The following is a 126,281-nucleotide window of genomic DNA, read 5'->3' on the forward strand; positions in this document are numbered from 1 at the left end:
TTGACTTCGGTGATCGGACGGGAACCGGTAGACCAACGTGGTATGGCAGTTGCTTGGTTTAATATGTATCATGGAGCGATAAAAAACAGAAGTTACCTGCAGAGTTTAAAAAAAAGCAACTGCACGTGTTGTTTCCAGGCGGTCAATCATCCAGATACTAACATCACGTCCGACCTCGCTTGACTTCGGTGATCGGACGGGTACCGGTAGACCAACGTGGTATGGCAGTTGCTTGGTTTAATATGTATCATGGAGCGATAAAAAACAGAAGTTACCTGCAGAGTTTAAAAAAAAGCAACTGCACGTGGTGTTTCCAGGCGGTCAATCATCCAGATACTAACATCACGTCCGACCTCGCTTGACTTCGGTGATCGGACGGGCACCGGTAGACCAACGTGGTATGGCAGTTGCTTGGTTTAATATGTATCATGTAGCGATAAAAAACAGAAGTTACCTGCAGAGTTTAAAAAAAAAGCAACTGCACGTGGTGTTTCCAGGCGGTCAATCATCCAGATACTAACATCACGTCCGACCTCGCTTGACTTCGGTGATCGGACGGGCACCGGTAGACCAACGTGGTATGGCAGTTGCTTGGTTTAATATGTATCATGTAGCGATAAAAAACAGAAGTTACCTGCAGAGTTTAAAAAAAAAGCAACTGCACGTGGTGTTCCCAGGCGGTCACCCATCCAGGTACTAACCACGCCCGACGTCGCTTGACTTCGGTGATCGGACGGGAACCGGTAGACCAACGTGGTATGGCAGTTGCTTGGTAATAAGTGTATCATGGGCCAATAAAAAACCAGAAGTTACTTGAAGACTTAAAAAAAAGCAACTGCACGTGGTGTTCCCAGGCGGTCACCCATCCAGGTACTAACCACGCCCGACGTCGCTTGACTTCGGTGATCGGACGGGCACCGGTAGACCAACGTGGTATGGCAGTTGCTTGGTTTAATATGTATCATGTAGCGATAAAAAACAGAAGTTACCTGCAGAGTTTAAAAAAAAAGCAACTGCACGTGGTGTTCCCAGGCGGTCACCCATCCAGGTACTAACCACGCCCGACGTCGCTTGACTTCGGTGATCGGACGGGAACCGGTAGACCAACGTGGTATGGCAGTTGCTTGGTTTAATATGTATCATGGAGCGATAAAAAACAGAAGTTACCTGCAGAGTTTAAAAAAAAGCAACTGCACGTGTTGTTTCCAGGCGGTCAATCATCCAGATACTAACATCACGTCCGACCTCGCTTGACTTCGGTGATCGGACGGGTACCGGTAGACCAACGTGGTATGGCAGTTGCTTGGTTTAATATGTATCATGGAGCGATAAAAAACAGAAGTTACCTGCAGAGTTTAAAAAAAAGCAACTGCACGTGGTGTTTCCAGGCGGTCAATCATCCAGATACTAACATCACGTCCGACCTCGCTTGACTTCGGTGATCGGACGGGCACCGGTAGACCAACGTGGTATGGCAGTTGCTTGGTTTAATATGTATCATGTAGCGATAAAAAACAGAAGTTACCTGCAGAGTTTAAAAAAAAAGCAACTGCACGTGGTGTTTCCAGGCGGTCAATCATCCAGATACTAACATCACGTCCGACCTCGCTTGACTTCGGTGATCGGACGGGCACCGGTAGACCAACGTGGTATGGCAGTTGCTTGGTTTAATATGTATCATGTAGCGATAAAAAACAGAAGTTACCTGCAGAGTTTAAAAAAAAAGCAACTGCACGTGGTGTTCCCAGGCGGTCACCCATCCAGGTACTAACCACGCCCGACGTCGCTTGACTTCGGTGATCGGACGGGAACCGGTAGACCAACGTGGTATGGCAGTTGCTTGGTAATAAGTGTATCATGGGCCGATAAAAAACCAGAAGTTACTTGAAGACTTAAAAAAAAAGCAACTGCACGTGGTGTTTCCAGGCGGTCACCCATCCAGGTACTAACCACGCCCGACGTCGCTTGACTTCGGTGATCGGCCGGGCACCGGTAGACCAACGTGGTATGGCAGTTGCTTGGTTTAATATGTATCATGTAGCGATAAAAAACAGAAGTTACCTGCAGAGTTTAAAAAAAAAGCAACTGCACGTGGTGTTCCCAGGCGGTCAATCATCCAGATACTAACATCACGTCCGACCTCACTTGACTTCGGTGATCGGACGGGCACCGGTAGACCAACGTGGTATGGCAGTTGCTTGGTTTAATATGTATCATGGAGCGATAAAAAACAGAAGTTACCTGCAGGGTTAAAAAAAAAAAGCAACTGCACGTGGTGTTCCCAGGCGGTCAATCATCCAGATACTAACATCACGTCCGACCTCGCTTGACTTCGGTGATCGGACGGGCACCGGTAGACCAACGTGGTATGGCAGTTGCTTGGTTTAATATGTATCATGTAGCGATAAAAAACAGAAGTTACCTGCAGAGTTTAAAAAAAAAGCAACTGCACGTGGTGTTTCCAGGCGGTCAATCATCCAGATACTAACATCACGTCCGACCTCGCTTGACTTCGGTGATCGGACGGGCACCGGTAGACCAACGTGGTATGGCAGTTGCTTGGTTTAATATGTATCATGTAGCGATAAAAAACAGAAGTTACCTGCAGAGTTTAAAAAAAAAGCAACTGCACGTGGTGTTCCCAGGCGGTCACCCATCCAGGTACTAACCACGCCCGACGTCGCTTGACTTCGGTGATCGGACGGGAACCGGTAGACCAACGTGGTATGGCAGTTGCTTGGTTTAATATGTATCATGTAGCGATAAAAAACAGAAGTTACCTGCAGAGTTTAAAAAAAAAGCAACTGCACGTGGTGTTCCCAGGCGGTCACCCATCCAGGTACTAACCACGCCCGACGTCGCTTGATTTCGGTGATCGGACGGGAACCGGTAGACCAACGTGGTATGGCAGTTGCTTGGTTTAATATGTATCATGGAGCGATAAAAAACAGAAGTTACCTGCAGAGTTTAAAAAAAAGCAACTGCACGTGTTGTTTCCAGGCGGTCAATCATCCAGATACTAACATCACGTCCGACCTCGCTTGACTTCGGTGATCGGACGGGAACCGGTAGACCAACGTGGTATGGCAGTTGCTTGGTAATAAGTGTATCATTGGCCGATAAAAAACCAGAAGTTACTTGAAGACTTAAAAAAAAAGCAACTGCACGTGGTGTTTCCAGGCGGTCAATCATCCAGATACTAACATCACGTCCGACCTCGCTTGACTTCGGTGATCGGCCGGGCACCGGTAGACCAACGTGGTATGGCAGTTGCTTGGTAATAAGTGTATCATGGGCCAATAAAAAACCAGAAGTTACTTGAAGACTTAAAAAAAAGCAACTGCACGTGGTGTTCCCAGGCGGTCACCCATCCAGGTACTAACCACGCCCGACGTCGCTTGACTTCGGTGATCGGACGGGCACCGGTAGACCAACGTGGTATGGCAGTTGCTTGGTTTAATATGTATCATGTAGCGATAAAAAACAGAAGTTACCTGCAGAGTTTAAAAAAAAGCAACTGCACGTGGTGTTTCCAGGCGGTCAATCATCCAGATACTAACATCACGTCCGACCTCGCTTGACTTCGGTGATCGGACGGGCACCGGTAGACCAACGTGGTATGGCAGTTGCTTGGTTTAATATGTATCATGTAGCGATAAAAAACAGAAGTTACCTGCAGAGTTTAAAAAAAAAGCAACTGCACGTGGTGTTCCCAGGCGGTCAATCATCCAGATACTAACATCACGTCCGACCTCGCTTGACTTCGGTGATCGGACGGGCACCGGTAGACCAACGTGGTATGGCAGTTGCTTGGTTTAATATGTATCATGTAGCGATAAAAAACAGAAGTTACCTGCAGAGTTTAAAAAAAAAGCAACTGCACGTGGTGTTCCCAGGCGGTCACCCATCCAGGTACTAACCACGCCCGACGTCGCTTGACTTCGGTGATCGGACGGGAACCGGTAGACCAACGTGGTATGGCAGTTGCTTGGTTTAATATGTATCATGGAGCGATAAAAAACAGAAGTTACCTGCAGAGTTTAAAAAAAAGCAACTGCACGTGGTGTTTCCAGGCGGTCAATCATCCAGATACTAACATCACGTCCGACCTCGCTTGACTTCGGTGATCGGACGGGCACCGGTAGACCAACGTGGTATGGCAGTTGCTTGGTTTAATATGTATCATGGAGCGATAAAAAACAGAAGTTACCTGCAGAGTTTAAAAAAAAAGCAACTGCACGTGGTGTTCCCAGGCGGTCAATCATCCAGATACTAACATCACGTCCGACCTCGCTTGACTTCGGTGATCGGACGGGCACCGGTAGACCAACGTGGTATGGCAGTTGCTTGGTTTAATATGTATCATGGAGCGATAAAAAACAGAAGTTACCTGCAGGGTTAAAAAAAAAAAGCAACTGCACGTGGTGTTCCCAGGCGGTCAATCATCCAGATACTAACATCACGTCCGACCTCGCTTGACTTCGGTGATCGGACGGGCACCGGTAGACCAACGTGGTATGGCAGTTGCTTGGTTTAATATGTATCATGTAGCGATAAAAAACAGAAGTTACCTGCAGAGTTTAAAAAAAAAGCAACTGCACGTGGTGTTTCCAGGCGGTCAATCATCCAGATACTAACATCACGTCCGACCTCGCTTGACTTCGGTGATCGGACGGGCACCGGTAGACCAACGTGGTATGGCAGTTGCTTGGTTTAATATGTATCATGTAGCGATAAAAAACAGAAGTTACCTGCAGAGTTTAAAAAAAAAGCAACTGCACGTGGTGTTCCCAGGCGGTCACCCATCCAGGTACTAACCACGCCCGACGTCGCTTGACTTCGGTGATCGGACGGGAACCGGTAGACCAACGTGGTATGGCAGTTGCTTGGTTTAATATGTATCATGGAGCGATAAAAAACAGAAGTTACCTGCAGAGTTTAAAAAAAAGCAACTGCACGTGTTGTTTCCAGGCGGTCAATCATCCAGATACTAACATCACGTCCGACCTCGCTTGACTTCGGTGATCGGACGGGTACCGGTAGACCAACGTGGTATGGCAGTTGCTTGGTTTAATATGTATCATGGAGCGATAAAAAACAGAAGTTACCTGCAGAGTTTAAAAAAAAGCAACTGCACGTGGTGTTTCCAGGCGGTCAATCATCCAGATACTAACATCACGTCCGACCTCGCTTGACTTCGGTGATCGGACGGGCACCGGTAGACCAACGTGGTATGGCAGTTGCTTGGTTTAATATGTATCATGTAGCGATAAAAAACAGAAGTTACCTGCAGAGTTTAAAAAAAAAGCAACTGCACGTGGTGTTTCCAGGCGGTCAATCATCCAGATACTAACATCACGTCCGACCTCGCTTGACTTCGGTGATCGGACGGGCACCGGTAGACCAACGTGGTATGGCAGTTGCTTGGTTTAATATGTATCATGTAGCGATAAAAAACAGAAGTTACCTGCAGAGTTTAAAAAAAAAGCAACTGCACGTGGTGTTCCCAGGCGGTCACCCATCCAGGTACTAACCACGCCCGACGTCGCTTGACTTCGGTGATCGGACGGGAACCGGTAGACCAACGTGGTATGGCAGTTGCTTGGTTTAATATGTATCATGGAGCGATAAAAAACAGAAGTTACCTGCAGAGTTTAAAAAAAAGCAACTGCACGTGTTGTTTCCAGGCGGTCAATCATCCAGATACTAACATCACGTCCGACCTCGCTTGACTTCGGTGATCGGACGGGTACCGGTAGACCAACGTGGTATGGCAGTTGCTTGGTTTAATATGTATCATGGAGCGATAAAAAACAGAAGTTACCTGCAGAGTTTAAAAAAAAGCAACTGCACGTGGTGTTTCCAGGCGGTCAATCATCCAGATACTAACATCACGTCCGACCTCGCTTGACTTCGGTGATCGGACGGGCACCGGTAGACCAACGTGGTATGGCAGTTGCTTGGTTGAATATGTATCATGTAGCGATAAAAAACAGAAGTTACTTGCAGAGTTTAAAAAAAAAGCAACTGCACGTGGTGTTCCCAGGCGGTCACCCATCCAGGTACTAACCACGCCCGACGTCGCTTGACTTCGGTGATCGGACGGGAACCGGTAGACCAACGTGGTATGGCAGTTGCTTGGTAATAAGTGTATCATGGGCCGATAAAAAACCAGAAGTTACTTGAAGACTTAAAAAAAAGCAACTGCACGTGGTGTTCCCAGGCGGTCACCCATCCAGGTACTAACCACGCCCGACGTCGCTTGACTTCGGTGATCGGACGGGCACCGGTAGACCAACGTGGTATGGCAGTTGCTTGGTTTAATATGTATCATGTAGCGATAAAAAACAGAAGTTACCTGCAGAGTTTAAAAAAAAAGCAACTGCACGTGGTGTTCCCAGGCGGTCACCCATCCAGGTACTAACCACGCCCGACGTCGCTTGACTTCGGTGATCGGACGGGAACCGGTAGACCAACGTGGTATGGCAGTTGCTTGGTAATAAGTGTATCATGGGCCGATAAAAAACAGAAGTTACCTGCAGAGTTTAAAAAAAAGCAACTGCACGTGGTGTTTCCAGGCGGTCAATCATCCAGATACTAACATCACGTCCGACCTCGCTTGACTTCGGTGATCGGACGGGCACCGGTAGACCAACGTGGTATGGCAGTTGCTTGGTTTAATATGTATCATGGAGCGATAAAAAACAGAAGTTACCTGCAGAGTTTAAAAAAAAAGCAACTGCACGTGGTGTTCCCAGGCGGTCACCCATCCAGGTACTAACCACGCCCGACGTCGCTTGACTTCGGTGATCGGACGGGAACCGGTAGACCAACGTGGTATGGCAGTTGCTTGGTTGAATATGTATCATGTAGCGATAAAAAACAGAAGTTACTTGCAGAGTTTAAAAAAAAAGCAACTGCACGTGGTGTTCCCAGGCGGTCACCCATCCAGGTACTAACCACGCCCGACGTCGCTTGACTTCGGTGATCGGACGGGCACCGGTAGACCAACGTGGTATGGCAGTTGCTTGGTTTAATATGTATCATGTAGCGATAAAAAACAGAAGTTACCTGCAGAGTTTAAAAAAAAAGCAACTGCACGTGGTGTTCCCAGGCGGTCACCCATCCAGGTACTAACCACGCCCGACGTCGCTTGACTTCGGTGATCGGACGGGAACCGGTAGACCAACGTGGTATGGCAGTTGCTTGGTAATAAGTGTATCATGGGCCGATAAAAAACAGAAGTTACCTGCAGAGTTTAAAAAAAAGCAACTGCACGTGGTGTTTCCAGGCGGTCAATCATCCAGATACTAACATCACGTCCGACCTCGCTTGACTTCGGTGATCGGACGGGCACCGGTAGACCAACGTGGTATGGCAGTTGCTTGGTTTAATATGTATCATGTAGCGATAAAAAACAGAAGTTACCTGCAGAGTTTAAAAAAAAAGCAACTGCACGTGGTGTTCCCAGGCGGTCAATCATCCAGATACTAACATCACGTCCGACCTCGCTTGACTTCGGTGATCGGACGGGCACCGGTAGACCAACGTGGTATGGCAGTTGCTTGGTTTAATATGTATCATGGAGCGATAAAAAACAGAAGTTACCTGCAGGGTTAAAAAAAAAAAGCAACTGCACGTGGTGTTCCCAGGCGGTCAATCATCCAGATACTAACATCACGTCCGACCTCGCTTGACTTCGGTGATCGGACGGGCACCGGTAGACCAACGTGGTATGGCAGTTGCTTGGTTTAATATGTATCATGTAGCGATAAAAAACAGAAGTTACCTGCAGAGTTTAAAAAAAAAGCAACTGCACGTGGTGTTTCCAGGCGGTCAATCATCCAGATACTAACATCACGTCCGACCTCGCTTGACTTCGGTGATCGGACGGGCACCGGTAGACCAACGTGGTATGGCAGTTGCTTGGTTTAATATGTATCATGTAGCGATAAAAAACAGAAGTTACCTGCAGAGTTTAAAAAAAAAGCAACTGCACGTGGTGTTCCCAGGCGGTCACCCATCCAGGTACTAACCACGCCCGACGTCGCTTGACTTCGGTGATCGGACGGGAACCGGTAGACCAACGTGGTATGGCAGTTGCTTGGTTTAATATGTATCATGGAGCGATAAAAAACAGAAGTTACCTGCAGAGTTTAAAAAAAAGCAACTGCACGTGTTGTTTCCAGGCGGTCAATCATCCAGATACTAACATCACGTCCGACCTCGCTTGACTTCGGTGATCGGACGGGTACCGGTAGACCAACGTGGTATGGCAGTTGCTTGGTTTAATATGTATCATGGAGCGATAAAAAACAGAAGTTACCTGCAGAGTTTAAAAAAAAGCAACTGCACGTGGTGTTTCCAGGCGGTCAATCATCCAGATACTAACATCACGTCCGACCTCGCTTGACTTCGGTGATCGGACGGGCACCGGTAGACCAACGTGGTATGGCAGTTGCTTGGTTTAATATGTATCATGTAGCGATAAAAAACAGAAGTTACCTGCAGAGTTTAAAAAAAAAGCAACTGCACGTGGTGTTTCCAGGCGGTCAATCATCCAGATACTAACATCACGTCCGACCTCGCTTGACTTCGGTGATCGGACGGGCACCGGTAGACCAACGTGGTATGGCAGTTGCTTGGTTTAATATGTATCATGTAGCGATAAAAAACAGAAGTTACCTGCAGAGTTTAAAAAAAAAGCAACTGCACGTGGTGTTCCCAGGCGGTCACCCATCCAGGTACTAACCACGCCCGACGTCGCTTGACTTCGGTGATCGGACGGGAACCGGTAGACCAACGTGGTATGGCAGTTGCTTGGTAATAAGTGTATCATGGGCCGATAAAAAACCAGAAGTTACTTGAAGACTTAAAAAAAAAGCAACTGCACGTGGTGTTTCCAGGCGGTCACCCATCCAGGTACTAACCACGCCCGACGTCGCTTGACTTCGGTGATCGGACGGGAACCGGTAGACCAACGTGGTATGGCAGTTGCTTGGTTGAATATGTATCATGTAGCGATAAAAAACAGAAGTTACTTGCAGAGTTTAAAAAAAAAGCAACTGCACGTGGTGTTCCCAGGCGGTCACCCATCCAGGTACTAACCACGCCCGACGTCGCTTGACTTCGGTGATCGGACGGGAACCGGTAGACCAACGTGGTATGGCAGTTGCTTGGTAATAAGTGTATCATGGGCCGATAAAAAACCAGAAGTTACTTGAAGACTTAAAAAAAAGCAACTGCACGTGGTGTTCCCAGGCGGTCACCCATCCAGGTACTAACCACGCCCGACGTCGCTTGACTTCGGTGATCGGACGGGAACCGGTAGACCAACGTGGTATGGCAGTTGCTTGGTTGAATATGTATCATGTAGCGATAAAAAACAGAAGTTACTTGCAGAGTTTAAAAAAAAAGCAACTGCACGTGGTGTTCCCAGGCGGTCACCCATCCAGGTACTAACCACGCCCGACGTCGCTTGACTTCGGTGATCGGACGGGAACCGGTAGACCAACGTGGTATGGCAGTTGCTTGGTAATAAGTGTATCATGGGCCAATAAAAAACCAGAAGTTACTTGAAGACTTAAAAAAAAGCAACTGCACGTGGTGTTCCCAGGCGGTCACCCATCCAGGTACTAACCACGCCCGACGTCGCTTGACTTCGGTGATCGGACGGGCACCGGTAGACCAACGTGGTATGGCAGTTGCTTGGTTTAATATGTATCATGTAGCGATAAAAAACAGAAGTTACCTGCAGAGTTTAAAAAAAAAGCAACTGCACGTGGTGTTCCCAGGCGGTCACCCATACAGGTACTAACCACGCCCGACGTCGCTTGACTTCGGTGATCGGACGGGAACCGGTAGACCAACGTGGTATGGCAGTTGCTTGGTAATAAGTGTATCATGGGCCGATAAAAAACAGAAGTTACCTGCAGAGTTTAAAAAAAAGCAACTGCACGTGGTGTTTCCAGGCGGTCAATCATCCAGATACTAACATCACGTCCGACCTCGCTTGACTTCGGTGATCGGACGGGCACCGGTAGACCAACGTGGTATGGCAGTTGCTTGGTTTAATATGTATCATGGAGCGATAAAAAACAGAAGTTACCTGCAGAGTTTAAAAAAAAAGCAACTGCACGTGGTGTTCCCAGGCGGTCAATCATCCAGATACTAACATCACGTCCGACCTCGCTTGACTTCGGTGATCGGACGGGCACCGGTAGACCAACGTGGTATGGCAGTTGCTTGGTTTAATATGTATCATGGAGCGATAAAAAACAGAAGTTACCTGCAGGGTTAAAAAAAAAAAGCAACTGCACGTGGTGTTCCCAGGCGGTCAATCATCCAGATACTAACATCACGTCCGACCTCGCTTGACTTCGGTGATCGGACGGGCACCGGTAGACCAACGTGGTATGGCAGTTGCTTGGTTTAATATGTATCATGTAGCGATAAAAAACAGAAGTTACCTGCAGAGTTTAAAAAAAAAGCAACTGCACGTGGTGTTTCCAGGCGGTCAATCATCCAGATACTAACATCACGTCCGACCTCGCTTGACTTCGGTGATCGGACGGGCACCGGTAGACCAACGTGGTATGGCAGTTGCTTGGTTTAATATGTATCATGTAGCGATAAAAAACAGAAGTTACCTGCAGAGTTTAAAAAAAAAGCAACTGCACGTGGTGTTCCCAGGCGGTCACCCATCCAGGTACTAACCACGCCCGACGTCGCTTGACTTCGGTGATCGGACGGGAACCGGTAGACCAACGTGGTATGGCAGTTGCTTGGTAATAAGTGTATCATGGGCCGATAAAAAACCAGAAGTTACTTGAAGACTTAAAAAAAAAGCAACTGCACGTGGTGTTTCCAGGCGGTCACCCATCCAGGTACTAACCACGCCCGACGTCGCTTGACTTCGGTGATCGGACGGGAACCGGTAGACCAACGTGGTATGGCAGTTGCTTGGTTGAATATGTATCATGTAGCGATAAAAAACAGAAGTTACTTGCAGAGTTTAAAAAAAAAGCAACTGCACGTGGTGTTCCCAGGCGGTCACCCATCCAGGTACTAACCACGCCCGACGTCGCTTGACTTCGGTGATCGGACGGGAACCGGTAGACCAACGTGGTATGGCAGTTGCTTGGTAATAAGTGTATCATGGGCCGATAAAAAACCAGAAGTTACTTGAAGACTTAAAAAAAAGCAACTGCACGTGGTGTTCCCAGGCGGTCACCCATCCAGGTACTAACCACGCCCGACGTCGCTTGACTTCGGTGATCGGACGGGAACCGGTAGACCAACGTGGTATGGCAGTTGCTTGGTTGAATATGTATCATGTAGCGATAAAAAACAGAAGTTACTTGCAGAGTTTAAAAAAAAAGCAACTGCACGTGGTGTTCCCAGGCGGTCACCCATCCAGGTACTAACCACGCCCGACGTCGCTTGACTTCGGTGATCGGACGGGAACCGGTAGACCAACGTGGTATGGCAGTTGCTTGGTAATAAGTGTATCATGGGCCAATAAAAAACCAGAAGTTACTTGAAGACTTAAAAAAAAGCAACTGCACGTGGTGTTCCCAGGCGGTCACCCATCCAGGTACTAACCACGCCCGACGTCGCTTGACTTCGGTGATCGGACGGGAACCGGTAGACCAACGTGGTATGGCAGTTGCTTGGTTGAATATGTATCATGTAGCGATAAAAAACAGAAGTTACTTGCAGAGTTTAAAAAAAAAGCAACTGCACGTGGTGTTCCCAGGCGGTCACCCATCCAGGTACTAACCACGCCCGACGTCGCTTGACTTCGGTGATCGGACGGGCACCGGTAGACCAACGTGGTATGGCAGTTGCTTGGTTTAATATGTATCATGTAGCGATAAAAAACAGAAGTTACCTGCAGAGTTTAAAAAAAAAGCAACTGCACGTGGTGTTCCCAGGCGGTCACCCATCCAGGTACTAACCACGCCCGACGTCGCTTGACTTCGGTGATCGGACGGGAACCGGTAGACCAACGTGGTATGGCAGTTGCTTGGTAATAAGTGTATCATGGGCCGATAAAAAACAGAAGTTACCTGCAGAGTTTAAAAAAAAGCAACTGCACGTGGTGTTTCCAGGCGGTCAATCATCCAGATACTAACATCACGTCCGACCTCGCTTGACTTCGGTGATCGGACGGGCACCGGTAGACCAACGTGGTATGGCAGTTGCTTGGTTTAATATGTATCATGTAGCGATAAAAAACAGAAGTTACCTGCAGAGTTTAAAAAAAAAGCAACTGCACGTGGTGTTCCCAGGCGGTCAATCATCCAGATACTAACATCACGTCCGACCTCGCTTGACTTCGGTGATCGGACGGGCACCGGTAGACCAACGTGGTATGGCAGTTGCTTGGTTTAATATGTATCATGGAGCGATAAAAAACAGAAGTTACCTGCAGGGTTAAAAAAAAAAAGCAACTGCACGTGGTGTTCCCAGGCGGTCAATCATCCAGATACTAACATCACGTCCGACCTCGCTTGACTTCGGTGATCGGACGGGCACCGGTAGACCAACGTGGTATGGCAGTTGCTTGGTTTAATATGTATCATGTAGCGATAAAAAACAGAAGTTACCTGCAGAGTTTAAAAAAAAAGCAACTGCACGTGGTGTTTCCAGGCGGTCAATCATCCAGATACTAACATCACGTCCGACCTCGCTTGACTTCGGTGATCGGACGGGCACCGGTAGACCAACGTGGTATGGCAGTTGCTTGGTTTAATATGTATCATGTAGCGATAAAAAACAGAAGTTACCTGCAGAGTTTAAAAAAAAAGCAACTGCACGTGGTGTTCCCAGGCGGTCACCCATCCAGGTACTAACCACGCCCGACGTCGCTTGACTTCGGTGATCGGACGGGAACCGGTAGACCAACGTGGTATGGCAGTTGCTTGGTTTAATATGTATCATGGAGCGATAAAAAACAGAAGTTACCTGCAGAGTTTAAAAAAAAGCAACTGCACGTGTTGTTTCCAGGCGGTCAATCATCCAGATACTAACATCACGTCCGACCTCGCTTGACTTCGGTGATCAGACGGGTACCGGTAGACCAACGTGGTATGGCAGTTGCTTGGTTTAATATGTATCATGGAGCGATAAAAAACAGAAGTTACCTGCAGAGTTTAAAAAAAAAGCAACTGCACGTGGTGTTCCCAGGCGGTCAATCATCCAGATACTAACATCACGTCCGACCTCGCTTGACTTCGGTGATCGGACGGGCACCGGTAGACCAACGTGGTATGGCAGTTGCTTGGTTTAATATGTATCATGGAGCGATAAAAAACAGAAGTTACCTGCAGGGTTAAAAAAAAAAAGCAACTGCACGTGGTGTTCCCAGGCGGTCAATCATCCAGATACTAACATCACGTCCGACCTCGCTTGACTTCGGTGATCGGACGGGCACCGGTAGACCAACGTGGTATGGCAGTTGCTTGGTTTAATATGTATCATGTAGCGATAAAAAACAGAAGTTACCTGCAGAGTTTAAAAAAAAAGCAACTGCACGTGGTGTTTCCAGGCGGTCAATCATCCAGATACTAACATCACGTCCGACCTCGCTTGACTTCGGTGATCGGACGGGCACCGGTAGACCAACGTGGTATGGCAGTTGCTTGGTTTAATATGTATCATGTAGCGATAAAAAACAGAAGTTACCTGCAGAGTTTAAAAAAAAAGCAACTGCACGTGGTGTTCCCAGGCGGTCACCCATCCAGGTACTAACCACGCCCGACGTCGCTTGACTTCGGTGATCGGACGGGAACCGGTAGATCAACGTGGTATGGCAGTTGCTTGGTAATAAGTGTATCATGGGCCGATAAAAAACCAGAAGTTACTTGAAGACTTAAAAAAAAAGCAACTGCACGTGGTGTTTCCAGGCGGTCACCCATCCAGGTACTAACCACGCCCGACGTCGCTTGACTTCGGTGATCGGACGGGAACCGGTAGACCAACGTGGTATGGCAGTTGCTTGGTTGAATATGTATCATGTAGCGATAAAAAACAGAAGTTACTTGCAGAGTTTAAAAAAAAAGCAACTGCACGTGGTGTTCCCAGGCGGTCACCCATCCAGGTACTAACCACGCCCGACGTCGCTTGACTTCGGTGATCGGACGGGAACCGGTAGACCAACGTGGTATGGCAGTTGCTTGGTAATAAGTGTATCATGGGCCGATAAAAAACCAGAAGTTACTTGAAGACTTAAAAAAAAGCAACTGCACGTGGTGTTCCCAGGCGGTCACCCATCCAGGTACTAACCACGCCCGACGTCGCTTGACTTCGGTGATCGGACGGGAACCGGTAGACCAACGTGGTATGGCAGTTGCTTGGTTGAATATGTATCATGTAGCGATAAAAAACAGAAGTTACTTGCAGAGTTTAAAAAAAAAGCAACTGCACGTGGTGTTCCCAGGCGGTCACCCATCCAGGTACTAACCACGCCCGACGTCGCTTGACTTCGGTGATCGGACGGGAACCGGTAGACCAACGTGGTATGGCAGTTGCTTGGTAATAAGTGTATCATGGGCCAATAAAAAACCAGAAGTTACTTGAAGACTTAAAAAAAAGCAACTGCACGTGGTGTTCCCAGGCGGTCACCCATCCAGGTACTAACCACGCCCGACGTCGCTTGACTTCGGTGATCGGACGGGAACCGGTAGACCAACGTGGTATGGCAGTTGCTTGGTTGAATATGTATCATGTAGCGATAAAAAACAGAAGTTACTTGCAGAGTTTAAAAAAAAAGCAACTGCACGTGGTGTTCCCAGGCGGTCACCCATCCAGGTACTAACCACGCCCGACGTCGCTTGACTTCGGTGATCGGACGGGCACCGGTAGACCAACGTGGTATGGCAGTTGCTTGGTTTAATATGTATCATGTAGCGATAAAAAACAGAAGTTACCTGCAGAGTTTAAAAAAAAAGCAACTGCACGTGGTGTTCCCAGGCGGTCACCCATCCAGGTACTAACCACGCCCGACGTCGCTTGACTTCGGTGATCGGACGGGAACCGGTAGACCAACGTGGTATGGCAGTTGCTTGGTAATAAGTGTATCATGGGCCGATAAAAAACAGAAGTTACCTGCAGAGTTTAAAAAAAAGCAACTGCACGTGGTGTTTCCAGGCGGTCAATCATCCAGATACTAACATCACGTCCGACCTCGCTTGACTTCGGTGATCGGACGGGCACCGGTAGACCAACGTGGTATGGCAGTTGCTTGGTTTAATATGTATCATGTAGCGATAAAAAACAGAAGTTACCTGCAGAGTTTAAAAAAAAAGCAACTGCACGTGGTGTTCCCAGGCGGTCAATCATCCAGATACTAACATCACGTCCGACCTCGCTTGACTTCGGTGATCGGACGGGCACCGGTAGACCAACGTGGTATGGCAGTTGCTTGGTTTAATATGTATCATGGAGCGATAAAAAACAGAAGTTACCTGCAGGGTTAAAAAAAAAAAGCAACTGCACGTGGTGTTCCCAGGCGGTCAATCATCCAGATACTAACATCACGTCCGACCTCGCTTGACTTCGGTGATCGGACGGGCACCGGTAGACCAACGTGGTATGGCAGTTGCTTGGTTTAATATGTATCATGTAGCGATAAAAAACAGAAGTTACCTGCAGAGTTTAAAAAAAAAGCAACTGCACGTGGTGTTTCCAGGCGGTCAATCATCCAGATACTAACATCACGTCCGACCTCGCTTGACTTCGGTGATCGGACGGGCACCGGTAGACCAACGTGGTATGGCAGTTGCTTGGTTTAATATGTATCATGTAGCGATAAAAAACAGAAGTTACCTGCAGAGTTTAAAAAAAAAGCAACTGCACGTGGTGTTCCCAGGCGGTCACCCATCCAGGTACTAACCACGCCCGACGTCGCTTGACTTCGGTGATCGGACGGGAACCGGTAGACCAACGTGGTATGGCAGTTGCTTGGTTTAATATGTATCATGGAGCGATAAAAAACAGAAGTTACCTGCAGAGTTTAAAAAAAAGCAACTGCACGTGTTGTTTCCAGGCGGTCAATCATCCAGATACTAACATCACGTCCGACCTCGCTTGACTTCGGTGATCGGACGGGTACCGGTAGACCAACGTGGTATGGCAGTTGCTTGGTTTAATATGTATCATGGAGCGATAAAAAACAGAAGTTACCTGCAGAGTTTAAAAAAAAGCAACTGCACGTGGTGTTTCCAGGCGGTCAATCATCCAGATACTAACATCACGTCCGACCTCGCTTGACTTCGGTGATCGGACGGGCACCGGTAGACCAACGTGGTATGGCAGTTGCTTGGTTTAATATGTATCATGTAGCGATAAAAAACAGAAGTTACCTGCAGAGTTTAAAAAAAAAGCAACTGCACGTGGTGTTTCCAGGCGGTCAATCATCCAGATACTAACATCACGTCCGACCTCGCTTGACTTCGGTGATCGGACGGGCACCGGTAGACCAACGTGGTATGGCAGTTGCTTGGTTTAATATGTATCATGTAGCGATAAAAAACAGAAGTTACCTGCAGAGTTTAAAAAAAAAGCAACTGCACGTGGTGTTCCCAGGCGGTCACCCATCCAGGTACTAACCACGCCCGACGTCGCTTGACTTCGGTGATCGGACGGGAACCGGTAGACCAACGTGGTATGGCAGTTGCTTGGTAATAAGTGTATCATGGGCCGATAAAAAACCAGAAGTTACTTGAAGACTTAAAAAAAAAGCAACTGCACGTGGTGTTTCCAGGCGGTCACCCATCCAGGTACTAACCACGCCCGACGTCGCTTGACTTCGGTGATCGGACGGGAACCGGTAGACCAACGTGGTATGGCAGTTGCTTGGTTGAATATGTATCATGTAGCGATAAAAAACAGAAGTTACTTGCAGAGTTTAAAAAAAAAGCAACTGCACGTGGTGTTCCCAGGCGGTCACCCATCCAGGTACTAACCACGCCCGACGTCGCTTGACTTCGGTGATCGGACGGGAACCGGTAGACCAACGTGGTATGGCAGTTGCTTGGTAATAAGTGTATCATGGGCCGATAAAAAACCAGAAGTTACTTGAAGACTTAAAAAAAAGCAACTGCACGTGGTGTTCCCAGGCGGTCACCCATCCAGGTACTAACCACGCCCGACGTCGCTTGACTTCGGTGATCGGACGGGAACCGGTAGACCAACGTGGTATGGCAGTTGCTTGGTTGAATATGTATCATGTAGCGATAAAAAACAGAAGTTACTTGCAGAGTTTAAAAAAAAAGCAACTGCACGTGGTGTTCCCAGGCGGTCACCCATCCAGGTACTAACCACGCCCGACGTCGCTTGACTTCGGTGATCGGACGGGAACCGGTAGACCAACGTGGTATGGCAGTTGCTTGGTAATAAGTGTATCATGGGCCGATAAAAAACCAGAAGTTACTTGAAGACTTAAAAAAAAGCAACTGCACGTGGTGTTCCCAGGCGGTCACCCATCCAGGTACTAACCACGCCCGACGTCGCTTGACTTCGGTGATCGGACGGGAACCGGTAGACCAACGTGGTATGGCAGTTGCTTGGTTTAATATGTATCATGGAGCGATAAAAAACAGAAGTTACCTGCAGAGTTTAAAAAAAAGCAACTGCACGTGGTGTTTCCAGGCGGTCAATCATCCAGATACTAACATCACGTCCGACCTCGCTTGACTTCGGTGATCGGACGGGCACCGGTAGACCAACGTGGTATGGCAGTTGCTTGGTTTAATATGTATCATGTAGCGATAAAAAACAGAAGTTACCTGCAGAGTTTAAAAAAAAAGCAACTGCACGTGGTGTTTCCAGGCGGTCAATCATCCAGATACTAACATCACGTCCGACCTCGCTTGACTTCGGTGATCGGACGGGCACCGGTAGACCAACGTGGTATGGCAGTTGCTTGGTTTAATATGTATCATGGAGCGATAAAAAACAGAAGTTACCTGCAGAGTTTAAAAAGAAGCAACTGCACGTGGTGTTTCCAGGCGGTCAATCATCCAGATACTAACATCACGTCCGACCTCGCTTGACTTCGGTGATCGGACGGGCACCGGTAGACCAACGTGGTATGGCAGTTGCTTGGTTTAATATGTATCATGGAGCGATAAAAAACAGAAGTTACCTGCAGAGTTTAAAAAGAAGCAACTGCACGTGGTGTTCCCAGGCGGTCAATCATCCAGATACTAACATCACGTCCGACCTCGCTTGACTTCGGTGATCGGACGGGCACCGGTAGACCAACGTGGTATGGCAGTTGCTTGGTTTAATATGTATCATGGAGCGATAAAAAACAGAAGTTACCTGCAGAGTTTAAAAAGAAGCAACTGCACGTGGTGTTTCCAGGCGGTCAATCATCCAGATACTAACATCACGTCCGACCTCGCTTGACTTCGGTGATCGGACGGGCACCGGTAGACCAACGTGGTATGGCAGTTGCTTGGTTTAATATGTATCATGGAGCGATAAAAAACAGAAGTTACCTGCAGAGTTTAAAAAAAGCAACTGCACGTGGTGTTCCCAGGCGGTCAATCATCCAGATACTAACATCACGTCCGACCTCGCTTGACTTCGGTGATCGGACGGGTACCGGTAGACCAACGTGGTATGGCAGTTGCTTGGTTTAATATGTATCATGGAGCGATAAAAAACAGAAGTTACCTGCAGAGTTTAAAAAAAAGCAACTGCACGTGGTGTTTCCAGGCGGTCAATCATCCAGATACTAACATCACGTCCGACCTCGCTTGACTTCGGTGATCGGACGGGCACCGGTAGACCAACGTGGTATGGCAGTTGCTTGGTTTAATATGTATCATGTAGCGATAAAAAACAGAAGTTACCTGCAGAGTTTAAAAAAAAAGCAACTGCACGTGGTGTTCCCAGGCGGTCACCCATCCAGGTACTAACCACGCCCGACGTCGCTTGACTTCGGTGATCGGACGGGAACCGGTAGACCAACGTGGTATGGCAGTTGCTTGGTTTAATATGTATCATGGAGCGATAAAAAACAGAAGTTACCTGCAGAGTTTAAAAAAAAGCAACTGCACGTGTTGTTTCCAGGCGGTCAATCATCCAGATACTAACATCACGTCCGACCTCGCTTGACTTCGGTGATCGAACGGGCACCGGTAGACCAACGTGGTATGGCAGTTGCTTGGTTTAATATGTATCATGTAGCGATAAAAAACAGAAGTTACCTGCAGAGTTTAAAAAAAAAGCAACTGCACGTGGTGTTTCCAGGCGGTCAATCATCCAGATACTAACATCACGTCCGACCTCGCTTGACTTCGGTGATCGGACGGGCACCGGTAGACCAACGTGGTATGGCAGTTGCTTGGTAATAAGTGTATCATGGGCCGATAAAAAACAGAAGTTACCTGCAGAGTTTAAAAAAAAGCAACTGCACGTGGTGTTTCCAGGCGGTCAATCATCCAGATACTAACATCACGTCCGACCTCGCTTGACTTCGGTGATCGGACGGGCACCGGTAGACCAACGTGGTATGGCAGTTGCTTGGTTTAATATGTATCATGTAGCGATAAAAAACAGAAGTTACCTGCAGAGTTTAAAAAAAAAGCAACTGCACGTGGTGTTTCCAGGCGGTCAATCATCCAGATACTAACATCACGTCCGACCTCGCTTGACTTCGGTGATCGGACGGGCACCGGTAGACCAACGTGGTATGGCAGTTGCTTGGTTTAATATGTATCATGTAGCGATAAAAAACAGAAGTTACCTGCAGAGTTTAAAAAAAAAGCAACTGCACGTGGTGTTCCCAGGCGGTCACCCATCCAGGTACTAACCACGCCCGACGTCGCTTGACTTCGGTGATCGGACGGGAACCGGTAGACCAACGTGGTATGGCAGTTGCTTGGTAATAAGTGTATCATGGGCCGATAAAAAACCAGAAGTTACTTGAAGACTTAAAAAAAAAGCAACTGCACGTGGTGTTTCCAGGCGGTCAATCATCCAGATACTAACATCACGTCCGACCTCGCTTGACTTCGGTGATCGGACGGGCACCGGTAGACCAACGTGGTATGGCAGTTGCTTGGTTTAATATGTATCATGGAGCGATAAAAAACAGAAGTTACCTGCAGGGTTAAAAAAAAAAAGCAACTGCACGTGGTGTTCCCAGGCGGTCAATCATCCAGATACTAACATCACGTCCGACCTCGCTTGACTTCGGTGATCGGACGGGCACCGGTAGACCAACGTGGTATGGCAGTTGCTTGGTTTAATATGTATCATGGAGCGATAAAAAACAGAAGTTACCTGCAGAGTTTAAAAAAAGCAACTGCACGTGTTGTTTCCAGGCGGTCAATCATCCAGATACTAACATCACGTCCGACCTCGCTTGACTTCGGTGATCGGACGGGTACCGGTAGACCAACGTGGTATGGCAGTTGCTTGGTAATAAGTGTATCATGGGCCGATAAAAAACAGAAGTTACCTGCAGAGTTTAAAAAAAAGCAACTGCACGTGGTGTTTCCAGGCGGTCACCCATCCAGGTACTAACCACGCCCGACGTCGCTTGACTTCGGTGATCGGACGGGAACCGGTAGACCAACGTGGTATGGCAGTTGCTTGGTAATAAGTGTATCATGGGCCGATAAAAAACAGAAGTTACCTGCAGAGTTTAAAAAAAAGCAACTGCACGTGGTGTTTCCAGGCGGTCAATCATCCAGATACTAACATCACGTCCGACCTCGCTTGACTTCGGTGATCGGACGGGCACCGGTAGACCAACGTGGTATGGCAGTTGCTTGGTTTAATATGTATCATGTAGCGATAAAAAACAGAAGTTACCTGCAGAGTTTAAAAAAAAAGCAACTGCACGTGGTGTTCCCAGGCGGTCAATCATCCAGATACTAACATCACGTCCGACCTCGCTTGACTTCGGTGATCGGACGGGAACCGGTAGACCAACGTGGTATGGCAGTTGCTTGGTAATAAGTGTATCATGGGCCGATAAAAAACAGAAGTTACCTGCAGAGTTTAAAAAAAAGCAACTGCACGTGGTGTTTCCAGGCGGTCAATCATCCAGATACTAACATCACGTCCGACCTCGCTTGACTTCGGTGATCGGACGGGCACCGGTAGACCAACGTGGTATGGCAGTTGCTTGGTTTAATATGTATCATGTAGCGATAAAAAACAGAAGTTACCTGCAGAGTTTAAAAAAAAAGCAACTGCACGTGGTGTTCCCAGGCGGTCAATCATCCAGATACTAACATCACGTCCGACCTCGCTTGACTTCGGTGATCGGACGGGAACCGGTAGACCAACGTGGTATGGCAGTTGCTTGGTAATAAGTGTATCATGGGCCGATAAAAAACAGAAGTTACCTGCAGAGTTTAAAAAAAAGCAACTGCACGTGGTGTTTCCAGGCGGTCACCCATCCAGGTACTAACCACGCCCGACGTCGCTTGACTTCGGTGATCGGACGGGAACCGGTAGACCAACGTGGTATGGCAGTTGCTTGGTAATAAGTGTATCATGGGCCGATAAAAAACAGAAGTTACCTGCAGAGTTTAAAAAAAAGCAACTGCACGTGGTGTTTCCAGGCGGTCAATCATCCAGATACTAACATCACGTCCGACCTCGCTTGACTTCGGTGATCGGACGGGCACCGGTAGACCAACGTGGTATGGCAGTTGCTTGGTTTAATATGTATCATGTAGCGATAAAAAACAGAAGTTACCTGCAGAGTTTAAAAAAAAAGCAACTGCACGTGGTGTTCCCAGGCGGTCAATCATCCAGATACTAACATCACGTCCGACCTCGCTTGACTTCGGTGATCGGACGGGAACCGGTAGACCAACGTGGTATGGCAGTTGCTTGGTAATAAGTGTATCATGGGCCGATAAAAAACAGAAGTTACCTGCAGAGTTTAAAAAAAAGCAACTGCACGTGGTGTTTCCAGGCGGTCACCCATCCAGGTACTAACCACGCCCGACGTCGCTTGACTTCGGTGATCGGACGGGAACCGGTAGACCAACGTGGTATGGCAGTTGCTTGGTAATAAGTGTATCATGGGCCGATAAAAAACAGAAGTTACCTGCAGAGTTTAAAAAAAAGCAACTGCACGTGGTGTTCCCAGGCGGTCAATCATCCAGATACTAACATCACGTCCGACCTCGCTTGACTTCGGTGATCGGACGGGCACCGGTAGACCAACGTGGTATGGCAGTTGCTTGGTTTAATATGTATCATGGAGCGATAAAAAACAGAAGTTACCTGCAGAGTTTAAAAAAAGCAACTGCACGTGTTGTTTCCAGGCGGTCAATCATCCAGATACTAACATCACGTCCGACCTCGCTTGACTTCGGTGATCGGACGGGTACCGGTAGACCAACGTGGTATGGCAGTTGCTTGGTAATAAGTGTATCATGGGCCGATAAAAAACAGAAGTTACCTGCAGAGTTTAAAAAAAAGCAACTGCACGTGGTGTTCCCAGGCGGTCAATCATCCAGATACTAACATCACGTCCGACCTCGCTTGACTTCGGTGATCGGACGGGCACCGGTAGACCAACGTGGTATGGCAGTTGCTTGGTTTAATATGTATCATGGAGCGATAAAAAACAGAAGTTACCTGCAGAGTTTAAAAAAAGCAACTGCACGTGTTGTTTCCAGGCGGTCAATCATCCAGATACTAACATCACGTCCGACCTCGCTTGACTTCGGTGATCGGACGGGCACCGGTAGACCAACGTGGTATGGCAGTTGCTTGGTTTAATATGTATCATGGAGCGATAAAAAACAGAAGTTACCTGCAGAGTTTAAAAAAAGCAACTGCACGTGTTGTTTCCAGGCGGTCAATCATCCAGATACTAACATCACGTCCGACCTCGCTTGACTTCGGTGATCGGACGGGTACCGGTAGACCAACGTGGTATGGCAGTTGCTTGGTAATAAGTGTATCATGGGCCGATAAAAAACAGAAGTTACCTGCAGAGTTTAAAAAAAAGCAACTGCACGTGGTGTTTCCAGGCGGTCAATCATCCAGATACTAACATCACGTCCGACCTCGCTTGACTTCGGTGATCGGACGGGCACCGGTAGACCAACGTGGTATGGCAGTTGCTTGGTTTAATATGTATCATGTAGCGATAAAAAACAGAAGTTACCTGCAGAGTTTAAAAAAAAAAGCAACTGCACGTGGTGTTCCCAGGCGGTCACCCATCCAGGTACTAACCACGCCCGACGTCGCTTGACTTCGGTGATCGGACGGGAACCGGTAGACCAACGTGGTATGGCAGTTGCTTGGTAATAAGTGTATCATGGGCCGATAAAAAACCAGAAGTTACTTGAAGACTTAAAAAAAAAGCAACTGCACGTGGTGTTTCCAGGCGGTCAATCATCCAGATACTAACATCACGTCCGACCTCGCTTGACTTCGGTGATCGGCCGGGCACCGGTAGACCAACGTGGTATGGCAGTTGCTTGGTTTAATATGTATCATGTAGCGATAAAAAACAGAAGTTACCTGCAGAGTTTAAAAAAAAAGCAACTGCACGTGGTGTTTCCAGGCGGTCAATCATCCAGATACTAACATCACGTCCGACCTCGCTTGACTTCGGTGATCGGACGGGCACCGGTAGACCAACGTGGTATGGCAGTTGCTTGGTTTAATATGTATCATGTAGCGATAAAAAACAGAAGTTACCTGCAGAGTTTAAAAAAAAAGCAACTGCACGTGGTGTTCCCAGGCGGTCACCCATCCAGGTACTAACCACGCCCGACGTCGCTTGACTTCGGTGATCGGACGGGAACCGGTAGACCAACGTGGTATGGCAGTTGCTTGGTTTAATATGTATCATGTAGCGATAAAAAACAGAAGTTACCTGCAGAGTTTAAAAAAAAAGCAACTGCACGTGGTGTTTCCAGGCGGTCAATCATCCAGATACTAACATCACGTCCGACCTCGCTTGACTTCGGTGATCGGACGGGCACCGGTAGACCAACGTGGTATGGCAGTTGCTTGGTTTAATATGTATCATGTAGCGATAAAAAACAGAAGTTACCTGCAGAGTTTAAAAAAAAAGCAACTGCACGTGGTGTTCCCAGGCGGTCACCCATCCAGGTACTAACCACGCCCGACGTCGCTTGACTTCGGTGATCGGCCGGGCACCGGTAGACCAACGTGGTATGGCAGTTGCTTGGTTTAATATGTATCATGTAGCGATAAAAAACAGAAGTTACCTGCAGAGTTTAAAAAAAAGCAACTGCACGTGGTGTTCCCAGGCGGTCAATCATCCAGATACTAACATCACGTCCGACCTCGCTTGACTTCGGTGATCGGACGGGCACCGGTAGACCAACGTGGTATGGCAGTTGCTTGGTTTAATATGTATCATGGAGCGATAAAAAACAGAAGTTACCTGCAGAGTTTAAAAAAAGCAACTGCACGTGTTGTTTCCAGGCGGTCAATCATCCAGATACTAACATCACGTCCGACCTCGCTTGACTTCGGTGATCGGACGGGCACCGGTAGACCAACGTGGTATGGCAGTTGCTTGGTTTAATATGTATCATGTAGCGATAAAAAACAGAAGTTACCTGCAGAGTTTAAAAAAGAAGCAACTGCACGTGGTGTTCCCAGGCGGTCAATCATCCAGATACTAACATCACGTCCGACCTCGCTTGACTTCGGTGATCGGACGGGCACCGGTAGACCAACGTGGTATGGCAGTTGCTTGGTTTAATATGTATCATGGAGCGATAAAAAACAGAAGTTACCTGCAGGGTTAAAAAAAAAAGCAACTGCACGTGGTGTTCCCAGGCGGTCAATCATCCAGATACTAACATCACGTCCGACCTCGCTTGACTTCGGTGATCGGACGGGCACCGGTAGACCAACGTGGTATGGCAGTTGCTTGGTTTAATATGTATCATGGAGCGATAAAAAACAGAAGTTACCTGCAGAGTTTAAAAAAAGCAACTGCACGTGTTGTTTCCAGGCGGTCAATCATCCAGATACTAACATCACGTCCGACCTCGCTTGACTTCGGTGATCGGACGGGTACCGGTAGACCAACGTGGTATGGCAGTTGCTTGGTTTAATATGTATCATGGAGCGATAAAAAACAGAAGTTACCTGCAGAGTTTAAAAAAAAGCAACTGCACGTGGTGTTTCCAGGCGGTCAATCATCCAGATACTAACATCACGTCCGACCTCGCTTGACTTCGGTGATCGGACGGGAACCGGTAGACCAACGTGGTATGGCAGTTGCTTGGTTGAATATGTATCATGTAGCGATAAAAAACAGAAGTTACTTGCAGAGTTTAAAAAAAAAGCAACTGCACGTGTTGTTTCCAGGCGGTCAATCATCCAGATACTAACATCACGTCCGACCTCGCTTGACTTCGGTGATCGGCCGGGCACCGGTAGACCAACGTGGTATGGCAGTTGCTTGGTTTAATATGTATCATGTAGCGATAAAAAACAGAAGTTACCTGCAGAGTTTAAAAAAAAAGCAACTGCACGTGGTGTTTCCAGGCGGTCAATCATCCAGATACTAACATCACGTCCGACCTCGCTTGACTTCGGTGATCGGACGGGCACCGGTAGACCAACGTGGTATGGCAGTTGCTTGGTTTAATATGTATCATGTAGCGATAAAAAACAGAAGTTACCTGCAGAGTTTAAAAAAAAAGCAACTGCACGTGGTGTTCCCAGGCGGTCACCCATCCAGGTACTAACCACGCCCGACGTCGCTTGACTTCGGTGATCGGACGGGAACCGGTAGACCAACGTGGTATGGCAGTTGCTTGGTTTAATATGTATCATGGAGCGATAAAAAACAGAAGTTACCTGCAGAGTTTAAAAAAAAGCAACTGCACGTGTTGTTTCCAGGCGGTCAATCATCCAGATACTAACATCACGTCCGACCTCGCTTGACTTCGGTGATCGGACGGGCACCGGTAGACCAACGTGGTATGGCAGTTGCTTGGTTTAATATGTATCATGTAGCGATAAAAAACAGAAGTTACCTGCAGAGTTTAAAAAAAAAGCAACTGCACGTGGTGTTCCCAGGCGGTCAATCATCCAGATACTAACATCACGTCCGACCTCGCTTGACTTCGGTGATCGGACGGGCACCGGTAGACCAACGTGGTATGGCAGTTGCTTGGTTTAATATGTATCATGTAGCGATAAAAAACAGAAGTTACCTGCAGAGTTTAAAAAAAAAGCAACTGCACGTGGTGTTCCCAGGCGGTCAATCATCCAGATACTAACATCACGTCCGACCTCGCTTGACTTCGGTGATCGGACGGGCACCGGTAGACCAACGTGGTATGGCAGTTGCTTGGTTTAATATGTATCATGGAGCGATAAAAAACAGAAGTTACCTGCAGAGTTTAAAAAAAGCAACTGCACGTGTTGTTTCCAGGCGGTCAATCATCCAGATACTAACATCACGTCCGACCTCGCTTGACTTCGGTGATCGGACGGGTACCGGTAGACCAACGTGGTATGGCAGTTGCTTGGTTTAATATGTATCATGGAGCGATAAAAAACAGAAGTTACCTGCAGAGTTTAAAAAAAAAGCAACTGCACGTGGTGTTCCCAGGCGGTCACCCATCCAGGTACTAACCACGCCCGACGTCGCTTGACTTCGGTGATCGGACGGGAACCGGTAGACCAACGTGGTATGGCAGTTGCTTGGTAATAAGTGTATCATGGGCCGATAAAAAACCAGAAGTTACTTGAAGACTTAAAAAAAAAGCAACTGCACGTGGTGTTTCCAGGCGGTCAATCATCCAGATACTAACATCACGTCCGACCTCGCTTGACTTCGGTGATCGGCCGGGCACCGGTAGACCAACGTGGTATGGCAGTTGCTTGGTTTAATATGTATCATGTAGCGATAAAAAACAGAAGTTACCTGCAGAGTTTAAAAAAAAAGCAACTGCACGTGGTGTTTCCAGGCGGTCAATCATCCAGATACTAACATCACGTCCGACCTCGCTTGACTTCGGTGATCGGACGGGCACCGGTAGACCAACGTGGTATGGCAGTTGCTTGGTTTAATATGTATCATGTAGCGATAAAAAACAGAAGTTACCTGCAGAGTTTAAAAAAAAAAGCAACTGCACGTGGTGTTCCCAGGCGGTCACCCATCCAGGTACTAACCACGCCCGACGTCGCTTGACTTCGGTGATCGGACGGGAACCGGTAGACCAACGTGGTATGGCAGTTGCTTGGTTTAATATGTATCATGGAGCGATAAAAAACAGAAGTTACCTGCAGAGTTTAAAAAAAAGCAACTGCACGTGTTGTTTCCAGGCGGTCAATCATCCAGATACTAACATCACGTCCGACCTCGCTTGACTTCGGTGATCGGACGGGCACCGGTAGACCAACGTGGTATGGCAGTTGCTTGGTTTAATATGTATCATGGAGCGATAAAAAACAGAAGTTACCTGCAGGGTTAAAAAAAAAAAGCAACTGCACGTGGTGTTCCCAGGCGGTCAATCATCCAGATACTAACATCACGTCCGACCTCGCTTGACTTCGGTGATCGGACGGGCACCGGTAGACCAACGTGGTATGGCAGTTGCTTGGTTTAATATGTATCATGGAGCGATAAAAAACAGAAGTTACCTGCAGAGTTTAAAAAAAGCAACTGCACGTGTTGTTTCCAGGCGGTCAATCATCCAGATACTAACATCACGTCCGACCTCGCTTGACTTCGGTGATCGGACGGGTACCGGTAGACCAACGTGGTATGGCAGTTGCTTGGTAATAAGTGTATCATGGGCCGATAAAAAACAGAAGTTACCTGCAGAGTTTAAAAAAAAGCAACTGCACCTGGTGTTTCCAGGCGGTCAATCATCCAGATACTAACATCACGTCCGACCTCGCTTGACTTCGGTGATCGGACGGGCACCGGTAGACCAACGTGGTATGGCAGTTGCTTGGTTTAATATGTATCATGTAGCGATAAAAAACAGAAGTTACCTGCAGAGTTTAAAAAAGAAGCAACTGCACGTGGTGTTCCCAGGCGGTCAATCATCCAGATACTAACATCACGTCCGACCTCGCTTGACTTCGGTGATCGGACGGGCACCGGTAGACCAACGTGGTATGGCAGTTGCTTGGTTTAATATGTATCATGGAGCGATAAAAAACAGAAGTTACCTGCAGGGTTAAAAAAAAAAGCAACTGCACGTGGTGTTCCCAGGCGGTCAATCATCCAGATACTAACATCACGTCCGACCTCGCTTGACTTCGGTGATCGGACGGGCACCGGTAGACCAACGTGGTATGGCAGTTGCTTGGTTTAATATGTATCATGGAGCGATAAAAAACAGAAGTTACCTGCAGAGTTTAAAAAAAGCAACTGCACGTGTTGTTTCCAGGCGGTCAATCATCCAGATACTAACATCACGTCCGACCTCGCTTGACTTCGGTGATCGGACGGGTACCGGTAGACCAACGTGGTATGGCAGTTGCTTGGTTTAATATGTATCATGGAGCGATAAAAAACAGAAGTTACCTGCAGAGTTTAAAAAAAAGCAACTGCACGTGGTGTTTCCAGGCGGTCAATCATCCAGATACTAACATCACGTCCGACCTCGCTTGACTTCGGTGATCGGACGGGCACAGGTAGACCAACGTGGTATGGCAGTTGCTTGGTAATAAGTGTATCATGGGCCGATAAAAAACCAGAAGTTACTTGAAGACTTAAAAAAAAGCAACTGCACGTGGTGTTCCCAGGCGGTCACCCATCCAGGTACTAACCACGCCCGACGTCGCTTGACTTCGGTGATCGGACGGGAACCGGTAGACCAACGTGGTATGGCAGTTGCTTGGTTTAATATGTATCATGGAGCGATAAAAAACAGAAGTTACCTGCAGAGTTTAAAAAAAAGCAACTGCACGTGGTGTTCCCAGGCGGTCACCCATCCAGGTACTAACCACGCCCGACGTCGCTTGACTTCGGTGATCGGACGGGAACCGGTAGACCAACGTGGTATGGCAGTTGCTTGGTTGAATATGTATCATGTAGCGATAAAAAACAGAAGTTACTTGCAGAGTTTAAAAAAAAAGCAACTGCACGTGGTGTTCCCAGGCGGTCACCCATCCAGGTACTAACCACGCCCGACGTCGCTTGACTTCGGTGATCGGACGGGAACCGGTAGACCAACGTGGTATGGCAGTTGCTTGGTAATAAGTGTATCATGGGCCGATAAAAAACCAGAAGTTACTTGAAGACTTAAAAAAAAGCAACTGCACGTGGTGTTCCCAGGCGGTCACCCATCCAGGTACTAACCACGCCCGACGTCGCTTGACTTCGGTGATCGGACGGGAACCGGTAGACCAACGTGGTATGGCAGTTGCTTGGTTGAATATGTATCATGAAGCGATAAAAAACAGAAGTTACTTGCAGAGTTTAAAAAAAAAGCAACTGCACGTGGTGTTCCCAGGCGGTCACCCATCCAGGTACTAACCACGCCCGACGTCGCTTGACTTCGGTGATCGGACGGGAACCGGTAGACCAACGTGGTATGGCAGTTGCTTGGTAATAAGTGTATCATGGGCCGATAAAAACCCAGAAGTTACTTGAAGACTTAAAAAAAAGCAACTGCACGTGGTGTTCCCAGGCGGTCACCCATCCAGGTACTAACCACGCCCGACGTCGCTTGACTTCGGTGATCGGACGGGAACCGGTAGACCAACGTGGTATGGCAGTTGCTTGGTTTAATATGTATCATGGAGCGATAAAAAACAGAAGTTACCTGCAGAGTTTAAAAAAAAGCAACTGCACGTGTTGTTTCCAGGCGGTCAATCATCCAGATACTAACATCACGTCCGACCTCGCTTGACTTCGGTGATCGGACGGGCACCGGTAGACCAACGTGGTATGGCAGTTGCTTGGTTTAATATGTATCATGTAGCGATAAAAAACAGAAGTTACCTGCAGAGTTTAAAAAAAAGCAACTGCACGTGGTGTTTCCAGGCGGTCAATCATCCAGATACTAACATCACGTCCGACCTCGCTTGACTTCGGTGATCGGACGGGCACCGGTAGACCAACGTGGTATGGCAGTTGCTTGGTTTAATATGTATCATGTAGCGATAAAAAACAGAAGTTACCTGCAGAGTTTAAAAAAAAAGCAACTGCACGTGGTGTTTCCAGGCGGTCAATCATCCAGATACTAACATCACGTCCGACCTCGCTTGACTTCGGTGATCGGACGGGCACCGGTAGACCAACGTGGTATGGCAGTTGCTTGGTTTAATATGTATCATGGAGCGATAAAAAACAGAAGTTACCTGCAGAGTTTAAAAAAAAAGCAACTGCACGTGGTGTTTCCAGGCGGTCAATCATCCAGATACTAACATCACGTCCGACCTCGCTTGACTTCGGTGATCGGCCGGGCACCGGTAGACCAACGTGGTATGGCAGTTGCTTGGTTTAATATGTATCATGTAGCGATAAAAAACAGAAGTTACCTGCAGAGTTTAAAAAAAAAGCAACTGCACGTGGTGTTCCCAGGCGGTCACCCATCCAGGTACTAACCACGCCCGACGTCGCTTGACTTCGGTGATCGGACGGGAACCGGTAGACCAACGTGGTATGGCAGTTGCTTGGTTTAATATGTATCATGGAGCGATAAAAAACAGAAGTTACCTGCAGAGTTTAAAAAAAAGCAACTGCACGTGTTGTTTCCAGGCGGTCAATCATCCAGATACTAACATCACGTCCGACCTCGCTTGACTTCGGTGATCGGACGGGTACCGGTAGACCAACGTGGTATGGCAGTTGCTTGGTTTAATATGTATCATGGAGCGATAAAAAACAGAAGTTACCTGCAGAGTTTAAAAAAAAGCAACTGCACGTGGTGTTTCCAGGCGGTCAATCATCCAGATACTAACATCACGTCCGACCTCGCTTGACTTCGGTGATCGGACGGGCACCGGTAGACCAACGTGGTATGGCAGTTGCTTGGTTTAATATGCATCATGTAGCGATAAAAAACAGAAGTTACCTGCAGAGTTTAAAAAAAAAGCAACTGCACGTGGTGTTTCCAGGCGGTCAATCATCCAGATACTAACATCACGTCCGACCTCGCTTGACTTCGGTGATCGGACGGGCACCGGTAGACCAACGTGGTATGGCAGTTGCTTGGTTTAATATGTATCATGTAGCGATAAAAAACAGAAGTTACCTGCAGAGTTTAAAAAAAAAGCAACTGCACGTGGTGTTCCCAGGCGGTCACCCATCCAGGTACTAACCACGCCCGACGTCGCTTGACTTCGGTGATCGGACGGGAACCGGTAGACCAACGTGGTATGGCAGTTGCTTGGTAATAAGTGTATCATGGGCCGATAAAAAACCAGAAGTTACTTGAAGACTTAAAAAAAAAGCAACTGCACGTGGTGTTTCCAGGCGGTCAATCATCCAGATACTAACATCACGTCCGACCTCGCTTGACTTCGGTGATCGGCCGGGCACCGGTAGACCAACGTGGTATGGCAGTTGGTTGGTTTAATATGTATCATGTAGCGATAAAAAACAGAAGTTACCTGCAGAGTTTAAAAAAAAAGCAACTGCACGTGGTGTTCCCAGGCGGTCACCCATCCAGGTACTAACCACGCCCGACGTCGCTTGACTTCGGTGATCGGACGGGAACCGGTAGACCAACGTGGTATGGCAGTTGCTTGGTTTAATATGTATCATGGAGCGATAAAAAACAGAAGTTACCTGCAGAGTTTAAAAAAAAGCAACTGCACGTGTTGTTTCCAGGCGGTCAATCATCCAGATACTAACATCACGTCCGACCTCGCTTGACTTCGGTGATCGGACGGGCACCGGTAGACCAACGTGGTATGGCAGTTGCTTGGTTTAATATGTATCATGTAGCGATAAAAAACAGAAGTTACCTGCAGAGTTTAAAAAAAAAGCAACTGCACGTGGTGTTCCCAGGCGGTCACCCATCCAGGTACTAACCACGCCCGACGTCGCTTGACTTCGGTGATCGGACGGGAACCGGTAGACCAACGTGGTATGGCAGTTGCTTGGTTTAATATGTATCATGTAGCGATAAAAAACAGAAGTTACCTGCAGAGTTTAAAAAAAAAGCAACTGCACGTGGTGTTCCCAGGCGGTCACCCATCCAGGTACTAACCACGCCCGACGTCGCTTGACTTCGGTGATCGGACGGGAACCGGTAGACCAACGTGGTATGGCAGTTGCTTGGTTGAATATGTATCATGTAGCGATAAAAAACAGAAGTTACTTGCAGAGTTTAAAAAAAAAGCAACTGCACGTGGTGTTCCCAGGCGGTCACCCATCCAGGTACTAACCACGCCCGACGTCGCTTGACTTCGGTGATCGGACGGGAACCGGTAGACCAACGTGGTATGGCAGTTGCTTGGTAATAAGTGTATCATGGGCCGATAAAAAACCAGAAGTTACTTGAAGACTTAAAAAAAAGCAACTGCACGTGGTGTTCCCAGGCGGTCACCCATCCAGGTACTAACCACGCCCGACGTCGCTTGACTTCGGTGATCGGACGGGAACCGGTAGACCAACGTGGTATGGCAGTTGCTTGGTTGAATATGTATCATGTAGCGATAAAAAACAGAAGTTACTTGCAGAGTTTAAAAAAAAAGCAACTGCACGTGGTGTTCCCAGGCGGTCACCCATCCAGGTACTAACCACGCCCGACGTCGCTTGACTTCGGTGATCGGACGGGAACCGGTAGACCAACGTGGTATGGCAGTTGCTTGGTAATAAGTGTATCATGGGCCGATAAAAAACCAGAAGTTACTTGAAGACTTAAAAAAAAGCAACTGCACGTGGTGTTCCCAGGCGGTCACCCATCCAGGTACTAACCACGCCCGACGTCGCTTGACTTCGGTGATCGGACGGGCACCGGTAGACCAACGTGGTATGGCAGTTGCTTGGTTTAATATGTATCATGGAGCGATAAAAAACAGAAGTTACCTGCAGGGTTAAAAAAAAAAAGCAACTGCACGTGGTGTTCCCAGGCGGTCAATCATCCAGATACTAACATCACGTCCGACCTCGCTTGACTTCGGTGATCGGACGGGCACCGGTAGACCAACGTGGTATGGCAGTTGCTTGGTTTAATATGTATCATGGAGCGATAAAAAACAGAAGTTACCTGCAGAGTTTAAAAAAAGCAACTGCACGTGTTGTTTCCAGGCGGTCAATCATCCAGATACTAACATCACGTCCGACCTCGCTTGACTTCGGTGATCGGACGGGTACCGGTAGACCAACGTGGTATGGCAGTTGCTTGGTAATAAGTGTATCATGGGCCGATAAAAAACAGAAGTTACCTGCAGAGTTTAAAAAAAAGCAACTGCACCTGGTGTTTCCAGGCGGTCAATCATCCAGATACTAACATCACGTCCGACCTCGCTTGACTTCGGTGATCGGACGGGCACCGGTAGACCAACGTGGTATGGCAGTTGCTTGGTTTAATATGTATCATGTAGCGATAAAAAACAGAAGTTACCTGCAGAGTTTAAAAAAGAAGCAACTGCACGTGGTGTTCCCAGGCGGTCAATCATCCAGATACTAACATCACGTCCGACCTCGCTTGACTTCGGTGATCGGACGGGCACCGGTAGACCAACGTGGTATGGCAGTTGCTTGGTTTAATATGTATCATGGAGCGATAAAAAACAGAAGTTACCTGCAGGGTTAAAAAAAAAAGCAACTGCACGTGGTGTTCCCAGGCGGTCAATCATCCAGATACTAACATCACGTCCGACCTCGCTTGACTTCGGTGATCGGACGGGCACCGGTAGACCAACGTGGTATGGCAGTTGCTTGGTTTAATATGTATCATGGAGCGATAAAAAACAGAAGTTACCTGCAGAGTTTAAAAAAAGCAACTGCACGTGTTGTTTCCAGGCGGTCAATCATCCAGATACTAACATCACGTCCGACCTCGCTTGACTTCGGTGATCGGACGGGTACCGGTAGACCAACGTGGTATGGCAGTTGCTTGGTTTAATATGTATCATGGAGCGATAAAAAACAGAAGTTACCTGCAGAGTTTAAAAAAAAGCAACTGCACGTGGTGTTTCCAGGCGGTCAATCATCCAGATACTAACATCACGTCCGACCTCGCTTGACTTCGGTGATCGGACGGGCACAGGTAGACCAACGTGGTATGGCAGTTGCTTGGTTTAATATGTATCATGTAGCGATAAAAAACAGAAGTTACCTGCAGAGTTTAAAAAAAAAGCAACTGCACGTGGTGTTCCCAGGCGGTCACCCATCCAGGTACTAACCACGCCCGACGTCGCTTGACTTCGGTGATCGGACGGGAACCGGTAGACCAACGTGGTATGGCAGTTGCTTGGTTGAATATGTATCATGTAGCGATAAAAAACAGAAGTTACTTGCAGAGTTTAAAAAAAAAGCAACTGCACGTGGTGTTCCCAGGCGGTCACCCATCCAGGTACTAACCACGCCCGACGTCGCTTGACTTCGGTGATCGGACGGGAACCGGTAGACCAACGTGGTATGGCAGTTGCTTGGTAATAAGTGTATCATGGGCCGATAAAAAACCAGAAGTTACTTGAAGACTTAAAAAAAAGCAACTGCACGTGGTGTTCCCAGGCGGTCACCCATCCAGGTACTAACCACGCCCGACGTCGCTTGACTTCGGTGATCGGACGGGAACCGGTAGACCAACGTGGTATGGCAGTTGCTTGGTTGAATATGTATCATGAAGCGATAAAAAACAGAAGTTACTTGCAGAGTTTAAAAAAAAAGCAACTGCACGTGGTGTTCCCAGGCGGTCACCCATCCAGGTACTAACCACGCCCGACGTCGCTTGACTTCGGTGATCGGACGGGAACCGGTAGACCAACGTGGTATGGCAGTTGCTTGGTAATAAGTGTATCATGGGCCGATAAAAACCCAGAAGTTACTTGAAGACTTAAAAAAAAGCAACTGCACGTGGTGTTCCCAGGCGGTCACCCATCCAGGTACTAACCACGCCCGACGTCGCTTGACTTCGGTGATCGGACGGGAACCGGTAGACCAACGTGGTATGGCAGTTGCTTGGTTTAATATGTATCATGGAGCGATAAAAAACAGAAGTTACCTGCAGAGTTTAAAAAAAAGCAACTGCACGTGTTGTTTCCAGGCGGTCAATCATCCAGATACTAACATCACGTCCGACCTCGCTTGACTTCGGTGATCGGACGGGCACCGGTAGACCAACGTGGTATGGCAGTTGCTTGGTTTAATATGTATCATGTAGCGATAAAAAACAGAAGTTACCTGCAGAGTTTAAAAAAAAGCAACTGCACGTGGTGTTTCCAGGCGGTCAATCATCCAGATACTAACATCACGTCCGACCTCGCTTGACTTCGGTGATCGGACGGGCACCGGTAGACCAACGTGGTATGGCAGTTGCTTGGTTTAATATGTATCATGTAGCGATAAAAAACAGAAGTTACCTGCAGAGTTTAAAAAAAAAGCAACTGCACGTGGTGTTTCCAGGCGGTCAATCATCCAGATACTAACATCACGTCCGACCTCGCTTGACTTCGGTGATCGGACGGGCACCGGTAGACCAACGTGGTATGGCAGTTGCTTGGTTTAATATGTATCATGGAGCGATAAAAAACAGAAGTTACCTGCAGAGTTTAAAAAAAAAGCAACTGCACGTGGTGTTTCCAGGCGGTCAATCATCCAGATACTAACATCACGTCCGACCTCGCTTGACTTCGGTGATCGGCCGGGCACCGGTAGACCAACGTGGTATGGCAGTTGCTTGGTTTAATATGTATCATGTAGCGATAAAAAACAGAAGTTACCTGCAGAGTTTAAAAAAAAAGCAACTGCACGTGGTGTTCCCAGGCGGTCACCCATCCAGGTACTAACCACGCCCGACGTCGCTTGACTTCGGTGATCGGACGGGAACCGGTAGACCAACGTGGTATGGCAGTTGCTTGGTTTAATATGTATCATGGAGCGATAAAAAACAGAAGTTACCTGCAGAGTTTAAAAAAAAGCAACTGCACGTGTTGTTTCCAGGCGGTCAATCATCCAGATACTAACATCACGTCCGACCTCGCTTGACTTCGGTGATCGGACGGGTACCGGTAGACCAACGTGGTATGGCAGTTGCTTGGTTTAATATGTATCATGGAGCGATAAAAAACAGAAGTTACCTGCAGAGTTTAAAAAAAAGCAACTGCACGTGGTGTTTCCAGGCGGTCAATCATCCAGATACTAACATCACGTCCGACCTCGCTTGACTTCGGTGATCGGACGGGCACCGGTAGACCAACGTGGTATGGCAGTTGCTTGGTTTAATATGTATCATGTAGCGATAAAAAACAGAAGTTACCTGCAGAGTTTAAAAAAAAAGCAACTGCACGTGGTGTTTCCAGGCGGTCAATCATCCAGATACTAACATCACGTCCGACCTCGCTTGACTTCGGTGATCGGACGGGCACCGGTAGACCAACGTGGTATGGCAGTTGCTTGGTTTAATATGTATCATGTAGCGATAAAAAACAGAAGTTACCTGCAGAGTTTAAAAAAAAAGCAACTGCACGTGGTGTTCCCAGGCGGTCACCCATCCAGGTACTAACCACGCCCGACGTCGCTTGACTTCGGTGATCGGACGGGAACCGGTAGACCAACGTGGTATGGCAGTTGCTTGGTAATAAGTGTATCATGGGCCGATAAAAAACCAGAAGTTACTTGAAGACTTAAAAAAAAAGCAACTGCACGTGGTGTTTCCAGGCGGTCAATCATCCAGATACTAACATCACGTCCGACCTCGCTTGACTTCGGTGATCGGCCGGGCACCGGTAGACCAACGTGGTATGGCAGTTGCTTGGTTTAATATGTATCATGTAGCGATAAAAAACAGAAGTTACCTGCAGAGTTTAAAAAAAAAGCAACTGCACGTGGTGTTCCCAGGCGGTCACCCATCCAGGTACTAACCACGCCCGACGTCGCTTGACTTCGGTGATCGGACGGGAACCGGTAGACCAACGTGGTATGGCAGTTGCTTGGTTTAATATGTATCATGGAGCGATAAAAAACAGAAGTTACCTGCAGAGTTTAAAAAAAAGCAACTGCACGTGTTGTTTCCAGGCGGTCAATCATCCAGATACTAACATCACGTCCGACCTCGCTTGACTTCGGTGATCGGACGGGCACCGGTAGACCAACGTGGTATGGCAGTTGCTTGGTTTAATATGTATCATGTAGCGATAAAAAACAGAAGTTACCTGCAGAGTTTAAAAAAAAAGCAACTGCACGTGGTGTTCCCAGGCGGTCACCCATCCAGGTACTAACCACGCCCGACGTCGCTTGACTTCGGTGATCGGACGGGAACCGGTAGACCAACGTGGTATGGCAGTTGCTTGGTTTAATATGTATCATGTAGCGATAAAAAACAGAAGTTACCTGCAGAGTTTAAAAAAAAAGCAACTGCACGTGGTGTTCCCAGGCGGTCACCCATCCAGGTACTAACCACGCCCGACGTCGCTTGACTTCGGTGATCGGACGGGAACCGGTAGACCAACGTGGTATGGCAGTTGCTTGGTTGAATATGTATCATGTAGCGATAAAAAACAGAAGTTACTTGCAGAGTTTAAAAAAAAAGCAACTGCACGTGGTGTTCCCAGGCGGTCACCCATCCAGGTACTAACCACGCCCGACGTCGCTTGACTTCGGTGATCGGACGGGAACCGGTAGACCAACGTGGTATGGCAGTTGCTTGGTAATAAGTGTATCATGGGCCGATAAAAAACCAGAAGTTACTTGAAGACTTAAAAAAAAGCAACTGCACGTGGTGTTCCCAGGCGGTCACCCATCCAGGTACTAACCACGCCCGACGTCGCTTGACTTCGGTGATCGGACGGGAACCGGTAGACCAACGTGGTATGGCAGTTGCTTGGTTGAATATGTATCATGTAGCGATAAAAAACAGAAGTTACTTGCAGAGTTTAAAAAAAAAGCAACTGCACGTGGTGTTCCCAGGCGGTCACCCATCCAGGTACTAACCACGCCCGACGTCGCTTGACTTCGGTGATCGGACGGGAACCGGTAGACCAACGTGGTATGGCAGTTGCTTGGTAATAAGTGTATCATGGGCCGATAAAAAACCAGAAGTTACTTGAAGACTTAAAAAAAAGCAACTGCACGTGGTGTTCCCAGGCGGTCACCCATCCAGGTACTAACCACGCCCGACGTCGCTTGACTTCGGTGATCGGACGGGAACCGGCAGACCAACGTGGTATGGCAGTTGCTTGGTTTAATATGTATCATGGAGCGATAAAAAACAGAAGTTACCTGCAGAGTTTAAAAAAAAGCAACTGCACGTGTTGTTTCCAGGCGGTCAATCATCCAGATACTAACATCACGTCCGACCTCGCTTGACTTCGGTGATCGGACGGGTACCGGTAGACCAACGTGGTATGGCAGTTGCTTGGTTTAATATGTATCATGGAGCGATAAAAAACAGAAGTTACCTGCAGAGTTTAAAAAAAAGCAACTGCACGTGGTGTTTCCAGGCGGTCAATCATCCAGATACTAACATCACGTCCGACCTCGCTTGACTTCGGTGATCGGACGGGCACCGGTAGACCAACGTGGTATGGCAGTTGCTTGGTTTAATATGTATCATGTAGCGATAAAAAACAGAAGTTACCTGCAGAGTTTAAAAAAAAAGCAACTGCACGTGGTGTTTCCAGGCGGTCAATCATCCAGATACTAACATCACGTCCGACCTCGCTTGACTTCGGTGATCGGACGGGCACCGGTAGACCAACGTGGTATGGCAGTTGCTTGGTTTAATATGTATCATGGAGCGATAAAAAACAGAAGTTACCTGCAGAGTTTAAAAAAAGCAACTGCACGTGGTGTTCCCAGGCGGTCAATCATCCAGATACTAACATCACGTCCGACCTCGCTTGACTTCGGTGATCGGACGGGCACCGGTAGACCAACGTGGTATGGCAGTTGCTTGGTTTAATATGTATCATGGAGCGATAAAAAACAGAAGTTACCTGCAGAGTTTGAAAAAAGCAACTGCACGTGGTGTTCCCAGGCGGTCAATCATCCAGATACTAACATCACGTCCGACCTCGCTTGACTTCGGTGATCGGACGGGTACCGGTAGACCAACGTGGTATGGCAGTTGCTTGGTTTAATATGTATCATGGAGCGATAAAAAACAGAAGTTACCTGCAGAGTTTAAAAAAAAGCAACTGCACGTGGTGTTTCCAGGCGGTCAATCATCCAGATACTAACATCACGTCCGACCTCGCTTGACTTCGGTGATCGGACGGGCACCGGTAGACCAACGTGGTATGGCAGTTGCTTGGTTTAATATGTATCATGTAGCGATAAAAAACAGAAGTTACCTGCAGAGTTTAAAAAAAAAGCAACTGCACGTGGTGTTCCCAGGCGGTCACCCATCCAGGTACTAACCACGCCCGACGTCGCTTGACTTCGGTGATCGGACGGGAACCTCAACTCAAAACAACTTTATTTACATATTAGCGGTTATTACATTACACCTTAAAAGCTAGTTATATACAGGATATATACGAAAAGTACGAGTGACTGCACCCTACATGTCGGACATGCATGGTGGTGCGTCATAGTCCGTGTTTAAGGCACGGTGGACGATGTTATGTCCAATTGCAGTCAGAGGGTGCATTAACGGGAGCAGGCTGGACAGTTCAGCACCTGGGCTCTTGGCTCTTATGTGAACATTTGCGAAACTAATACGTACGTGTTTGTAAAACGACGTTTTAAGATATGTGGTTTGATTCATGACTTAATGTTGCTGGACTAGACATTATACTGGAAAAATTAGTGAAAAAACCAGTTCAAAGGGCGGCTTCAGGTACTTCGTAGCATTCAAAAAAGTTGGACTCTAATCTCTGAAACAGACTTTTAAAGTTTGTGCCAAACTTGTGACATAGACCGTCCAGCGTAGTGCCCGCGTTGTCAGGGGGCGGGGGGATCTATCCACTCCGTCCCGCAGCCACTACGCAGCGATCTGGGAATTCATGGGATGTGATGAGGTAGGGTGGGATGGGATAGTACCATTGTTGGTCAAGGTGGTCTCCACGGTTCGAAGAAGATTGGAAGCCGCTTGTAAGCTGGTCCGTGTTTGACGCGGTTTTCTGGATCGAACCGTAAACGGGTGAGATCTCTAGTCAAGGCAGAGGCAAAAACTTGGTATTTGTAAAATATGTTGGATATTCGGTCGATGTATTCGGAAACATACTCGACCCCGGCCATCTCGTGGAGGTCACGTATGCGAGTATATCTGCCGGCTGACAAAACTCCTCTTAATATTCGGTTTTGGAATACCTGTAACCTCTTCCTTTGCGAGTCAGATATTAGGCACCATACGGGTGCACCATAAAGCATTGTTGGTCTGATGAGTGCTTTATAGATTAGAAGCTTATTGGCCGGGCTCATGACCGATTTCGGACTGATGAGCGGGTACAGTTTCTGTTGGCCCGCAAAGGTTTTCTGGATGACATACGTGACGTGGTCCCTGAAAGATAGCCGTTCGTCGAGCATGATTCCGAGGTACTTCGCAGTCCTCTGTTGTTGGATCGACACCTCGCCCATCATCAGAGGATTTATGATCCGGTGATTGGTGATTTTCTTTGTGAAAACCACCAGTTCGGTCTTGGCTGGGTTCACTTTCAGCTTCCATTTACGGAAGTATGGTAGAAGGAGGGTGAGGTGATGTGCCAGTCGTTGTTTCGCCCCTTGGGCGTAGAAGCTGTGGTTGTAGATGACGGTGTCGTCCGCATAAAGGGCCAGTTTGGTAGTGGGGAATTTGGGAACGTCTGAAATATACAAGGAGTACAGCAGTGGGGACATTACTGTGCCTTGCGGCACTCCCGATATTAGCGGGTGGGAATGTGAGAGGGATTGTTCGATTTTAACTTTAAATGAACGTTCTGTTAAGTAGGAAAAAATGAGGGAAATAAAATGGAGAGGGAGGTTGAACATTACGGCGAGTTTGTACAAGAGGCCTGAGTGCCAGACGGTGTCGAATGCCCTTTCCATGTCTAGAAGGAGCATCGCCGTATTCATTTGGAGGTTATATGCGGTAAAGATGTCGTTGACAACCTTCGCCGCAAGTAAGGTGGTGTTGTGGCCTGGCCTAAAGCCAAATTGTTCGGGGGGGAGGATGTCTCTATCGGTCACGATCCTGTTCAGCCTTGTCAAAATCAGCTTTTCAGTCAACTTTGCCAAGGTGTTCAAGAGAGATATGGGACGATACGACGAGGGTAGGGAGAGGTCCTTGCCGGGTTTAGGAATGAGGATTATTACAGCCTTCTTCCAGTCTCCTGGGAAGTACTGCAGCCTGAGGATGGAATTTACTATGTGGGTGATTTGGACGATGGCTTTTTTGGGTAAATTTTTGAGGAGGGGATACGTTATGCCATCCGGTCCCGGTGCCTTGTTGTTCGGGAATCGGCGTAAACATTTACGGATTTCGGAGGGGGTGCATAGGATGGATTGATAGATGTGCGGGGGGATGGGGTAAGTTCTATCCGTGAATTTGCGGACGACCTCGTCAATTGCAACCTGTTCCCTGTCGACATTCGGAGTTCCTGCATGGATCGTGCTCAGGAAACTGGCAAATACCTCGGCCTTCCCCGCATCTGAAACGAATTCTTCGCCGTTGTGCCGGATGATAGGCAGTTTTTCATAATTCCTGCGGAGGTTTCGAGCCATTCTCCATAATGAGTTATCTCGTGTATTTAAGCCATGCAGAGTCCTCGACCAGCAATCGTTTCTGTGGGTACTTATTTTTTGCTTGATGGTAACCGTAAGGGCGTTAAACCGCAGGCGGTCCACTTCCCGCCTAAAAGTCTGCCACCTTTTTCGGACGTTATTTTTTAATTTTATTAGATCGGTGATGTGGGAGGGCAAGTTATCTGAAGGAGGCCTGTCCGGTACTTTTTTAGCCAACGCCCCTTGTTGACTCTGAATCATCTCTGTCAGGTTCCTAATTTCTCGGTCCAGAGCTTCAGGGGTATCCATTTGATTGGAGATGATACAATTTTTGGAGATATTAATCCTATAAAGATTCCAATCGAAATCCGCATAGGAATATTTTGTACCGCCGGATCGCGTCCTGAGCTCATTCCAAGAAACGCGTACCGGGAGATGATCCGAGTTGAGGGCGTTATCGGTGGTAAGATCTGACAGGTCGTTCAGGCCTCTGCTGATTCCCAGATCTATTGTGGTCGGTGACATTCCGTTAGGCGGGAAATGGGTGGGTGTGCCGGGATACAACAGATGCAAGTCCGCGGAATCGGTAATGAAATCCGCGAGTACGGTACCCCGACTATTCATCCGATGGTTGTTCCACAATCGGTGACGTGCATTGAAGTCTCCCAGCACCAACACCCTTCGGTTCGGAGGGAAGAAGGTATTGAGGTCGGCAGTTGTGAAGTTACGGGTGGGAGGAGCGTATACCCCGGAAAGGAGCACGCCATTTTCCAGCTGGACGGGAACCGGTAGACCAACGTGGTATGGCAGTTGCTTGGTAATAAGTGTATCATGGGCCGATAAAAAACCAGAAGTTACTTGAAGACTTAAAAAAAAAGCAACTGCACGTGGTGTTTCCAGGCGGTCAATCATCCAGATACTAACATCACGTCCGACCTCGCTTGACTTCGGTGATCGGACGGGCACCGGTAGACCAACGTGGTATGGCAGTTGCTTGGTTTAATATGTATCATGTAGCGATAAAAAACAGAAGTTACCTGCAGAGTTTAAAAAAAAAGCAACTGCACGTGGTGTTCCCAGGCGGTCACCCATCCAGGTACTAACCACGCCCGACGTCGCTTGACTTCGGTGATCGGACGGGAACTGGTAGACCAACGTGGTATGGCAGTTGCTTGGTTTAATATGTATCATGGAGCGATAAAAAACAGAAGTTACCTGCAGAGTTTAAAAAAAAGCAACTGCACTTGTTGTTTCCAGGCGGTCAATCATCCAGATACTAACATCACGTCCGACCTCGCTTGACTTCGGTGATCGGACGGGCACCGGTAGACCAACGTGGTATGGCAGTTGCTTGGTTTAATATGTATCATGTAGCGATAAAAAACAGAAGTTACCTGCAGAGTTTAAAAAAAAAGCAACTGCACGTGGTGTTCCCAGGCGGTCACCCATCCAGGTACTAACCACGCCCGACGTCGCTTGACTTCGGTGATCGGACGGGAACCGGTAGACCAACGTGGTATGGCAGTTGCTTGGTTTAATATGTATCATGGAGCGATAAAAAACAGAAGTTACCTGCAGAGTTTAAAAAAAAGCAACTGCACGTGTTGTTTCCAGGCGGTCAATCATCCAGATACTAACATCACGTCCGACCTCGCTTGACTTCGGTGATCGGACGGGCACCGGTAGACCAACGTGGTATGGCAGTTGCTTGGTTTAATATGTATCATGTAGCGATAAAAAACAGAAGTTACCTGCAGAGTTTAAAAAAAAAGCAACTGCACGTGGTGTTCCCAGGCGGTCACCCATCCAGGTACTAACCACGCCCGACGTCGCTTGACTTCGGTGATCGGACGGGAACCGGTAGACCAACGTGGTATGGCAGTTGCTTGGTTTAATATGTATCATGTAGCGATAAAAAACAGAAGTTACCTGCAGAGTTTAAAAAAAAAGCAACTGCACGTGGTGTTCCCAGGCGGTCACCCATCCAGGTACTAACCACGCCCGACGTCGCTTGACTTCGGTGATCGGACGGGAACCGGTAGACCAACGTGGTATGGCAGTTGCTTGGTTGAATATGTATCATGTAGCGATAAAAAACAGAAGTTACTTGCAGAGTTTAAAAAAAAAGCAACTGCACGTGGTGTTCCCAGGCGGTCACCCATCCAGGTACTAACCACGCCCGACGTCGCTTGACTTCGGTGATCGGACGGGAACCGGTAGACCAACGTGGTATGGCAGTTGCTTGGTAATAAGTGTATCATGGGCCGATAAAAAACCAGAAGTTACTTGAAGACTTAAAAAAAAGCAACTGCACGTGGTGTTCCCAGGCGGTCACCCATCCAGGTACTAACCACGCCCGACGTCGCTTGACTTCGGTGATCGGACGGGAACCGGTAGACCAACGTGGTATGGCAGTTGCTTGGTTGAATATGTATCATGTAGCGATAAAAAACAGAAGTTACTTGCAGAGTTTAAAAAAAAAGCAACTGCACGTGGTGTTCCCAGGCGGTCACCCATCCAGGTACTAACCACGCCCGACGTCGCTTAACTTCGGTGATCGGACGGGAACCGGTAGACCAACGTGGTATGGCAGTTGCTTGGTAATAAGTGTATCATGGGCCGATAAAAAACCAGAAGTTACTTGAAGACTTAAAAAAAAGCAACTGCACGTGGTGTTCCCAGGCGGTCACCCATCCAGGTACTAACCACGCCCGACGTCGCTTGACTTCGGTGATCGGACGGGAACCGGTAGACCAACGTGGTATGGCAGTTGCTTGGTTTAATATGTATCATGGAGCGATAAAAAACAGAAGTTACCTGCAGAGTTTAAAAAAAAGCAACTGCACGTGTTGTTTCCAGGCGGTCAATCATCCAGATACTAACATCACGTCCGACCTCGCTTGACTTCGGTGATCGGACGGGTACCGGTAGACCAACGTGGTATGGCAGTTGCTTGGTTTAATATGTATCATGGAGCGATAAAAAACAGAAGTTACCTGAAGAGTTTAAAAAAAAGCAACTGCACGTGGTGTTTCCAGGCGGTCAATCATCCAGATACTAACATCACGTCCGACCTCGCTTGACTTCGGTGATCGGACGGGCACCGGTAGACCAACGTGGTATGGCAGTTGCTTGGTTTAATATGTATCATGTAGCGATAAAAAACAGAAGTTACCTGCAGAGTTTAAAAAAAAGCAACTGCACGTGGTGTTTCCAGGCGGTCAATCATCCAGATACTAACATCACGTCCGACCTCGCTTGACTTCGGTGATCGGACGGGCACCGGTAGACCAACGTGGTATGGCAGTTGCTTGGTTTAATATGTATCATGTAGCGATAAAAAACAGAAGTTACCTGCAGAGTTTAAAAAAAAGCAACTGCACGTGTTGTTTCTAGGCGGTCAATCATCCAGATACTAACATCACGTCCGACCTCGCTTGACTTCGGTGATCGGACGGGTACCGGTAGACCAACGTGGTATGGCAGTTGCTTGGTTTAATATGTATCATGGAGCGATAAAAAACAGAAGTTACCTGCAGAGTTTAAAAAAAAGCAACTGCACGTGGTGTTTCCAGGCGGTCAATCATCCAGATACTAACATCACGTCCGACCTCGCTTGACTTCGGTGATCGGACGGGCACCGGTAGACCAACGTGGTATGGCAGTTGCTTGGTTTAATATGTATCATGTAGCGATAAAAAACAGAAGTTACCTGCAGAGTTTAAAAAAAAAGCAACTGCACGTGGTGTTCCCAGGCGGTCACCCATCCAGGTACTAACCACGCCCGACGTCGCTTAACTTCGGTGATCGGACGGGAACCGGTAGACCAACGTGGTATGGCAGTTGCTTGGTAATAAGTGTATCATGGGCCGATAAAAAACCAGAAGTTACTTGAAGACTTAAAAAAAAAGCAACTGCACGTGGTGTTTCCAGGCGGTCAATCATCCAGATACTAACATCACGTCCGACCTCGCTTGACTTCGGTGATCGGCCGGGCACCGGTAGACCAACGTGGTATGGCAGTTGCTTGGTTTAATATGTATCATGTAGCGATAAAAAACAGAAGTTACCTGCAGAGTTTAAAAAAAAAGCAACTGCACGTGGTGTTCCCAGGCGGTCACCCATCCAGGTACTAACCACGCCCGACGTCGCTTGACTTCGGTGATCGGACGGGAACCAAAACTCAACTCAAAACAACTTTATTTACATATTAATAATTACATATTACACCTTAATAGCTAAGTATATACATAAATATATTATATATACACAAAAATTAGAGAGTTCGCACTCAACATGTCGGACATGCACAAGAGTGCGACATAGGCCGCACGTGAGGCACGGTGGACGTTGTTATGTCCAGTCGTTATCAGAGGGTGCGTTAAAGGACGTATGCAGGACAGTTCACCACCTGGGCTCTTGGCTCTTATGTGACCATTTGCGAAACTAGAACCTACATGAGTAATACGAGTTTCCAAAATAGCTGTTTAATGTGGGACGTTATGCTGCTGGATTGGACTTTATACTGGAAAAGTGAGGAAAAAACCAGTTTCAAAGGCGGCTTCAGGTACCATGTAGCATTCAAAATTTTGGATCTAAAATCTTTGGAGTGCGTTTGCATGGTTCAGACCAAACTTGGGCCTTAAAGCATTCAGCGCAGTGTCCGCATTGTCAGGGGGGCGGAGGGGTACGCCGGTCCGTCCCCGCGACCACTACGCGGTGGTTTAAATGGTGTTTGAGGGGGGTGGGAAAGGCTGGTATGTGAGGTGGTGTTAGGGATGCTGATTAAGGGGGTCTCCAGGGTTCGGTGAAAATTGGGAGACGCTTGTACGCCGGTCCGTGCTTAACGGGTTGTTCGGGATCGAACCGCAAGCGGGTTATATCCCTGGTCAGGACGGAACCGAAGATTTGGCGTTCATAGAAGGTGTTGGAGGTCCTGTCGATGTACTCAGAGACATATTCGATCCCGGCAACCTCGTGGAGATCACGTATGCGCGCGTAGCTATTGGCAGACAATGCACCCCTCAGTATGCGATTCTGAATTTTCTGCAATTTTCTCCTTTGCGTGTCGGATATTGAGCACCATACGGGGGCAGCATACAGCATAATCGGTCTTATAAGCATTTTGTAAATTAAGAGTTTATTGGCAGGACTCATGACCGATTTGGGGCTGATTAGTGGGTATAGCTTTTGCTGACCCGCAAAGGTTTTTTGGATTGCATACGTGACGTGATCCCCGAAGGTGAGCCGTTCGTCGAGCACGACCCCGAGGTACTTCGCAGTCCTCCGTTGATGGATAGGGACTCCGTCAACCAGCAAGGGGTTTATGATTCGGTGATTGGTGATTTTCTTGGTGAAAACCACCAATTCGGTCTTTGCAGGGTTGACTTTTAGCTTCCATTTTTGGAAGAAAGGTAGAAGAAGGCTGAGGTGGTGTGCCAGTCTCTGTTTCGCGCCTTGGGCGAAAAAACTGTGGTTGTAGATGGCAGTGTCGTCCGCATAAAGGGCCAGTTTTGTGGTTGGGAGTTTCGGAATATCGGAGATGTACAGGGAGTACAGCAGTGGGGACATTACTGCACCCTGCGGAACTCCTGACTGTAGTAGATGGGACTGTGAGAGGGACTGTCCGATCCTTACTCTGAAGGAACGCCCTGTTAGGTAGGAGGCGATGAGTGAGATGAAATGGAGAGGAAGGTTAAGGACTACGGCGAGTTTGTACATAAGGCCAGCATGCCAAACCGTATCAAATGCTCTTTCCATGTCGAGGAGGAGCATGGCCGTGTTCATCTGTCGGTTGTATGCCTTATAAATGTCGTTGACAACCTTCGCCGCAATGAGGGTAGTGTTGTGACCGGGTCTAAAGCCGAATTGCTCGGGGGGGAGGATGTCGTTCCTTTCTACGATCCTGTTCAACCTTGTCAGAATCAGCTTTTCAGCTAGCTTCGCCAAAGTGTCCAGGAGGGAGATCGGACGGTATGACGAGGGTAGGGAGGGATCTTTCCCGGGTTTGGGGATGAGGATTATTACAGCCTGTTTCCAGTCGCCTGGAAAGTGCTGTAATTTGAGGATGGCGTTTGTGATGTGGGTGATTTGGACGATGGCTTTTCTGGGCAGGTTTTTGAGGAGAGGATATGTTATGCCGTCCGGTCCCGGGGCTTTGTTGTTCGGGAACCGTCGCAGACATTTTCGAACTTCGGAGGGAGTGCATAGCAAGGATTGGAGGATGCGTGGGGGGATGGGGTAGGGCCTTTCGACGAGTTTGCGGGCGACCTCGCCCATCACAACCTGTTCCTGGTTTATGTCAGGGGTTGGAGCATGAACTGTACTCAGAAAACTGGCAAACACCCCGGCCTTCTCCGAGTCTGATATGAACTCTCCCCCGTCGTGCTGGATGGTGGGTATTTTCTGGTGGGTTCTGCGGAGGCCACGGGCAATCCTCCAGAGAGAATTGTCACGGACGTCAACATCGCGGAGTGTCTTCGCCCAGCAGTCGTTCCTATGAATGATAATTTTTTGCTTAATTGTGACTGTAAGGGCGTTAAAACGTAGGCGGTCAACATCCCGTCTAAAGGTCTGCCACCTTTTTCGAACTTTGTTTTTGAGTCTTATCAGGTCGATGATCTGGGATGGCAGGTTGTCAGGCGGAGGCCTGTCCGGCACCCTTTTCGCCAACGCTCTCTGTTGTCTCCGGATCACTCCCGTGAGGCTACGCACCTCCCGGTCCAGATCTTCAGGGGTCTCTATTTGACTTGAGACAACACAATCATTAGATACATTAAGCCTGTAGAGATTCCAATCGAAATCTCTGTAGGAGTACTTTGTGCCACCTGGTGGTGCTCTGAGTTCGTTCCAGGAAACGTGCACCGGGAGGTGATCAGAGCTGAGAGCGTTGTCAGTGGTGAGGTCTGACAGTTCGTTCAGGCCTCTGCTGATTCCCAGATCGATTGTGGAGGGTGACATACCGTTAGGCGGGAAGTGGGTGGGTGTGCCGGGGTACATCAGACACAAGTCCGCGTTGTCTGAAATAAAATCGGCAAGCACTGTGCCGCGGGTGTTCAGGCGATTATTGTTCCATATGCGGTGACATGCGTTGAAGTCTCCCAGCGCCAACACCCCGCGATTTGGTGGGAAAAAGGCACTGAGGTCGGCAGGTGAAAAATTGCGGGTAGGGGGCGCATAGGCTCCGATAAGGAGTACGCCATTTTCCAGCCGGATGCATACATGTTCTATGCTCGTGAGGAATTGAGGGAGCCGCTTGTAGTTGATGCGGTTACTTATGGCAATAGCCACGCCGCCTCCCCTAGCGTCCTGCCTATCGCTTCGTTCTATGGAAAAATGTTTTAGGTGAATTTTGTCCACGTCCCGCAACCTTGTTTCCAAGATCACGGCAACGTCGACTTTTTTAAAACACAAGTAGTGAATGAGCTCGCCCAATTTGGCCTTCAGACCGTTGCAATTCCACTCGATAATATTGAATGCGAAGGGCCTAGATACCAAAATTTTGAATGTCGGTGGAGAAAAACTGCCGGCTAGCGATAAATTTTTGTTCAGGCGTGCTACAATTTTTTAAGAGGCAGATATAGTGATCCAAGGCCGACAACATTCCGTCCATGTTTATCAGTGAGTTTAGCTCCGCAAACTTGTCCTTGAGTGCGGCGAATTTGTCCTGCATACCTACGTTTTGCACCTCTGATAATTTTGAAGCTCGTTGGTTTTTGCGCCCAAGGATGTCGGGAAAGTTTGCATCGTAGGCCTCTGCTTGGGAGCTAGATGGTGCTTGGGGGGTTGGTCTCGTTCGGAGGGGTTGAGCGTTGTCTGGTTGGGGGGCGCTGATCGGGCGTTGGGTGGGTGGTTGTCGTCCTGTCCAGGCTGGATTGATGGGCAGAGGGGCCTCCTTGTAGGTGGGTTTTGCCTTCGGCAGTGCCTTAAGTCTGTACTGGTATACAGGGCAGTTCCTGTCGAAGGACCTGTGGGAGTCCCCGCAGTTTGCGCATTTTGTGATGGCTCCTTCTGCACATTGTGTAATTTCGTGTTCTCCGGAGCATTTGGAACAGCGAAACTTGCGGTGGCAGTTTCGGGCGACGTGCCCCCATGCCTGGCACCTGCGACACTGGGTGATATCGCTCTGGTTGCGTCTGTTCTCCCAGGTTATGCGTACGTTGGCGACGGTTTTGATTTGGTTCTGCAGCTTGCTTAAGTTGTATGAGCTATCCACCACCACCAGGTATAAGGGGCGAAACATGGTTTTCATAAGGTATACCTCTTTAACAGGAAGGCCGTTCTCTTCTGTGAGGTCATTCTTTACCTCATCCGGTGAGATTTCCCCTTGTAGTCCTCTAAGGACGAAGGCGTGGGTTCTTTCCTCCGAAGTGGCGTAAGTGTGGAACTCGAGGTTTCCCAGCTCGAAGTTCCTTTTTAAATTGGTCCAATCAGTTATGTCCTCCACGTATACTATAACCGAATTTTTTGCGTACTTAAGAGTGAATTTCTTTTTCACTATCAGTTTAATGTTTGCTGTTAAGTCCTTGTGGCGGGTGAGTTTTCCAGGGATTACTAGTGGGGGAGGTTTGTCCGTACCCTTCTTCCTTTGTAAGGAAGCACTTGCCTTCCGGTGTATCTGCTGGCTGGTTGCAGTGACCACGTTTACATCGGTCGTCTCTGCTTGGGCCTCATCTGCTGCGTTCTCCGCTAACGGTTTATACCTATTGGCCGTTGCGACTTGGGATGGGTTTAGGATCAGGGTTTCCCATTTGACCGTTTTTAGTGGAGTCTTAAAACCGTCCTGCGTTTGATTCTGAGAATGGCCTTCGCTGGTTGCGGTCATCGTCAGAGAACAGGGGCTTGTGCTCTCAGTGATCCGCGCCTTTGGATCGGCCATCTCACCAGAGGGATCTGGGTTCCGGGGGGGGTTATTGGACCTGTTTTCTGTCACTTGGGGTTTTTTATTTAGATTACCTAGGGAGCTTGTGGGTTTTCTTTTTTTGGGGTGCTCCGCACGGAGGTGGTTCACTACCGTGAGAAGCTTTAAAGAGGAGTTTTGGGCAAGGGCCTCCCTTACCTTAGTCAGGAGCTCCTTACACCTCACGCAGGTCTTATTAGCCCTCAGCAAGAAGCGAAGCTTGTGCAAGCGACCCTGTTTAGCTGCAGTCGTCAGTCCAGCAAAAACGTCGGTGGCTGGATCAGTCGCCGCTATCGATAGGATGGACTCGTATGATCCATCGGAAAAGTTCGAATCTGCGTCCACGACACAATTCTCATTGTCTGAAAGATCACTGTCCATGCAGTTGGTTTGAGGAGGAGACAGGGGGTCCCTTAACGGGGTACTGCGGTACCAAACTGGTGTAGACGCACTCACACAGTTATTTTTTGGGCACGTGAAAGAGACGGAAAGAAAAGGAATTTACACTTTTAGTACTGATACTCTGAAGAGCAAAAAGATTTTTGTCTGTACCCAACGAATGCTAGGCAAAGACTGGGACGGGAACCGGTAGACCAACGTGGTATGGCAGTTGCTTGGTTTAATATGTATCATGGAGCGATAAAAAACAGAAGTTACCTGCAGAGTTTAAAAAAAAGCAACTGCACTTGTTGTTTCCAGGCGGTCAATCATCCAGATACTAACATCACGTCCGACCTCGCTTGACTTCGGTGATCGGACGGGCACCGGTAGACCAACGTGGTATGGCAGTTGCTTGGTTTAATATGTATCATGTAGCGATAAAAAACAGAAGTTACCTGCAGAGTTTAAAAAAAAAGCAACTGCACGTGGTGTTCCCAGGCGGTCACCCATCCAGGTACTAACCACGCCCGACGTCGCTTGACTTCGGTGATCGGACGGGAACCGGTAGACCAACGTGGTATGGCAGTTGCTTGGTAATAAGTGTATCATGGGCCGATAAAAAACAGAAGTTACCTGCAGAGTTTAAAAAAAAGCAACTGCACGTGGTGTTTCCAGGCGGTCAATCATCCAGATACTAACATCACGTCCGACCTCGCTTGACTTCGGTGATCGGACGGGCACCGGTAGACCAACGTGGTATGGCAGTTGCTTGGTAATAAGTGTATCATGGGCCGATAAAAAACCAGAAGTTACTTGAAGACTTAAAAAAAAGCAACTGCACGTGGTGTTCCCAGGCGGTCACCCATCCAGGTACTAACCACGCCCGACGTCGCTTGACTTCGGTGATCGGACGGGAACCGGTAGACCAACGTGGTATGGCAGTTGCTTGGTTTAATATGTATCATGTAGCGATAAAAAACAGAAGTTACTTGCAGAGTTTAAAAAAAAAGCAACTGCACGTGGTGTTCCCAGGCGGTCACCCATCCAGGTACTAACCACGCCCGACGTCGCTTGACTTCGGTGATCGGACGGGAACCGGTAGACCAACGTGGTATGGCAGTTGCTTGGTAATAAGTGTATCATGGGCCGATAAAAAACCAGAAGTTACTTGAAGACTTAAAAAAAAGCAACTGCACGTGGTGTTCCCAGGCGGTCACCCATCCAGGTACTAACCACGCCCGACGTCGCTTGACTTCGGTGATCGGACGGGAACCGGTAGACCAACGTGGTATGGCAGTTGCTTGGTTGAATATGTATCATGTAGCGATAAAAAACAGAAGTTACTTGCAGAGTTTAAAAAAAAAGCAACTGCACGTGGTGTTCCCAGGCGGTCACCCATCCAGGTACTAACCACGCCCGACGTCGCTTGACTTCGGTGATCGGACGGGAACCGGTAGACCAACGTGGTATGGCAGTTGCTTGGTAATAAGTGTATCATGGGCCGATAAAAAACCAGAAGTTACTTGAAGACTTAAAAAAAAGCAACTGCACGTGGTGTTCCCAGGCGGTCACCCATCCAGGTACTAACCACGCCCGACGTCGCTTGACTTCGGTGATCGGACGGGAACCGGTAGACCAACGTGGTATGGCAGTTGCTTGGTTTAATATGTATCATGGAGCGATAAAAAACAGAAGTTACCTGCAGAGTTTAAAAAAAAGCAACTGCACGTGTTGTTTCCAGGCGGTCAATCATCCAGATACTAACATCACGTCCGACCTCGCTTGACTTCGGTGATCGGACGGGTACCGGTAGACCAACGTGGTATGGCAGTTGCTTGGTTTAATATGTATCATGGAGCGATAAAAAACAGAAGTTACCTGCAGAGTTTAAAAAAAAGCAACTGCACGTGGTGTTTCCAGGCGGTCAATCATCCAGATACTAACATCACGTCCGACCTCGCTTGACTTCGGTGATCGGACGGGCACCGGTAGACCAACGTGGTATGGCAGTTGCTTGGTTTAATATGTATCATGTAGCGATAAAAAACAGAAGTTACCTGCAGAGTTTAAAAAAAAAGCAACTGCACGTGGTGTTTCCAGGCGGTCAATCATCCAGATACTAACATCACGTCCGACCTCGCTTGACTTCGGTGATCGGACGGGCACCGGTAGACCAACGTGGTATGGCAGTTGCTTGGTTTAATATGTATCATGGAGCGATAAAAAACAGAAGTTACCTGCAGAGTTTAAAAAAAGCAACTGCACGTGGTGTTCCCAGGCGGTCAATCATCCAGATACTAACATCACGTCCGACCTCGCTTGACTTCGGTGATCGGACGGGCACCGGTAGACCAACGTGGTATGGCAGTTGCTTGGTTTAATATGTATCATGGAGCGATAAAAAACAGAAGTTACCTGCAGAGTTTAAAAAAAAAGCAACTGCACGTGGTGTTCCCAGGCGGTCACCCATCCAGGTACTAACCACGCCCGACGTCGCTTGACTTCGGTGATCGGACGGGAACCGGTAGACCAACGTGGTATGGCAGTTGCTTGGTTTAATATGTATCATGGAGCGATAAAAAACAGAAGTTACCTGCAGAGTTTAAAAAAAAGCAACTGCACTTGTTGTTTCCAGGCGGTCAATCATCCAGATACTAACATCACGTCCGACCTCGCTTGACTTCGGTGATCGGACGGGCACCGGTAGACCAACGTGGTATGGCAGTTGCTTGGTTTAATATGTATCATGTAGCGATAAAAAACAGAAGTTACCTGCAGAGTTTAAAAAAAAAGCAACTGCACGTAGTGTTCCCAGGCGGTCACCCATCCAGGTACTAACCACGCCCGACGTCGCTTGACTTCGGTGATCGGACGGGAACCGGTAGACCAACGTGGTATGGCAGTTGCTTGGTAATAAGTGTATCATGGGCCGATAAAAAACAGAAGTTACCTGCAGAGTTTAAAAAAAAGCAACTGCACGTGGTGTTTCCAGGCGGTCAATCATCCAGATACTAACATCACGTCCGACCTCGCTTGACTTCGGTGATCGGACGGGCACCGGTAGACCAACGTGGTATGGCAGTTGCTTGGTAATAAGTGTATCATGGGCCGATAAAAAACCAGAAGTTACTTGAAGACTTAAAAAAAAGCAACTGCACGTGGTGTTCCCAGGCGGTCACCCATCCAGGTACTAACCACGCCCGACGTCGCTTGACTTCGGTGATCGGACGGGAACCGGTAGACCAACGTGGTATGGCAGTTGCTTGGTTGAATATGTATCATGTAGCGATAAAAAACAGAAGTTACTTGCAGAGTTTAAAAAAAAAGCAACTGCACGTGGTGTTCCCAGGCGGTCACCCATCCAGGTACTAACCACGCCCGACGTCGCTTAACTTCGGTGATCGGACGGGAACCGGTAGACCAACGTGGTATGGCAGTTGCTTGGTAATAAGTGTATCATGGGCCGATAAAAAACCAGAAGTTACTTGAAGACTTAAAAAAAAGCAACTGCACGTGGTGTTCCCAGGCGGTCACCCATCCAGGTACTAACCACGCCCGACGTCGCTTGACTTCGGTGATCGGACGGGAACCGGTAGACCAACGTGGTATGGCAGTTGCTTGGTTTAATATGTATCATGGAGCGATAAAAAACAGAAGTTACCTGCAGAGTTTAAAAAAAAGCAACTGCACGTGTTGTTTCCAGGCGGTCAATCATCCAGATACTAACATCACGTCCGACCTCGCTTGACTTCGGTGATCGGACGGGTACCGGTAGACCAACGTGGTATGGCAGTTGCTTGGTTTAATATGTATCATGGAGCGATAAAAAACAGAAGTTACCTGAAGAGTTTAAAAAAAAGCAACTGCACGTGGTGTTTCCAGGCGGTCAATCATCCAGATACTAACATCACGTCCGACCTCGCTTGACTTCGGTGATCGGACGGGCACCGGTAGACCAACGTGGTATGGCAGTTGCTTGGTTTAATATGTATCATGTAGCGATAAAAAACAGAAGTTACCTGCAGAGTTTAAAAAAAAGCAACTGCACGTGGTGTTTCCAGGCGGTCAATCATCCAGATACTAACATCACGTCCGACCTCGCTTGACTTCGGTGATCGGACGGGCACCGGTAGACCAACGTGGTATGGCAGTTGCTTGGTTTAATATGTATCATGTAGCGATAAAAAACAGAAGTTACCTGCAGAGTTTAAAAAAAAGCAACTGCACGTGTTGTTTCTAGGCGGTCAATCATCCAGATACTAACATCACGTCCGACCTCGCTTGACTTCGGTGATCGGACGGGTACCGGTAGACCAACGTGGTATGGCAGTTGCTTGGTTTAATATGTATCATGGAGCGATAAAAAACAGAAGTTACCTGCAGAGTTTAAAAAAAAGCAACTGCACGTGGTGTTTCCAGGCGGTCAATCATCCAGATACTAACATCACGTCCGACCTCGCTTGACTTCGGTGATCGGACGGGCACCGGTAGACCAACGTGGTATGGCAGTTGCTTGGTTTAATATGTATCATGTAGCGATAAAAAACAGAAGTTACCTGCAGAGTTTAAAAAAAAAGCAACTGCACGTGGTGTTCCCAGGCGGTCACCCATCCAGGTACTAACCACGCCCGACGTCGCTTGACTTCGGTGATCGGACGGGAACCGGTAGACCAACGTGGTATGGCAGTTGCTTGGTAATAAGTGTATCATGGGCCGATAAAAAACCAGAAGTTACTTGAAGACTTAAAAAAAAAGCAACTGCACGTGGTGTTTCCAGGCGGTCAATCATCCAGATACTAACATCACGTCCGACCTCGCTTGACTTCGGTGATCGGCCGGGCACCGGTAGACCAACGTGGTATGGCAGTTGCTTGGTTTAATATGTATCATGTAGCGATAAAAAACAGAAGTTACCTGCAGAGTTTAAAAAAAAAGCAACTGCACGTGGTGTTCCCAGGCGGTCACCCATCCAGGTACTAACCACGCCCGACGTCGCTTGACTTCGGTGATCGGACGGGAACCGGTAGACCAACGTGGTATGGCAGTTGCTTGGTTTAATATGTATCATGGAGCGATAAAAAACAGAAGTTACCTGCAGAGTTTAAAAAAAAGCAACTGCACTTGTTGTTTCCAGGCGGTCAATCATCCAGATACTAACATCACGTCCGACCTCGCTTGACTTCGGTGATCGGACGGGCACCGGTAGACCAACGTGGTATGGCAGTTGCTTGGTTTAATATGTATCATGTAGCGATAAAAAACAGAAGTTACCTGCAGAGTTTAAAAAAAAAGCAACTGCACGTGGTGTTCCCAGGCGGTCACCCATCCAGGTACTAACCACGCCCGACGTCGCTTGACTTCGGTGATCGGACGGGAACCGGTAGACCAACGTGGTATGGCAGTTGCTTGGTAATAAGTGTATCATGGGCCGATAAAAAACAGAAGTTACCTGCAGAGTTTAAAAAAAAGCAACTGCACGTGGTGTTTCCAGGCGGTCAATCATCCAGATACTAACATCACGTCCGACCTCGCTTGACTTCGGTGATCGGACGGGCACCGGTAGACCAACGTGGTATGGCAGTTGCTTGGTAATAAGTGTATCATGGGCCGATAAAAAACCAGAAGTTACTTGAAGACTTAAAAAAAAGCAACTGCACGTGGTGTTCCCAGGCGGTCACCCATCCAGGTACTAACCACGCCCGACGTCGCTTGACTTCGGTGATCGGACGGGAACCGGTAGACCAACGTGGTATGGCAGTTGCTTGGTTGAATATGTATCATGTAGCGATAAAAAACAGAAGTTACTTGCAGAGTTTAAAAAAAAAGCAACTGCACGTGGTGTTCCCAGGCGGTCACCCATCCAGGTACTAACCACGCCCGACGTCGCTTGACTTCGGTGATCGGACGGGAACCGGTAGACCAACGTGGTATGGCAGTTGCTTGGTAATAAGTGTATCATGGGCCGATAAAAAACCAGAAGTTACTTGAAGACTTAAAAAAAAGCAACTGCACGTGGTGTTCCCAGGCGGTCACCCATCCAGGTACTAACCACGCCCGACGTCGCTTGACTTCGGTGATCGGACGGGAACCGGTAGACCAACGTGGTATGGCAGTTGCTTGGTTGAATATGTATCATGTAGCGATAAAAAACAGAAGTTACTTGCAGAGTTTAAAAAAAAAGCAACTGCACGTGGTGTTCCCAGGCGGTCACCCATCCAGGTACTAACCACGCCCGACGTCGCTTGACTTCGGTGATCGGACGGGAACCGGTAGACCAACGTGGTATGGCAGTTGCTTGGTTTAATATGTATCATGGAGCGATAAAAAACAGAAGTTACCTGCAGAGTTTAAAAAAAAGCAACTGCACTTGTTGTTTCCAGGCGGTCAATCATCCAGATACTAACATCACGTCCGACCTCGCTTGACTTCGGTGATCGGACGGGCACCGGTAGACCAACGTGGTATGGCAGTTGCTTGGTTTAATATGTATCATGTAGCGATAAAAAACAGAAGTTACCTGCAGAGTTTAAAAAAAAAGCAACTGCACGTGGTGTTCCCAGGCGGTCACCCATCCAGGTACTAACCACGCCCGACGTCGCTTGACTTCGGTGATCGGACGGGAACCGGTAGACCAACGTGGTATGGCAGTTGCTTGGTAATAAGTGTATCATGGGCCGATAAAAAACAGAAGTTACCTGCAGAGTTTAAAAAAAAGCAACTGCACGTGGTGTTTCCAGGCGGTCAATCATCCAGATACTAACATCACGTCCGACCTCGCTTGACTTCGGTGATCGGACGGGCACCGGTAGACCAACGTGGTATGGCAGTTGCTTGGTAATAAGTGTATCATGGGCCGATAAAAAACCAGAAGTTACTTGAAGACTTAAAAAAAAGCAACTGCACGTGGTGTTCCCAGGCGGTCACCCATCCAGGTACTAACCACGCCCGACGTCGCTTGACTTCGGTGATCGGACGGGAACCGGTAGACCAACGTGGTATGGCAGTTGCTTGGTTGAATATGTATCATGTAGCGATAAAAAACAGAAGTTACTTGCAGAGTTTAAAAAAAAAGCAACTGCACGTGGTGTTCCCAGGCGGTCACCCATCCAGGTACTAACCACGCCCGACGTCGCTTGACTTCGGTGATCGGACGGGAACCGGTAGACCAACGTGGTATGGCAGTTGCTTGGTAATAAGTGTATCATGGGCCGATAAAAAACCAGAAGTTACTTGAAGACTTAAAAAAAAGCAACTGCACGTGGTGTTCCCAGGCGGTCACCCATCCAGGTACTAACCACGCCCGACGTCGCTTGACTTCGGTGATCGGACGGGAACCGGTAGACCAACGTGGTATGGCAGTTGCTTGGTTTAATATGTATCATGGAGCGATAAAAAACAGAAGTTACCTGCAGAGTTTAAAAAAAAGCAACTGCACGTGTTGTTTCCAGGCGGTCAATCATCCAGATACTAACATCACGTCCGACCTCGCTTGACTTCGGTGATCGGACGGGTACCGGTAGACCAACGTGGTATGGCAGTTGCTTGGTTTAATATGTATCATGGAGCGATAAAAAACAGAAGTTACCTGCAGAGTTTAAAAAAAAGCAACTGCACGTGGTGTTTCCAGGCGGTCAATCATCCAGATACTAACATCACGTCCGACCTCGCTTGACTTCGGTGATCGGACGGGCACCGGTAGACCAACGTGGTATGGCAGTTGCTTGGTTTAATATGTATCATGTAGCGATAAAAAACAGAAGTTACCTGCAGAGTTTAAAAAAAAGCAACTGCACGTGGTGTTTCCAGGCGGTCAATCATCCAGATACTAACATCACGTCCGACCTCGCTTGACTTCGGTGATCGGACGGGCACCGGTAGACCAACGTGGTATGGCAGTTGCTTGGTTTAATATGTATCATGTAGCGATAAAAAACAGAAGTTACCTGCAGAGTTTAAAAAAAAAGCAACTGCACGTGGTGTTTCCAGGCGGTCAATCATCCAGATACTAACATCACGTCCGACGTCGCTTGACTTCGGTGATCGGACGGGAACCGGTAGACCAATGTGGTATGGCAGTTGCTTGGTTTAATATGTATCATGGAGCGATAAAAAACAGAAGTTACCTGCAGAGTTTAAAAAAAAGCAACTGCACGTGTTGTTTCCAGGCGGTCAATCATCCAGATACTAACATCACGTCCGACCTCGCTTGACTTCGGTGATCGGACGGGTACCGGTAGACCAACGTGGTATGGCAGTTGCTTGGTTTAATATGTATCATGGAGCGATAAAAAACAGAAGTTACCTGCAGAGTTTAAAAAAAAGCAACTGCACGTGGTGTTTCCAGGCGGTCAATCATCCAGATACTAACATCACGTCCGACCTCGCTTGACTTCGGTGATCGGACGGGCACCGGTAGACCAACGTGGTATGGCAGTTGCTTGGTTTAATATGTATCATGTAGCGATAAAAAACAGAAGTTACCTGCAGAGTTTAAAAAAAAAGCAACTGCACGTGGTGTTCCCAGGCGGTCACCCATCCAGGTACTAACCACGCCCGACGTCGCTTGACTTCGGTGATCGGACGGGAACCGGTAGACCAACGTGGTATGGCAGTTGCTTGGTTTAATATGTATCATGTAGCGATAAAAAACAGAAGTTACCTGCAGAGTTTAAAAAAAAAGCAACTGCACGTGGTGTTCCCAGGCGGTCACCCATCCAGGTACTAACCACGCCCGACGTCGCTTGACTTCGGTGATCGGACGGGAACCGGTAGACCAACGTGGTATGGCAGTTGCTTGGTAATAAGTGTATCATGGGCCGATAAAAAACCAGAAGTTACTTGAAGACTTAAAAAAAAAGCAACTGCACGTGGTGTTTCCAGGCGGTCAATCATCCAGATACTAACATCACGTCCGACCTCGCTTGACTTCGGTGATCGGCCGGGCACCGGTAGACCAACGTGGTATGGCAGTTGCTTGGTTTAATATGTATCATGTAGCGATAAAAAACAGAAGTTACCTGCAGAGTTTAAAAAAAAAGCAACTGCACGTGGTGTTCCCAGGCGGTCACCCATCCAGGTACTAACCACGCCCGACGTCGCTTGACTTCGGTGATCGGACGGGAACCGGTAGACCAACGTGGTATGGCAGTTGCTTGGTTTAATATGTATCATGGAGCGATAAAAAACAGAAGTTACCTGCAGAGTTTAAAAAAAAGCAACTGCACTTGTTGTTTCCAGGCGGTCAATCATCCAGATATTAACATCACGTCCGACCTCGCTTGACTTCGGTGATCGGACGGGCACCGGTAGACCAACGTGGTATGGCAGTTGCTTGGTTTAATATGTATCATGTAGCGATAAAAAACAGAAGTTACCTGCAGAGTTTAAAAAAAAAGCAACTGCACGTGGTGTTCCCAGGCGGTCACCCATCCAGGTACTAACCACGCCCGACGTCGCTTGACTTCGGTGATCGGACGGGAACCGGTAGACCAACGTGGTATGGCAGTTGCTTGGTAATAAGTGTATCATGGGCCGATAAAAAACAGAAGTTACCTGCAGAGTTTAAAAAAAAGCAACTGCACGTGGTGTTTCCAGGCGGTCAATCATCCAGATACTAACATCACGTCCGACCTCGCTTGACTTCGGTGATCGGACGGGCACCGGTAGACCAACGTGGTATGGCAGTTGCTTGGTAATAAGTGTATCATGGGCCGATAAAAAACCAGAAGTTACTTGAAGACTTAAAAAAAAGCAACTGCACGTGGTGTTCCCAGGCGGTCACCCATCCAGGTACTAACCACGCCCGACGTCGCTTGACTTCGGTGATCGGACGGGAACCGGTAGACCAACGTGGTATGGCAGTTGCTTGGTTGAATATGTATCATGTAGCGATAAAAAACAGAAGTTACTTGCAGAGTTTAAAAAAAAAGCAACTGCACGTGGTGTTCCCAGGCGGTCACCCATCCAGGTACTAACCACGCCCGACGTCGCTTGACTTCGGTGATCGGACGGGAACCGGTAGACCAACGTGGTATGGCAGTTGCTTGGTAATAAGTGTATCATGGGCCGATAAAAAACCAGAAGTTACTTGAAGACTTAAAAAAAAGCAACTGCACGTGGTGTTCCCAGGCGGTCACCCATCCAGGTACTAACCACGCCCGACGTCGCTTGACTTCGGTGATCGGACGGGAACCGGTAGACCAACGTGGTATGGCAGTTGCTTGGTTGAATATGTATCATGTAGCGATAAAAAACAGAAGTTACTTGCAGAGTTTAAAAAAAAAGCAACTGCACGTGGTGTTCCCAGGCGGTCACCCATCCAGGTACTAACCACGCCCGACGTCGCTTGACTTCGGTGATCGGACGGGAACCGGTAGACCAACGTGGTATGGCAGTTGCTTGGTAATAAGTGTATCATGGGCCGATAAAAAACCAGAAGTTACTTGAAGACTTAAAAAAAAGCAACTGCACGTGGTGTTCCCAGGCGGTCACCCATCCAGGTACTAACCACGCCCGACGTCGCTTGACTTCGGTGATCGGACGGGAACCGGTAGACCAACGTGGTATGGCAGTTGCTTGGTAATAAGTGTATCATGGGCCGATAAAAAACCAGAAGTTACTTGAAGACGTAAAAAAAAAGCAACTGCACGTGGTGTTTCCAGGCGGTCAATCATCCAGATACTAACATCACGTCCGACCTCGCTTGACTTCGGTGATCGGACGGGCACCGGTAGACCAACGTGGTATGGCAGTTGCTTGGTTTAATATGTATCATGTAGCGATAAAAAACAGAAGTTACCTGCAGAGTTTAAAAAAAAGCAACTGCACGTGGTGTTTCCAGGCGGTCAATCATCCAGATACTAACATCACGTCCGACCTCGCTTGACTTCGGTGATCGGACGGGCACCGGTAGACCAACGTGGTATGGCAGTTGCTTGGTTTAATATGTATCATGTAGCGATAAAAAACAGAAGTTACCTGCAGAGTTTAAAAAAAAAGCAACTGCACGTGGTGTTTCCAGGCGGTCAATCATCCAGATACTAACATCACGTCCGACCTCGCTTGACTTCGGTGATCGGACGGGCACCGGTAGACCAACGTGGTATGGCAGTTGCTTGGTTTAATATGTATCATGGAGCGATAAAAAACAGAAGTTACCTGCAGAGTTTAAAAAAAAAGCAACTGCACGTGGTGTTTCCAGGCGGTCAATCATCCAGATACTAACATCACGTCCGACCTCGCTTGACTTCGGTGATCGGCCGGGCACCGGTAGACCAACGTGGTATGGCAGTTGCTTGGTTTAATATGTATCATGTAGCGATAAAAAACAGAAGTTACCTGCAGAGTTTAAAAAAAAAGCAACTGCACGTGGTGTTCCCAGGCGGTCACCCATCCAGGTACTAACCACGCCCGACGTCGCTTGACTTCGGTGATCGGACGGGAACCGGTAGACCAACGTGGTATGGCAGTTGCTTGGTTTAATATGTATCATGGAGCGATAAAAAACAGAAGTTACCTGCAGAGTTTAAAAAAAAGCAACTGCACGTGTTGTTTCCAGGCGGTCAATCATCCAGATACTAACATCACGTCCGACCTCGCTTGACTTCGGTGATCGGACGGGTACCGGTAGACCAACGTGGTATGGCAGTTGCTTGGTTTAATATGTATCATGGAGCGATAAAAAACAGAAGTTACCTGCAGAGTTTAAAAAAAAGCAACTGCACGTGGTGTTTCCAGGCGGTCAATCATCCAGATACTAACATCACGTCCGACCTCGCTTGACTTCGGTGATCGGACGGGCACCGGTAGACCAACGTGGTATGGCAGTTGCTTGGTTTAATATGTATCATGTAGCGATAAAAAACAGAAGTTACCTGCAGAGTTTAAAAAAAAAGCAACTGCACGTGGTGTTTCCAGGCGGTCAATCATCCAGATACTAACATCACGTCCGACCTCGCTTGACTTCGGTGATCGGACGGGCACCGGTAGACCAACGTGGTATGGCAGTTGCTTGGTTTAATATGTATCATGTAGCGATAAAAACCAGAAGTTACCTGCAGAGTTTAAAAAAAAAGCAACTGCACGTGGTGTTCCCAGGCGGTCACCCATCCAGGTACTAACCACGCCCGACGTCGCTTGACTTCGGTGATCGGACGGGAACCGGTAGACCAACGTGGTATGGCAGTTGCTTGGTAATAAGTGTATCATGGGCCGATAAAAAACCAGAAGTTACTTGAAGACGTAAAAAAAAAGCAACTGCACGTGGTGTTTCCAGGCGGTCAATCATCCAGATACTAACATCACGTCCGACCTCGCTTGACTTCGGTGATCGGCCGGGCACCGGTAGACCAACGTGGTATGGCAGTTGCTTGGTTTAATATGTATCATGTAGCGATAAAAAACAGAAGTTACCTGCAGAGTTTAAAAAAAAAGCAACTGCACGTGGTGTTCCCAGGCGGTCACCCATCCAGGTACTAACCACGCCCGACGTCGCTTGACTTCGGTGATCGGACGGGAACCGGTAGACCAACGTGGTATGGCAGTTGCTTGGTTTAATATGTATCATGGAGCGATAAAAAACAGAAGTTACCTGCAGAGTTTAAAAAAAAGCAACTGCACGTGTTGTTTCCAGGCGGTCAATCATCCAGATACTAACATCACGTCCGACCTCGCTTGACTTCGGTGATCGGACGGGCACCGGTAGACCAACGTGGTATGGCAGTTGCTTGGTTTAATATGTATCATGTAGCGATAAAAAACAGAAGTTACCTGCAGAGTTTAAAAAAAAAGCAACTGCACGTGGTGTTCCCAGGCGGTCACCCATCCAGGTACTAACCACGCCCGACGTCGCTTGACTTCGGTGATCGGACGGGAACCGGTAGACCAACGTGGTATGGCAGTTGCTTGGTTTAATATGTATCATGTAGCGATAAAAAACAGAAGTTACCTGCAGAGTTTAAAAAAAAAGCAACTGCACGTGGTGTTCCCAGGCGGTCACCCATCCAGGTACTAACCACGCCCGACGTCGCTTGACTTCGGTGATCGGACGGGAACCGGTAGACCAACGTGGTATGGCAGTTGCTTGGTTGAATATGTATCATGTAGCGATAAAAAACAGAAGTTACTTGCAGAGTTTAAAAAAAAAGCAACTGCACGTGGTGTTCCCAGGCGGTCACCCATCCAGGTACTAACCACGCCCGACGTCGCTTGACTTCGGTGATCGGACGGGAACCGGTAGACCAACGTGGTATGGCAGTTGCTTGGTAATAAGTGTATCATGGGCCGATAAAAAACCAGAAGTTACTTGAAGACTTAAAAAAAAGCAACTGCACGTGGTGTTCCCAGGCGGTCACCCATCCAGGTACTAACCACGCCCGACGTCGCTTGACTTCGGTGATCGGACGGGAACCGGTAGACCAACGTGGTATGGCAGTTGCTTGGTTGAATATGTATCATGTAGCGATAAAAAACAGAAGTTACTTGCAGAGTTTAAAAAAAAAGCAACTGCACGTGGTGTTCCCAGGCGGTCACCCATCCAGGTACTAACCACGCCCGACGTCGCTTGACTTCGGTGATCGGACGGGAACCGGTAGACCAACGTGGTATGGCAGTTGCTTGGTAATAAGTGTATCATGGGCCGATAAAAAACCAGAAGTTACTTGAAGACTTAAAAAAAAGCAACTGCACGTGGTGTTCCCAGGCGGTCACCCATCCAGGTACTAACCACGCCCGACGTCGCTTGACTTCGGTGATCGGACGGGAACCGGTAGACCAACGTGGTATGGCAGTTGCTTGGTTTAATATGTATCATGGAGCGATAAAAAACAGAAGTTACCTGCAGAGTTTAAAAAAAAGCAACTGCACGTGTTGTTTCCAGGCGGTCAATCATCCAGATACTAACATCACGTCCGACCTCGCTTGACTTCGGTGATCGGACGGGTACCGGTAGACCAACGTGGTATGGCAGTTGCTTGGTTTAATATGTATCATGGAGCGATAAAAAACAGAAGTTACCTGCAGAGTTTAAAAAAAAGCAACTGCACGTGGTGTTTCCAGGCGGTCAATCATCCAGATACTAACATCACGTCCGACCTCGCTTGACTTCGGTGATCGGACGGGCACCGGTAGACCAACGTGGTATGGCAGTTGCTTGGTTTAATATGTATCATGGAGCGATAAAAAACAGAAGTTACCTGCAGAGTTTAAAAAAAAGCAACTGCACGTGTTGTTTCCAGGCGGTCAATCATCCAGATACTAACATCACGTCCGACCTCGCTTGACTTCGGTGATCGGACGGGCACCGGTAGACCAACGTGGTATGGCAGTTGCTTGGTAATAACTGTATCATGGGCCGATAATAAACAGAAGTTACCTGCAGAGTTTAAAAAAAAGCAACTGCACGTGGTGTTTCCAGGCGGTCAATCATCCAGATACTAACATCACGTCCGACCTCGCTTGACTTCGGTGATCGGACGGGCACCGGTAGACCAACGTGGTATGGCAGTTGCTTGGTTTAATATGTATCATGGAGCGATAAAAAACAGAAGTTACCTGCAGAGTTTAAAAAAAAGCAACTGCACGTGTTGTTTCCAGGCGGTCAATCATCCAGATACTAACATCACGTCCGACCTCGCTTGACTTCGGTGATCGGACGGGCACCGGTAGACCAACGTGGTATGGCAGTTGCTTGGTTTAATATGTATCATGGAGCGATAAAAAACAGAAGTTACCTGCAGAGTTTAAAAAGAAGCAACTGCACGTGGTGTTTCCAGGCGGTCAATCATCCAGATACTAACATCACGTCCGACCTCGCTTGACTTCGGTGATCGGCCGGGCACCGGTAGACCAACGTGGTATGGCAGTTGCTTGGTAATAACTGTATCATGGGCCGATAATAAACAGAAGTTACCTGCAGAGTTTAAAAAAAAGCAACTGCACGTGGTGTTTCCAGGCGGTCAATCATCCAGATACTAACATCACGTCCGACCTCGCTTGACTTCGGTGATCGGACGGGCACCGGTAGACCAACGTGGTATGGCAGTTGCTTGGTTTAATATGTATCATGGAGCGATAAAAAACAGAAGTTACCTGCAGAGTTTAAAAAAAAAGCAACTGCACGTGGTGTTCCCAGGCGGTCACCCATCCAGGTACTAACCACGCCCGACGTCGCTTGACTTCGGTGATCGGACGGGAACCGGTAGACCAACGTGGTATGGCAGTTGCTTGGTTTAATATGTATCATGTAGCGATAAAAAACAGAAGTTACCTGCAGAGTTTAAAAAAAAAAGCAACTGCACGTGGTGTTCCCAGGCGGTCACCCATCCAGGTACTAACCACGCCCGACGTCGCTTGACTTCGGTGATCGGACGGGAACCGGTAGACCAACGTGGTATGGCAGTTGCTTGGTTTAATATGTATCATGGAGCGATAAAAAACAGAAGTTACCTGCAGAGTTTAAAAAGAAGCAACTGCACGTGGTGTTTCCAGGCGGTCAATCATCCAGATACTAACATCACGTCCGACCTCGCTTGACTTCGGTGATCGGCCGGGCACCGGTAGACCAACGTGGTATGGCAGTTGCTTGGTAATAAGTGTATCATGGGCCGATAAAAAACCAGAAGTTACTTGAAGACTTAAAAAAAAGCAACTGCACGTGGTGTTTCCAGGCGGTCAATCATCCAGATACTAACATCACGTCCGACCTCGCTTGACTTCGGTGATCGGCCGGGCACCTGTAGACCAACGTGGTATGGCAGTTGCTTGGTTTAATATGTATCATGGAGCGATAAAAAACAGAAGTTACCTGCAGAGTTTAAAAAGAAGCAACTGCACGTGGTGTTTCCAGGCGGTCAATCATCCAGATACTAACATCACGTCCGACCTCGCTTGACTTCGGTGATCGGACGGGCACCGGTAGACCAACGTGGTATGGCAGTTGCTTGGTTTAATATGTATCATGGAGCGATAAAAAACAGAAGTTACCTGCAGAGTTTAAAAAGAAGCAACTGCACGTGGTGTTTCCAGGCGGTCAATCATCCAGATACTAACATCACGTCCGACCTCGCTTGACTTCGGTGATCGGCCGGGCACCGGTAGACCAACGTGGTATGGCAGTTGCTTGGTAATAAGTGTATCATGGGCCGATAAAAAACCAGAAGTTACTTGAAGACTTAAAAAAAAGCAACTGCACGTGGTGTTCCCAGGCGGTCACCCATCCAGGTACTAACCACGCCCGACGTCGCTTGACTTCGGTGATCGGACGGGAACCGGTAGACCAACGTGGTATGGCAGTTGCTTGGTTTAATATGTATCATGGAGCGATAAAAAACAGAAGTTACCTGCAGAGTTTAAAAAAAAGCAACTGCACGTGGTGTTTCCAGGCGGTCAATCATCCAGATACTAACATCACGTCCGACCTCGCATGACTTCGGTGATCGGACGGGCACCGGTAGACCAACGTGGTATGGCAGTTGCTTGGTTTAATATGTATCATGTAGCGATAAAAAACAGAAGTTACCTGCAGAGTTTAAAAAAAAGCAACTGCACGTGGTGTTTCCAGGCGGTCAATCATCCAGATACTAACATCACGTCCGACCTCGCTTGACTTCGGTGATCGGACGGGAACCGGTAGACCAACGTGGTATGGCAGTTGCTTGGTAATAAGTGTATCATGGGCCGATAAAAAACCAGAAGTTACTTGAAGACTTAAAAAAAAGCAACTGCACGTGGTGTTCCCAGGCGGTCACCCATCCAGGTACTAACCACGCCCGACGTCGCTTGACTTCGGTGATCGGACGGGAACCGGTAGACCAACGTGGTATGGCAGTTGCTTGGTAATAAGTGTATCATGGGCCGATAAAAAACCAGAAGTTACTTGAAGACGTAAAAAAAAAGCAACTGCACGTGGTGTTTCCAGGCGGTCAATCATCCAGATACTAACATCACGTCCGACCTCGCTTGACTTCGGTGATCGGACGGGCACCGGTAGACCAACGTGGTATGGCAGTTGCTTGGTTTAATATGTATCATGTAGCGATAAAAAACAGAAGTTACCTGCAGAGTTTAAAAAAAAGCAACTGCACGTGGTGTTTCCAGGCGGTCAATCATCCAGATACTAACATCACGTCCGACCTCGCTTGACTTCGGTGATCGGACGGGCACCGGTAGACCAACGTGGTATGGCAGTTGCTTGGTTTAATATGTATCATGTAGCGATAAAAAACAGAAGTTACCTGCAGAGTTTAAAAAAAAAGCAACTGCACGTGGTGTTTCCAGGCGGTCAATCATCCAGATACTAACATCACGTCCGACCTCGCTTGACTTCGGTGATCGGACGGGCACCGGTAGACCAACGTGGTATGGCAGTTGCTTGGTTTAATATGTATCATGGAGCGATAAAAAACAGAAGTTACCTGCAGAGTTTAAAAAAAAAGCAACTGCACGTGGTGTTTCCAGGCGGTCAATCATCCAGATACTAACATCACGTCCGACCTCGCTTGACTTCGGTGATCGGCCGGGCACCGGTAGACCAACGTGGTATGGCAGTTGCTTGGTTTAATATGTATCATGTAGCGATAAAAAACAGAAGTTACCTGCAGAGTTTAAAAAAAAAGCAACTGCACGTGGTGTTCCCAGGCGGTCACCCATCCAGGTACTAACCACGCCCGACGTCGCTTGACTTCGGTGATCGGACGGGAACCGGTAGACCAACGTGGTATGGCAGTTGCTTGGTTTAATATGTATCATGGAGCGATAAAAAACAGAAGTTACCTGCAGAGTTTAAAAAAAAGCAACTGCACGTGTTGTTTCCAGGCGGTCAATCATCCAGATACTAACATCACGTCCGACCTCGCTTGACTTCGGTGATCGGACGGGTACCGGTAGACCAACGTGGTATGGCAGTTGCTTGGTTTAATATGTATCATGGAGCGATAAAAAACAGAAGTTACCTGCAGAGTTTAAAAAAAAGCAACTGCACGTGGTGTTTCCAGGCGGTCAATCATCCAGATACTAACATCACGTCCGACCTCGCTTGACTTCGGTGATCGGACGGGCACCGGTAGACCAACGTGGTATGGCAGTTGCTTGGTTTAATATGTATCATGTAGCGATAAAAAACAGAAGTTACCTGCAGAGTTTAAAAAAAAAGCAACTGCACGTGGTGTTTCCAGGCGGTCAATCATCCAGATACTAACATCACGTCCGACCTCGCTTGACTTCGGTGATCGGACGGGCACCGGTAGACCAACGTGGTATGGCAGTTGCTTGGTTTAATATGTATCATGTAGCGATAAAAACCAGAAGTTACCTGCAGAGTTTAAAAAAAAAGCAACTGCACGTGGTGTTCCCAGGCGGTCACCCATCCAGGTACTAACCACGCCCGACGTCGCTTGACTTCGGTGATCGGACGGGAACCGGTAGACCAACGTGGTATGGCAGTTGCTTGGTAATAAGTGTATCATGGGCCGATAAAAAACCAGAAGTTACTTGAAGACGTAAAAAAAAAGCAACTGCACGTGGTGTTTCCAGGCGGTCAATCATCCAGATACTAACATCACGTCCGACCTCGCTTGACTTCGGTGATCGGCCGGGCACCGGTAGACCAACGTGGTATGGCAGTTGCTTGGTTTAATATGTATCATGTAGCGATAAAAAACAGAAGTTACCTGCAGAGTTTAAAAAAAAAGCAACTGCACGTGGTGTTCCCAGGCGGTCACCCATCCAGGTACTAACCACGCCCGACGTCGCTTGACTTCGGTGATCGGACGGGAACCGGTAGACCAACGTGGTATGGCAGTTGCTTGGTTTAATATGTATCATGGAGCGATAAAAAACAGAAGTTACCTGCAGAGTTTAAAAAAAAGCAACTGCACGTGTTGTTTCCAGGCGGTCAATCATCCAGATACTAACATCACGTCCGACCTCGCTTGACTTCGGTGATCGGACGGGCACCGGTAGACCAACGTGGTATGGCAGTTGCTTGGTTTAATATGTATCATGTAGCGATAAAAAACAGAAGTTACCTGCAGAGTTTAAAAAAAAAGCAACTGCACGTGGTGTTCCCAGGCGGTCACCCATCCAGGTACTAACCACGCCCGACGTCGCTTGACTTCGGTGATCGGACGGGAACCGGTAGACCAACGTGGTATGGCAGTTGCTTGGTTGAATATGTATCATGTAGCGATAAAAAACAGAAGTTACTTGCAGAGTTTAAAAAAAAAGCAACTGCACGTGGTGTTCCCAGGCGGTCACCCATCCAGGTACTAACCACGCCCGACGTCGCTTGACTTCGGTGATCGGACGGGAACCGGTAGACCAACGTGGTATGGCAGTTGCTTGGTAATAAGTGTATCATGGGCCGATAAAAAACCAGAAGTTACTTGAAGACTTAAAAAAAAGCAACTGCACGTGGTGTTCCCAGGCGGTCACCCATCCAGGTACTAACCACGCCCGACGTCGCTTGACTTCGGTGATCGGACGGGAACCGGTAGACCAACGTGGTATGGCAGTTGCTTGGTTGAATATGTATCATGTAGCGATAAAAAACAGAAGTTACTTGCAGAGTTTAAAAAAAAAGCAACTGCACGTGGTGTTCCCAGGCGGTCACCCATCCAGGTACTAACCACGCCCGACGTCGCTTGACTTCGGTGATCGGACGGGAACCGGTAGACCAACGTGGTATGGCAGTTGCTTGGTAATAAGTGTATCATGGGCCGATAAAAAACCAGAAGTTACTTGAAGACTTAAAAAAAAGCAACTGCACGTGGTGTTCCCAGGCGGTCACCCATCCAGGTACTCACCACGCCCGACGTCGCTTGACTTCGGTGATCGGACGGGAACCGGTAGACCAACGTGGTATGGCAGTTGCTTGGTTTAATATGTATCATGGAGCGATAAAAAACAGAAGTTACCTGCAGAGTTTAAAAAAAAGCAACTGCACGTGTTGTTTCCAGGCGGTCAATCATCCAGATACTAACATCACGTCCGACCTCGCTTGACTTCGGTGATCGGACGGGTACCGGTAGACCAACGTGGTATGGCAGTTGCTTGGTTTAATATGTATCATGGAGCGATAAAAAACAGAAGTTACCTGCAGAGTTTAAAAAAAAGCAACTGCACGTGGTGTTTCCAGGCGGTCAATCATCCAGATACTAACATCACGTCCGACCTCGCTTGACTTCGGTGATCGGACGGGCACCGGTAGACCAACGTGGTATGGCAGTTGCTTGGTTTAATATGTATCATGGAGCGATAAAAAACAGAAGTTACCTGCAGAGTTTAAAAAAAAGCAACTGCACGTGTTGTTTCCAGGCGGTCAATCATCCAGATACTAACATCACGTCCGACCTCGCTTGACTTCGGTGATCGGACGGGCACCGGTAGACCAACGTGGTATGGCAGTTGCTTGGTAATAACTGTATCATGGGCCGATAATAAACAGAAGTTACCTGCAGAGTTTAAAAAAAAGCAACTGCACGTGGTGTTTCCAGGCGGTCAATCATCCAGATACTAACATCACGTCCGACCTCGCTTGACTTCGGTGATCGGACGGGCACCGGTAGACCAACGTGGTATGGCAGTTGCTTGGTTTAATATGTATCATGGAGCGATAAAAAACAGAAGTTACCTGCAGAGTTTAAAAAAAAGCAACTGCACGTGTTGTTTCCAGGCGGTCAATCATCCAGATACTAACATCACGTCCGACCTCGCTTGACTTCGGTGATCGGACGGGCACCGGTAGACCAACGTGGTATGGCAGTTGCTTGGTTTAATATGTATCATGGAGCGATAAAAAACAGAAGTTACCTGCAGAGTTTAAAAAGAAGCAACTGCACGTGGTGTTTCCAGGCGGTCAATCATCCAGATACTAACATCACGTCCGACCTCGCTTGACTTCGGTGATCGGCCGGGCACCGGTAGACCAACGTGGTATGGCAGTTGCTTGGTAATAACTGTATCATGGGCCGATAATAAACAGAAGTTACCTGCAGAGTTTAAAAAAAAGCAACTGCACGTGGTGTTTCCAGGCGGTCAATCATCCAGATACTAACATCACGTCCGACCTCGCTTGACTTCGGTGATCGGACGGGCACCGGTAGACCAACGTGGTATGGCAGTTGCTTGGTTTAATATGTATCATGGAGCGATAAAAAACAGAAGTTACCTGCAGAGTTTAAAAAAAAAGCAACTGCACGTGGTGTTCCCAGGCGGTCACCCATCCAGGTACTAACCACGACCGACGTCGCTTGACTTCGGTGATCGGACGGGAACCGGTAGACCAACGTGGTATGGCAGTTGCTTGGTTTAATATGTATCATGTAGCGATAAAAAACAGAAGTTACCTGCAGAGTTTAAAAAAAAAAGCAACTGCACGTGGTGTTCCCAGGCGGTCACCCATCCAGGTACTAACCACGCCCGACGTCGCTTGACTTCGGTGATCGGACGGGAACCGGTAGACCAACGTGGTATGGCAGTTGCTTGGTTTAATATGTATCATGGAGCGATAAAAAACAGAAGTTACCTGCAGAGTTTAAAAAGAAGCAACTGCACGTGGTGTTTCCAGGCGGTCAATCATCCAGATACTAACATCACGTCCGACCTCGCTTGACTTCGGTGATCGGCCGGGCACCGGTAGACCAACGTGGTATGGCAGTTGCTTGGTAATAAGTGTATCATGGGCCGATAAAAAACCAGAAGTTACTTGAAGACTTAAAAAAAAGCAACTGCACGTGGTGTTTCCAGGCGGTCAATCATCCAGATACTAACATCACGTCCGACCTCGCTTGACTTCGGTGATCGGCCGGGCACCTGTAGACCAACGTGGTATGGCAGTTGCTTGGTTTAATATGTATCATGGAGCGATAAAAAACAGAAGTTACCTGCAGAGTTTAAAAAGAAGCAACTGCACGTGGTGTTTCCAGGCGGTCAATCATCCAGATACTAACATCACGTCCGACCTCGCTTGACTTCGGTGATCGGACGGGCACCGGTAGACCAACGTGGTATGGCAGTTGCTTGGTTTAATATGTATCATGGAGCGATAAAAAACAGAAGTTACCTGCAGAGTTTAAAAAGAAGCAACTGCACGTGGTGTTTCCAGGCGGTCAATCATCCAGATACTAACATCACGTCCGACCTCGCTTGACTTCGGTGATCGGCCGGGCACCGGTAGACCAACGTGGTATGGCAGTTGCTTGGTAATAACTGTATCATGGGCCGATAATAAACAGAAGTTACCTGCAGAGTTTAAAAAAAAGCAACTGCACGTGGTGTTTCCAGGCGGTCAATCATCCAGATACTAACATCACGTCCGACCTCGCTTGACTTTGGTGATCGGACGGGCACCGGTAGACCAACGTGGTATGGCAGTTGCTTGGTTTAATATGTATCATGGAGCGATAAAAAACAGAAGTTACCTGCAGAGTTTAAAAAAAAGCAACTGCACGTGTTGTTTCCAGGCGGTCAATCATCCAGATACTAACATCACGTCCGACCTCGCTTGACTTCGGTGATCGGACGGGCACCGGTAGACCAACGTGGTATGGCAGTTGCTTGGTTTAATATGTATCATGTAGTGATAAAAAACAGAAGTTACCTGCAGAGTTTAAAAAAAGCAACTGCACGTGTTGTTTCCAGGCGGTCAATCATCCAGATACTAACATCACGTCCGACCTCGCTTGACTTCGGTGATCGGACGGGTACCGGTAGACCAACGTGGTATGGCAGTTGCTTGGTTTAATATGTATCATGGAGCGATAAAAAACAGAAGTTACCTGCAGAGTTTAAAAAGAAGCAACTGCACGTGGTGTTTCCAGGCGGTCAATCATCCAGATACTAACATCACGTCCGACCTCGCTTGACTTCGGTGATCGGCCGGGCACCGGTAGACCAACGTGGTATGGCAGTTGCTTGGTAATAAGTGTATCATGGGCCGATAAAAAACCAGAAGTTACTTGAAGACTTAAAAAAAAGCAACTGCACGTGGTGTTTCCAGGCGGTCAATCATCCAGATACTAACATCACGTCCGACCTCGCTTGACTTCGGTGATCGGCCGGGCACCTGTAGACCAACGTGGTATGGCAGTTGCTTGGTTTAATATGTATCATGGAGCGATAAAAAACAGAAGTTACCTGCAGAGTTTAAAAAGAAGCAACTGCACGTGGTGTTTCCAGGCGGTCAATCATCCAGATACTAACATCACGTCCGACCTCGCTTGACTTCGGTGATCGGCCGGGCACCGGTAGACCAACGTGGTATGGCAGTTGCTTGGTAATAACTGTATCATGGGCCGATAATAAACAGAAGTTACCTGCAGAGTTTAAAAAAAAGCAACTGCACGTGGTGTTTCCAGGCGGTCAATCATCCAGATACTAACATCACGTCCGACCTCGCTTGACTTCGGTGATCGGACGGGCACCGGTAGACCAACGTGGTATGGCAGTTGCTTGGTTTAATATGTATCATGGAGCGATAAAAAACAGAAGTTACCTGCAGAGTTTAAAAAAAAGCAACTGCACGTGTTGTTTCCAGGCGGTCAATCATCCAGATACTAACATCACGTCCGACCTCGCTTGACTTCGGTGATCGGACGGGCACCGGTAGACCAACGTGGTATGGCAGTTGCTTGGTTTAATATGTATCATGTAGTGATAAAAAACAGAAGTTACCTGCAGAGTTTAAAAAAAAAGCAACTGCACGTGGTGTTCCCAGGCGGTCAATCATCCAGATACTAACATCACGTCCGACCTCGCTTGACTTCGGTGATCGGACGGGCACCGGTAGACCAACGTGGTATGGCAGTTGCTTGGTTTAATATGTATCATGGAGCGATAAAAAACAGAAGTTACCTGCAGGGTTTAAAAAAAAAGCAACTGCACGTGGTGTTCCCAGGCGGTCAATCATCCAGATACTAACATCACGTCCGACCTCGCTTGACTTCGGTGATCGGACGGGCACCGGTAGACCAACGTGGTATGGCAGTTGCTTGGTTTAATATGTATCATGGAGCGATAAAAAACAGAAGTTACCTGCAGAGTTTAAAAAAAGCAACTGCACGTGTTGTTTCCAGGCGGTCAATCATCCAGATACTAACATCACGTCCGACCTCGCTTGACTTCGGTGATCGGACGGGTACCGGTAGACCAACGTGATATGGCAGTTGCTTGGTTTAATATGTATCATGGAGCGATAAAAAACAGAAGTTACCTGCAGAGTTTAAAAAAAGCAACTGCACGTGTTGTTTCCAGGCGGTCAATCATCCAGATACTAACATCACGTCCGACCTCGCTTGACTTCGGTGATCGGACGGGTACCGGTAGACCAACGTGGTATGGCAGTTGCTTGGTTTAATATGTATCATGGAGCGATAAAAAACAGAAGTTACCTGCAGAGTTTAAAAAAAAGCAACTGCACGTGGTGTTTCCAGGCGGTCAATCATCCAGATACTAACATCACGTCCGACCTCGCTTGACTTCGGTGATCGGACGGGCACCGGTAGACCAACGTGGTATGGCAGTTGCTTGGTTTAATATGTATCATGTAGCGATAAAAAACAGAAGTTACCTGCAGAGTTTAAAAAAAAAGCAACTGCACGTGGTGTTCCCAGGCGGTCACCCATCCAGGTACTAACCACGCCCGACGTCGCTTGACTTCGGTGATCGGACGGGAACCGGTAGACCAACGTGGTATGGCAGTTGCTTGGTTGAATATGTATCATGTAGCGATAAAAAACAGAAGTTACCTGCAGAGTTAAAAAAAAAAGCAACTGCACGTGGTGTTCCCAGGCGGTCACCCATCCAGGTACTAACCACGCCCGACGTCGCTTGACTTCGGTGATCGGACAGGAACCAACTCAACTCAAAACAACTATATTTACATATTAATAATTACATATTACACCTTAATAGCTAAGTATATACATAAATATATTATATATACACAAAAATTAGAGAGTTCGCACTCAACATGTCGGACATGCACAAGAGTGCGACATAGGCCGCACGTGAAGCACGGTGGACGTTGTTATGTCCAGTCGTTATCAGAGGGTGCGTTAAAGGACGTATGCAGGACAGTTCACCACCTGGGCTCTTGGCTCTTATGTGACCATTTGCGAAACTAAAACCTACATGAGTAATACGAGTTTCCAAAATAGCTGTTTAATGTGGGACGTTATGCTGCTGGATTGGACTTTATACTGGAAAAGTGAGGAAAAAACCAGTTTCAAAGGCGGCTTCAGGTACCTTGTAGCATTCAAAATTTTGGATCTAAAATCTTTGGAGTGCGTTTGCATGGTTCAGACCAAACTTGGGCCTTAAAGCATTCAGCGCAGTGTCCGCATTGTCAGGGGGGCGGAGGGGTACGCCGGTCCGTCCCCGCGACCACTACGAGGTGGTTTAAATGGTGTTTGAGGGGGGTGGGAAAGGCTGGTATGTGAGGTGGTGTTAGGGATGCTGATTAAGGGGGTCTCCAGGGTTCGGTGAAAATTAGGAGACACTTGTACGCCGGTCCGTGCTTAACGGGTTGTTCGGGATCGAACCGCAAGCGGGTTATATCCCTGGTCAGGACGGAACCGAAGATTTGGCGTTCATAGAAGGTGTTGGAGGTCCTGTCGATGTACTCAGAGACATATTCGATCCCGGCAACCTCGTGGAGATCACGTATGCGCGCGTAGCTATTGGCAGACAATGCACCCCTCAGTATGCGATTCTGAATTTTCTGCAATTTTCTCCTTTGCGTGTCGGATATTGAGCACCATACGGGGGCAGCATACAGCATAATCGGTCTTATAAGCATTTTGTAAATTAAGAGTTTATTGGCAGGACTCATGACCGATTTGGGGCTGATTAGTGGGTATAGCTTTTGCTGACCCGCAAAGGTTTTTTGGATTGCATACGTGACGTGATCCCCGAAGGTGAGCCGTTCGTCGAGCACGACCCCGAGGTACTTCGCAGTCCTCCGTTGATGGATAGGGACTCCGTCAACCAGCAAGGGGTTTATGATTCGGTGATTGGTGATTTTCTTGGTGAAAACCACCAATTCGGTCTTTGCAGGGTTGACTTTTAGCTTCCATTTTTGGAAGAAAGGTAGAAGAAGGCTGAGGTGGTGTGCCAGTCTCTGTTTCGCGCCTTGGGCGAAAAAACTGTGGTTGTAGATGGCAGTGTCGTCCGCATAAAGGGCCAGTTTTGTGGTTGGGAGTTTCGGAATATCGGAGATGTACAGGAAGTACAGCAGTGGGGACATTACTGCACCCTGCGGAACTCCTGACTGTAGTAGATGGGACTGTGAGAGGGACTGTCCGATCCTTACTCTGAAGGAACGCCCTGTTAGGTAGGAGGCGATGAGTGAGATGAAATGGAGAGGAAGGTTAAGGACTACGGCGAGTTTGTACATAAGGCCAGCATGCCAAACCGTATCAAATGCTCTTTCCATGTCGAGGAGGAGCATGGCCGTGTTCATCTGTCGGTTGTATGCCTTATAAATGTCGTTGACAACCTTCGCCGCAATGAGGGTAGTGTTGTGACCGGGTCTAAAGCCGAATTGCTCGGGGGGGAGGATGTCGTTCCTTTCTACGATCCTGTTCAACCTTGTCAGAATCAGCTTTTCAGCTAGCTTCGCCAAAGTGTCCAGGAGGGAGATCGGACGGTATGACGAGGGTAGGGAGGGATCTTTCCCGGGTTTGGGGATGAGGATTATTACAGCCTGTTTCCAGTCGCTTGGAAAGTGCTGTAATTTGAGGATGGCGTTTGTGATGTGGGTGATTTGGACGATGGCTTTTCTGGGCAGGTTTTTGAGGAGAGGATATGTTATGCCGTCCGGTCCCGGGGCTTTGTTGTTCGGGAACCGTCGCAGACATTTTCGAACTTCGGAGGGAGTGCATAGCAAGGATTGGAGGATGCGTGGGGGGATGGGGTAGGGCCTTTCGACGAGTTTGCGGGCGACCTCGCCCATCACAACCTGTTCCTGGTTTATGTCAGGGGTTGGAGCATGAACTGTACTCAGAAAACTGGCAAACACCCCGGCCTTCTCCGAGTCTGATATGAACCCTCCCCCGTCGTGCTGGATGGTGGGTATTTTCTGGTGGGTTCTGCGGAGGCCACGGGCAATCCTCCAGAGAGAATTGTCACGGACGTCAGTAGTTGAGCTAGGGGGGTTACAGATCAAATGTGCCGTTTTCGCACATCCGCTAACGTTATTTTTGCTCCGTTAACGTTATATTTGTCGTTCCGTTAAATTAACGTATGGGGAAAATGGGGGAGTTTTCGCGCCGTTAACGTTATTTTAGTGGTTTATTGATTTAGCGGTGTATTGCGAAAACTGTATTTGTCGTTACGACAAAATTAACATGGAGTCTTATGGGAAAAACTTTGTCGTTACGCTAAAGTTGACGTTAAACGTATCTCCATCTCTCTCCTGTAACGTTATTTTTGTCGTTCCGTTATTTATTTCTTGAAAGGTGCACTGCGAAAACTATTGGTTGTTTTTATAGAGTTTTCGCACCGTTAACGTTATTTGTGTTATTAGGTGATTAGGTGGTGAATTGCGGAAACTGTGTTTGTCGTTACGACAAAATTAACATGGAGTCTTATGGCAAAAGGTATGTCGTTACGTCAAGGAAGTTACGTTACCATCTCTCCCTGTGGAGTGGGCGTGTCGGTACAGGTCCGGGTTGAGCGCCTTGAGACAGGTCCGTACTTGGGGAACTTCTGTAGAGTGACTGGAGCGTGGAGTGGGTGCTCAAGGTAAGTAAACGAAAAAATGCTCTCTTAATTTTTATTAGCATCATATATTTTGTAATAATTCATGCAATATATGTCTCGCTCACAGAAAACGTTACCCCCTCCCCCAATCACTGATGGAAATTATAATGTATGTTTTCTTAAGTGGTACGATCTTCTGCCGCATTCGAGCTATATTTACAGAATGCTTTTATGCATCGACTCTTTAGTAAATACATCTACGAAAATAATAATAATAATAATGTGTACCAATGGTACTGACATTAACATATAGAGACTTGAAACCCGATTTATGAAGCAATTAATTTATTAATAACATATTCAAATAGCACTTCGGCATTTCTACTACTGCAATTGCATACTTTGAAAGCATGACTATTACAATTGTTTTCGCTAGGTCTTAATTTGGGTACCAGGTCAGCATCATCTTTTTCTAAATTGAAAATTCGTATTGAATCGGCAAGATAGTCTTTCAAAAACTCAAATTTTGCCTGTCCTTTCACAAATATCAAATCAATATTTTTTAAATGGTTTTCTAAAATATTTTTAATTTGCTGATATTTGATATTCCCCGAATCAAATGGAATACCATGAACATTGTTATAGAGATATGCAGCAGTTTTCCGATCATTTGCATGTAAACTAGAAAATTTAATCGGGCATTTAAACAAAAAGGATTTCAAATGTTTACCATCGTAGATGGTGAGTTCTTTCGTGGTAAACATTTTGTTAATTATATAACCTTGCATGTCCAGTACGGCAAACTTCATTTTACACTTTCGAATGACAAAAAAGAATTGTACCCTCGGTTCGCAAATCTCTATGTAATAATAACTACTTCTATTACTACCGCTGTAGTAGGTCTGGGTCGGAACAATGGATTGCACCCTAGGATCCCAAATCTGTATTTAATAAATACTAAAATTCACTTTTCGCTAATTGAATGAAAATAACCACCTTGTGCTATCACAGTAGTAGTAGTAGTAGTAGTAGTAGTAGTTCTAAATTTTGAAGTCGAACCACATGAGAATGTCACTGATCGAGAGGAACTACCCTAGGTTCCCAAATCCGTATCTAATAAATACTAAAATACGCTTTTCGCTAATTTAATGAATAAAAATAACCACCTACCTTGTGCTACCACTAAAGTAGTAGTACTAAAGTTCAAAGTCGAAAAATGAGCTCACTTATGCGTCTTTTGCTCCTGCTAAACGAAAATTGCAAAGACTGGTGCAGTTAATAGGCTGACATCTTCGCAATGTGAATATATAGCAATTTGCATAAATAGCATTATGAAGATGTATTGTAGCATGCATCATTAAAAAGCGTTTTACATTTTTAAAAACTTTATTCATCATTGTACATAAAACATTTAAAAGAGCACACGTTGGTAGAAGCAGTCTTGAACTGGACTAGTCATCAATAGGTTTGGATCTTCACACGAAATGTTTTGGTTATATATGACGGGATGATAGGGTACATTTTACTTTGATGCAATGATTTTTTCCATTACTGTTATGTGCTGCTGATGATGTGAAAAGAGTCGTTTAGGGTATTTTCATCTTTAAACCCTTGAATATTCATATTTTTAATTGTTCAAACTTTAGGAAAGTAAATTTCTTGATGGAATATTCTCTAATCCGGCGTTTAATATTTCGTAGGTTTTCTAAAAAAGTTTCTATTCTTTCAAGTCTAGTTGTCATTTCGACTTGCAGTATCTTTATAAACAATATTTCAACTGAACATTAAGTTTTAACGCTACATATTGATGGTGGTGGTGGTGGTGGTGGTAGGAATTTAAAGCTGTTTTACAATTTTCGTAAGTGGATTATAACTAAATATTTTGTCATGAATAATGAGGCAATAGGCTGTCGTTTTATCAGTCACTTTTTCTGCAGTTTCAAATTCCACTCTCATAGTGACTGATCCAGTTTGAAGTAAATCTCTTTGGTGAGTACAATTGATGTAAACAAGTGGAGCTTTATCTTTGAATTCGGACGGAGTGAAAATCGGTTCTTGTGCGTTATTATAGTAAACCTGACGAAATTCGGAAAACATTTCATACAGGGTTGCAAATCTATTATTTTTAAAATCAAGTTGCAAGTCACCATACGGGTATCTTTCAGAATTTAAATACACATTTACGTTTCGTAGGTCACAGTGATCAAATTTGCTCATATCCTTTTTAAGATTACCTCTTTTGTCTTTTTGAAATGCGAGTATGACATGGCGTGGAGTTTCAACTTTGGTCGATGTCTTTACCGTCCAATTGTGTCTGGTGGCTTCTAATAACTCTGGATATTCAACTAATTCCCAGCTTCGAAAAGTTAATAAGATGTCAGTATTTTTATCAATAGTTTTTGTAAGTGCTAATTCCTGAGGAATTGCTACTGTTAAGTGTGGAACTCTCCAACAGAGTTTTGTTATCGTAAGTTTCGGTTTTTCTGTAGATGCTGCCGTTTGTACCAATGCATTGGAATCATCGTTAGCTCTAACTAGGATTAATTCTTGATGTGAATTTAAAATGATTTTCTTATAATCTTCAAAGAAACCAGAGTACATCTTAAGAGGAATACATAAAGAAACATTTCCGTTAGAGTCCGTCATGATGCTTTTTTCTTTTTCTACCGGATACCATCCCGCGTTTTGAAGCTTAGCGCTTTCATTTAAATTATATGATGAATAACCCTTAAGGGTTGCTGTTATACCAACATCTCGTACTGCGTCAATTGTCACTCCATTTAGAACATATCTCAACTCTTTGAATAAAAACGCCGCGGCATTATTTATCAAGTATGTGTTTGTAAGTGGCGTACCATCCTCTTTCGTAACCTTTAGTTCAATGTAAAGTTCACTTTTGCAGGGTAAGGGATATTTTCCGGTTTGCTGTAAGGATATTCTAATTTCATCGTTTGTCCCCAATTTAGTAGGATTGAATGGATCAAAAGAGAGCACTTCCCAGCTTAAAATTGAGTCGTCAATAAAAACTTTTTCTTGGACGTTTATATGATCCATTTTTTAATGTAAATCCTAGGGAAACAAGAAACTGTTTATTCAAAGACGTTAACCCTCTTGTGTATCGTTTCGTACTATCGGGGGTTTGCTGCTTACAAGGTGTATTAAACCTTCTGACAAAATCTAAATTAGGTGTTCTATTATATAGAATTACCATCGTGAGTCCAAGCGTTTAAGATGAAGTCTTAATGTCACGGATTCACCTCGAAAATTAATCAAATCGCCCTCTTGATCAACTAGTTTCACTGTTATTTTATCTACAACGTTAACGATTACGGGAAAATAAATGACATTCTGAGGGGTTTCGATTATTTTAAAACCGGGTGGTACACTAGGAAAAAACTGATGTATTACATGAACTGGCGTACCATTTAGAAAAGACCCTTCAGCTATACTGCAATCGATATTTATAGCATTCACCTTAAAGATATCTGCGGGGTGATCAGACACTGTCAAAGTATTAGCCGGTATGTCCTGGTACTCAAACCCCAAAAGTTTTGCTATAGTTCCTTCTTCAAATTTAACATCTACAGATGAAATAAGATGTGTTCTAAGAGTGTTATTGTTTGCAGTTAACTCAAATGTCTTTTTGTCTCCAATGTCCTTTTTTATATAATTAGCTATATCTTCTATCTCGTAGCAACCTGGTGGTATTGTGATATATTCTTTATCAATAATAAACAAATTAGATCCGGACTCAATATTTGGAATTGAATTGAAAGTTTCAAAGTTGACTAGACCGATTACGTATTCGAAATTGTCGTCTAGATGTATAGGAGGGTTAAATTCCGCAGTGAGAGTTGCAGAATTACCGGTAAGAACAAAACTATAAGACATGATTCGTCAATATTAAAATTATAAATAAATCTCTTGAGTTCTATACACACTATTATAAAGGAATTCTAAACAGAGCTGACCACAATTCATTTGCTCATCAGCTTGATACCTCGTATAATTATACTTTATATCGTTCTTGAGTCCATCACTCTTGAAATACTTAACCAACTCCTTTGGAGGTTTTAAGTTCCCATAACTATCGAAGTATGTAATACTTTTCCCTTTTTTAGCATAACAAATCCAATGAGTTCCTTTGTTGACTGAATCATCCAGGTTCACTATACCACGCTCGTTCTTTTTAATTTTCTGTGGTAATTTATTTCTCATGAAAATACCTCGAAAATGTGGAATTTGTAATTTTTTTACGTATTTTAATAACTGAAAATTTGTTAGTGATTTTCGAGGTATTCCACTTAACAGTTTTTTGAATATGGTTTTAAGTAAAGTCCACATCCTGATTTGTATGGTTTCAGGTATAATCCGCTCCCTTCTTTACCAAGTGCTATAGCTTCCATTGTCTCGTTGTGTCTTTTCGCTTCTTCCAATTTTTGAGAAGCTGCTTTCGCATCGTTTACCGCTTTTGCAATACCAGCAGCTCCACCTCCTAATGCACCTAATGCCGATAAACCAGCAAACAGAGGTATCAGAGGCAAAAATCCACCTGATTTAGGAATAGGAATAATTCTCCTTTTGGGGGGTGAAACTTTGCCACTCTTTTTTGCAAGTGCTAGGGCATACTTGGCACTAGATTTTAAGTTTTTAAACTTTTGTCCGATGAGACCCTTTTTCACGTTTAAAATTGCTCTGTTTAGAGTTATCTTTCCACCTTTCAAACCTCGACCTGTTTTCCTTTTTCGCAGCCCCATTCCTAACTTTGTTTTCACATTCATAGCTCCGCTAATACCCAACGCTGCAATTTTTTCACCGATTCCCGAATCACTTGCCTTGAACCGTGCTAGTGCTTTTGATGCTAAGATTTTATCCGCTTCGTGTCTACTTTGTAAATCTTTTCTCTCGGCGTATGCTATGTCGTGCTCTTTACAAGCTTCATCTAAAGGATTTACACCCGTATCACCTCTTGTCAGTCTTTCCTTCAACTTGGTGCCAGGACCGCAGAAATTGAACCCGGGAATATGCAATTCAACGGGTAATTTGTTTATCAAAGTATTGACAATACCAGTTCCTCTTTTTTTGCTAGTTTTTGAACGAATGATGTGATGACTGTGGAAGTCGATCATTATATAACACTATCCCGCAACTGATAGACATTCACTTTTTATGTGCTTTAAGTACCAAAAAGATGCGTCTTGAAAAACAGTTACATTCGATAACCATTAAAGATTACGAATTTACAAAAAACACTTTCAGGAAACATGGTGACTTATTTCAGGGAAGTAGTAAAAGGGGTTTAGTTATTGGCCCATCAGGATGTGGAAAAACTAATGTGATGATATCTTTAATTGAAGATCGCAATGGATTGCGTTTTAAAAATTTGTATATTTATTCCAAGTCGTTGTATCAGCCAAAATATGAATATTTGAGAACACTTATGCAACCTCTTAAACAAATCGGTTTCTACGAGTCAGATAATGCCGAAAATATTATCGATCCAAGAGAAATTGAATCTAATTCATTGATTATTTTCGATGATATCGTTTGTTGTGATCAGAATATTGTTAAGGATTATTTTTGCTTTGGACGGCATAAAAACACTGATTGTTTTTATTTGTGTCAAACATATTCTTCTATACCTAAACAATTAATACGAGACAATGCGAACCTACTTATCATATTTCAACAAGATGTCACAAATTTGAAACATATTTATCAAGATCATATTAATGTCGATATGTCATTTAATCAGTTTAAAGACTTGTGTTCGCTCTGTTGGAAAGAACTGTACGAATTTTTAGTAGTGGATAAAGATTCAAATTTAAAGTGCGGTAGATACCGAAAGGGATTTGATACATTTATTTACCTATAAAAGGAACGGTTTTCAAAGTAACTTCACTTTACCTCCTCCTCCTCCTCCTCCAACATGGATGACGAACGTTTAAAAAGAGAGCTGGTTAAATCGAGAAAAGCAGTGAGAGAAAAATATCAGAGTCTAAAAAATGCAGAATTTGAGACGCAAGCTAGACTAGAGCAAACCTACAAACCACTAACACAACCTTTAGAACAATTAATTTCAGCTGTTCATGGTAAGAGTGAACCACTGGATATAATAACCGAAGGAAAAAAGGAAGAAGAAAGATCTTTTAATATCGAAAATGCAGCATCTGCAACTTCAACCCCAAGGAAAGAAAAAAAATTGAAAACTGGGAAAACTCCACTTTTACCTTTAAAGATGCCCTCCTTCTTTGATGAAAGCTTAACGTCAAAAAGTCAATTTCCTTCTTTTTTACGTTCAGTGGAGATTGGTGAAACTACACCATTTCAAGAAGAGTCTAACGAGAAATCATTGAATTTATCGGATATTTTAGAACAATCAAAGCTGTCAATACAACCAATAGTTAGTACTCCTGCTTACGAAGAGTGGCTAGAAACCTACCACGAACTACCAAGAACTTATATTGACGATAATATAAAAGACAAAAAACATACTTTCGATCATCAATTTGGTATAATTCACGACATTGAAACAGACAAGTTATTTTTAGGCTTAACTCAAAAACCTGTCGAACTTATCGGCAAAGATGTAAAAGTTGCAGGAATAACATATCCTGGAACAGTCGGATTATATGAACTATTGTTTAAAATAAATCCGCTCGGCTACAAAAAGGAGGATTTGGATAATTATATGGATATATTGAAAAGGACTAACGCTTATAGAAGGAATCATGATCCCAATGATCAAGTTCAAGGTACTAAATCAACCAAATACATTACAATAATAGCACCATACTTGCAGGAAAAAGGTATCACGAAAACTAGAAGTATACAATCTTCCCAAACGAGTTTCAGTAGACCTACCCTTCCGCTCGTTAGGCCCCGAAATAAAAAGGGATCGGGATTAATTTTAAAAAATCACAAATCACAAACGGATTATGTATATTGGAATGATTTGAATGAACTCGTTGACAGGCTTCGTTTACTTATGGCTTCTACGACAGCAGGTCATACAGGTCATAATAACGAAATCATTTCTATTATAGAAGAACTTAAGGAAGCAGATGTTATTGTATAAAAAAGTACCTTTTTTTATTTGCATTTTATTTTCAAGATGACTGTCGATAAGTTTGGTCGACACATTTAAAAAAAAACGGTCGCCGAACATTTCGAAAAACACTTTGTTAAAAGTAACAAGTCTATTAACAAATTGGACATTGGTTTTAATATGAAAAAAATTGAAGAAAAGATGATAAACGAAATACTTTTACTAAAAAATGAGTTAAATGATACAATAAAAAATATGGATGATAAAAATCAACAGCTCACGGAAAAAATAACCATATCCACAAAGGAACTTGCAGAACTAAAAGATAAGGTGAACGAAGTGGATGGATTTTTGGACAAAGTCGATGAAGTGTCAAGATTTAACACTTTCGCGTTACGTAACAGGCTTCTGCAACTTGAAGCTGTTGTTTCCGAAATAAAAAGTGCTATTAAAAAGCGATAAGTTAGTGTTAGCTTAGTTATGGTACTCACATCAAAGGAAACTGTGGCTCACGAGTTACATAAACCTGCTAGGAAAAATTATAAAAGGCGAAGGGTAATTATTAAAGGGTTGCACGACTTGTGGCAAGCGGATCTCGTGGAAATGCAGCCGTATGTCAAATCAAATAGCGGATTTCGCTATATCCTGGTAGTTATAAACGCCTTTTCAAAATATGTTTGGGTAATGCCTTTAAAAAGTAAAAAAAGTAAAGATGTTACGTTAGCATTTGCAGCAATTCTAAGAAGATCCAAAAATCCTCCGAAAAATTTGCATACAGATCTTGGTACCGAATTCTACAACAGGGATTTCACCGAACTTGTGAAAAAATATGAAATTAATCATTACAGTACATTTTCTAACTTAAAAGCAAGCATCGTTGAAAGAGTAAATCGTACATTGAAGAATATGATATGGCGACAATTCACAATTCAAGGAAATTATAAATGGCTTGATATTTTAGAAAAAATTGTACAAAAATATAATAATACTGTTCACCGAACTACTGGCTACAAGCCTAACAGTGTCGATAATAAGAATGCCGAGGAAATTTTATCAAATTCCTACTCTCATCTAAAAACGGTGGATCCCAAAAAGCCAAAACTGAAAGTGCACGATTTTGTGAGGATTTCCAAACAGAGAGAAGCTTTCGATAAAGGTTACACTCCGAATTGGTCGACTGAAATATTCCAAATAGAAAAGATCCAGTTGACTAATCCCACCACGTACTTATTGAAAGATTACAACAATGAATACGTTCAGGGAGGATTCTATGAAGAGGAACTGCAGAAAGTTAAATATCCTGACGTTTACTTGGTTGAAAAGATTTTAAAACAAAAAGGAGATAAGGTTTATGTTAAATGGCTCGGTTTTAGTAACTCAAATAATTCTTGGATTTTGAAAAAGGATATTCTGTAACATTTTTTTTATTTACTAGAATTTTTAACCTCCGATAACATTAAATCTTTCGTTATAAATTTTCGTTCTATGTATATTTGAAAATATATGGACCATTTTTTCTTCACACAACTGAATTCTTCTTTGAAAGTGGATTCTGTTAATATGCACAGCTAGATAATCACTTTTTCTAGCCTCCCTGTAAGCAAAACTCCATACAACCAGTTTGAAGACTTTGTTCTTCTCGCAAAAAGACACTTTTTTCATTGTGTTATGATAAAAAGAAAATTACGGGGTTACTAACCTTATACGAATTTGTCTGTAGACAAGTTGGAACAAGTTGAAACAGTGGGAATGGGGGACACTTAACGACATAAACTGAAATAATTTCATAAGCGTTCAATAGTTAAAGAGAAGAACATGTGCGTCTTAAATATTAACGTAGTGTTATAGTGACAAAATGATTTCTCATAAAAGTGATGATGATTACGACCGTGCAACTTCTTCATCCCCGATTCGTTACGATCGTCAACTCGAAGAATGTATACAAAAGTTTGAAGATGCCGCTAGAAAAGAATCCTTCCATCTACTAAATGCATCATATTATACGGATTCATATCGAATCGAATGTGGTTTAAGTCCGGCGCGAACATTCAGTTCGGTTATTACATTATCTGAAACGACAAAAATTGGTAAAATATCATTCAGTGAATTTGAATGGATCACATTTTTAAATGTTCTGCACGAAAAGATGTGTGATTTTTTCAATGACCCTACGGTTTCGGGTGACGTGGTAACCTTTCCATGTGGTGATTTTATCGAAGTGAATCAAATGATTGGATTTACCAATACTGATGGTGATTTTGGAAAAGTATTGAAAATATCTAAATATTGTGTAAGTTTCTATTTAACAGAAAAAGATGTACATCAAATTTTTCACATTGATTTTCACCTTATTCGCCAACGGTTGGTCATATTGAATGATCTGCATTTTTGTACTTTTTATTACAATATAATAAATGTACTTAAACCTTGGTGCATCGCAAACAATGTTAATAGAAAACCACTATTAGAATTGTATAACTTAATTTGCGATAAATGTATGGGAAATATGCTACTAAGTAGTGCCCTTAAGGAATACCTATATTATTATTATGACAAAGTTGTGCAGGATTTAAATAGAGAATAAAATTTTTGTAGAAAATATAAAGCTTTTTTACTATATATCGTTTGCCCCTCCCCAATATGCTCTCATATTTAAATATTAACAATTTTCTAACTACCTCAGTATATTTATGTTACACGACTAAGATGAACACAACACAAAACTTGGTTGACTTTTTAATTGGAAGCAAAGATATTAAACAATTGAAAAGTGAAGAATTAAAATGTCTTCCGCTCGAGTATTTTTTGAAACAAGTAGACTGCATAGATCTTCTAAATATTTGGAGTAAGTTACCCTATGAATATACTAGCAATTATGAGCTACAAATAAGGCTGCCATGTTTCGTTCACTACAATCGACCTGAAGTTCACGTTCATATAGATGGTCCACCGTCATCGCAAAAGATGTGTCCATATTGTTTGCAGACTTTACGTTGTTACGTTTAAGTTTCGATTAGCGGGGATATTAAAATTAACTATAAAAATTAATATTTCCAGTTCAAAATGATTCAATAGAATGTAAGATTTATATTTCCTTTCATTAAAGACTAATTGACATAATCCCATGAAAATTATTTATATTTGTAACATAAAATATACCAATACTTTCTATTTAAAGGAAGACAGCATCTGCAAAGAGGTGTAAATAAAAATACAATCCGAGAATGATGCAATTAGTCCATATACAGGAGTCAGTACTTCTATCCGGGGAATGATTTAATAGAATGTAAGTTCTATATTTCCTAGCATTAAAGACTAATTTACATAATCCCATGAAAATGATTTATATTTGTAACATGAAATATACCAATACTTTCTATTTAAAGGAAGACAGCATTTGCAAAGAGGTGTAAATAAAAATACAATCGGAGAATGATGCAATTAGTCCATATACAGGTGTCAGTACTTCTATCCGGGAATGATTTAATAGAATGTAAGTTCTATATTTCCTAGCATTAAAGACTAATTTACATAATCCCATGAAAATGATTTATATTTGCAACATGAAACCACTTTATTTTTTCCGATGAAATATATCAATACTTTTAATTTAAAGGAAGATTGCATCCGCAGAGGTATAAATAATTCCATCTGGGAATATCGCAAAGTAGATTATTGCAGATAGTCAAACTTAAAGGTTCATAGTGTTTGAATTTACAGTGGTTAATGTGAGTGGAAGTAAAGGAGATTGTTGCAGACAGTCAAACTTGAAAGTTTTTACGGTGTTTGATTTTGCAGTGTTTAACGTAAGTGAAAGTTTTTTTAACTGTAAATGACTAAAGTCTTTAAATTTTAAAACAGAATGGATTTGGAAAAACTAAACCAAGTGTGTCTTGTAAAGAATGATAAAGCACTGGTTAAACTACAAGATTTAACAATTAATGAAAAATATTTGATCTATAAAGCTACACTTTCGAATACCAAATACGGTAAAAACATTTTATTACACTTGGAAACCACTGTGGTATTCCTCCCTCGAAGAGTGACTGAGACGTTTGAACCGCAGCTGCATAACTTTGTCGAAGGAAAATACGCCCTTGTCTTTAGGGGAACAAAAGACATAGGACATCCGAATCCGCTGATTTTATTCGAAATCTGTTTGGCTTGAAGAATTAGTAGCAGCAGCAGCAGCAGCAGCAACAGAAAGGGTATTGTATCATGGATCCGGATAACTTGTTGAAAAAATCCTTAGATGTTATTACAGGTTTTAAAAAAATTAGACACCAAATTAATAAATTATGTAAGAGAAACCTAACTGTTTGGTTGAACCGAGTGCAAAAATTGATTATCCTTTGTAATAATTTAATCGGTAAAGGTGGTTTACCATATCGTATGCACCGCAAATTGCAGACAAATTTACATCAATTAAATGTAATTAAAAAACTACTTCGACTAAAACTAGAAAATATAGAGGGATTAAATCGAGAAACAAGTAATGTTGAAAGTAGGATTTCGTGGGAAAACGTGGTTTCATGTTTCAATCAAAATGTAACATCGAATGTTATTATTAATTTGACGCATAAGGATATAAATCAATTCTTAAACGATTCTTCTCTTTTATTTGAAACGAAGATAAAAGAGTTTTTAAAACAAAATCCAGTTATTAAGGTAGCTTCCACATTTTGTGGGGAGTTTATTAAAAAATCTGGGGATAAGGAAATAATTAACATTTTCTATTTTAATACAAACTATGCAATCATTGATGTGGGAACGAATTTACTTGGCTGGTTTCGCGAAAATATCCAAGATCAAGTATTAAACCAACTGTCAGAATTTCAGGAACGTGATTCAGGCTTTGCTTTACAAAAAATCGATTATTTAGAAATTAATATTAATAAATTTGAAATGGGTAGCGGTTCAACTTTTATCAAATTACCTAAAGAAATTTCAAAGAAACGGGCTTGCATTAATATTCAAAATGACGATCAAGCCTGTTTCTATTGGTCGATTGTTAGTGCTATTTATCCTGTTATAAATAACAATAATCGTATTACTTCATATCCACATTACAGCACTGTTTTAAATACCACAAATTTAGAAATGCCTATGCCTTTAAACAAAATATATAAATTTGAAAAATTAAACGATATATCGGTAAATGTTTACGCTTTAGAAATGTCAACGGTACCGACAACATTCTATGCAGTAGTTCCAGTCAGATTAACACCTCAAAAACTAAACAAACATATTAATTTGCTTTTAATTCAGAACAAATATTATCCTAAATTAAATGACTATAATCCGGTTCCCACAGATGCAGTAGTAGAAGAAGAAGATACCAATATTATCTATCACTATTGCTGGATTAAAGATTTATCACGATTATTATCCAGTCAGTTAAACAAACATAAACAACGTAAATTTATTTGTGATAGATGTTTAAATTATTTTTCCAACCATCAAAAATTATTAACACATGAAGTATTGTGCACTAAGTTGAATGACTGTCATATTTCGTTTCCCAAATACGACTTTATAGAGTTTAAAAATCATGTTTATCAACAAAAAGCCCCATTTGTTATTTATGCTGATTTCGAAAGTCAATTGGAAAACGTTTCTTTCTCGAATGATTTAGGTAAATATCAAAGACACATTCCTTTTAGTGTAGGATATTTCATCAAATGTGCATATAATGACTCTTTATCTCAGTTCAAAATGTTTCGAGGTACTAACTGTGTTGAATGGTTTGTTAATGAAATGATTGAACTGTCGAAATTTATTTATAATGAAACAAAGAAAAACACTCCAATGAACATCCAACTTGATTTATCAATGGCTAAAAGGTGTCACATTTGTGAAAAACCGTTTTCCCCTAAAGATGAAATTGTTCGAGATCATGATCATTTCACGGGTATTTTCAGAGGATTTGCTCATTCAGTATGCAATTTAAATTTTCGTAAGCAGTTTGTGGTGCCGATAATTTTCCAGAATCTTTCCGGATACGATTCTCATTTTTTAATCAAACTTTTATGTAAAAAAGGATGTTTAAGTGTACTACCTATTAACAAAGAAAAATATATTTCATTCACCCATCATGTAACAGAAAATGACATTAAATTTCGCTATATTGATTCGTATAGATTTTTGGGGGCTTCTCTCGATGAACTTGCAAAATCGATGCAACCCGAAAATTTAAAACTTTTAAAAAGTCAATTTTTAGATGTGACGGAAGAAAAATTTAAACTCTTAACGTGTAAAGGTGTGTTTTGCTACGATTATATTGATAGTATTGATAAACTTGATGAAAAAACTTTACCATCCAAGGAATATTTCTATAATAAACTAGAAGATTCGCATATTGACGACGAAAAATATAGTCATGCATCGAAGGTATGGGATTCTTTTAATATTCAGACTTTGGGAGAATATTCAGATTTGTATTTAAAAACTGATGTTATACTTTTAGCTGATATTTTTGAACATTTCAGATTAAATTGTATTTCAACTCATAATCTCGATCCTTCATGGTATTTTACCATGCCCGGATATACTTGGGACTGTATGTTAAAGTACACTAAATGCAAGTTGGAGTTATTACACGATATCGATCAAATAATGTTTATTGAAAAAGGTATTCGTGGTGGCGTTTCTGTGTGTAGCAGTAGATATTCAGAAGCAAACAACAAGTACATGTTTGACTATGATCCTGTAAAACCGTCTAAATACCTTCTTTACCTAGATGTGAACAATTTGTACGGAAAGGCAATGTGTGAACCTTTACCTTACGGAGGCTTCGAATGGATAGAAGATACCAATTTTGACGTATTAACTATTCCTGACGATTCCCCCGTAGGGTATATTTTGCAGGTAGATTTACAGTACCCAAATAAGTTACATGACACGCATAAGGACTTTCCTTTCGCACCTGAACATCTTAAACCGCCACAATCGAAATTACCCAAATTAATGACCACTCTGTTTCATAAACAAAATTATATTGTTCATTATAGGAATTTAAAGCAAATGTTAAAACATGGATTAGTTCCGACAAAAATTCACAAAATTTTAAAGTTTAACCAGTCACCATGGTTAAAATCTTATATTGAATTAAATAACGGGTTTCGAACACAAGCTCAATCAACTTTTGAAAAAAATTTATTCAAGCTGTTTAATAACGCGGTGTTTGGGAAAACGATGGAAAATATTCGAAAGCACCGCGTAGTTAAAATTGTTAAATCTTGGGAAGGACGTTATGGTGCAAAAAATTTTATTTCTAGTCCTAGGTTTCATAGCAGATTAATTCTAGATGAAAACCTTGTTATTATTGAACTGAAAAAGTCTTCAATCTGTTTCAATAAACCACTGTACATAGGCATGGCAATTTTAGACTTGTCTAAAATATACATGTACGATTTTCATTATGAGTACATGCTACCGAAAATGGGAGTTGATCGGTGCAAGCTCATGTACATGGACACCGACAGTTTTATTTACGAACTCTGTTGTAATGACGTTTATGAAGAAATCATAAAGAGAGATCTAACGAAATTTGATACTTCCGATTATCCTACCAACAATCCATACAATATCCCTCCGACAAATAAAAAAGTCTTAGGACTAATGAAGGATGAAGCTAATGGAAAAATTATTTCTCATTTTGTTGGACTCAGGTCAAAAATGTACAGTTTTAAAATTCAAGATGGAAAGGTTACCAAAAAAGCGAAAGGAGTGAAACATACTATTGTCCGTAACAAATTAACTTTTAACGATTACGTCGAATGCTTAAAAAATTTTAAAATCACTTCGGTAACCCAACGGTCTATTCGTTCCTATAATCATGAAATTTATAGCGTTGAACAAAATAAAATTGCTTTAAATCCTTATGATGACAAACGACAAATTTTATCAAACAGCTTTGATACTCTACCTTACGGACACTATAGCCTCAGTAACATAGGTCACGGACAGCCTTAGTTTAAAGTTCACTTATATATATATTGCAAAATTTCTAGATTATATTAATGTTATGTTTGTATTATGTGCTAATAAAAATTAAGAGAGCATTTTTTCGTTTACTTACCTTGAGCACCCACTCCACGCTCCAGTCACTCTACAGAAGTTCCCCAAGTACGGACCTGTCTCAAGGCGCTCAACCCGGACCTGTACCGACACGCCCACTCCACAGGGAGAGATGGTAACGTAACTTCCTTGACGTAACGACATACCTTTTGCCATAAGACTCCATGTTAATTTTGTCGTAACGACAAACACAGTTTCCGCAATTCACCACCTAATCACCTAATAACACAAATAACGTTCACGGTGCGAAAACTCTAAAAAGAACCAACAGTTTTCGCAATGTACCTTTAAAGAATGAAATAACGGAACGACAAAAATAACGTTACACGAGAGAGATGGAGATACGCTTAACGTCAACTTTAACGTAACGACAAAGTTTTTCCCATAAGACTCCATGTTAATTTTGTCGTAACGACAAATACAGTTTTCGTAATGCACCACTAAATCAATAAATCACTAAAATAACGTTAACGGTGCGAAAACTCTATAAAAACAACCAATAGTTTTCGCAGTGCACCTTTCAAGAAATAAATAAAGGAACGACAAAAATAACGTTACAGGAGAGAGATGGAGATACGTTTAACGTCAACTTTAGCGTAACGACAAAGTTTTTCCCATAAGACTCCATGTTAATTTTGTCGTAACGACAAATACAGTTTTCGCAATACACCGCTAAATCAATAAACCACTAAAATAACGTTAACGGCGCGAAAACTCCCCCATTTTCCCCATACGTTAATTTAACGGAACGACAAATATAACGTTAACGGAGCAAAAATAACGTTAGCGGATGTGCGAAAACGGCACATTTGATCTGTAACCCCCCTAGCTCAACTACTGACACAACACATCATGCTTGCATCTTGTTGAACTTCCAAGAAAAATAGTACTTTATGTGCTCAAACACACAACTTGTGTGACTTTTCAAACTTTGAAACTCGATAACTTCGGCAAATGAGCACCAAATTCCTTAAACAAAGTGTCAGATTAATCAGCTCGACGAGATCTTTAACATGACCCAACACATCATGCTTGCATCTTGTTGAACTTCCAAGAAAAATAGTACTTTATGTGCTCAAACACACAACTTGTGTGACTTTTCAAACTTTGAAAGTCGATAACTTCGGCAAATGAGCACCAAATTCCTTAAACAAAGTGTCAGATTAATCAGCTCGACGAGATTTTGAAGATGTCACAACACATCAGAATTGCATCTTGTTGAACTTCCAAGAAAAATAGTACTTTATGTGCTCAAACACGCAACTTTTTTGACTTTTCAAAATTTGAAACTCGATACCTTCGGCAAATGAGGACCAAATTTGTTAAACGAAGTGTCAAATTAATCAGCTCGACGAGATCTTTAACATGACACAACACATCAGAATTGCATCTTGTTGAACTTCCAAGAAAAATAGTACTTTATGTGCTCAAACACACAACTTGTGTGACTTTTCAAACTTTGAAGCTCGATAACTTCGGCAAATGAGCACCAAATTTGTTAAACAAAGTGTCAAATTAATCAGCTCGACGAGATCTTTAACATGACACAACACATCAGAATTGCATCTTGTTGAACTTCCAAGAAAAATAGTACTTTATGTGCTCAAACACGCAATTTTTGTGACTTTTCAAAATTTGAAACTCGATAACTTCGGCAAATGAGTACCAAATTCCTTAAAGAAAGTGTCAAATTAATCAGCTCAACGAGATTTTGAAGATGTCACAACACATCAGAATTGCATCTTGTTGAAGTTCCAAGAAAAATAGTACTTTATGTGCTCAAACACGCAATTTTTGTGACTTTTCAAAATTTGAAACTCGATAACTTCGGCAAATGAGTACCAAATTCCTTAAAGAAAGTGTCAAATTAATCAGCTCGACGAGATCTTTAACATGACACAACACATCAGAATTGCATCTTGTTGAACTTCCAAGAAAAATAGTACTTTATGTGCTCAAACACGCAACTTTTGTGACTTTTCAAAATTTGAAACTCGATAACTTCGGCAAATGAGGACCAAATTTGTTAAACAGAGTGTCAAATTAATCAGCTCGACGAGATTTTGAAGATGTCACAACACATCAGAATTGCATCTTGTTGAACTTCCAAGAAAAATAGTACTTTATGTGCTCAAACACGCAACTTTTGTGACTTTTCAAAATTTGAAACTCGATAACTTCGGCAAATGAGGACCAAATTTGTTAAACAAAGTGTCAAATTAATCAGCTCGACGAGATCTTTAACATGACACAACACATCAGAATTGCATCTTGTTGAACTTCCAAGAAAAATAGTACTTTATGTGCTCAAACACACAACTTGTGTGACTTTTCAAACTTTGAAGCTCGATAACTTCGGCAAATGAGCACCAAATTCCTTAAACAAAGTGTCAGATTAATCAGCTCGACGAGATCTTTAACATCACACAACACATCAGAATTGCATCTTGTTGAACTTCCAAGAAAAATAGTACTTTATGTGCTCAAACACACAACTTTTGTGACTTTTCAAACTTTGAAACTCGATAACTTCGGCAAATGAGCACCAAATTCCTTAAACAAAGTGTCAGATTAATCAGCTCGACGAGATTTTCAAGATGTCACAACACATCAGAATTGCATCTTGTTGAACTTCCAAGAAAAATAGTACTTTATGTGCTCAAACACGCAACTTTTTTGACTTTTCAAACTTTGAAGCTCGATAACTTCGGCAAATGAGGACCAAATTTGTTAAACGAAGTGTCAAATTAATCAGCTCGACGAGATCTTTAACATGACACAACACATCAGAATTGCATCTTGTTGAACTTCCAAGAAAAATAGTACTTTATGTGCTCAAACACGCAATTTTTGTGACTTTTCAAAATTTGAAACTCGATAACTTCGGCAAATGTGGACCAAATTTGTTAAACAAAGTGTCAAATTAATCAGCTCGACGAGATCTTTAACATGACACAACACATCAGAATTGCATCTTGTTGAACTTCCAAGAAAAATAGTACTTTATGTGCTCAAACACACAACTTTTGTGACTTTTCAAACTTTGAAACTCGATAACTTCGGCAAATGAGCACCAAATTACTTAAACAAAGTGTCAGATTAATCAGCTCGACGAGATTTTCAAGATGTCACAACACATCAGAATTGCATCTTGTTGAACTTCCAAGAAAAATAGTACTTTATGTGCTCAAACACACAACTTGTGTGACTTTTCAAACTTTGAAGCTCGATAACTTCGGCAAATGAGGACCAAATTCCTTAAACAAAGTGTCAGATTAATCAGCTCGACGAGATCTTTAACATCACACAACACATCAGAATTGCATCTTGTTGAACTTCCAAGAAAAATAGTACTTTATGTGCTCAAACACACAACTTTTGTGACTTTTCAAACTTTGAAACTCGATAACTTCGGCAAATGAGCACCAAATTCCTTAAACAAAGTGTCAGATTAATCAGCTCGACGAGATTTTCAAGATGTCACAACACATCAGAATTGCATCTTGTTGAACTTCCAAGAAAAATAGTACTTTATGTGCTCAAACACGCAACTTTTTTGACTTTTCAAACTTTGAAGCTCGATAACTTCGGCAAATGAGGACCAAATTTGTTAAACGAAGTGTCAAATTAATCAGCTCGACGAGATCTTTAACATGACACAACACATCAGAATTGCATCTTGTTGAACTTCCAAGAAAAATAGTACTTTATGTGCTCAAACACGCAATTTTTGTGACTTTTCAAAATTTGAAACTCGATAACTTCGGCAAATGTGGACCAAATTTGTTAAACAAAGTGTCAAATTAATCAGCTCGACGAGATTTTAAAGATGTCACAACACATCAGAATTGCATCTTGTTGAACTTCCAAGAAAAATAGTACTTTATGTGCTCAAACACACAACTTGTGTGACTTTTCAAACTTTGAAACTCGATAACTTCGGCAAATGAGCACCAAATTCCTTAAACAAAGTGTCAGATTAATCAGCTCGACGAGATCTTTAACATGACCCAACACATCATGCTTGCATCTTGTTGAACTTCCAAGAAAAATAGTACTTTATGTGCTCAAACACACAACTTGTGTGACTTTTCAAACTTTGAAACTCGATAACTTCGGCAAATGAGCACCAAATTCCTTAAACAAAGTGTCAGATTAATCAGCTCGACGAGATTTTGAAGATGTCACAACACATCAGAATTGCATCTTGTTGAACTTCCAAGAAAAATAGTACTTTATGTGCTCAAACACGCAACTTTTTTGACTTTTCAAAATTTGAAACTCGATAACTTCGGCAAATGAGCACCAAATTTGTTAAACAAAGTGTCAAATTAATCAGCTCGACGAGATCTTTAACATGACACAACACATCAGAATTGCATCTTGTTGAACTTCCAAGAAAAATAGTACTTTATGTGCTCAAACACGCAACTTTTGTGACTTTTCAAAATTTGAAACTCGATAACTTCGGCAAATGAGGACCAAATTTGTTAAACAGAGTGTCAAATTAATCAGCTCGACGAGATCTTTAACATGACACAACACATCAGAATTGCATCTTGTTGAACTTCCAAGAAAAATAGTACTTTATGTGCTCAAACACGCAACTTTTGTGACTTTTCAAAATTTGAAACTCGATAACTTCGGCAAATGAGTACCAAATTCCTTAAACAAAGTGTCAAATTAATCAGCTCGACGAGATCTTTAACATGACACAACACATCAGAATTGCATCTTGTTGAACTTCCAAGAAAAATAGTACTTTATGTGCTCAAACACGCAACTTTTGTGACTTTTCAAAATTTGAAACTCGATAACTTCGGCAAATGAGTACCAAATTCCTTAAACAAAGTGTCAAATTAATCAGCTCGACGAGATTTTGAAGATGTCACAACACATCAGAATTGCATCTTGTTGAACTTCCAAGAAAAATAGTACTTTATGTGCTCAAACACACAACTTGTGTGACTTTTCAAACTTTGAAACTCGATAACTTCGGCAAATGAGCACCAAATTCCTTAAACAAAGTGTCAGATTAATCAGCTCGACGAGATCTTTAACATGACCCAACACATCATGCTTGCATCTTGTTGAACTTCCAAGAAAAATAGTACTTTATGTGCTCAAACACACAACTTGTGTGACTTTTCAAACTTTGAAACTCGATAACTTCGGCAAATGAGCACCAAATTCCTTAAACAAAGTGTCAGATTAATCAGCTCGACGAGATTTTGAAGATGTCACAACACATCAGAATTGCATCTTGTTGAACTTCCAAGAAAAATAGTACTTTATGTGCTCAAACACGCAACTTTTTTGACTTTTCAAAATTTGAAACTCGATAACTTCGGCAAATGAGCACCAAATTTGTTAAACAAAGTGTCAAATTAATCAGCTCGACGAGATCTTTAACATGACACAACACATCAGAATTGCATCTTGTTGAACTTCCAAGAAAAATAGTACTTTATGTGCTCAAACACGCAACTTTTGTGACTTTTCAAAATTTGAAACTCGATAACTTCGGCAAATGAGGACCAAATTTGTTAAACAGAGTGTCAAATTAATCAGCTCGACGAGATCTTTAACATGACACAACACATCAGAATTGCATCTTGTTGAACTTCCAAGAAAAATAGTACTTTATGTGCTCAAACACGCAACTTTTGTGACTTTTCAAAATTTGAAACTCGATAACTTCGGCAAATGAGTACCAAATTCCTTAAACAAAGTGTCAAATTAATCAGCTCGACGAGATCTTTAACATGACACAACACATCAGAATTGCATCTTGTTGAACTTCCAAGAGAAATAGTACTTTATGTGCTCAAACACACAACTTGTGTGACTTTTCAAACTTTGAAACTCGATAACTTCGGCAAATGAGCACCAAATTCCTTAAACAAAGTGTCAGATTAATCAGCTCGACGAGATTTTGAAGATGTCACAACACATCAGAATTGCATCTTGTTGAACTTCCAAGAAAAATAGTACTTTATGTGCTCAAACACGCAACTTTTTTGACTTTTCAAAATTTGAAACTCGATAACTTCGGCAAATGAGCACCAAATTTGTTAAACAAAGTGTCAAATTAATCAGCTCGACGAGATCTTTAACATGACACAACACATCAGAATTGCATCTTGTTGAACTTCCAAGAAAAATAGTACTTTATGTGCTCAAACACACAACTTGTGTGACTTTTCAAACTTTGAAGCTCGATAACTTCGGCAAATGAGCACCAAATTTGTTAAACAAAGTGTCAAATTAATCAGCTCGACGAGATCTTTAACATGACACAACACATCAGAATTGCATCTTGTTGAACTTCCAAGAAAAATAGTACTTTATGTGCTCAAACACACAACTTTTGTGACTTTTCAAACTTTGAAACTCGATAACTTCGGCAAATGAGCACCAAATTCCTTAAACAAAGTGTCAGATTAATCAGCTCGACGAGATCTTTAACATGACACAACACATCAGAATTGCATCTTGTTGAACTTCCAAGACAAATAGTACTTTATGTGCTCAAACACACAACTTGTGTGACTTTTCAAATTTTGAAGCTCGATAACATCGGCAAATGAGGACCAAATTTGTTAAACAAAGTGTGAAATTAATCAGCTCGACGAGATTTTAAAGATGTCACAACGCATCAGAATTGCATCTTGTTGAACTTCCAAGAAAAATAGTACTTTATGTGCTCAAACACACAACTTGTGTGACTTTTCAAACTGTGAAGCTCGATAACTTCGGCAAATGAGGACCAAATTCCTTAAACAAAGTGTCAGATTAATCAGCTCGACGAGATCTTTAACATGACCCAACACATCATGCTTGCATCTTGTTGAACTTCCAAGAAAAATAGTACTTTATGTGCTCAAACACGCAACTTTTGTGACTTTTCAAAATTTGAAACTCCATAACTTCGGCAAATGAGGACCAAATTTGTTAAACGAAGTGTCAAATTAATCAGCTCGACGAGATCTTTAACATGACACAACACATCAGAATTGCATCTTGTTGAACTTCCAAGAAAAATAGTACTTTATGTGCTCAAACACGCAACTTTTTTGACTTTTCAAAATTTGAAACTCGATAACTTCGGCAAATGAGGACCAAATTTGTTAAACGAAGTGTCAAATTAATCAGCTCGACGAGATCTTTAACATGACACAACACATCAGAATTGCATCTTGTTGAACTTCCAAGAAAAATAGTACTTTATGTGCTCAAACACACAACTTGTGTGACTTTTCAAACTTTGAAGCTCGATAACTTCGGCAAATGAGCACCAAATTTGTTAAACAAAGTGTCAAATTAATCAGCTCGACGAGATCTTTAACATGACACAACACATCAGAATTGCATCTTGTTGAACTTCCAAGAAAAATAGTACTTTATGTGCTCATACACGCAATTTTTGTGACTTTTCAAAATTTGAAACTCGATAACTTCGGCAAATGTGGACCAAATTTGTTAAACAAAGTGTCAAATTAATCAGCTCGACGAGATCTTTAACATGACACAACACATCAGAATTGCATCTTGTTGAACTTCCAAGAAAAATAGTACTTTATGTGCTCAAACACACAACTTTTGTGACTTTTCAAACTTTGAAACTCGATAACTTCGGCAAATGAGCACCAAATTCCTTAAACAAAGTGTCAGATTAATCAGCTCGACGAGATCTTTAACATGACACAACACATCAGAATTGCATCTTGTTGAACTTCCAAGAAAAATAGTACTTTATGTGCTCAAACACGCAACTTTTGTGACTTTTCAAAATTTGAATCTCGATAACTTCGGCAAATGTGGACCAAATTTGTTAAACAAAGTGTCAGATTAATCAGCTCGACGAGATCTTTAACATGACACAACACATCAGAATTGCATCTTGTTGAACTTCCAAGACAAATAGTACTTTATGTGCTCAAACACACAACTTGTGTGACTTTTCAAACTTTGAAGCTCGATAACTTCGGCAAATGAGGACCAAATTCCTTAAACAAAGTGTCAGATTAATCAGCTCGACGAGATCTTTAACATGACCCAACACATCATGCTTGCATCTTGTTGAACTTCCAAGAAAAATAGTACTTTATGTGCTCAAACACGCAACTTTTGTGACTTTTCAAACTTTGAAGCTCGATAACTTCAGCAAATGAGGACCAAATTTGTTAAACGAAGTGTCAAATTAATCAGCTCAACGAGATTTTGAAGATGTCACAACACATCAGAATTGCATCTTGTTGAACTTCCAAGAAAAATAGTACTTTATGTGCTCAAACACGCAACTTTTTTGACTTTTCAAACTTTGAAGCTCGATAACTTCAGCAAATGAGGACCAAATTTGTTAAACGAAGTGTCAAATTAATCAGCTCAACGAGATTTTGAAGATGTCACAACACATCAGAATTGCATCTTGTTGAACTTCCAAGAAAAATAGTACTTTATGTGCTCAAACACGCAATTTTTGTGACTTTTCAAAATTTGAAACTCGATAACTTCGGCAAATGTGGACCAAATTTGTTAAACAAAGTGTCAAATTAATCAGCTCGACGAGATCTTTAACATGACACAACACATCAGAATTGCATCTTGTTGAACTTCCAAGAAAAATAGTACTTTATGTGCTCAAACACACAACTTGTGTGACTTTTCAAACTTTGAAGCTCGATAACTTCGGCAAATGAGCACCAAATTTGTTAAACAAAGTGTCAAATTAATCAGCTCGACGAGATCTTTAACATAACACAACACATCAGAATTGCATCTTGTTGAACTTCCAAGAAAAATAGTACTTTATGTGCTCAAACACGCAATTTTTGTGACTTTTCAAAATTTGAAACTCGATAACGTCGGCAAATGTGGACCAAATTTGTTAAACAAAGTGTCAAATTAATCAGCTCGACGAGATCTTTAACATGACACAACACATCAGAATTGCATCTTGTTGAACTTCCAAGAAAAATAGTACTTTATGTGCTCAAACACACAACTTTTGTGACTTTTCAAACTTTGAAACTCGATAACTTCGGCAAATGAGCACCAAATTCCTTAAACAAAGTGTCAGATTAATCAGCTCGACGAGATTTTGAAGATGTCACAACACATCAGAATTGCATCTTGTTGAACTTCCAAGAAAAATAGTACTTTATGTGCTCAAACACGCAACTTTTTTGACTTTTCAAAATTTGAAACTCGATAACTTCGGCAAATGAGCACCAAATTTGTTAAACAAAGTGTCAAATTAATCAGCTCGACGAGATTTTGAAGATGTCACAACACATCAGAATTGCATCTTGTTGAACTTCCAAGAAAAATAGTACTTTATGTGCTCAAACACGCAACTTTTTTGACTTTTCAAAATTTGAAACTCGATAACTTCGGCAAATGAGTACCAAATTCCTTAAACAAAGTGTCAAATTAATCAGCTCGACGAGATTTTGAAGATGTCACAACACATCAGAATTGCATCTTGTTGAACTTCCAAGAAAAATAGTACTTTATGTGCTCAAACACACAACTTGTGTGACTTTTCAAACTTTGAAACTCGATAACTTCGGCAAATGAGCACCAAATTCCTTAAACAAAGTGTCAGATTAATCAGCTCGACGAGATCTTTAACATGACCCAACACATCATGCTTGCATCTTGTTGAACTTCCAAGAAAAATAGTACTTTATGTGCTCAAACACACAACTTGTGTGACTTTTCAAACTTTGAAACTCGATAACTTCGGCAAATGAGCACCAAATTCCTTAAACAAAGTGTCAGATTAATCAGCTCGACGAGATTTTGAAGATGTCACAACACATCAGAATTGCATCTTGTTGAACTTCCAAGAAAAATAGTACTTTATGTGCTCAAACACGCAACTTTTTTGACTTTTCAAAATTTGAAACTCGATAACTTCGGCAAATGAGCACCAAATTTGTTAAACAAAGTGTCAAATTAATCAGCTCGACGAGATCTTTAACATGACACAACACATCAGAATTGCATCTTGTTGAACTTCCAAGAAAAATAGTACTTTATGTGCTCAAACACGCAACTTTTGTGACTTTTCAAAATTTGAAACTCGATAACTTCGGCAAATGAGGACCAAATTTGTTAAACAGAGTGTCAAATTAATCAGCTCGACGAGATTTTGAAGATGTCACAACACATCAGAATTGCATCTTGTTGAACTTCCAAGAAAAATAGTACTTTATGTGCTCAAACATGCAACTTTTGTGACTTTTCAAAATTTGAAACTCGATAACTTCGGCAAATGAGGACCAAATTTGTTAAACAGAGTGTCAAATTAATCAGCTCGACGAGATTTTGAAGATGTCACAACACATCAGAATTGCATCTTGTTGAACTTCCAAGAAAAATAGTACTTTATGTGCTCAAACACGCAATTTTTGTGACTTTTCAAAATTTGAAACTCGATAACTTCGGCAAATGAGGACCAAATTTGTTAAACAGAGTGTCAAATTAATCAGCTCGACGAGATTTTGAAGATGTCACAACACATCAGAATTGCATCTTGTTGAACTTCCAAGAAAAATAGTACTTTATGTGCTCAAACATGCAACTTTTGTGACTTTTCAAAATTTGAAACTCGATAACTTCGGCAAATGAGGACCAAATTTGTTAAACAGAGTGTCAAATTAATCAGCTCGACGAGATTTTGAAGATGTCACAACACATCAGAATTGCATCTTGTTGAACTTCCAAGAAAAATAGTACTTTATGTGCTCAAACACGCAATTTTTGTGACTTTTCAAAATTTGAAACTCGATAACTTCGGCAAATGAGGACCAAATTTGTTAAACAGAGTGTCAAATTAATCAGCTCGACGAGATTTTGAAGATGTCACAACACATCAGAATTGCATCTTGTTGAACTTCCAAGAAAAATAGTACTTTATGTGCTCAAACATGCAACTTTTGTGACTTTTCAAAATTTGAAACTCGATAACTTCGGCAAATGAGGACCAAATTTGTTAAACAGAGTGTCAAATTAATCAGCTCGACGAGATTTTGAAGATGTCACAACACATCAGAATTGCATCTTGTTGAACTTCCAAGAAAAATAGTACTTTATGTGCTCAAACACGCAACTTTTTTGACTTTTCAAACTTTGAAGCTCGATAACTTCGGCAAATGAGGACCAAATTTGTTAAACGAAGTGTCAAATTAATCAGCTCGACGAGATCTTTAACATGACACAACACATCAGAATTGCATCTTGTTGAACTTCCAAGAAAAATAGTACTTTATGTGCTCAAACACGCAACTTTTTTGACTTTTCAAAATTTGAAACTCGATAACTTCGGCAAATGAGGACCAAATTTGTTAAACGAAGTGTCAAATTAATCAGCTCGACGAGATCTTTAACATGACACAACACATCAGAATTGCATCTTGTTGAACTTCCAAGAAAAATAGTACTTTATGTGCTCAAACACACAACTTGTGTGACTTTTCAAACTTTGAAGCTCGATAACTTCGGCAAATGAGCACCAAATTTGTTAAACAAAGTGTCAAATTAATCAGCTCGACGAGATCTTTAACATGACACAACACATCAGAATTGCATCTTGTTGAACTTCCAAGAAAAATAGTACTTTATGTGCTCATACACGCAATTTTTGTGACTTTTCAAAATTTGAAACTCGATAACTTCGGCAAATGTGGACCAAATTTGTTAAACAAAGTGTCAAATTAATCAGCTCGACGAGATCTTTAACATGACACAACACATCAGAATTGCATCTTGTTGAACTTCCAAGAAAAATAGTACTTTATGTGCTCAAACACACAACTTTTGTGACTTTTCAAACTTTGAAACTCGATAACTTCGGCAAATGAGCACCAAATTCCTTAAACAAAGTGTCAGATTAATCAGCTCGACGAGATCTTTAACATGACACAACACATCAGAATTGCATCTTGTTGAACTTCCAAGAAAAATAGTACTTTATGTGCTCAAACACGCAACTTTTGTGACTTTTCAAAATTTGAATCTCGATAACTTCGGCAAATGTGGACCAAATTTGTTAAACAAAGTGTCAGATTAATCAGCTCGACGAGATCTTTAACATGACACAACACATCAGAATTGCATCTTGTTGAACTTCCAAGACAAATAGTACTTTATGTGCTCAAACACACAACTTGTGTGACTTTTCAAATTTTGAAGCTCGATAACATCGGCAAATGAGGACCAAATTTGTTAAACAAAGTGTGAAATTAATCAGCTCGACGAGATTTTAAAGATGTCACAACACATCAGAATTGCATCTTGTTGAACTTCCAAGAAAAATAGTACTTTATGTGCTCAAACACACAACTTGTGTGACTTTTCAAACTTTGAAGCTCGATAACTTCGGCAAATGAGGACCAAATTCCTTAAACAAAGTGTCAGATTAATCAGCTCGACGAGATCTTTAACATGACCCAACACATCATGCTTGCATCTTGTTGAACTTCCAAGAAAAATAGTACTTTATGTGCTCAAACACGCAACTTTTGTGACTTTTCAAAATTTGAAACTCGATAACTTCGGCAAATGAGGACCAAATTTGTTAAACAGAGTGTCAAATTAATCAGCTCGACGAGATCTTTAACATGACACAACACATCAGAATTGCATCTTGTTGAACTTCCAAGAAAAATAGTACTTTATGTGCTCAAACACGCAACTTTTTTGACTTTTCAAACTTTGAAGCTCGATAACTTCGGCAAATGAGGACCAAATTTGTTAAACGAAGTGTCAAATTAATCAGCTCGACGAGATCTTTAACATGACACAACACATCAGAATTGCATCTTGTTGAACTTCCAAGAAAAATAGTACTTTATGTGCTCAAACACACAACTTGTGTGACTTTTCAAACTTTGAAGCTCGATAACTTCGGCAAATGAGCACCAAATTTGTTAAACAAAGTGTCAAATTAATCAGCTCGACGAGATCTTTAACATGACACAACACATCAGAATTGCATCTTGTTGAACTTCCAAGAAAAATAGTACTTTATGTGCTCAAACACACAACTTTTGTGACTTTTCAAACTTTGAAACTCGATAACTTCGGCAAATGAGCACCAAATTCCTTAAACAAAGTGTCAGATTAATCAGCTCGACGAGATCTTTAACATGACACAACACATCATGCTTGCATCTTGTTGAACTTCCAAGAAAAATAGTACTTTATGTGCTCAAACACGCAACTTTTGTGACTTTTCAAAATTTGAAACTCGATAACTTCGGCAAATGAGGACCAAATTTGTTAAACAGAGTGTCAAATTAATCAGCTCAACGAGATTTTGAAGATGTCACAACACATCAGAATTGCATCTTGTTGAACTTCCAAGAAAAATAGTACTTTATGTGCTCAAACACGCAACTTTTTTGACTTTTCAAACTTTGAAGCTCGATAACTTCGGCAAATGAGGACCAAATTTGTTAAATGAAGTGTCAAATTAATCAGCTCGACGAGATCTTTAACATGACACAACACATCAGAATTGCATCTTGTTGAACTTCCAAGAAAAATAGTACTTTATGTGCTCAAACACGCAACTTTTGTGACTTTTCAAAATTTGAAACTCGATAACTTCGGCAAATGAGGACCAAATTTGTTAAACAGAGTGTCAAATTAATCAGCTCGACGAGATTTTGAAGATGTCACAACACATCAGAATTGCATCTTGTTGAACTTCCAAGAAAAATAGTACTTTATGTGCTCAAACATGCAACTTTTGTGACTTTTAAAAATTTGAAACTCGATAACTTCGGCAAATGAGGACCAAATTTGTTAAACAGAGTGTCAAATTAATCAGCTCGACGAGATTTTGAAGATGTCACAACACATCAGAATTGCATCTTGTTGAACTTCCAAGAAAAATAGTACTTTATGTGCTCAAACACGCAATTTTTGTGACTTTTCAAAATTTGAAACTCGATAACTTCGGCAAATGAGGACCAAATTTGTTAAACAGAGTGTCAAATTAATCAGCTCGACGAGATTTTGAAGATGTCACAACACATCAGAATTGCATCTTGTTGAACTTCCAAGAAAAATAGTACTTTATGTGCTCAAACATGCAACTTTTGTGACTTTTCAAAATTTGAAACTCGATAACTTCGGCAAATGAGGACCAAATTTGTTAAACAGAGTGTCAAATTAATCAGCTCGACGAGATTTTGAAGATGTCACAACACATCAGAATTGCATCTTGTTGAACTTCCAAGAAAAATAGTACTTTATGTGCTCAAACACGCAACTTTTGTGACTTTTCAAAATTTGAAACTCGATAACTTCGGCAAATGAGTACCAAATTCCTTAAACAAAGTGTCAAATTAATCAGCTCGACGAGATCTTTAACATGACACAACACATCAGAATTGCATCTTGTTGAACTTCCAAGAAAAATAGTACTTTATGTGCTCAAACACGCAACTTTTGTGACTTTTCAAAATTTGAAACTCGATAACTTCGGCAAATGAGGACCAAATTTGTTAAACAGAGTGTCAAATTAATCAGCTCGACGAGATTTTGAAGATGTCACAACACATCAGAATTGCATCTTGTTGAACTTCCAAGAAAAATAGTACTTTATGTGCTCAAACACACAACTTGTGTGACTTTTCAAACTTTGAAACTCGATAACTTCGGCAAATGAGCACCAAATTCCTTAAACAAAGTGTCAGATTAATCAGCTCGACGAGATTTTGAAGATGTCACAACACATCAGAATTGCATCTTGTTGAACTTCCAAGAAAAATAGTACTTTATGTGCTCAAACACGCAACTTTTTTGACTTTTCAAAATTTGAAACTCGATAACTTCGGCAAATGTGGACCAAATTTGTTAAACAAAGTGTCAAATTAATCAGCTCGACGAGATCTTTAACATGACACAACACATCAGAATTGCATCTTGTTGAACTTCCAAGAAAAATAGTACTTTATGTGCTCAAACACACAACTTTTGTGACTTTTCAAACTTTGAAACTCGATAACTTCGGCAAATGAGCACCAAATTCCTTAAACAAAGTGTCAGATTAATCAGCTCGACGAGATCTTTAACATGACACAACACATCAGAATTGCATCTTGTTGAACTTCCAAGACAAATAGTACTTTATGTGCTCAAACACACAACTTGTGTGACTTTTCAAATTTTGAAGCTCGATAACATCGGCAAATGAGGACCAAATTTGTTAAACAAAGTGTGAAATTAATCAGCTCGACGAGATTTTAAAGATGTCACAACACATCAGAATTGCATCTTGTTGAACTTCCAAGAAAAATAGTACTTTGTGTGCTCAAACACACAACTTGTGTGACTTTTCAAACTTTGAAGCTCGATAACTTCGGCAAATGAGGACCAAATTCCTTAAACAAAGTGTCAGATTAATCAGCTCGACGAGATCTTTAACATGACCCAACACATCATGCTTGCATCTTGTTGAACTTCCAAGAAAAATAGTACTTTATGTGCTCAAACACGCAACTTTTGTGACTTTTCAAAATTTGAAACTCGATAACTTCGGCAAATGAGGACCAAATTTGTTAAACAGAGTGTCAAATTAATCAGCTCGACGAGATCTTTAACATGACACAACACATCAGAATTGCATCTTGTTGAACTTCCAAGAAAAATAGTACTTTATGTGCTCAAACACGCAACTTTTTTGACTTTTCAAACTTTGAAGCTCGATAACTTCGGCAAATGAGGACCAAATTTGTTAAACGAAGTGTCAAATTAATCAGCTCGACGAGATCTTTAACATGACACAACACATCAGAATTGCATCTTGTTGAACTTCCAAGAAAAATAGTACTTTATGTGCTCAAACACACAACTTGTGTGACTTTTCAAACTTTGAAGCTCGATAACTTCGGCAAATGAGCACCAAATTTGTTAAACAAAGTGTCAAATTAATCAGCTCGACGAGATCTTTAACATGACACAACACATCAGAATTGCATCTTGTTGAACTTCCAAGAAAAATAGTACTTTATGTGCTCAAACACACAACTTTTGTGACTTTTCAAACTTTGAAACTCGATAACTTCGGCAAATGAGCACCAAATTCCTTAAACAAAGTGTCAGATTAATCAGCTCGACGAGATCTTTAACATGACACAACACATCAGAATTGCATCTTGTTGAACTTCCAAGACAAATAGTACTTTATGTGCTCAAACACACAACTTGTGTGACTTTTCAAATTTTGAAGCTCGATAACATCGGCAAATGAGGACCAAATTTGTTAAACAAAGTGTGAAATTAATCAGCTCGACGAGATTTTAAAGATGTCACAACACATCAGAATTGCATCTTGTTGAACTTCCAAGAAAAATAGTACTTTATGTGCTCAAACACACAACTTGTGTGACTTTTCAAACTTTGAAGCTCGATAACTTCGGCAAATGAGGACCAAATTCCTTAAACAAAGTGTCAGATTAATCAGCTCGACGAGATCTTTAACATGACACAACACATCAGAATTGCATCTTGTTGAACTTCCAAGAAAAATAGTACTTTATGTGCTCAAACACACAACTTGTGTGACTTTTCAAACTTTGAAGCTCGATAACTTCGGCAAATGAGGACCAAATTCCTTAAACAAAGTGTCAGATTAATCAGCTCGACGAGATCTTTAACATGACCCAACACATCATGCTTGCATCTTGTTGAACTTCCAAGAAAAATAGTACTTTATGTGCTCAAACACACAACTTGTGTGACTTTTCAAACTTTGAAACTCGATAACTTCGGCAAATGAGCACCAAATTCCTTAAACAAAGTGTCAGATTAATCAGCTCGACGAGATTTTCAAGATGTCACAACACATCAGAATTGCATCTTGTTGAACTTCCAAGAAAAATAGTACTTTATGTGCTCAAACACGCAACTTTTTTGACTTTTCAAACTTTGAAGCTCGATAACTTCGGCAAATGAGGACCAAATTTGTTAAACGAAGTGTCAAATTAATCAGCTCGACGAGATCTTTAACATGACACAACACATCAGAATTGCATCTTGTTGAACTTCCAAGAAAAATAGTACTTTATGTGCTCAAACACGCAATTTTTGTGACTTTTCAAAATTTGAAACTCGATAACTTCGGCAAATGTGGACCAAATTTGTTAAACAAAGTGTCAAATTAATCAGCTCGACGAGATCTTTAACATGACACAACACATCAGAATTGCATCTTGTTGAACTTCCAAGAAAAATAGTACTTTATGTGCTCAAACACGCAACTTTTGTGACTTTTCAAAATTTGAAACTCGATAACTTCGGCAAATGAGTACCAAATTCCTTAAACAAAGTGTCAAATTAATCAGCTCGACGAGATCTTTAACATGACACAACACATCAGAATTGCATCTTGTTGAACTTCCAAGAAAAATAGTACTTTATGTGCTCAAACACGCAACTTTTGTGACTTTTCAAAATTTGAAACTCGATAACTTCGGCAAATGAGGACCAAATTTGTTAAACAGAGTGTCAAATTAATCAGCTCGACGAGATTTTGAAGATGTCACAACACATCAGAATTGCATCTTGTTGAACTTCCAAGAAAAATAGTACTTTATGTGCTCAAACACACAACTTGTGTGACTTTTCAAACTTTGAAACTCGATAACTTCGGCAAATGAGCACCAAATTCCTTAAACAAAGTGTCAGATTAATCAGCTCGACGAGATCTTTAACATGACCCAACACATCATGCTTGCATCTTGTTGAACTTCCAAGAAAAATAGTACTTTATGTGCTCAAACACACAACTTGTGTGACTTTTCAAACTTTGAAACTCGATAACTTCGGCAAATGAGCACCAAATTCCTTAAACAAAGTGTCAGATTAATCAGCTCGACGAGATTTTGAAGATGTCACAACACATCAGAATTGCATCTTGTTGAACTTCCAAGAAAAATAGTACTTTATGTGCTCAAACACGCAACTTTTTTGACTTTTCAAAATTTGAAACTCGATAACTTCGGCAAATGAGGACCAAATTTGTTAAACGAAGTGTCAAATTAATCAGCTCGACGAGATCTTTAACATGACACAACACATCAGAATTGCATCTTGTTGAACTTCCAAGAAAAATAGTACTTTATGTGCTCAAACACACAACTTGTGTGACTTTTCAAACTTTGAAGCTCGATAACTTCGGCAAATGAGCACCAAATTTGTTAAACAAAGTGTCAAATTAATCAGCTCGACGAGATCTTTAACATGACACAACACATCAGAATTGCATCTTGTTGAACTTCCAAGAAAAATAGTACTTTATGTGCTCAAACACACAACTTGTGTGACTTTTCAAACTTTGAAGCTCGATAACTTCGGCAAATGAGCACCAAATTTGTTAAACAAAGTGTCAGATTAATCAGCTCGACGAGATCTTTAACATGACACAACACATCAGAATTGCATCTTGTTGAACTTCCAAGACAAATAGTACTTTATGTGCTCAAACACACAACTTGTGTGACTTTTCAAATTTTGAAGCTCGATAACATCGGCAAATGAGGACCAAATTTGTTAAACAAAGTGTGAAATTAATCAGCTCGACGAGATTTTAAAGATGTCACAACACATCAGAATTGCATCTTGTTGAACTTCCAAGAAAAATAGTACTTTATGTGCTCAAACACACAACTTGTGTGACTTTTCAAACTTTGAAGCTCGATAACTTCGGCAAATGAGGACCAAATTCCTTAAACAAAGTGTCAGATTAATCAGCTCGACGAGATCTTTAACATCACACAACACATCAGAATTGCATCTTGTTGAACTTCCAAGAAAAATAGTACTTTATGTGCTCAAACACACAACTTGTGTGACTTTTCAAACTTTGAAGCTCGATAACTTCGGCAAATGAGCACCAAATTTGTTAAACAAAGTGTCAAATTAATCAGCTCGACGAGATCTTTAACATGACACAACACATCAGAATTGCATCTTGTTGAACTTCCAAGAAAAATAGTACTTTATGTGCTCAAACACACAACTTTTGTGACTTTTCAAATTTTGAAACTCGATAACTTCGGCAAATGAGCACCAAATTCCTTAAACAAAGTGTCAGATTAATCAGCTCGACGAGATCTTTAACATGACCCAACACATCAGAATTGCATCTTGTTGAACTTCCAAGAAAAATAGTACTTTATGTGCTCAAACACGCAATTTTTGTGACTTTTCAAAATTTGAAACTCGATAACTTCGGCAAATGAGCACCAAATTCCTTAAACAAAGTGTCAGATTAATCAGCTCGACGAGATCTTTAACATGACCCAACACATCATGCTTGCATCTTGTTGAACTTCCAAGAAAAATAGTACTTTATGTGCTCAAACACACAACTTGTGTGACTTTTCAAACTTTGAAACTCGATAACTTCGGCAAATGAGCACCAAATTCCTTAAACAAAGTGTCAGATTAATCAGCTCGACGAGATTTTGAAGATGTCACAACACATCAGAATTGCATCTTGTTGAACTTCCAAGAAAAATAGTACTTTATGTGCTCAAACACGCAATTTTTGTGACTTTTCAAAATTTGAAACTCGATAACTTCGGCAAATGTGGACCAAATTTGTTAAACAAAGTGTCAGATTAATCAGCTCGACGAGATCATTAACATGACCCAACACATCATGCTTGCATCTTGTTGAACTTCCAAGAAAAATAGTACTTTATGTGCTCAAACACGCAACTTTTGTGACTTTTCAAAATTTGAAACTCGATAACTTCGGCAAATGAGTACCAAATTCCTTAAACAAAGTGTCAGATTAATCAGCTCGACGAGATCTTTAACATGACCCAACACATCATGCTTGCATCTTGTTGAACTTCCAAGAAAAATAGTACTTTATGTGCTCAAACACACAACTTGTGTGACTTTTCAAACTTTGAAACTCGATAACTTCGGCAAATGAGCACCAAATTCCTTAAACAAAGTGTCAGATTAATCAGCTCGACGAGATTTTCAAGATGTCACAACACATCAGAATTGCATCTTGTTGAACTTCCAAGAAAAATAGTACTTTATGTGCTCAAACACGCAACTTTTTTGACTTTTCAAAATTTGAAGCTCGATAACTTCGGCAAATGAGGACCAAATTTGTTAAACGAAGTGTCAAATTAATCAGCTCGACGAGATCTTTAACATGACACAACACATCAGAATTGCATCTTGTTGAACTTCCAAGAAAAATAGTACTTTATGTGCTCAAACACGCAACTTTTGTGACTTTTCAAAATTTGAAACTCGATAACTTCGGCAAATGAGGACCAAATTTGTTAAACAGAGTGTCAAATTAATCAGCTCGACGAGATTTTGAAGATGTCACAACACATCAGAATTGCATCTTGTTGAACTTCCAAGAAAAATAGTACTTTATGTGCTCAAACACACAACTTGTGTGACTTTTCAAACTTTGAAACTCGATAACTTCGGCAAATGAGCACCAAATTCCTTAAACAAAGTGTCAGATTAATCAGCTCGACGAGATCTTTAACATGACCCAACACATCATGCTTGCATCTTGTTGAACTTCCAAGAAAAATAGTACTTTATGTGCTCAAACACACAACTTGTGTGACTTTTCAAATTTTGAAGCTCGATAACATCGGCAAATGAGGACCAAATTTGTTAAACAAAGTGTGAAATTAATCAGCTCGACGAGATTTTAAAGATGTCACAACACATCAGAATTGCATCTTGTTGAACTTCCAAGAAAAATAGTACTTTATGTGCTCAAACACACAACTTGTGTGACTTTTCAAACTTTGAAGCTCGATAACTTCGGCAAATGAGGACCAAATTCCTTAAACAAAGTGTCAGATTAATCAGCTCGACGAGATCTTTAACATCACACAACACATCAGAATTGCATCTTGTTGAACTTCCAAGAAAAATAGTACTTTATGTGCTCAAACACACAACTTGTGTGACTTTTCAAACTTTGAAGCTCGATAACTTCGGCAAATGAGGACCAAATTCCTTAAACAAAGTGTCAGATTAATCAGCTCGACGAGATCTTTAACATGACACAACACATCAGAATTGCATCTTGTTGAACTTCCAAGAAAAATAGTACTTTATGTGCTCAAACACACAACTTTTGTGACTTTTCAAACTTTGAAACTCGATAACTTCGGCAAATGAGCACCAAATTCCTTAAACAAAGTGTCAGATTAATCAGCTCGACGAGATCTTTAACATGACACAACACATCAGAATTGCATCTTGTTGAACTTCCAAGAAAAATAGTACTTTATGTGCTCAAACACGCAATTTTTGTGACTTTTCAAAATTTGAAACTCGATAACTTCGGCAAATGTGGACCAAATTTGTTAAACAAAGTGTCAAATTAATCAGCTCGACGAGATCTTTAACATGACACAACACATCAGAATTGCATCTTGTTGAACTTCCAAGACAAATAGTACTTTATGTGCTCAAACACACAACTTGTGTGACTTTTCAAATTTTGAAGCTCGATAACATCGGCAAATGAGGACCAAATTTGTTAAACAAAGTGTGAAATTAATCAGCTCGACGAGATTTTAAAGATGTCACAACACATCAGAATTGCATCTTGTTGAACTTCCAAGAAAAATAGTACTTTATGTGCTCAAACACACAACTTGTGTGACTTTTCAAACTTTGAAGCTCGATAACTTCGGCAAATGAGGACCAAATTCCTTAAACAAAGTGTCAGATTAATCAGCTCGACGAGATCTTTAACATGACACAACACATCATGCTTGCATCTTGTTGAACTTCCAAGAAAAATAGTACTTTATGTGCTCAAACACACAACTTGTGTGACTTTTCAAACTTTGAAACTCGATAACTTCGGCAAATGAGCACCAAATTCCTTAAACAAAGTGTCAGATTAATCAGCTCGACGAGATTTTCAAGATGTCACAACACATCAGAATTGCATCTTGTTGAACTTCCAAGAAAAATAGTACTTTATGTGCTCAAACACGCAACTTTTTTGACTTTTCAAACTTTGAAGCTCGATAACTTCGGCAAATGAGGACCAAATTTGTTAAACGAAGTGTCAAATTAATCAGCTCGACGAGATCTTTAACATGACACAACACATCAGAATTGCATCTTGTTGAACTTCCAAGAAAAATAGTACTTTATGTGCTCAAACACGCAATTTTTGTGACTTTTCAAAATTTGAAACTCGATAACTTCGGCAAATGTGGACCAAATTTGTTAAACAAAGTGTCAGATTAATCAGCTCGACGAGATCATTAACATGACCCAACACATCATGCTTGCATCTTGTTGAACTTCCAAGAAAAATAGTACTTTATGTGCTCAAACACGCAACTTTTGTGACTTTTCAAAATTTGAAACTCGATAACTTCGGCAAATGAGTACCAAATTCCTTAAACAAAGTGTCAGATTAATCAGCTCGACGAGATCTTTAACATGACCCAACACATCATGCTTGCATCTTGTTGAACTTCCAAGAAAAATAGTACTTTATGTGCTCAAACACACAACTTGTGTGACTTTTCAAACTTTGAAACTCGATAACTTCGGCAAATGAGCACCAAATTCCTTAAACAAAGTGTCAGATTAATCAGCTCGACGAGATTTTCAAGATGTCACAACACATCAGAATTGCATCTTGTTGAACTTCCAAGAAAAATAGTACTTTATGTGCTCAAACACGCAACTTTTTTGACTTTTCAAACTTTGAAGCTCGATAACTTCGGCAAATGAGGACCAAATTTGTTAAACGAAGTGTCAAATTAATCAGCTCGACGAGATCTTTAACATGACACAACACATCAGAATTGCATCTTGTTGAACTTCCAAGAAAAATAGTACTTTATGTGCTCAAACACGCAATTTTTGTGACTTTTCAAAATTTGAAACTCGATAACTTCGGCAAATGTGGACCAAATTTGTTAAACAAAGTGTCAAATTAATCAGCTCGACGAGATCTTTAACATGACACAACACATCAGAATTGCATCTTGTTGAACTTCCAAGAAAAATAGTACTTTATGTGCTCAAACACGCAACTTTTGTGACTTTTCAAAATTTGAAACTCGATAACTTCGGCAAATGAGTACCAAATTCCTTAAACAAAGTGTCAAATTAATCAGCTCGACGAGATCTTTAACATGACACAACACATCAGAATTGCATCTTGTTGAACTTCCAAGAAAAATAGTACTTTATGTGCTCAAACACGCAACTTTTGTGACTTTTCAAAATTTGAAACTCGATAACTTCGGCAAATGAGGACCAAATTTGTTAAACAGAGTGTCAAATTAATCAGCTCGACGAGATTTTGAAGATGTCACAACACATCAGAATTGCATCTTGTTGAACTTCCAAGAAAAATAGTACTTTATGTGCTCAAACACACAACTTGTGTGACTTTTCAAACTTTGAAACTCGATAACTTCGGCAAATGAGCACCAAATTCCTTAAACAAAGTGTCAGATTAATCAGCTCGACGAGATCTTTAACATGACCCAACACATCATGCTTGCATCTTGTTGAACTTCCAAGAAAAATAGTACTTTATGTGCTCAAACACACAACTTGTGTGACTTTTCAAACTTTGAAACTCGATAACTTCGGCAAATGAGCACCAAATTCCTTAAACAAAGTGTCAGATTAATCAGCTCGACGAGATTTTGAAGATGTCACAACACATCAGAATTGCATCTTGTTGAACTTCCAAGAAAAATAGTACTTTATGTGCTCAAACACACAACTTGTGTGACTTTTCAAACTTTGAAGCTCGATAACTTCGACAAATGAGCACCAAATTTGTTAAACAAAGTGTCAAATTAATCAGCTCGACGAGATCTTTAACATGACACAACACATCAGAATTGCATCTTGTTGAACTTCCAAGAAAAATAGTACTTTATGTGCTCAAACACGCAATTTTTGTGACTTTTCAAAATTTGAAACTCGATAACTTCGGCAAATGTGGACCAAATTTGTTAAACAAAGTGTCAAATTAATCAGCTCGACGAGATCTTTAACATGACACAACACATCAGAATTGCATCTTGTTGAACTTCCAAGAAAAATAGTACTTTATGTGCTCAAACACACAACTTTTGTGACTTTTCAAACTTTGAAACTCGATAACTTCGGCAAATGAGCACCAAATTCCTTAAACAAAGTGTCAGATTAATCAGCTCGACGAGATCTTTAACATGACACAACACATCAGAATTGCATCTTGTTGAACTTCCAAGACAAATAGTACTTTATGTGCTCAAACACACAACTTGTGTGACTTTTCAAATTTTGAAGCTCGATAACATCGGCAAATGAGGACCAAATTTGTTAAACAAAGTGTGAAATTAATCAGCTCGACGAGATTTTAAAGATGTCACAACACATCAGAATTGCATCTTGTTGAACTTCCAAGAAAAATAGTACTTTATGTGCTCAAACACACAACTTGTGTGACTTTTCAAACTGTGAAGCTCGATAACTTCGGCAAATGAGGACCAAATTCCTTAAACAAAGTGTCAGATTAATCAGCTCGACGAGATCTTTAACATGACCCAACACATCATGCTTGCATCTTGTTGAACTTCCAAGAAAAATAGTACTTTATGTGCTCAAACACGCAACTTTTGTGACTTTTCAAAATTTGAAACTCGATAACTTCGGCAAATGAGGACCAAATTTGTTAAACAGAGTGTCAAATTAATCAGCTCAACGAGATTTTGAAGATGTCACAACACATCAGAATTGCATCTTGTTGAACTTCCAAGAAAAATAGTACTTTATGTGCTCAAACACGCAACTTTTTTGACTTTTCAAAATTTGAAACTCGATAACTTCGGCAAATGTGGACCAAATTTGTTAAACAAAGTGTCAAATTAATCAGCTCGACGAGATCTTTAACATGACACAACACATCAGAATTGCATCTTGTTGAACTTCCAAGAAAAATAGTACTTTATGTGCTCAAACACACAACTTTTGTGACTTTTCAAACTTTGAAACTCGATAACTTCGGCAAATGAGCACCAAATTCCTTAAACAAAGTGTCAGATTAATCAGCTCGACGAGATCTTTAACATGACACAACACATCAGAATTGCATCTTGTTGAACTTCCAAGAAAAATAGTACTTTATGTGCTCAAACACGCAACTTTTGTGACTTTTCAAAATTTGAAACTCGATAACTTCGGCAAATGAGTACCAAATTCCTTAAAGAAAGTGTCAAATTAATCAGCTCGACGAGATCTTTAACATGACACAACACATCAGAATTGCATCTTGTTGAACTTCCAAGAAAAATAGTACTTTATGTGCTCAAACACGCAACTTTTGTGACTTTTCAAAATTTGAAACTCGATAACTTCGGCAAATGAGGACCAAATTTGTTAAACAGAGTGTCAAATTAATCAGCTCGACGAGATTTTGAAGATGTCACAACACATCAGAATTGCATCTTGTTGAACTTCCAAGAAAAATAGTACTTTATGTGCTCAAACACGCAATTTTTGTGACTTTTCAAAATTTGAAACTCGATAACTTCGGCAAATGTGGACCAAATTTGTTAAACAAAGTGTCAAATTAATCAGCTCGACGAGATCTTTAACATGACACAACACATCAGAATTGCATCTTGTTGAACTTCCAAGAAAAATAGTACTTTATGTGCTCAAACACGCAACTTTTGTGACTTTTCAAACTTTGAAACTCGATAACTTCGGCAAATGAGCACCAAATTCCTTAAACAAAGTGTCAGATTAATCAGCTCGACGAGATCTTTAACATGACACAACACATCAGAATTGCATCTTGTTGAACTTCCAAGAAAAATAGTACTTTATGTGCTCAAACACACAACTTTTGTGACTTTTCAAACTTTGAAACTCGATAACTTCGGCAAATGAGCACCAAATTCCTTAAACAAAGTGTCAGATTAATCAGCTCGACGAGATCTTTAACATGACACAACACATCAGAATTGCATCTTGTTGAACTTCCAAGAAAAATAGTACTTTATGTGCTCAAACACGCAACTTTTGTGACTTTTCAAAATTTGAAACTCGATAACTTCGGCAAATGAGTACCAAATTCCTTAAAGAAAGTGTCAAATTAATCAGCTCGACGAGATCTTTAACATGACACAACACATCAGAATTGCATCTTGTTGAACTTCCAAGAAAAATAGTACTTTATGTGCTCAAACACACAACTTTTGTGACTTTTCAAACTTTGAAACTCGATAACTTCGGCAAATGAGCACCAAATTCCTTAAACAAAGTGTCAGATTAATCAGCTCGACGAGATCTTTAACATGACACAACACATCAGAATTGCATCTTGTTGAACTTCCAAGAAAAATAGTACTTTATGTGCTCAAACACGCAACTTTTGTGACTTTTCAAAATTTGAAACTCGATAACTTCGGCAAATGAGGACCAAATTTGTTAAACAGAGTGTCAAATTAATCAGCTCGACGAGATTTTGAAGATGTCACAACACATCAGAATTGCATCTTGTTGAACTTCCAAGAAAAATAGTACTTTATGTGCTCAAACACGCAATTTTTGTGACTTTTCAAAATTTGAAACTCGATAACTTCGGCAAATGTGGACCAAATTTGTTAAACAAAGTGTCAAATTAATCAGCTCGACGAGATCTTTAACATGACACAACACATCAGAATTGCATCTTGTTGAACTTCCAAGAAAAATAGTACTTTATGTGCTCAAACACACAACTTTTGTGACTTTTCAAACTTTGAAACTCGATAACTTCGGCAAATGAGCACCAAATTCCTTAAACAAAGTGTCAGATTAATCAGCTCGACGAGATCTTTAACATGACACAACACATCAGAATTGCATCTTGTTGAACTTCCAAGACAAATAGTACTTTATGTGCTCAAACACACAACTTGTGTGACTTTTCAAATTTTGAAGCTCGATAACATCGGCAAATGAGGACCAAATTTGTTAAACAAAGTGTGAAATTAATCAGCTCGACGAGATTTTAAAGATGTCACAACACATCAGAATTGCATCTTGTTGAACTTCCAAGAAAAATAGTACTTTATGTGCTCAAACACACAACTTGTGTGACTTTTCAAACTGTGAAGCTCGATAACTTCGGCAAATGAGGACCAAATTCCTTAAACAAAGTGTCAGATTAATCAGCTCGACGAGATCTTTAACATGACCCAACACATCATGCTTGCATCTTGTTGAACTTCCAAGAAAAATAGTACTTTATGTGCTCAAACACGCAACTTTTGTGACTTTTCAAAATTTGAAACTCGATAACTTCGGCAAATGAGGACCAAATTTGTTAAACAGAGTGTCAAATTAATCAGCTCAACGAGATTTTGAAGATGTCACAACACATCAGAATTGCATCTTGTTGAACTTCCAAGAAAAATAGTACTTTATGTGCTCAAACACGCAACTTTTTTGACTTTTCAAAATTTGAAACTCGATAACTTCGGCAAATGTGGACCAAATTTGTTAAACAAAGTGTCAAATTAATCAGCTCGACGAGATCTTTAACATGACACAACACATCAGAATTGCATCTTGTTGAACTTCCAAGAAAAATAGTACTTTATGTGCTCAAACACACAACTTTTGTGACTTTTCAAACTTTGAAACTCGATAACTTCGGCAAATGAGCACCAAATTCCTTAAACAAAGTGTCAGATTAATCAGCTCGACGAGATCTTTAACATGACACAACACATCAGAATTGCATCTTGTTGAACTTCCAAGAAAAATAGTACTTTATGTGCTCAAACACGCAACTTTTGTGACTTTTCAAAATTTGAAACTCGATAACTTCGGCAAATGAGTACCAAATTCCTTAAAGAAAGTGTCAAATTAATCAGCTCGACGAGATCTTTAACATGACACAACACATCAGAATTGCATCTTGTTGAACTTCCAAGAAAAATAGTACTTTATGTGCTCAAACACGCAACTTTTGTGACTTTTCAAAATTTGAAACTCGATAACTTCGGCAAATGAGGACCAAATTTGTTAAACAGAGTGTCAAATTAATCAGCTCGACGAGATTTTGAAGATGTCACAACACATCAGAATTGCATCTTGTTGAACTTCCAAGAAAAATAGTACTTTATGTGCTCAAACACGCAATTTTTGTGACTTTTCAAAATTTGAAACTCGATAACTTCGGCAAATGTGGACCAAATTTGTTAAACAAAGTGTCAAATTAATCAGCTCGACGAGATCTTTAACATGACACAACACATCAGAATTGCATCTTGTTGAACTTCCAAGAAAAATAGTACTTTATGTGCTCAAACACACAACTTTTGTGACTTTTCAAACTTTGAAACTCGATAACTTCGGCAAATGAGCACCAAATTCCTTAAACAAAGTGTCAGATTAATCAGCTCGACGAGATCTTTAACATGACACAACACATCAGAATTGCATCTTGTTGAACTTCCAAGAAAAATAGTACTTTATGTGCTCAAACACGCAACTTTTGTGACTTTTCAAAATTTGAAACTCGATAACTTCGGCAAATGAGTACCAAATTCCTTAAAGAAAGTGTCAAATTAATCAGCTCGACGAGATCTTTAACATGACACAACACATCAGAATTGCATCTTGTTGAACTTCCAAGAAAAATAGTACTTTATGTGCTCAAACACGCAACTTTTGTGACTTTTCAAAATTTGAAACTCGATAACTTCGGCAAATGAGGACCAAATTTGTTAAACAGAGTGTCAAATTAATCAGCTCGACGAGATTTTGAAGATGTCACAACACATCAGAATTGCATCTTGTTGAACTTCCAAGAAAAATAGTACTTTATGTGCTCAAACACGCAATTTTTGTGACTTTTCAAAATTTGAAACTCGATAACTTCGGCAAATGTGGACCAAATTTGTTAAACAAAGTGTCAAATTAATCAGCTCGACGAGATCTTTAACATGACACAACACATCAGAATTGCATCTTGTTGAACTTCCAAGAAAAATAGTACTTTATGTGCTCAAACACGCAATTTTTGTGACTTTTCAAAATTTGAAACTCGATAACTTCGGCAAATGTGGACCAAATTTGTTAAACAAAGTGTCAAATTAATCAGCTCGACGAGATCTTTAACATGACACAACACATCAGAATTGCATCTTGTTGAACTTCCAAGAAAAATAGTACTTTATGTGCTCAAACACGCAACTTTTGTGACTTTTCAAAATTTGAAACTCGATAACTTCGGCAAATGAGTACCAAATTCCTTAAACAAAGTGTCAAATTAATCAGCTCGACGAGATCTTTAACATGACACAACACATCAGAATTGCATCTTGTTGAACTTCCAAGAAAAATAGTACTTTATGTGCTCAAACACGCAACTTTTGTGACTTTTCAAAATTTGAAACTCGATAACTTCGGCAAATGAGGACCAAATTTGTTAAACAGAGTGTCAAATTAATCAGCTCGACGAGATTTTGAAGATGTCACAACACATCAGAATTGCATCTTGTTGAACTTCCAAGAAAAATAGTACTTTATGTGCTCAAACACACAACTTTTGTGACTTTTCAAACTTTGAAACTCGATAACTTCGGCAAATGAGCACCAAATTCCTTAAACAAAGTGTCAGATTAATCAGCTCGACGAGATCTTTAACATGACACAACACATCAGAATTGCATCTTGTTGAACTTCCAAGAAAAATAGTACTTTATGTGCTCAAACACGCAACTTTTGTGACTTTTCAAAATTTGAAACTCGATAACTTCGGCAAATGTGGACCAAATTTGTTAAACAAAGTGTCAAATTAATCAGCTCGACGAGATCTTTAACATGACACAACACATCAGAATTGCATCTTGTTGAACTTCCAAGAAAAATAGTACTTTATGTGCTCAAACACACAACTTTTGTGACTTTTCAAACTTTGAAACTCGATAACTTCGGCAAATGAGCACCAAATTCCTTAAACAAAGTGTCAGATTAATCAGCTCGACGAGATCTTTAACATGACACAACACATCAGAATTGCATCTTGTTGAACTTCCAAGAAAAATAGTACTTTATGTGCTCAAACACGCAACTTTTGTGACTTTTCAAAATTTGAAACTCGATAACTTCGGCAAATGAGTACCAAATTCCTTAAAGAAAGTGTCAAATTAATCAGCTCGACGAGATCTTTAACATGACACAACACATCAGAATTGCATCTTGTTGAACTTCCAAGAAAAATAGTACTTTATGTGCTCAAACACGCAATTTTTGTGACTTTTCAAAATTTGAAACTCGATAACTTCGGCAAATGAGGACCAAATTTGTTAAACAGAGTGTCAAATTAATCAGCTCGACGAGATTTTGAAGATGTCACAACACATCAGAATTGCATCTTGTTGAACTTCCAAGAAAAATAGTACTTTATGTGCTCAAACACGCAATTTTTGTGACTTTTCAAAATTTGAAACTCGATAACTTCGGCAAATGTGGACCAAATTTGTTAAACAAAGTGTCAAATTAATCAGCTCGACGAGATCTTTAACATGACACAACACATCAGAATTGCATCTTGTTGAACTTCCAAGAAAAATAGTACTTTATGTGCTCAAACACACAACTTTTGTGACTTTTCAAACTTTGAAACTCGATAACTTCGGCAAATGAGCACCAAATTCCTTAAACAAAGTGTCAGATTAATCAGCTCGACGAGATCTTTAACATGACACAACACATCAGAATTGCATCTTGTTGAACTTCCAAGAAAAATAGTACTTTATGTGCTCAAACACGCAACTTTTGTGACTTTTCAAAATTTGAAACTCGATAACTTCGGCAAATGAGTACCAAATTCCTTAAAGAAAGTGTCAAATTAATCAGCTCGACGAGATCTTTAACATGACACAACACATCAGAATTGCATCTTGTTGAACTTCCAAGAAAAATAGTACTTTATGTGCTCAAACACGCAACTTTTGTGACTTTTCAAAATTTGAAACTCGATAACTTCGGCAAATGAGGACCAAATTTGTTAAACAGAGTGTCAAATTAATCAGCTCGACGAGATTTTGAAGATGTCACAACACATCAGAATTGCATCTTGTTGAACTTCCAAGAAAAATAGTACTTTATGTGCTCAAACACGCAATTTTTGTGACTTTTCAAAATTTGAAACTCGATAACTTCGGCAAATGTGGACCAAATTTGTTAAACAAAGTGTCAAATTAATCAGCTCGACGAGATCTTTAACATGACACAACACATCAGAATTGCATCTTGTTGAACTTCCAAGAAAAATAGTACTTTATGTGCTCAAACACGCAATTTTTGTGACTTTTCAAAATTTGAAACTCGATAACTTCGGCAAATGAGTACCAAATTCCTTAAAGAAAGTGTCAAATTAATCAGCTCGACGAGATCTTTAACATGACACAACACATCAGAATTGCATCTTGTTGAACTTCCAAGAAAAATAGTACTTTATGTGCTCAAACACGCAATTTTTGTGACTTTTCAAAATTTGAAACTCGATAACTTCGGCAAATGAGGACCAAATTTGTTAAACAGAGTGTCAAATTAATCAGCTCGACGAGATTTTGAAGATGTCACAACACATCAGAATTGCATCTTGTTGAACTTCCAAGAAAAATAGTACTTTATGTGCTCAAACACGCAATTTTTGTGACTTTTCAAAATTTGAAACTCGATAACTTCGGCAAATGTGGACCAAATTTGTTAAACAAAGTGTCAAATTAATCAGCTCGACGAGATCTTTAACATGACACAACACATCAGAATTGCATCTTGTTGAACTTCCAAGAAAAATAGTACTTTATGTGCTCAAACACACAACTTTTGTGACTTTTCAAACTTTGAAACTCGATAACTTCGGCAAATGAGCACCAAATTCCTTAAACAAAGTGTCAGATTAATCAGCTCGACGAGATCTTTAACATGACACAACACATCAGAATTGCATCTTGTTGAACTTCCAAGAAAAATAGTACTTTATGTGCTCAAACACGCAACTTTTGTGACTTTTCAAAATTTGAAACTCGATAACTTCGGCAAATGAGTACCAAATTCCTTAAAGAAAGTGTCAAATTAATCAGCTCGACGAGATCTTTAACATGACACAACACATCAGAATTGCATCTTGTTGAACTTCCAAGAAAAATAGTACTTTATGTGCTCAAACACGCAACTTTTGTGACTTTTCAAAATTTGAAACTCGATAACTTCGGCAAATGAGGACCAAATTTGTTAAACAGAGTGTCAAATTAATCAGCTCGACGAGATTTTGAAGATGTCACAACACATCAGAATTGCATCTTGTTGAACTTCCAAGAAAAATAGTACTTTATGTGCTC

At 42.9% G+C, this 126,281-nt stretch overlaps 1 protein-coding gene, 151 non-coding genes and 9 pseudogenes across 152 annotated transcripts; 1 reads left to right on the plus strand and 160 right to left on the minus strand.

Annotated features, from left to right (window-relative positions):
* Positions 1–652: 652 nt before the first annotated feature.
* Positions 653–770, minus strand: LOC136349792 (5S ribosomal RNA). The gene has a single exon (XR_010733876.1). It is a non-coding gene; the product is annotated as a 5S ribosomal RNA (ribosomal RNA).
* Positions 771–829: 59 nt separating this feature from the next.
* On the minus strand, positions 830–947 carry LOC136349895 (5S ribosomal RNA). The gene has a single exon (XR_010733974.1). It is a non-coding gene; the product is annotated as a 5S ribosomal RNA (ribosomal RNA).
* Positions 948–1,007: 60 nt separating this feature from the next.
* LOC136349805 (5S ribosomal RNA) lies at positions 1,008–1,125 on the minus strand. The gene has a single exon (XR_010733888.1). It is a non-coding gene; the product is annotated as a 5S ribosomal RNA (ribosomal RNA).
* A 598-nt stretch (positions 1,126–1,723) lies between these two features.
* LOC136349816 (5S ribosomal RNA) lies at positions 1,724–1,841 on the minus strand. The gene has a single exon (XR_010733899.1). It is a non-coding gene; the product is annotated as a 5S ribosomal RNA (ribosomal RNA).
* A 60-nt stretch (positions 1,842–1,901) lies between these two features.
* On the minus strand, positions 1,902–2,019 carry LOC136349906 (5S ribosomal RNA; annotated as a pseudogene).
* A 601-nt stretch (positions 2,020–2,620) lies between these two features.
* On the minus strand, positions 2,621–2,738 carry LOC136349827 (5S ribosomal RNA). The gene has a single exon (XR_010733910.1). It is a non-coding gene; the product is annotated as a 5S ribosomal RNA (ribosomal RNA).
* Positions 2,739–2,798: 60 nt separating this feature from the next.
* LOC136349948 (5S ribosomal RNA) lies at positions 2,799–2,916 on the minus strand. The gene has a single exon (XR_010734016.1). It is a non-coding gene; the product is annotated as a 5S ribosomal RNA (ribosomal RNA).
* Positions 2,917–2,975: 59 nt separating this feature from the next.
* LOC136349915 (5S ribosomal RNA) lies at positions 2,976–3,095 on the minus strand (annotated as a pseudogene).
* A 239-nt stretch (positions 3,096–3,334) lies between these two features.
* LOC136349896 (5S ribosomal RNA) lies at positions 3,335–3,452 on the minus strand. Its single transcript, XR_010733975.1, has one exon. It is a non-coding gene; the product is annotated as a 5S ribosomal RNA (ribosomal RNA).
* Positions 3,453–3,871: 419 nt separating this feature from the next.
* On the minus strand, positions 3,872–3,989 carry LOC136349839 (5S ribosomal RNA). Its single transcript, XR_010733921.1, has one exon. It is a non-coding gene; the product is annotated as a 5S ribosomal RNA (ribosomal RNA).
* Positions 3,990–4,769: 780 nt separating this feature from the next.
* LOC136349850 (5S ribosomal RNA) lies at positions 4,770–4,887 on the minus strand. Its single transcript, XR_010733932.1, has one exon. It is a non-coding gene; the product is annotated as a 5S ribosomal RNA (ribosomal RNA).
* Positions 4,888–5,485: 598 nt separating this feature from the next.
* Positions 5,486–5,603, minus strand: LOC136349862 (5S ribosomal RNA). Its single transcript, XR_010733943.1, has one exon. It is a non-coding gene; the product is annotated as a 5S ribosomal RNA (ribosomal RNA).
* Positions 5,604–6,021: 418 nt separating this feature from the next.
* On the minus strand, positions 6,022–6,139 carry LOC136349874 (5S ribosomal RNA). The gene has a single exon (XR_010733954.1). It is a non-coding gene; the product is annotated as a 5S ribosomal RNA (ribosomal RNA).
* Positions 6,140–6,198: 59 nt separating this feature from the next.
* LOC136349898 (5S ribosomal RNA) lies at positions 6,199–6,316 on the minus strand. The gene has a single exon (XR_010733977.1). It is a non-coding gene; the product is annotated as a 5S ribosomal RNA (ribosomal RNA).
* A 60-nt stretch (positions 6,317–6,376) lies between these two features.
* On the minus strand, positions 6,377–6,494 carry LOC136349885 (5S ribosomal RNA). Its single transcript, XR_010733965.1, has one exon. It is a non-coding gene; the product is annotated as a 5S ribosomal RNA (ribosomal RNA).
* Positions 6,495–6,733: 239 nt separating this feature from the next.
* Positions 6,734–6,851, minus strand: LOC136349897 (5S ribosomal RNA). The gene has a single exon (XR_010733976.1). It is a non-coding gene; the product is annotated as a 5S ribosomal RNA (ribosomal RNA).
* Positions 6,852–6,911: 60 nt separating this feature from the next.
* Positions 6,912–7,029, minus strand: LOC136349899 (5S ribosomal RNA). Its single transcript, XR_010733978.1, has one exon. It is a non-coding gene; the product is annotated as a 5S ribosomal RNA (ribosomal RNA).
* Positions 7,030–7,089: 60 nt separating this feature from the next.
* LOC136349909 (5S ribosomal RNA) lies at positions 7,090–7,207 on the minus strand. Its single transcript, XR_010733984.1, has one exon. It is a non-coding gene; the product is annotated as a 5S ribosomal RNA (ribosomal RNA).
* A 780-nt stretch (positions 7,208–7,987) lies between these two features.
* LOC136349916 (5S ribosomal RNA) lies at positions 7,988–8,105 on the minus strand. Its single transcript, XR_010733985.1, has one exon. It is a non-coding gene; the product is annotated as a 5S ribosomal RNA (ribosomal RNA).
* A 598-nt stretch (positions 8,106–8,703) lies between these two features.
* Positions 8,704–8,821, minus strand: LOC136349917 (5S ribosomal RNA). The gene has a single exon (XR_010733986.1). It is a non-coding gene; the product is annotated as a 5S ribosomal RNA (ribosomal RNA).
* Positions 8,822–8,881: 60 nt separating this feature from the next.
* On the minus strand, positions 8,882–8,999 carry LOC136349887 (5S ribosomal RNA). Its single transcript, XR_010733967.1, has one exon. It is a non-coding gene; the product is annotated as a 5S ribosomal RNA (ribosomal RNA).
* Positions 9,000–9,059: 60 nt separating this feature from the next.
* Positions 9,060–9,177, minus strand: LOC136349918 (5S ribosomal RNA). The gene has a single exon (XR_010733987.1). It is a non-coding gene; the product is annotated as a 5S ribosomal RNA (ribosomal RNA).
* A 59-nt stretch (positions 9,178–9,236) lies between these two features.
* Positions 9,237–9,354, minus strand: LOC136349919 (5S ribosomal RNA). Its single transcript, XR_010733988.1, has one exon. It is a non-coding gene; the product is annotated as a 5S ribosomal RNA (ribosomal RNA).
* Positions 9,355–9,414: 60 nt separating this feature from the next.
* Positions 9,415–9,532, minus strand: LOC136349920 (5S ribosomal RNA). Its single transcript, XR_010733989.1, has one exon. It is a non-coding gene; the product is annotated as a 5S ribosomal RNA (ribosomal RNA).
* A 59-nt stretch (positions 9,533–9,591) lies between these two features.
* LOC136349900 (5S ribosomal RNA) lies at positions 9,592–9,709 on the minus strand. The gene has a single exon (XR_010733979.1). It is a non-coding gene; the product is annotated as a 5S ribosomal RNA (ribosomal RNA).
* A 60-nt stretch (positions 9,710–9,769) lies between these two features.
* LOC136349882 (5S ribosomal RNA) lies at positions 9,770–9,887 on the minus strand. Its single transcript, XR_010733962.1, has one exon. It is a non-coding gene; the product is annotated as a 5S ribosomal RNA (ribosomal RNA).
* Positions 9,888–10,667: 780 nt separating this feature from the next.
* On the minus strand, positions 10,668–10,785 carry LOC136349921 (5S ribosomal RNA). The gene has a single exon (XR_010733990.1). It is a non-coding gene; the product is annotated as a 5S ribosomal RNA (ribosomal RNA).
* A 60-nt stretch (positions 10,786–10,845) lies between these two features.
* LOC136349888 (5S ribosomal RNA) lies at positions 10,846–10,963 on the minus strand. The gene has a single exon (XR_010733968.1). It is a non-coding gene; the product is annotated as a 5S ribosomal RNA (ribosomal RNA).
* Positions 10,964–11,023: 60 nt separating this feature from the next.
* LOC136349922 (5S ribosomal RNA) lies at positions 11,024–11,141 on the minus strand. The gene has a single exon (XR_010733991.1). It is a non-coding gene; the product is annotated as a 5S ribosomal RNA (ribosomal RNA).
* A 59-nt stretch (positions 11,142–11,200) lies between these two features.
* Positions 11,201–11,318, minus strand: LOC136349923 (5S ribosomal RNA). Its single transcript, XR_010733992.1, has one exon. It is a non-coding gene; the product is annotated as a 5S ribosomal RNA (ribosomal RNA).
* A 60-nt stretch (positions 11,319–11,378) lies between these two features.
* Positions 11,379–11,496, minus strand: LOC136349924 (5S ribosomal RNA). The gene has a single exon (XR_010733993.1). It is a non-coding gene; the product is annotated as a 5S ribosomal RNA (ribosomal RNA).
* A 59-nt stretch (positions 11,497–11,555) lies between these two features.
* LOC136349927 (5S ribosomal RNA) lies at positions 11,556–11,673 on the minus strand. The gene has a single exon (XR_010733995.1). It is a non-coding gene; the product is annotated as a 5S ribosomal RNA (ribosomal RNA).
* A 60-nt stretch (positions 11,674–11,733) lies between these two features.
* LOC136349901 (5S ribosomal RNA) lies at positions 11,734–11,851 on the minus strand. Its single transcript, XR_010733980.1, has one exon. It is a non-coding gene; the product is annotated as a 5S ribosomal RNA (ribosomal RNA).
* Positions 11,852–11,911: 60 nt separating this feature from the next.
* Positions 11,912–12,029, minus strand: LOC136349928 (5S ribosomal RNA). The gene has a single exon (XR_010733996.1). It is a non-coding gene; the product is annotated as a 5S ribosomal RNA (ribosomal RNA).
* A 780-nt stretch (positions 12,030–12,809) lies between these two features.
* On the minus strand, positions 12,810–12,927 carry LOC136349929 (5S ribosomal RNA). Its single transcript, XR_010733997.1, has one exon. It is a non-coding gene; the product is annotated as a 5S ribosomal RNA (ribosomal RNA).
* Positions 12,928–13,707: 780 nt separating this feature from the next.
* On the minus strand, positions 13,708–13,825 carry LOC136349937 (5S ribosomal RNA). Its single transcript, XR_010734005.1, has one exon. It is a non-coding gene; the product is annotated as a 5S ribosomal RNA (ribosomal RNA).
* Positions 13,826–13,885: 60 nt separating this feature from the next.
* LOC136349889 (5S ribosomal RNA) lies at positions 13,886–14,003 on the minus strand. The gene has a single exon (XR_010733969.1). It is a non-coding gene; the product is annotated as a 5S ribosomal RNA (ribosomal RNA).
* A 60-nt stretch (positions 14,004–14,063) lies between these two features.
* LOC136349930 (5S ribosomal RNA) lies at positions 14,064–14,181 on the minus strand. The gene has a single exon (XR_010733998.1). It is a non-coding gene; the product is annotated as a 5S ribosomal RNA (ribosomal RNA).
* A 59-nt stretch (positions 14,182–14,240) lies between these two features.
* LOC136349931 (5S ribosomal RNA) lies at positions 14,241–14,358 on the minus strand. Its single transcript, XR_010733999.1, has one exon. It is a non-coding gene; the product is annotated as a 5S ribosomal RNA (ribosomal RNA).
* A 60-nt stretch (positions 14,359–14,418) lies between these two features.
* On the minus strand, positions 14,419–14,536 carry LOC136349932 (5S ribosomal RNA). The gene has a single exon (XR_010734000.1). It is a non-coding gene; the product is annotated as a 5S ribosomal RNA (ribosomal RNA).
* Positions 14,537–14,595: 59 nt separating this feature from the next.
* LOC136349933 (5S ribosomal RNA) lies at positions 14,596–14,713 on the minus strand. The gene has a single exon (XR_010734001.1). It is a non-coding gene; the product is annotated as a 5S ribosomal RNA (ribosomal RNA).
* A 60-nt stretch (positions 14,714–14,773) lies between these two features.
* On the minus strand, positions 14,774–14,891 carry LOC136349902 (5S ribosomal RNA). Its single transcript, XR_010733981.1, has one exon. It is a non-coding gene; the product is annotated as a 5S ribosomal RNA (ribosomal RNA).
* Positions 14,892–14,951: 60 nt separating this feature from the next.
* Positions 14,952–15,069, minus strand: LOC136349934 (5S ribosomal RNA). The gene has a single exon (XR_010734002.1). It is a non-coding gene; the product is annotated as a 5S ribosomal RNA (ribosomal RNA).
* Positions 15,070–15,849: 780 nt separating this feature from the next.
* Positions 15,850–15,967, minus strand: LOC136349935 (5S ribosomal RNA). The gene has a single exon (XR_010734003.1). It is a non-coding gene; the product is annotated as a 5S ribosomal RNA (ribosomal RNA).
* A 598-nt stretch (positions 15,968–16,565) lies between these two features.
* Positions 16,566–16,683, minus strand: LOC136349936 (5S ribosomal RNA). The gene has a single exon (XR_010734004.1). It is a non-coding gene; the product is annotated as a 5S ribosomal RNA (ribosomal RNA).
* A 60-nt stretch (positions 16,684–16,743) lies between these two features.
* LOC136349890 (5S ribosomal RNA) lies at positions 16,744–16,861 on the minus strand. Its single transcript, XR_010733970.1, has one exon. It is a non-coding gene; the product is annotated as a 5S ribosomal RNA (ribosomal RNA).
* A 60-nt stretch (positions 16,862–16,921) lies between these two features.
* On the minus strand, positions 16,922–17,039 carry LOC136349938 (5S ribosomal RNA). The gene has a single exon (XR_010734006.1). It is a non-coding gene; the product is annotated as a 5S ribosomal RNA (ribosomal RNA).
* Positions 17,040–17,098: 59 nt separating this feature from the next.
* On the minus strand, positions 17,099–17,216 carry LOC136349939 (5S ribosomal RNA). The gene has a single exon (XR_010734007.1). It is a non-coding gene; the product is annotated as a 5S ribosomal RNA (ribosomal RNA).
* Positions 17,217–17,276: 60 nt separating this feature from the next.
* Positions 17,277–17,394, minus strand: LOC136349940 (5S ribosomal RNA). Its single transcript, XR_010734008.1, has one exon. It is a non-coding gene; the product is annotated as a 5S ribosomal RNA (ribosomal RNA).
* A 59-nt stretch (positions 17,395–17,453) lies between these two features.
* Positions 17,454–17,571, minus strand: LOC136349941 (5S ribosomal RNA). Its single transcript, XR_010734009.1, has one exon. It is a non-coding gene; the product is annotated as a 5S ribosomal RNA (ribosomal RNA).
* A 1,313-nt stretch (positions 17,572–18,884) lies between these two features.
* Positions 18,885–19,002, minus strand: LOC136349942 (5S ribosomal RNA). Its single transcript, XR_010734010.1, has one exon. It is a non-coding gene; the product is annotated as a 5S ribosomal RNA (ribosomal RNA).
* Positions 19,003–19,780: 778 nt separating this feature from the next.
* Positions 19,781–19,898, minus strand: LOC136349943 (5S ribosomal RNA). Its single transcript, XR_010734011.1, has one exon. It is a non-coding gene; the product is annotated as a 5S ribosomal RNA (ribosomal RNA).
* A 598-nt stretch (positions 19,899–20,496) lies between these two features.
* LOC136349891 (5S ribosomal RNA) lies at positions 20,497–20,614 on the minus strand. Its single transcript, XR_010733971.1, has one exon. It is a non-coding gene; the product is annotated as a 5S ribosomal RNA (ribosomal RNA).
* Positions 20,615–20,853: 239 nt separating this feature from the next.
* On the minus strand, positions 20,854–20,973 carry LOC136349912 (5S ribosomal RNA; annotated as a pseudogene).
* A 239-nt stretch (positions 20,974–21,212) lies between these two features.
* LOC136349913 (5S ribosomal RNA) lies at positions 21,213–21,332 on the minus strand (annotated as a pseudogene).
* A 59-nt stretch (positions 21,333–21,391) lies between these two features.
* Positions 21,392–21,509, minus strand: LOC136349892 (5S ribosomal RNA). The gene has a single exon (XR_010733972.1). It is a non-coding gene; the product is annotated as a 5S ribosomal RNA (ribosomal RNA).
* A 239-nt stretch (positions 21,510–21,748) lies between these two features.
* Positions 21,749–21,868, minus strand: LOC136349914 (5S ribosomal RNA; annotated as a pseudogene).
* Positions 21,869–21,927: 59 nt separating this feature from the next.
* LOC136349893 (5S ribosomal RNA) lies at positions 21,928–22,045 on the minus strand. Its single transcript, XR_010733973.1, has one exon. It is a non-coding gene; the product is annotated as a 5S ribosomal RNA (ribosomal RNA).
* A 1,132-nt stretch (positions 22,046–23,177) lies between these two features.
* LOC136349944 (5S ribosomal RNA) lies at positions 23,178–23,295 on the minus strand. Its single transcript, XR_010734012.1, has one exon. It is a non-coding gene; the product is annotated as a 5S ribosomal RNA (ribosomal RNA).
* Positions 23,296–23,715: 420 nt separating this feature from the next.
* Positions 23,716–23,833, minus strand: LOC136349945 (5S ribosomal RNA). The gene has a single exon (XR_010734013.1). It is a non-coding gene; the product is annotated as a 5S ribosomal RNA (ribosomal RNA).
* Positions 23,834–24,073: 240 nt separating this feature from the next.
* On the minus strand, positions 24,074–24,191 carry LOC136349905 (5S ribosomal RNA; annotated as a pseudogene).
* Positions 24,192–25,145: 954 nt separating this feature from the next.
* Positions 25,146–25,265, minus strand: LOC136349907 (5S ribosomal RNA; annotated as a pseudogene).
* Positions 25,266–25,685: 420 nt separating this feature from the next.
* Positions 25,686–25,803, minus strand: LOC136349946 (5S ribosomal RNA). Its single transcript, XR_010734014.1, has one exon. It is a non-coding gene; the product is annotated as a 5S ribosomal RNA (ribosomal RNA).
* Positions 25,804–26,580: 777 nt separating this feature from the next.
* On the minus strand, positions 26,581–26,698 carry LOC136349947 (5S ribosomal RNA). Its single transcript, XR_010734015.1, has one exon. It is a non-coding gene; the product is annotated as a 5S ribosomal RNA (ribosomal RNA).
* A 421-nt stretch (positions 26,699–27,119) lies between these two features.
* LOC136349949 (5S ribosomal RNA) lies at positions 27,120–27,237 on the minus strand. The gene has a single exon (XR_010734017.1). It is a non-coding gene; the product is annotated as a 5S ribosomal RNA (ribosomal RNA).
* A 1,493-nt stretch (positions 27,238–28,730) lies between these two features.
* Positions 28,731–28,848, minus strand: LOC136349950 (5S ribosomal RNA). The gene has a single exon (XR_010734018.1). It is a non-coding gene; the product is annotated as a 5S ribosomal RNA (ribosomal RNA).
* A 59-nt stretch (positions 28,849–28,907) lies between these two features.
* Positions 28,908–29,025, minus strand: LOC136349951 (5S ribosomal RNA). The gene has a single exon (XR_010734019.1). It is a non-coding gene; the product is annotated as a 5S ribosomal RNA (ribosomal RNA).
* A 60-nt stretch (positions 29,026–29,085) lies between these two features.
* Positions 29,086–29,203, minus strand: LOC136349953 (5S ribosomal RNA). The gene has a single exon (XR_010734020.1). It is a non-coding gene; the product is annotated as a 5S ribosomal RNA (ribosomal RNA).
* A 59-nt stretch (positions 29,204–29,262) lies between these two features.
* LOC136349954 (5S ribosomal RNA) lies at positions 29,263–29,380 on the minus strand. The gene has a single exon (XR_010734021.1). It is a non-coding gene; the product is annotated as a 5S ribosomal RNA (ribosomal RNA).
* A 60-nt stretch (positions 29,381–29,440) lies between these two features.
* Positions 29,441–29,558, minus strand: LOC136349786 (5S ribosomal RNA). The gene has a single exon (XR_010733871.1). It is a non-coding gene; the product is annotated as a 5S ribosomal RNA (ribosomal RNA).
* Positions 29,559–29,617: 59 nt separating this feature from the next.
* LOC136349787 (5S ribosomal RNA) lies at positions 29,618–29,735 on the minus strand. Its single transcript, XR_010733872.1, has one exon. It is a non-coding gene; the product is annotated as a 5S ribosomal RNA (ribosomal RNA).
* Positions 29,736–30,513: 778 nt separating this feature from the next.
* Positions 30,514–30,631, minus strand: LOC136349789 (5S ribosomal RNA). The gene has a single exon (XR_010733873.1). It is a non-coding gene; the product is annotated as a 5S ribosomal RNA (ribosomal RNA).
* A 598-nt stretch (positions 30,632–31,229) lies between these two features.
* On the minus strand, positions 31,230–31,347 carry LOC136349790 (5S ribosomal RNA). Its single transcript, XR_010733874.1, has one exon. It is a non-coding gene; the product is annotated as a 5S ribosomal RNA (ribosomal RNA).
* A 240-nt stretch (positions 31,348–31,587) lies between these two features.
* Positions 31,588–31,705, minus strand: LOC136349791 (5S ribosomal RNA). The gene has a single exon (XR_010733875.1). It is a non-coding gene; the product is annotated as a 5S ribosomal RNA (ribosomal RNA).
* Positions 31,706–31,944: 239 nt separating this feature from the next.
* LOC136349793 (5S ribosomal RNA) lies at positions 31,945–32,062 on the minus strand. Its single transcript, XR_010733878.1, has one exon. It is a non-coding gene; the product is annotated as a 5S ribosomal RNA (ribosomal RNA).
* Positions 32,063–32,122: 60 nt separating this feature from the next.
* On the minus strand, positions 32,123–32,240 carry LOC136349795 (5S ribosomal RNA). Its single transcript, XR_010733879.1, has one exon. It is a non-coding gene; the product is annotated as a 5S ribosomal RNA (ribosomal RNA).
* Positions 32,241–32,300: 60 nt separating this feature from the next.
* On the minus strand, positions 32,301–32,418 carry LOC136349796 (5S ribosomal RNA). Its single transcript, XR_010733880.1, has one exon. It is a non-coding gene; the product is annotated as a 5S ribosomal RNA (ribosomal RNA).
* Positions 32,419–32,477: 59 nt separating this feature from the next.
* Positions 32,478–32,595, minus strand: LOC136349797 (5S ribosomal RNA). The gene has a single exon (XR_010733881.1). It is a non-coding gene; the product is annotated as a 5S ribosomal RNA (ribosomal RNA).
* Positions 32,596–32,655: 60 nt separating this feature from the next.
* On the minus strand, positions 32,656–32,773 carry LOC136349798 (5S ribosomal RNA). Its single transcript, XR_010733882.1, has one exon. It is a non-coding gene; the product is annotated as a 5S ribosomal RNA (ribosomal RNA).
* A 59-nt stretch (positions 32,774–32,832) lies between these two features.
* On the minus strand, positions 32,833–32,950 carry LOC136349904 (5S ribosomal RNA). Its single transcript, XR_010733983.1, has one exon. It is a non-coding gene; the product is annotated as a 5S ribosomal RNA (ribosomal RNA).
* A 1,315-nt stretch (positions 32,951–34,265) lies between these two features.
* Positions 34,266–34,383, minus strand: LOC136349799 (5S ribosomal RNA). The gene has a single exon (XR_010733883.1). It is a non-coding gene; the product is annotated as a 5S ribosomal RNA (ribosomal RNA).
* A 60-nt stretch (positions 34,384–34,443) lies between these two features.
* LOC136349801 (5S ribosomal RNA) lies at positions 34,444–34,561 on the minus strand. The gene has a single exon (XR_010733884.1). It is a non-coding gene; the product is annotated as a 5S ribosomal RNA (ribosomal RNA).
* Positions 34,562–34,620: 59 nt separating this feature from the next.
* LOC136349802 (5S ribosomal RNA) lies at positions 34,621–34,738 on the minus strand. The gene has a single exon (XR_010733885.1). It is a non-coding gene; the product is annotated as a 5S ribosomal RNA (ribosomal RNA).
* Positions 34,739–34,798: 60 nt separating this feature from the next.
* On the minus strand, positions 34,799–34,916 carry LOC136349803 (5S ribosomal RNA). Its single transcript, XR_010733886.1, has one exon. It is a non-coding gene; the product is annotated as a 5S ribosomal RNA (ribosomal RNA).
* Positions 34,917–34,975: 59 nt separating this feature from the next.
* Positions 34,976–35,093, minus strand: LOC136349804 (5S ribosomal RNA). Its single transcript, XR_010733887.1, has one exon. It is a non-coding gene; the product is annotated as a 5S ribosomal RNA (ribosomal RNA).
* Positions 35,094–35,871: 778 nt separating this feature from the next.
* LOC136349806 (5S ribosomal RNA) lies at positions 35,872–35,989 on the minus strand. The gene has a single exon (XR_010733889.1). It is a non-coding gene; the product is annotated as a 5S ribosomal RNA (ribosomal RNA).
* A 598-nt stretch (positions 35,990–36,587) lies between these two features.
* On the minus strand, positions 36,588–36,705 carry LOC136349807 (5S ribosomal RNA). Its single transcript, XR_010733890.1, has one exon. It is a non-coding gene; the product is annotated as a 5S ribosomal RNA (ribosomal RNA).
* A 240-nt stretch (positions 36,706–36,945) lies between these two features.
* LOC136349808 (5S ribosomal RNA) lies at positions 36,946–37,063 on the minus strand. Its single transcript, XR_010733891.1, has one exon. It is a non-coding gene; the product is annotated as a 5S ribosomal RNA (ribosomal RNA).
* Positions 37,064–37,302: 239 nt separating this feature from the next.
* LOC136349809 (5S ribosomal RNA) lies at positions 37,303–37,420 on the minus strand. Its single transcript, XR_010733892.1, has one exon. It is a non-coding gene; the product is annotated as a 5S ribosomal RNA (ribosomal RNA).
* A 60-nt stretch (positions 37,421–37,480) lies between these two features.
* On the minus strand, positions 37,481–37,598 carry LOC136349810 (5S ribosomal RNA). The gene has a single exon (XR_010733893.1). It is a non-coding gene; the product is annotated as a 5S ribosomal RNA (ribosomal RNA).
* Positions 37,599–37,658: 60 nt separating this feature from the next.
* LOC136349811 (5S ribosomal RNA) lies at positions 37,659–37,776 on the minus strand. Its single transcript, XR_010733894.1, has one exon. It is a non-coding gene; the product is annotated as a 5S ribosomal RNA (ribosomal RNA).
* A 59-nt stretch (positions 37,777–37,835) lies between these two features.
* LOC136349812 (5S ribosomal RNA) lies at positions 37,836–37,953 on the minus strand. Its single transcript, XR_010733895.1, has one exon. It is a non-coding gene; the product is annotated as a 5S ribosomal RNA (ribosomal RNA).
* Positions 37,954–38,013: 60 nt separating this feature from the next.
* On the minus strand, positions 38,014–38,131 carry LOC136349813 (5S ribosomal RNA). Its single transcript, XR_010733896.1, has one exon. It is a non-coding gene; the product is annotated as a 5S ribosomal RNA (ribosomal RNA).
* A 59-nt stretch (positions 38,132–38,190) lies between these two features.
* Positions 38,191–38,308, minus strand: LOC136349880 (5S ribosomal RNA). Its single transcript, XR_010733960.1, has one exon. It is a non-coding gene; the product is annotated as a 5S ribosomal RNA (ribosomal RNA).
* A 4,520-nt stretch (positions 38,309–42,828) lies between these two features.
* Positions 42,829–42,946, minus strand: LOC136349884 (5S ribosomal RNA). The gene has a single exon (XR_010733964.1). It is a non-coding gene; the product is annotated as a 5S ribosomal RNA (ribosomal RNA).
* Positions 42,947–43,185: 239 nt separating this feature from the next.
* On the minus strand, positions 43,186–43,303 carry LOC136349814 (5S ribosomal RNA). Its single transcript, XR_010733897.1, has one exon. It is a non-coding gene; the product is annotated as a 5S ribosomal RNA (ribosomal RNA).
* A 239-nt stretch (positions 43,304–43,542) lies between these two features.
* LOC136349815 (5S ribosomal RNA) lies at positions 43,543–43,660 on the minus strand. Its single transcript, XR_010733898.1, has one exon. It is a non-coding gene; the product is annotated as a 5S ribosomal RNA (ribosomal RNA).
* Positions 43,661–43,720: 60 nt separating this feature from the next.
* On the minus strand, positions 43,721–43,838 carry LOC136349817 (5S ribosomal RNA). Its single transcript, XR_010733900.1, has one exon. It is a non-coding gene; the product is annotated as a 5S ribosomal RNA (ribosomal RNA).
* A 60-nt stretch (positions 43,839–43,898) lies between these two features.
* On the minus strand, positions 43,899–44,016 carry LOC136349818 (5S ribosomal RNA). The gene has a single exon (XR_010733901.1). It is a non-coding gene; the product is annotated as a 5S ribosomal RNA (ribosomal RNA).
* A 59-nt stretch (positions 44,017–44,075) lies between these two features.
* LOC136349819 (5S ribosomal RNA) lies at positions 44,076–44,193 on the minus strand. The gene has a single exon (XR_010733902.1). It is a non-coding gene; the product is annotated as a 5S ribosomal RNA (ribosomal RNA).
* Positions 44,194–44,253: 60 nt separating this feature from the next.
* Positions 44,254–44,371, minus strand: LOC136349785 (5S ribosomal RNA). The gene has a single exon (XR_010733870.1). It is a non-coding gene; the product is annotated as a 5S ribosomal RNA (ribosomal RNA).
* A 59-nt stretch (positions 44,372–44,430) lies between these two features.
* LOC136349820 (5S ribosomal RNA) lies at positions 44,431–44,548 on the minus strand. The gene has a single exon (XR_010733903.1). It is a non-coding gene; the product is annotated as a 5S ribosomal RNA (ribosomal RNA).
* A 955-nt stretch (positions 44,549–45,503) lies between these two features.
* On the minus strand, positions 45,504–45,621 carry LOC136349903 (5S ribosomal RNA). Its single transcript, XR_010733982.1, has one exon. It is a non-coding gene; the product is annotated as a 5S ribosomal RNA (ribosomal RNA).
* Positions 45,622–51,526: 5,905 nt separating this feature from the next.
* On the minus strand, positions 51,527–51,644 carry LOC136349821 (5S ribosomal RNA). Its single transcript, XR_010733904.1, has one exon. It is a non-coding gene; the product is annotated as a 5S ribosomal RNA (ribosomal RNA).
* Positions 51,645–51,882: 238 nt separating this feature from the next.
* LOC136349822 (5S ribosomal RNA) lies at positions 51,883–52,000 on the minus strand. Its single transcript, XR_010733905.1, has one exon. It is a non-coding gene; the product is annotated as a 5S ribosomal RNA (ribosomal RNA).
* A 60-nt stretch (positions 52,001–52,060) lies between these two features.
* On the minus strand, positions 52,061–52,178 carry LOC136349823 (5S ribosomal RNA). Its single transcript, XR_010733906.1, has one exon. It is a non-coding gene; the product is annotated as a 5S ribosomal RNA (ribosomal RNA).
* A 59-nt stretch (positions 52,179–52,237) lies between these two features.
* On the minus strand, positions 52,238–52,355 carry LOC136349824 (5S ribosomal RNA). The gene has a single exon (XR_010733907.1). It is a non-coding gene; the product is annotated as a 5S ribosomal RNA (ribosomal RNA).
* A 60-nt stretch (positions 52,356–52,415) lies between these two features.
* LOC136349825 (5S ribosomal RNA) lies at positions 52,416–52,533 on the minus strand. The gene has a single exon (XR_010733908.1). It is a non-coding gene; the product is annotated as a 5S ribosomal RNA (ribosomal RNA).
* A 59-nt stretch (positions 52,534–52,592) lies between these two features.
* Positions 52,593–52,710, minus strand: LOC136349826 (5S ribosomal RNA). Its single transcript, XR_010733909.1, has one exon. It is a non-coding gene; the product is annotated as a 5S ribosomal RNA (ribosomal RNA).
* A 776-nt stretch (positions 52,711–53,486) lies between these two features.
* LOC136349828 (5S ribosomal RNA) lies at positions 53,487–53,604 on the minus strand. The gene has a single exon (XR_010733911.1). It is a non-coding gene; the product is annotated as a 5S ribosomal RNA (ribosomal RNA).
* Positions 53,605–53,843: 239 nt separating this feature from the next.
* Positions 53,844–53,961, minus strand: LOC136349883 (5S ribosomal RNA). The gene has a single exon (XR_010733963.1). It is a non-coding gene; the product is annotated as a 5S ribosomal RNA (ribosomal RNA).
* Positions 53,962–54,199: 238 nt separating this feature from the next.
* On the minus strand, positions 54,200–54,317 carry LOC136349829 (5S ribosomal RNA). Its single transcript, XR_010733912.1, has one exon. It is a non-coding gene; the product is annotated as a 5S ribosomal RNA (ribosomal RNA).
* A 60-nt stretch (positions 54,318–54,377) lies between these two features.
* LOC136349925 (5S ribosomal RNA) lies at positions 54,378–54,495 on the minus strand. The gene has a single exon (XR_010733994.1). It is a non-coding gene; the product is annotated as a 5S ribosomal RNA (ribosomal RNA).
* Positions 54,496–54,554: 59 nt separating this feature from the next.
* On the minus strand, positions 54,555–54,672 carry LOC136349830 (5S ribosomal RNA). Its single transcript, XR_010733913.1, has one exon. It is a non-coding gene; the product is annotated as a 5S ribosomal RNA (ribosomal RNA).
* A 955-nt stretch (positions 54,673–55,627) lies between these two features.
* On the minus strand, positions 55,628–55,745 carry LOC136349831 (5S ribosomal RNA). Its single transcript, XR_010733914.1, has one exon. It is a non-coding gene; the product is annotated as a 5S ribosomal RNA (ribosomal RNA).
* Positions 55,746–55,985: 240 nt separating this feature from the next.
* LOC136349832 (5S ribosomal RNA) lies at positions 55,986–56,103 on the minus strand. Its single transcript, XR_010733915.1, has one exon. It is a non-coding gene; the product is annotated as a 5S ribosomal RNA (ribosomal RNA).
* A 239-nt stretch (positions 56,104–56,342) lies between these two features.
* LOC136349833 (5S ribosomal RNA) lies at positions 56,343–56,460 on the minus strand. Its single transcript, XR_010733916.1, has one exon. It is a non-coding gene; the product is annotated as a 5S ribosomal RNA (ribosomal RNA).
* A 238-nt stretch (positions 56,461–56,698) lies between these two features.
* Positions 56,699–56,816, minus strand: LOC136349834 (5S ribosomal RNA). The gene has a single exon (XR_010733917.1). It is a non-coding gene; the product is annotated as a 5S ribosomal RNA (ribosomal RNA).
* A 60-nt stretch (positions 56,817–56,876) lies between these two features.
* On the minus strand, positions 56,877–56,994 carry LOC136349835 (5S ribosomal RNA). Its single transcript, XR_010733918.1, has one exon. It is a non-coding gene; the product is annotated as a 5S ribosomal RNA (ribosomal RNA).
* A 59-nt stretch (positions 56,995–57,053) lies between these two features.
* LOC136349837 (5S ribosomal RNA) lies at positions 57,054–57,171 on the minus strand. Its single transcript, XR_010733919.1, has one exon. It is a non-coding gene; the product is annotated as a 5S ribosomal RNA (ribosomal RNA).
* A 60-nt stretch (positions 57,172–57,231) lies between these two features.
* Positions 57,232–57,349, minus strand: LOC136349838 (5S ribosomal RNA). The gene has a single exon (XR_010733920.1). It is a non-coding gene; the product is annotated as a 5S ribosomal RNA (ribosomal RNA).
* A 239-nt stretch (positions 57,350–57,588) lies between these two features.
* On the minus strand, positions 57,589–57,706 carry LOC136349840 (5S ribosomal RNA). The gene has a single exon (XR_010733922.1). It is a non-coding gene; the product is annotated as a 5S ribosomal RNA (ribosomal RNA).
* A 238-nt stretch (positions 57,707–57,944) lies between these two features.
* LOC136349841 (5S ribosomal RNA) lies at positions 57,945–58,062 on the minus strand. The gene has a single exon (XR_010733923.1). It is a non-coding gene; the product is annotated as a 5S ribosomal RNA (ribosomal RNA).
* Positions 58,063–58,122: 60 nt separating this feature from the next.
* LOC136349842 (5S ribosomal RNA) lies at positions 58,123–58,240 on the minus strand. The gene has a single exon (XR_010733924.1). It is a non-coding gene; the product is annotated as a 5S ribosomal RNA (ribosomal RNA).
* Positions 58,241–58,299: 59 nt separating this feature from the next.
* LOC136349843 (5S ribosomal RNA) lies at positions 58,300–58,417 on the minus strand. The gene has a single exon (XR_010733925.1). It is a non-coding gene; the product is annotated as a 5S ribosomal RNA (ribosomal RNA).
* A 597-nt stretch (positions 58,418–59,014) lies between these two features.
* LOC136349911 (5S ribosomal RNA) lies at positions 59,015–59,134 on the minus strand (annotated as a pseudogene).
* Positions 59,135–59,552: 418 nt separating this feature from the next.
* LOC136349844 (5S ribosomal RNA) lies at positions 59,553–59,670 on the minus strand. Its single transcript, XR_010733926.1, has one exon. It is a non-coding gene; the product is annotated as a 5S ribosomal RNA (ribosomal RNA).
* A 60-nt stretch (positions 59,671–59,730) lies between these two features.
* Positions 59,731–59,848, minus strand: LOC136349845 (5S ribosomal RNA). The gene has a single exon (XR_010733927.1). It is a non-coding gene; the product is annotated as a 5S ribosomal RNA (ribosomal RNA).
* A 240-nt stretch (positions 59,849–60,088) lies between these two features.
* On the minus strand, positions 60,089–60,206 carry LOC136349846 (5S ribosomal RNA). The gene has a single exon (XR_010733928.1). It is a non-coding gene; the product is annotated as a 5S ribosomal RNA (ribosomal RNA).
* Positions 60,207–60,445: 239 nt separating this feature from the next.
* Positions 60,446–60,563, minus strand: LOC136349847 (5S ribosomal RNA). The gene has a single exon (XR_010733929.1). It is a non-coding gene; the product is annotated as a 5S ribosomal RNA (ribosomal RNA).
* A 238-nt stretch (positions 60,564–60,801) lies between these two features.
* Positions 60,802–60,919, minus strand: LOC136349848 (5S ribosomal RNA). The gene has a single exon (XR_010733930.1). It is a non-coding gene; the product is annotated as a 5S ribosomal RNA (ribosomal RNA).
* Positions 60,920–60,979: 60 nt separating this feature from the next.
* Positions 60,980–61,097, minus strand: LOC136349849 (5S ribosomal RNA). The gene has a single exon (XR_010733931.1). It is a non-coding gene; the product is annotated as a 5S ribosomal RNA (ribosomal RNA).
* A 59-nt stretch (positions 61,098–61,156) lies between these two features.
* LOC136349851 (5S ribosomal RNA) lies at positions 61,157–61,274 on the minus strand. The gene has a single exon (XR_010733933.1). It is a non-coding gene; the product is annotated as a 5S ribosomal RNA (ribosomal RNA).
* A 60-nt stretch (positions 61,275–61,334) lies between these two features.
* On the minus strand, positions 61,335–61,452 carry LOC136349853 (5S ribosomal RNA). Its single transcript, XR_010733934.1, has one exon. It is a non-coding gene; the product is annotated as a 5S ribosomal RNA (ribosomal RNA).
* A 59-nt stretch (positions 61,453–61,511) lies between these two features.
* On the minus strand, positions 61,512–61,629 carry LOC136349854 (5S ribosomal RNA). The gene has a single exon (XR_010733935.1). It is a non-coding gene; the product is annotated as a 5S ribosomal RNA (ribosomal RNA).
* Positions 61,630–62,408: 779 nt separating this feature from the next.
* LOC136349855 (5S ribosomal RNA) lies at positions 62,409–62,526 on the minus strand. The gene has a single exon (XR_010733936.1). It is a non-coding gene; the product is annotated as a 5S ribosomal RNA (ribosomal RNA).
* Positions 62,527–63,124: 598 nt separating this feature from the next.
* LOC136349856 (5S ribosomal RNA) lies at positions 63,125–63,242 on the minus strand. Its single transcript, XR_010733937.1, has one exon. It is a non-coding gene; the product is annotated as a 5S ribosomal RNA (ribosomal RNA).
* A 240-nt stretch (positions 63,243–63,482) lies between these two features.
* LOC136349857 (5S ribosomal RNA) lies at positions 63,483–63,600 on the minus strand. Its single transcript, XR_010733938.1, has one exon. It is a non-coding gene; the product is annotated as a 5S ribosomal RNA (ribosomal RNA).
* Positions 63,601–63,839: 239 nt separating this feature from the next.
* On the minus strand, positions 63,840–63,957 carry LOC136349858 (5S ribosomal RNA). The gene has a single exon (XR_010733939.1). It is a non-coding gene; the product is annotated as a 5S ribosomal RNA (ribosomal RNA).
* A 60-nt stretch (positions 63,958–64,017) lies between these two features.
* Positions 64,018–64,135, minus strand: LOC136349859 (5S ribosomal RNA). The gene has a single exon (XR_010733940.1). It is a non-coding gene; the product is annotated as a 5S ribosomal RNA (ribosomal RNA).
* Positions 64,136–64,195: 60 nt separating this feature from the next.
* Positions 64,196–64,313, minus strand: LOC136349860 (5S ribosomal RNA). Its single transcript, XR_010733941.1, has one exon. It is a non-coding gene; the product is annotated as a 5S ribosomal RNA (ribosomal RNA).
* A 59-nt stretch (positions 64,314–64,372) lies between these two features.
* Positions 64,373–64,490, minus strand: LOC136349861 (5S ribosomal RNA). The gene has a single exon (XR_010733942.1). It is a non-coding gene; the product is annotated as a 5S ribosomal RNA (ribosomal RNA).
* A 60-nt stretch (positions 64,491–64,550) lies between these two features.
* LOC136349863 (5S ribosomal RNA) lies at positions 64,551–64,668 on the minus strand. Its single transcript, XR_010733944.1, has one exon. It is a non-coding gene; the product is annotated as a 5S ribosomal RNA (ribosomal RNA).
* A 59-nt stretch (positions 64,669–64,727) lies between these two features.
* Positions 64,728–64,845, minus strand: LOC136349864 (5S ribosomal RNA). The gene has a single exon (XR_010733945.1). It is a non-coding gene; the product is annotated as a 5S ribosomal RNA (ribosomal RNA).
* A 1,313-nt stretch (positions 64,846–66,158) lies between these two features.
* LOC136349865 (5S ribosomal RNA) lies at positions 66,159–66,276 on the minus strand. Its single transcript, XR_010733946.1, has one exon. It is a non-coding gene; the product is annotated as a 5S ribosomal RNA (ribosomal RNA).
* Positions 66,277–66,337: 61 nt separating this feature from the next.
* LOC136349866 (5S ribosomal RNA) lies at positions 66,338–66,455 on the minus strand. The gene has a single exon (XR_010733947.1). It is a non-coding gene; the product is annotated as a 5S ribosomal RNA (ribosomal RNA).
* A 775-nt stretch (positions 66,456–67,230) lies between these two features.
* LOC136349867 (5S ribosomal RNA) lies at positions 67,231–67,348 on the minus strand. Its single transcript, XR_010733948.1, has one exon. It is a non-coding gene; the product is annotated as a 5S ribosomal RNA (ribosomal RNA).
* Positions 67,349–67,586: 238 nt separating this feature from the next.
* On the minus strand, positions 67,587–67,706 carry LOC136349908 (5S ribosomal RNA; annotated as a pseudogene).
* A 59-nt stretch (positions 67,707–67,765) lies between these two features.
* Positions 67,766–67,883, minus strand: LOC136349869 (5S ribosomal RNA). Its single transcript, XR_010733949.1, has one exon. It is a non-coding gene; the product is annotated as a 5S ribosomal RNA (ribosomal RNA).
* Positions 67,884–68,662: 779 nt separating this feature from the next.
* On the minus strand, positions 68,663–68,780 carry LOC136349870 (5S ribosomal RNA). The gene has a single exon (XR_010733950.1). It is a non-coding gene; the product is annotated as a 5S ribosomal RNA (ribosomal RNA).
* Positions 68,781–69,378: 598 nt separating this feature from the next.
* Positions 69,379–69,496, minus strand: LOC136349871 (5S ribosomal RNA). Its single transcript, XR_010733951.1, has one exon. It is a non-coding gene; the product is annotated as a 5S ribosomal RNA (ribosomal RNA).
* Positions 69,497–69,736: 240 nt separating this feature from the next.
* On the minus strand, positions 69,737–69,854 carry LOC136349872 (5S ribosomal RNA). The gene has a single exon (XR_010733952.1). It is a non-coding gene; the product is annotated as a 5S ribosomal RNA (ribosomal RNA).
* Positions 69,855–70,093: 239 nt separating this feature from the next.
* On the minus strand, positions 70,094–70,211 carry LOC136349873 (5S ribosomal RNA). The gene has a single exon (XR_010733953.1). It is a non-coding gene; the product is annotated as a 5S ribosomal RNA (ribosomal RNA).
* Positions 70,212–70,271: 60 nt separating this feature from the next.
* Positions 70,272–70,389, minus strand: LOC136349875 (5S ribosomal RNA). The gene has a single exon (XR_010733955.1). It is a non-coding gene; the product is annotated as a 5S ribosomal RNA (ribosomal RNA).
* Positions 70,390–70,448: 59 nt separating this feature from the next.
* LOC136349876 (5S ribosomal RNA) lies at positions 70,449–70,566 on the minus strand. The gene has a single exon (XR_010733956.1). It is a non-coding gene; the product is annotated as a 5S ribosomal RNA (ribosomal RNA).
* A 60-nt stretch (positions 70,567–70,626) lies between these two features.
* LOC136349877 (5S ribosomal RNA) lies at positions 70,627–70,744 on the minus strand. Its single transcript, XR_010733957.1, has one exon. It is a non-coding gene; the product is annotated as a 5S ribosomal RNA (ribosomal RNA).
* A 59-nt stretch (positions 70,745–70,803) lies between these two features.
* On the minus strand, positions 70,804–70,921 carry LOC136349881 (5S ribosomal RNA). Its single transcript, XR_010733961.1, has one exon. It is a non-coding gene; the product is annotated as a 5S ribosomal RNA (ribosomal RNA).
* Positions 70,922–72,234: 1,313 nt separating this feature from the next.
* Positions 72,235–72,352, minus strand: LOC136349886 (5S ribosomal RNA). Its single transcript, XR_010733966.1, has one exon. It is a non-coding gene; the product is annotated as a 5S ribosomal RNA (ribosomal RNA).
* Positions 72,353–72,413: 61 nt separating this feature from the next.
* LOC136349878 (5S ribosomal RNA) lies at positions 72,414–72,531 on the minus strand. The gene has a single exon (XR_010733958.1). It is a non-coding gene; the product is annotated as a 5S ribosomal RNA (ribosomal RNA).
* Positions 72,532–75,633: 3,102 nt separating this feature from the next.
* LOC136349879 (5S ribosomal RNA) lies at positions 75,634–75,751 on the minus strand. The gene has a single exon (XR_010733959.1). It is a non-coding gene; the product is annotated as a 5S ribosomal RNA (ribosomal RNA).
* Positions 75,752–90,084: 14,333 nt separating this feature from the next.
* Positions 90,085–93,771, plus strand: LOC136349783 (uncharacterized). Its single transcript, XM_066301511.1, has one exon. It carries the CDS (start codon positions 90,190–90,192, stop codon positions 93,769–93,771), a length of 3,582 nt encoding a protein of 1,193 aa, XP_066157608.1. The 5' UTR covers positions 90,085–90,189.
* Positions 93,772–126,281: the final 32,510 nt, after the last annotated feature.

The sequence above is a fragment of the Euwallacea fornicatus genome, unplaced genomic scaffold (assembly GCF_040115645.1).
Source record: "Euwallacea fornicatus isolate EFF26 unplaced genomic scaffold, ASM4011564v1 scaffold_68, whole genome shotgun sequence".
In the NCBI taxonomy this organism is placed as follows: Eukaryota; Metazoa; Arthropoda; class Insecta; order Coleoptera; family Curculionidae; genus Euwallacea; species Euwallacea fornicatus.

Coding starts and splice junctions, on each gene's coding strand:
- LOC136349783 (XM_066301511.1), top strand. CDS start 90,190: ATGCACCGCAAATTGCAGACAAATTTACATCAATTAAATGTAATTAAA.